General features: G+C 44.8%; 1 protein-coding gene across 1 annotated transcript; it reads left to right on the forward strand.

Moving 5' to 3' along the window:
• The first annotated feature begins 11,311 nt into the window (after positions 1 to 11,311).
• LOC147726403 (uncharacterized) lies at positions 11,312 to 60,376 on the forward strand. Its single transcript, XM_086962934.1, has 2 exons — positions 11,312 to 11,957; positions 59,241 to 60,376. Exons 1-2 carry the CDS (start codon positions 11,501 to 11,503, stop codon positions 59,453 to 59,455), a joined length of 672 nt encoding a protein of 223 aa, XP_086819060.1. The 5' UTR covers positions 11,312 to 11,500; the 3' UTR covers positions 59,456 to 60,376.
• The last annotated feature ends 83,803 nt before the right edge of the window (positions 60,377 to 144,179 follow it).

Below are 144,179 nucleotides of genomic sequence, written 5' to 3' on the forward strand. Positions count from 1 at the left end.
TCCTGGACTCCTCCCTCACGATGACCAAGCAAGTGAACGCCGTCTCGTCATCCTGCTTCAACACCCTGCGCATACTCCGAAAGATCTTCTGATGGATCCCCACCGAAACCAGGAAGACGGTCACCCAGGCCCTCGTCACCAGCCGTCTGGACTACGGGAACACCCTCTATGCTGGAACCACAGCCAAACTCCAGAATAGACTCCAGCGCATTCAAAACGCCTCAGCACGACTCATCCTGGACATCCCTTGCCGCACGCAACCACATGTCTGCCCACCTGAAAGACCTGCACTCGCTCCCCGTCAACAAAAGGATACGTTCAGACTCCTCACACACGCACACAAGGCTCTCCACAACACGGGCCCGAAGTACCTCAACAGCCGCCTCACATTCTACACACCCACCCGCCAGCTTTGATCCGCCAGCCTTGCCCTCACCTCCGTCCCACGCTTTCGGAAGTCCACCGTCTGAGGAAGATCCTTCTCCTACCTGGCAGCCAAGACATGGAACTCCCTCCCCACTCACCTACGGCTGACCTTGGACCATCTCTCCTTCAGGAAACAACTCAAGACCTGGCTGTTCGAGCAGTAGCGACCCCCCCCACCCCCTCAGCGCCTTCAGACCCTTGCGGGTGAGTAGCGCGCTATACAAATTTTGTTGATTTGATTTGATTTGATTTGATGCATGGGTTGGTAATTGGGGCTGACATGGGCCATTGCTAAGGTAAGAGAAGATCCTGCAGTGAATTGGAGTCGCTTTCACCACATCCGCCCCACCAAGTGTGGGATGCGTTAATGTTGTTAACTCATATATATAACTCATATATATTATATCACACAGCCTGCAAGAAGAGGGTTAGGGGTTTGATGAATGGCTGGGAATAGGTAGTTGGATAAAGGTGTGACAAAGGCAAACTGCACAACATTATTCATCAGATTGAAGAGCAGCACATCATCATCAACACGTCTGTTGTGGAAGAAACTGAAGGAATGAAAATTCAATTAAATGCACTGCAAACAGTCCTTCAGCCCCAGAAACCCAAATTGTTCTATATTTAAATGTTCTGTCATTCATGTTTGAAAAATACAAATTATGGAGGAGTGAACCCATGCAATTCTAAAAATTATGATTATTAAAACAAAAATGATACTGCAAATAAATGCCAATTTGGTTGGTGCAACTGCATTCTTCTCGAAATATCCGACTTGGGTGCCTGGATAAACCTTTCTGGTAGGTAGGCAGGAGTGCTATAGAGATTTTGCCTTTTGAGCAGGAGAATAGCAGGCCTTTGGATTGTAAAATAGTAACACAGTAACAGAATTGTAGAGTAAAGGACAGGGACAGAAGATAAGCTTCATGAGGAGTGGAACAAGAGTCAGAGCAAGAACATAGGCTGCTGCAGTCATTCATGATGACTTGTGTGATTAACTGAGAAGTGAGAGCAAGTTTACAACCAATCTCAGATAAGTAGCTGCATGTACCTGGTTGATAATTCTCCCAGCTGTCATAACATTTAGTCGAGTGTGTCCCTCATGTGATGATGTGACTTCACATCTCTGTCTCCAGTTACAGCATCCTTGAACACAACCACATAATAGAGTAGTTTGACGTTTGAGTCAGCACACTACTTAGCATTTTCCAAATGAGGGGAACTCTCTCCAGTTCATAGGGCTCAGTAGACCTCTTACAGTCATCATCATGTCATTTTCCCTCTGAAGTTGATAATCTCCTTCTTCTGGCTGCTGAGGTAGTCCCACACTGAGTCCTGACTTCAAGTAACAAATCAGTCCAACTCCCGACCCAAATGATGTTAGTGCACTGCCGTTAATAAACAAAAAGAGGAAAAGAATTTAAGCATTTGGTGTAGATTTGTATTTGTTAACTAAACTGACCGGTCTGGTCCCCAAAGAAACAGAAACAAAAGTACAGCAAGGAGTGGACCATGCAAGTAAATCTAGCGAAGTATGAAAGGGCCAATCACATTCAGGCAAAATCACCTATCAGCTATCAAACATTGCACATCATTCAAATTGAATTAGCAAATTAGTTGAACACCCTCACTGGCTGCCACCACATAAATCATCATCACTCACACTCACTTAATAATACATCATTCATTGTTCCAATCCAAGCATGGTGTTACATAATTGTTGCATTGTATCTCCTCTTTCCTCATGGAAGCAACACATTGGCAATATTGTAAATTAATGATCTTTAATTTCCCAGAAGTTGGTCAGCTAACGAATTTGAGTCTGACCATTATCCCTCATCCTCCTCCTAATATGTTTCAGGAATAGTGTTATCATGTGGTTTGAAGTGTTGGTTCGTTTTAATCATGGTCAATCTCGCCGCATTTTCAGGAGAGAGACTGGTCCTTCTGACTGTGACAACTGCATCAGCTGCTCTGAATGTGCACTCAACAGACTCACTGGTAACTGGAAAAGCCAGATACTTTATTGCCAGCCTGATGAGCTCTAGCCATTTGCGCATCTTCCCATGCCAATAGACCAATGGGTTTTAGTCCACATAGACCTCTTTTGGGCCATCCAGATGGTCTTAGACCATCCTCTGAATGGTCATTGGTACTGCCACTTGCTCAACCTCTGTTGCCTTCACCTTTGCAATTAACTTAAGCCCTACCACTTGAAACCAAGCCATTGCAGAGATTGGGTCTGATTCTTCAATCAATCAATTGTAGAGCGCAGCTAATGACCTATGACAGTATCCATGCTATGAGCACATTGCTGCCTGGGGTTTATTCTGTTGCTGGTGTTGTTGTTGGTGTTGGCTGTCATGAGACAACAGCACTGTCCTCTCTGGAGGTCAAAGGCTGCACACCAGAACTTCTGCCCAGGACTCTAACTTCCAGCCATTCTTCTTCCAGGTCTATAGCTTGCTCAACAATTCATGCCTTGTTTAGTGAAACCTCCCTATCTGAAAAAGGAACGAAAGTGGACAATATTTATTTGTACCATGGATCGAGTATTGTGGCACAGACATAGGGGCATATTATCAAGGGGGTTTATCTCCGCTTTTTTGGCTTTAAAAGCCAAGAAAGCGGAGATAAAATTATCTCCCTATTACCAAGCTGTCGCTAACACCAGTTAGTGACAGCTAATAGGAGATAGCGACCATCTTGGGCCCCGCTTTGCATGTCAGTGATATTTATCACTAATGACATGCAAAGTGGGCGTGCCAAGATGTTAGTGACTGGAAACAGTCCCTAACATCGCTATCTCCTATTACCAACTTTTGGAGATATTCGCGCTAAGCGTGAATATCTCCAAAAGCTAACACCTGCCCTGAGCAGTTCTTAGCCATGTTATCCAATGGGAGGTGGATAACATGGCTAAGAGCATTTGCTCGATAATGCATGAATATCACTGACTTTTCAGCGATATTCATGCATTGCGGCCGTTTTTTATCGCATTTGCGATAAACCTTGCTAATAGCAAGGTTTATCTGCGATAAAAATCGCCGATTTGCGGCGATAAATTTTGTCTCTAAACAAGTTAGAGACAAAACTTATCGCTAGTTGTTGGTATAGTTTTTGGAGGACACAATCTCTCTTTGCAGCCTTGGATTAACAGTCATGCGATGGTTAAGCTCTCAGCCAGCTTATGAGCTTCTCCATTCACACGGGCAAACCTTTGCAACATCTTTGCGATACCTTTGCGACACCTTTTTAACTGGTCCTGTAGCAGTTGCAACAACAGGATAGCTTGGCTTATCATACTGTCCTCTTTGCTGACTTCTTGTGTACGAACCTCAAAAGGTAGTAGCATTTGTATCAGGCATTTGACTAGGCCCATTTTGTCCTTCTCCATGGTCATGATTTCCCAGTTGCATCCCCTCCTCTTTAAAGGACATAGTTGGCGGCTAGTCTGTACTACTCAAACAGAGGTTGCAACATGTAGTAGGTAGAATTCCAATGTGTTGGCAGCTCCTCTATGAGGGCTTTAACTGGTACACTATTAGCACACTGAATGATCCTTATCTGCTTCCAGGCTTTAATAGAATTGTTGAAATGCGTGCAGATTCTTCTGCAGGTGGCCAGTATGTTACTGACTAAGACTTCTTTTTTTTTTTAGAAAGAGCTGCACAATCAGATTGATGCAATGCACCAAACATAGGACACTGAAAAATCCACCATCTACCATGGCCATGACTATATTACTGCCATTGTCTGTAGCAAAGAAAATCCAATTGTGAGACGTCTTGGTCAAACACCTTGATGTTAAAGTCTTCCAAGATATTTGAAGCTGTATGGGATGTGTCCAAGTTGAAAATTGCTACTGTTGCATGCCACCAAACACCATTAAAAGATTGTTCAGTGCTGAGACCTGCAGAAAGCTGTTGCCTAACCCCCACAAAATAAATCCAATGTGCAGTGTTAGACATGTAATTGGTTTCTTGACAACTGGTCCACATGCCTGCTGTGAAGTGGATAGTGCAAATAGTACTCTACTGCAAAGCCAATTGCAGCACATCGTGATGGAGTGCTGGAACAGCAACCGTAGGAAGATAAGTCTATCTGGGAAAATTCCATTTCGGGCAGATGACCGGCACAAATTCTAAAAATCACACTCCTTCCACAAAAGAAAAAAGGGAGGTGCTCCAGCGCTAAACGTTTAGCCAGCTTCCAGTTGTACAAAAGTTACATTGGGTGGTTGCGTTCGTAGAAGCCCTCCTGCCTAAACTTGCCCATAGTATTAGCTTGGATTTTTTTCTTTTGTGGTGCAACTGACGTAGTCGACTTCCGGAGATAACCAGAAGGTGGTAGATTCAATGCATCTCTTGGGGCAGTCACCATATGTGGTGGTGTCTTCATGGGAGTCTTGTGCCATTTCAAGGGTGCTGATATAGGTAATGCTGATGAAGTGCTGGGAAGGGCTGCTTTGTGTAAAGCTACCACCCTCTTCTTCCTCATAACCTCCAACCATGGTTGGAGCTGATTCAACTCTCTCATCATAACCATCTCCGGCAGCAATTTTTTTAAGGTGTTCCTCACACTGGAAGGAACTTTTTTAGTGTGCCACTGTTGCTCTGCCAATTCCCGAAGAACTGGAGGTATATGGGTGTTTCAATGATTGCCTCTCTGCAGTGCATACTTCGACTAAGCTAGTGCTGTATGCATGTCTCAGTGGGGACCTTACAAATATGGAAGCTGGTGGTGGTGCTGGCAGAACCAGAGCCATATCCCTTGAAGTAGGTTAAATAGGATGGTAATGTTGGTGTCCTGTGAGCCATCTTCCATTGCAATGACTGGCTCATCTTCCTCATCCCATTCCATAATTCTAAGTTTTTTCAGGGATTTTCCTTTTCCCTTTTCTCTTGTAGTGGGTCTTGGACTCAAATGGAGTCCAATCCACGTCCAGATCATCGGAAGGGGTGCTTGAAGAAGAAGGTTGAGTACCCTTTCATTTTCTTGCTGGAGACTGTGAAGCCAATGGTTCAAGAAGAGGTGCATTTTGTTTAGCAGAAAGCTCAACCTCCTATGTTGCTCCTCTTCAGGAAGGTCTACTGCTGACTGCACCTCCTGTTGTCCACTTTGCTTAGTTTCCTGTGACGATTGAGTACTAGTTTTGACTGAGACAAATCCAATTCAGACTCACTGCTTGTTGCCATGATTGCAGTGGCTGCCTTACCGAGAGACAAGGGCTCGGGCTTAAGGTGCGGTGTTGGCATTGCGGGAATGCTGCTCTCAGCTTGCTGCCTGGAGGATGGTACGGCAGGCACATGAAGTTTCCTGAAAAAGGAGGAGGGCAGCAGGCCAGTGGTGGAAATCTGCTTCTTCTTCTCCTTCTCACTGGCTACTTTCTTAGCAGCACCTTTCTTTGGTGCCATCTTCTAGCTCTGTCAGTTGGCACTTGGCGGCTCTAGCGGAAGCAGAGGAAGACTGACATGTTGTGGTCATGTCACTTTGTTCCTGCTTTCTGTCTGGCAGTACTGTGGGTGATGTCTCTTGTGCACCTAAAAGCAAACAAGCAAGTAAAACATTTCGTGAAATGTGGCATTTTTGCAGTTTGAATTATTCATAGGGCAGACAATATAATTTGTGAGGTTATACAAAATAATAAATACAATACTGTATCCATTCAAAACCACACCTTAACATAATATTTCAAACAGGATAACAACATATAGATGTAATTGTTCGCTTTAGGCGCATCTAAGGGAAGACACCTGTGGTAGGCACGGTGGTGCAGGGAAACATTGAATAATCCTTAATATAAATGTTGGTGAGCGCCTATGGCACACAGGGGGTAGAGGGGACTTGAAATAATACTTAAAAAATGAATGCCAGTGTACGTCTATGGCAGGCAGTGGGTGCAGGCCAAAATGGAGTAATCATTAAAAATGAATGCTGATATGCATCCATGTCAGGCAGGAGTGGCTGGGGAAAATAGATAATGACAATGCTTAAAACATGAATGATGGTGTGTGCCAGGTGTCTATGGCACACACCAGCAAGGTGAAAAATATGGGAGTGATTTTTGATAGCCATCTGTCGTTTGATAAACAGGTGAATGCCATTACTTGTAGCACCTTTTTTATGTTAAAAATTCTAGGAAAGGTTTCACCTTTTATTCCTTTGGAGTTGAAGAAACTTGTGGAAACAGCCAAGTCCTTACTTCCTTTTTAAAGGCCAAGAGATTGGAGATGTTCCTGATAGGAGACAGTGGCAATGAGTTCCAAAGAGTTGGTGCTAGTACCTTAAATGAGCGGCCTTCAGCTCTGGATCTGCGGAATTGCGTGCCCTAATCAAATGGAGATCAGCAGAGTGCAGAGCACGAGTTGGAATGTAATGATGACATAGGTCGCTGAGAATCACGGAGCAAGAGCCCTCCAGTATTTTGTGTGTAATACAAAGTGATTTTAACCGGATTTTCTGCTCAATGGGCAGCCAGTGAAGGTGGCACAGCACACCTGAAACAGAACTTTACTTCGGTAACATGAGTAGAGTTTATGCTGCCGCATTCATGTTGTCCTGGCGCCTATTGATCACAGATTTTTTAGAGCCAAGCAGAAGACTATTGCAGTAGTCCAGTCTGGTTAAAATCGGGGCTTGGACTACCAACTGGCGAGTGTGGGGGTCAATCAAGCCTAAAATAGGTTTGAGGCTACGTAGTATACCGAAACAGGTCCCTGCCACAGACTTGACATGCTCCTCAAAAGATAGGGCACTGTCCACCCAAATGCCAATATTTTTTACAACAGTTTTTGGCGCAGGAGGGGTACCCAGCTCCGGCGGCCACCATTTTGTGCCCTAAATATGAGAGTCTCTGCCTAGTAAGAGGATCTCAGTTTTAGATAAGCTTAGCTGGAGACAATTCGCCTCCATCCAACCCGCTTTACCGGACAAATCCTCCTGGAATTTGGCTGCATCCTGGCTAAGATCATTGGTGCAGGAAAGGACCAGCTGCGTGTCATCCACATATGATACCAAACAAATGTTGCAGGTTTTAGTCAACAGGGCCAATGGCCGAACATAAATGTTAAACAGCGTCGGACTCAATGCTGACCCCTGAGGGACACCACAGCACAGTGAGTGTGTCTGGGAGTGAAAGGGTAGAGAGATGACCTGAAAAGACCTATTATGCAAAAAGGATGCAAACCAGTCAAGAACTCTGCCCTTGAAACCCATCTCCTGCAGCAGACAGTTCACAATGTTATGTGAGACCGTATCAAAGGCGGCGCTGAGATCTAGCAGGATGAGTGCCGACATATTGCCTTCATCCATGGAGACTCTTAGTTGCTCTGTTAGTACTAATAGGGCTGACTCTGCGCTGTGTCTTGGTCGGAAGCCATTTTGTGACGAATCCAGTATGGAATGCGACTCCGAATACTGCGTTAGAATGCCATTTACATAGGATTCTGTTATTTTAGATAGAAACGGAAGCAGAGAAATCAGGCAATAAGTCTCCGGCCTGGATACATCTAACAATAGCTTCTTTAGAAAGGGATGACCATAGCATATTTCCAAGCTTGCGGGAACTCAGCATTGGAAAGGCAGATGTTAATAAATTCCAGAGAACTGGGAAGAAGGCAAGCCTGGATTTTGACAAAGAGTTCTGGTTTAAGGGGGTGCTCAGGAGACCCTTATTTTATCCGGGTGATCAAGGCCTTGAGGCAGTCTATTGCGAAAGATGGAAAAGCGGAGATAATCTAAATAGATTATTGTAATGGTCTGTATATCAATATACAGAAACGACTCTTAGCAAACTACAAATCTTCCAGAACTCTGCAGCTTGTTTATTGCTGGGAATACCTAGACAAAGCTCAGTTGCCAAGGCTCTAGTGGAGCTTTACTGGCTGCCAGTTGATAAGAGGATAGATTGTAAGGTGCTGTGCATCGCCTATAAGGTCCTACATGGAAAAGGCTCTCATTATTTTAAAGATAAACTGACGAGATATACTACTACTAGGATACTTTAATCATCCTCAGCAGCCAACCTTACAGTGCCCAAGTTTAGAAGAATGCGGTGGGGGTAGAAGTTCCATTTATGGCACAACCAAACGTTGGAATGCCCTACCTCTCAACTTAAAGACCAGCTCATCCCTGTTAATCTTTAGGAGGAATCTTGTAGAGTAGTTCCTATTTCCCTAATAGGCTATGGGCATTGGAATAATATAAACTATAGTTTTGGCATAGGACTGAGGTCAGTATGCCCATATCGAGTATATTAAACGTAATTACTTTGTGTGACAGCTAACTCAGAGGCCACTAGAAACTTCTTGTCAAACAAGAAGGTAGTAGTTTCTGGTAACCACATAAACATGACAAGTTTGTTTCCCTTTAGAATCGGAACACTCTCAGAATCGGTGAAACAATAGATAACAGTTTCACTCAGATAATCGTGCATGCTTAGTTTCTGCAGAGTTACACAGAAAGAGTAGACAGGTGTTTCAATAAAAGGGATTTATTGAACAGTCTTCTTACTCGTGTAAGAGATATGTGCTGTTACAATCATAAGACAGAATGCAAGAAATATAATGTACAGCGTAAGCAGTAGAAAGAAATAATACTGCAATTGCATTGTCTTTTAGCTATGATACATATTCATATATATATACATATATAACACAGGCTAAAATGCTAGTACTCATACGATGCGTTCTCTAACTAGTTCTACCCCAGTCTACCTAACCTAAGTGTAGTACAAGGTAAGAAGTAGGTGCTGTATTTTATAGTATGGTATGGTATTGCTTGTTATGCCAAGAGTCCCTCTAGGTTCTAGTCAGCTCCACACCTTGAGAATAAGAGATGTTGGAATCTCTTTCCGGGTCTCAAATTCTAACACTCCGCAAAGGGAGTCAGAACATTGGAAGCGGGATTCTCTGCGAGGAGGGATGACTTTGTCTTGTCATTGTGTCAGGCCGGGACAAGGGCTCCTCTAAGTCGAGGTCTCCTCCTTACTTGCTGTGACGAGTTGTATCGAGCTGTGCAGCCGAGCCGCGGTTTGCCATGGTAAGAGAAGGTATATTTATACCTGGAAGGTGCTTAGGAATGTTTGCATTGATGTAAAGTCGGGCAGAGGAAGACGTCATGAATGAACCCTTAGGGTATAGTGGTCATGCATAATAAATGAGCTCTTGGAGAAATCAATAATCCTGGGCTAGGGAAACTCCCAACAGCTTACGGGTCTGGTTTCTAAGAGCTCGTTGTGACATTGGGGTGGACAGATGTAGGTGACCATGCCTGTATTTGGTTAGCATGGCTAATGCCTAAATAAGGACTGGGATCTTATGCCTATATAAGGGCAATGCGAATTGTGCCTATAAAAGGACATGTATAAGAAAAATCTATATACAGACATCTAAATCGATACACAACATTCTTAAAACCTGGCGTTTTAATCTATAACCTCTGCTTTAGTTGCCATAGCCATCCCTCTGCTGTGCTACCAGCGCCAAGACGCCCTGGGACATTCGAGAGCTTTATATTTCAATATCCTGATAGTGGATGTTGCCCACACAGTAGAACACGAACAGCCATGTCCCTCCGATTGTTCTTCATTACTTATTCTTTATTTCCAGGTTCTCTTAGTGTAGGGTGACCAGAATTTTTGAGCCAAAAACCGGGACATTTCACAAAAATAGAAGAAGGACTACAATTTTACTTCAAGCGATGAGAGCACCTCAACAGAGAATTACAGAACAGGCAGTAAGAACATACATAAAATGCTATTTTTAAACCCAGTAGCTTGCCTGTTAATTAAATTGCTTTCTTGAAACAACTGCTAACCATCCCTGCTTTGTAAAACATAAAAAAACACCTTCCACCGTTTTCAGTCGACCCTCTTTAAAAACAGGGACATGAGCTATATTTCTTGAAATTTGGTGGGACAGCTGGTTAAAAACTGGACCGTCCTGGCAAAACGGGGACGCCTGGTCACCCTGTCCTAGTAATGACTACCTGGCATAGATAGTCCTCCAATGGTGTCACTGGCCATGTACGTGTAGATGGTGGCTATTACGGAGCATTCTTTGAAGAAGGTGAGGGGTGCTATTTCTAGAAATCAATCAAAAACTGTTGATTGGCTGAATTTTGAACATTTCTACGATGCTCAAATTCTGGTTGGCAGTGGGTTTGGAAACATAATATTGCACCACCCACCATATGGAACACCATTTTGTGCACAGACTTGCACAGACCCTGAGGCTCTGGACATGAGGCGGATTGCTGTCTTTTCCCTCCTGCCTAGAAGCAAGCCCTGCTGGCCTGCTTCTGATGGCCTTGCCTGTGTGGAAGCTTCCAGCCAACTCAGGTAAACCGAGATGCAGATACAGCGCCTTGAAAGTGTAAACTCCTCACCAAAGGCGTTTGGAGGGCTGTCTAAAAAACATACTGCTCTAAGCCGTCAATTAGGGATAAAAAATGGACACAATGTACTGAAAATGTTAAGAATAATCAACAATTTCTGCTGTTTAAGTATTTAGCCATCTAAAAGATGTAATACTTGAATGCCTCTCTTCATTTATGTTCTTCTCTTTTCCCCCATACAACTCACACAGTATTGTATTATATAGTCTGTGTTACTTGGGTTTGCTTCAATAATCATTTTTTTTTTAAATACAACAATTGCGATATTTTCATTCTAAAGGCATTCATTAGTGCTCAAAAGTAGGTAGGGCCCACAGTAAATCCGCACAATGGGTGTAAAGATCCGGGAGTTGCCAAGAAAGATTTGTAAATAAACAAGCTTTTTGAAAATGGTTACTAAGGAGCTATTGGAGTCAGCAATTATATAACAAACAACCTCAGGGCGACTGAGCAACAGAAGCTGCAGCCAAACCTGCAACAGAACACGGGCAACAAAGGCCACTAGCTAGCTCCAGGCAAACCAACACAGCGCATTATCATCAGCAACAAGGACACGGGGCATTGCATTCACCTAGGGAAGATCACACACCGCAGCAGTCGTCCTGAAATTGCGGCCAATAGATAGTCTGCCCCACACAACTACTTCATCAAAGAAGAAACGTCGACCGCAGTCATGAGATCCCATTCTAATTGGCGCACAAAACCATCTCTGTGTGGAGAACCATATTTCCCAAAATCGGTTTTCATGACGGAACCCAATTTGCCAGCCATGAACAGCGCCCTGTGCGTGCGTCACAGCCGTGTCCCTGCGAACTCCGCGGTCCACAGCAGATCTGAGCGTTTCCAGGACGTGCTCCCGAATGTCTGCTCCGCAGTTTGGTTATCAGCAATATACCCTCAGTTCACCCAGGCGGAACTGGAGCAAAAACTCCAACGTGGGGACATTTTCCGAGGCTTGGTGTCCCGGCGGAGTCAAAAACCGAAGGGCGATGACCACGACATTCCCGAAACACCAGACGAACAAACACATCAACTGGGACTTAAAAAACACCGAAAAATCATCACGCCTTGCAGACCCTCAGAGAATTTTTTCTCACACATAAGTCACATCCAAGATCAGTTGGTTTCAGGTGATTTTAGATATTTATATATTTTAAATATCCAATGTTAATCTCTCTATATACATAGTTAAAATAATGGAAGTAACCAGGGCTTTAAGTGGGATAAAAAAAAACGGGGGGGGGGGAGGGGGGTCTCTCAAAGGGGCGTGGCCAATGTATTTAGGGGCGTGGCTTAAAACACGTAAGCCAAAAATCTGTGGTTAGCATAGTGTGCCGCCAGACTTGTATTTTGCTGGTTCTGTCATTGCATCCAAATATATGACACAACAAGTAACATCATACCTACAAGTCAGGACTATTGGCTTTGTCAATGGTTGTTAGTTGCAAAAGATAAATAAGCAGCAACTTTGGCTTGTAGATATTATTGAGAAAGCTTCCACTTAAAGCCCTGGTGACACCACGACAATTTTGCTGCTCCTGAGTCTAAGAAAGATGAGTGACATCTACAGAGAAAATTACTCTCTTTATAGGATTTCCCTTCCCCTTCAATGCTCACTTGGCATGACGTCATGCCCTAACTTCTCCACTAGTGAGAAATGAGCAGTGTCAGCAGTGCATATGATGTGTCTGCTGTCTCGAAACGGGTCTCTATCAGGCTCTGTTTTGTGCCCTGGCACTTTTTTCCGGACTGTAGTCCGGGAAAAAAGACAGACCGTCTGTGCCAGGGCACAAAACAGAGCCCGATAGAGTCCCGTTTCGAGCCCCCCCTTAAAAAAACTGCCTGTGCTCAGACCCGGTGAGACCCGGCCCGCTTAAAGCCCTGGAAGTAAAATACAAATAACTATCAGTAATAATGTTTGTTTAGTAAAATGAACCGTAAGGATGACCGTTTTCATATGTTACTTTTTACAGACTATACCTGCTTTCCAAAGGTGTAACATGAAGTTTCCATTTACGCTGCAGTACTATATAGATTTTTCTATTACATGTATGTATGTTATCAAAGAGAGGAAGTGGCGTAAGGGTCAGAGCTGTGACTTTGGAGCTAGGCACCAGGGGCCTCATTTATGAAGGCCTTGCGCCGCCAGTGCGTCACTTTTAACATGGGAAAAAGTGACGCATCGGCGGCGTAAGGCCTTCATAAATAAGGCCCCAGGTTCTAATCTCGGCCTCGGCTCAACATCCTTTGATTCTGGGAAAATCACTTAGCTCCTTATTCCGACGTTGGCAGTCCATTGGACCGCCATAGTCGTGGTGGCGGTCCGTGGGCCTGCAGACTGGAAGTCCACCCGCCATATTCTTAACTATGGCGGATGGGCCGCCACAGAACCACTGCTACCGCCAGGGATCCACGATCCCTAACAGTCTTGCAGTGGAGTGAGGCTGGTAACATGCTGGTGGTGCCGCGGAGGCACCACCAAGCATATTACTAGTTTCCTCACTGCACTGCATATCTGTCTTTTCTCGAGTTATCTGTCTCACACAGATGAGCACACTGACTGACACATTTACATCTTGTGGGAGTAATCCCTTCTAGATGTCAATTAGACACTATTTAATTTCTGCAGGTTGTTGCATGTGGTGAGCATCATACTCATTTTCAAAGACAAATATGATTTTTTTTGTCATATTTTGACCAAGCGAACTCTATTGTATTTTTCAAAGTACAGGGGTGTGGGTAAAACAACAGGGAACAGGAGAAGGAGGTGGTGAGTTAAAAGCAGAGGTAGGGTTTGTAAAAAACAACAAGGGAGGAGGTTAGCACAATTAATGCATGTCAAAGTCAGAGCTGCCGACCTTGGAACTGGGGAACAGGGTTCGCTTCTCAGCATTGGCTCAACATCCTGTGATTCTGGCCAAATCGCGTAATCCCCGCGTGTAGCAGAAAACAAAATGAAAGTGTCCATGTGCAATGTAATTTATTTTTAAAAAAAGCTGTCCAATACCTTTGATTCAAGTTCTCACTATGTAAAACTGCATAAAAAATACAATGTTTGAAAGAGTTGTGCTCAGCAGCACCGCATTTTATTTAAAGGTACTGTTCATACAATATTTACTCTCCTGGAAAAAGGTCCAAATTATTGCTGAGTTGAAAACATGTCAGTGGAGGTGTGCCTTCAAGTTATCTGATCATCTCTTTGTTATCATTGCATGTTTTTTCTTTTTAAAATTGAAGCTGCTGCAATTTGTGGTGGCTAGAGCTCTGTGCTCTGCATAATGTTTTGTGGACCTTCTTTCAGGGCAGCACAATTCGCTTCTTCATTCCAAGTACCATATAAAATTAACTGAGACGAGATAAAAAGGACACAATAGAGGTGGGTGGAGGACAAGAGGGAGGAGGGTGGGGGACATGATGGATTGCACAAGATGTAAAACAACAAAGAGAAGGAGGGGGAGGTGATTGGTTAAACACAGTGGGGTGTGTAGGAAGGATGGACCCTTCTGCATGGTTACCCCACTTTTTGCCTGATGCTAAGCTGTTTTTGACTAGTCTGACTGGGATCCTGCTAATCAGGACCCACGTCTCACTGCTTTCTCCATTAAGTTGTTCTGTTCAGGACTTAGGTATATCCCAGATTGGATACTCTGGTACCCTTACCAGGGAAGCCGGGTACATAGGTGTGAAGTTGTGTCAGAAACTGCAGTAGAACCCAGTGGAGGACTTTAGGAAAGTGCCGCTGGTGACAAAGGAGAAAGTGTCCAGTGGAATCCAAAGGTGGAATCTAGTTGAGAGGTACCTGCAAGCAGAGGGGACAGAGTCTATGTCACTCAAGAGTAACCAGGGGATCTGGAAGACAAATGCTCATCAATGTCGGGAGTTGCAGGAGAGTTGACCAACCAAAAGCTGCAGGCAGCCAGAGGTTGACTCCTAGGGATAGGTACAAGTCAGTCATGGAAAGAAGGGCCTAAATGGTGGCCAGTGCTCTGAGGAAGTTGTGACCAACTCTGTTAGGGCCTCACTTCCCTAACCAGACACCACACGAGCCTCTTTCTTGGCTCCATCATATGACAGGTAGACACCTCAAACTTTTGAGAGGATCTAAGACCCTACAACAGGAGGAACTTCTCAGTGAACCATAAGATAGGGGGTATCCATGTAAGTGCAGGCACTTTCTTATAAGGCCACTTAGGAAATACAGACTCAACTGGGCAAGGTTAGCCTTATCTTCTTTGGTTTGGGGGTGTTATGTAGGAAGGTAGGATCATCTGCAAGGTTAGTTCCACTTTTTGCCAGGTGCTAAGCTGTTGTTAATTATTCTGACTGAGATCCTGCTAATCAGTACTCTAGTCTCTCTGCTTTCTCCCTTAAATTGTTAAGCTCAAGACTTAGGTACATCCCAGAATGGATACTGGGGTACCCTTGTCATTCCCTAGTATATGGTACTTAGGTACCCAGGGCATAGGTACCCCCAAGTTCCACCATGAAGCATGTATTATGCCACCCATGGGAGACCATTCAAACAGAAACTATGGGCCTGCCATTGCAGCCTGTGTAAGCTGGTGCTAGCACCACTTACTAAAGATGTAGGTTTCCTATATCTAGGATCACTGCACTTAAAACCTATAACAGGCCTTTGAAATCCTGAATGCAGGGTGCTTTGTTTTAAATGTGAGGGTGCCCCTGCATGAGCAGGACACCCGTTCAACCTACGGAGTCCATTCTCCCGGGTAGGAAGTGAATCAGCTCTATACCATATTGAGTGGCACCACATAATTACGCGATGACCATCTCGAAACTGGCTGCAACAAAATCTTTCATGTTTGGTATCTGAAGAGCCCTCCATTAGGCTCTCCATGTCCCTGGTACCAGTCTTCTAGACCCGGACAGCGCAAATGGTTGCTGCTGACCAGATACACGATTCTGCCCTCCTGCTGCCGAGCCAAGCTTGAGCAGGGGAAGGCAGAACAATAGGCATTGGTGTGACCACCTCCCAGACAGGATTTAGTATATTGTGGCAGGGTAGGTGTGCTTGCCAGTGCCACTCAGCATGAGTGACACATTTGGTGTCCCCATGCATAGTCCAGTTCAAATCAGTCCTGGGATCTGTCGGCTCTCGCTCTGGCGCGAAACTGGACAAAGGACATGGCAGTAACCTCCCCCCTGTCCGTACCCTCCATTGGGAGGGTCCTATGAATCGTCCCTACCTTTTCCTAAGGGTACTTAGGGGCTAACCTGTGGTTGGGTCCTGAGATTCTTCGTGGGACAAGATTCGATTCAGACACCACTTGTTCTTCTACTGTCTGGGCACTCTACACTTTGTTTGGGCCTGACTTCATCTCCCTTCCAGTCTGCTGCATTGTCTGTGCCTGTGCACCATACAGGACCTTTCCAAGGTCTGTGGGCATCAAAGACACCTGAAGGAGACCCCCTTCAAGTGAAGGAGTAACTTCCCTGCATTCTCAGGCACCGCAACCAAGCTGCCCGGTCTGCTGATCCTGAGCTCATACAGATTCCAAAAGGTTCTGCAACACAGGTGGTGGTTCACCACAGCTTGGAGACCTGCCCTACCCTCTCACCAAGTTTGAGGCCAGTATCCCTTGTGGGAGCCGCAGAAACCGAACCCCTGTGCACTGTGCCAATTTGCCAAGGCTTGTTGGCTTCCATCCAAGAAGATCTTTGGGCTCCAGGTAGCCACAAACTCAAGCATCTCCAGTGACCAGAATCTTTGGCCACACAGCATTGTTTGCATCGTGGCCTGCATCCTCTGGTGAGCTGCTTGAGGTCCTCTTGCGACTCCAGTGCTTGCAGCCTGTTGGTCCATTTTAACTTCTTTTGGGCTCCCCTGATTGCTTGGGCTGCCCTAACTCCCCTGCTTGCGGTTAGTCGCCTGGACCTTGCTAGTCCCAAATTGCACCTTCTTCGACTTCTGCAGGGGTTGCATTTGCCAAGGCTTGTTGGTGCCCCCGCCGGACACCGACCCTTCAGATATTGAGATCCAATGTGGGACAGCTCATGCATGGCTCCTGTTCTTCCTCACAAGTGCCTGGTCCTCACAGCTGCAGAGTCAAGGTCCTCATCAACTCTCCTGCAACTCTGTCTCCTCTGCTTTCAGGAACCTCTCATCTAGAATCCACCTTCGGATTACACCAGACACTTTATCCTTTAACAGCATTGACACTGTCCTGATGTCCTCCATTGGGGTCGATGGCGGTTTTCGACACCACTTCACACCTATGCACCCAGATTCCCTGGTGTAGGTAACATGGGTACTGGGGTTTCCATGGGTGGGGTGGCTCACCAACCTTCTGTCTTCCATGGAGTTTCTTCAGGGTCCACTGGGAAGGGTCCTTAATCTTTAACAATCAAACCGCGACTTACACATGGACTTGTGTGGAGAACGCGGTTGTGTTTCCATACTGCACACAATCTCTGTGGGGTTCCTAGTTACTCACCTTAAGTAGTTCCTTGGGGCCCAGCACTTATACGGCCTCTAGACCATGTCTTGACTAGAGTTGTGGTTCTTATACCACTTTCTTAGTATATAGTTTGGCCCCCCCTGGGGTCCACTGTGTATTTCATGCTATTTACAGTGATTTTCATGTAAAGTATTGTGCGCATTGCGCATATCTCTGGGTAAGAGATATCTGTATGTGCTAGAGAGTATTATATAATAAATTCATATTTATATAAAATACCTTGTGTGGTTCTTTTTCACTTAATCTATACATATAAGATTGTGTTCTGGTAAAACAAGCTGCTTTACACTCCTTCTGGACTAAGCCTGTAGGCTGCTCTCTACAGCTACCACTTAGAGAGCTTTCTATGGTTGTTTAAGACCTCTTAAATCACCATAAGGGACTGGTGCAGGGAGCCACTTACATAAGTGTACATCATATACCAGAAAACAATGTTATCCTAAGCACTCAGATTAAATGAAATTTCTCCAAGTTTTAAAGTTTTAAGGTAGGTACCACAGTCGCCGCACGTAGTCAAGGGACGTGCCTTAATGAATCAGTAGTGAATATTGAGGTTAGTAGCACTAGCCTCCAGACTGGGCGCCAAATTTACAACGAAAACAACGTTTTCTTTTCAAGTTCATTTGTGTTTATTCAATTCATCGAATATGATTCGGAAAGACTCTCTTGTATGTAGTTACATGATCATTCTTGCTAACATAATCTCCTTCTTATGTAGCAGTATTAATTAGTATTATCATACACTTCATAGTAACACCCAATGCATTTCCGGTCAACCAAAAACATGACCCTTCGTCAGGGGTCTGTAAATGAAAATCAAACAGGACCAAATTAGTCACCCTCTACAATATACAACAATACAATGCTCTCAAGTTCAATGCTGCTTAACGTGCTTAAAAAACGGAAACATGTGTAATCATTAAGAAAAGGTCTCACTGTCACCAAAGTAAAATCCGTTACATTATGACTTCGCTCCTCGAAAGATGTACAACCCCACAAACTGCGTTGAACCCATTGGCCTCCAAAACTATCTCCCCCTCTATCGCGTTTAACCCACGGTACATTTACTTACGAGAATTAGGACGCGTTCGCGCCTCCGTGGACTCTCAAGTTTTGCCGACATAGTTACACCAACAGTTCTCATAGGGTAGAGACTCGGTCACGTGATCGTGGCCACAACCAATAACATTGCGGCACCACGGTCACATGAGCCGAGTGCTCTGGCTTCACAACAATACACCCACTACGAGTGAATGTAAAAAACGAATGCTAAACCGAAAATCATCACATTTCAACGGCATGATACAATAAGCAAAAATCATAAATATGTAAAGAGCATTGCTTCGGACATAATGTGAGTGATAAATGACAAACCTCAAAACATACATTACCAACATGAATGGGGTACAGAATTTAGCAAAAACCAATGCTGTAGGTCAGTCCATTATAATACCCATGAATGTTCAATCCGGTCGTTCAACCCCAATGGATGGGTAGAGTTCAGTTTTTTTATCCAATAGAACTCCGCTCTCAGTCTCTGTTTTATTGGATCCATGTCGGGGCGCTGTTGGATTGCCTCGATCACCATGAATTTGAGTTGTGAGATTTGGTGATTCTTCTCTTTCCAATGAATTGCCACAGATGATTTTAGATTATTAAGTCTGATGTTAGTCTTATGCTCCGTGATACAGATTTTGAGCTTGCGTTCAGGCAATAGCAGCTGTCCCCCTTGACAAAGAGTTCCTAGAAGTCCAGAAAGCTAAGAAGTCCCATGGTGGTAGCAACAGTGTCCTTAGAGCTTGAGAAACTTCTTTTGACCATAGGAACCCAAGCAAGATAGACCCTCCCTATCATGTTGGTAATGACATCCACTAATGAATAAATGCCTTGGAAATGGCCTAGAAAGTTCAGAGGGTCCCCCAGGAAGAGTAGGCAGCTATCCTGTATCTCTCCTTTGCTGACAAATGTAGAGATAAGCTCCTCACTGTTAGATGGGAAGATGCTGATTACTCAGTGTTGAAGAGTTATTTCTTTAATGGTAATGGCTTAACCACTGAAAAATACAGGATTAAGTTCAGAGACACCCAGAAAGCACCAACCCAGGACGGGGTAGATTTCATTGACAATGCTATTAAGGCTTTGGAAGGCTGGCTACGTGGAAGCAAAGTGCATGACTACTGAGGATTTTACTATTTGATTATGTGGGAGCAGATCCTTAATAATTGTAAGAACCAGCTTTTGCACCAGTACCTGGTGGACTCAGATCTGACTTCTCCCCAAGAATTGGGAAAGAAGGCAGACAAATGGGTCAGAACCTGGGTAAAGCAGAAGAACCAGGGTGGTGGTGACCAAAAGAAGGATTCTTTCAAAGAGAAATCATCTGAAGGTCCCCAAAATGTTTCCTCTCAGGTTGGGTCAAAAACGTCTTCTTCTGCTGGCACAAAACCCTATTGTCATGTTTGAAAAGCACCTGCCCACATGAAGTATGACTCTAATTGTCCTAAGACCAACTATAAGGATAAAAAAAAACACTGCTACAACTATTACAATATACCCTAGTGCCCCTAGTAGTAGTACCCCAGGTAGTAGTAATGCACCCAAAAGTTTAGTTGGGTTCTCATGGGGTACTGAGGTGGATACTGGCGTAGCCCGATCCCCCAAAAAGGCTACCTTAGTGTGTGATGGTGGCATGGGTTTTGCCACTTTTACTGAAACTCGAAATACCTTAAGCAAGTACAGACAGGAGCCTCTGATTAATGATCAGAAAGCTATAGCCTTTAGAGACACAGGGGGTAGTATCACCATGGTGACCGGAAAATTAGTGTCCCCCTGTCAGCTTTTACCTCTGTACCAGTACCAGGTGACCTACAATGATGGTGTTAGAACAGATCATCCCATGGCCATAGTCAATCTCAACAGGGGAGGAGTCACTGGTCCTAAAAGAGTTGCAGTGTCCCCAAACTTGCCTGTAGATTGCCTCTTGGGCAATGATTTCGAATCTTCAGCGTGGGCTGTAGTAGAACTAAAGGCACATCTAGAAATGATAAACCTCCCTTAGCAAGTTGCTGAGACCCTTAGGGTCCCAGTCCAACCACAGGAAAAATTAGGAACAGCGGAGTCTGAAAAAATTACCCACAATGCTCCCACAGAGAGCAAAAGGGAGGAAGAAAAGTCTTTCACCCTGCAGATTTTAGGTTAAGGTCAGCCTCCTCAGGGAACTGACCATACCCCTTGTGAAGAAACTTCCGCTAGAGGTAGCCAGGCCTGGCCTGACAGAGCCACTGAGGGCAGCAGAATTGTCCAAAGAGGTACCCAGTCTGGAGCAGGTATCCTGCACCTCTCTATAGGTCTCAGCCAGCCTAGGGCTGCAGAGGCCAGGGATGTCAGTGGACCCCACAAGCCCACTGCCAAGAGGAGTCCCCTCATCCACAGATTAGGAAAACCCAGCCTATTAAAACTAAACAAATGGGCCACCCTCAGTAATCTGAGGAATCTCTCTTCTCCTTAGAATATGACATACCCAAATGGAATCTGTTAGGCAAGGTAAAACCTGGGACACCATTAACCCAAACCTTCACTGGCCCTTCATTGTTCCAACCAAACAAAATCAACCAAAAGCTGTAGGCAGCCAGAGGTTGACTCCTAGGGATAGGTAAAAGTCAGTCACGTAAATAAAGAAGGGCCTAAATGGTGACCAATGCCCTGAGGAAGTTAAGACCAACCCTGTCAGGGCCTCACTTCCCTTATCAGACACCATGCCATCCTCTTTCTTGGTTCAAACAGATGACAGGTAGATACCCCAAACTTTTGAGGTGATCCAAGACCCTACAGGGGAGGAACTCTCAGTGGACTATAAGATAGGGGTATCCTTGGAAGTGCAGGCACTTCCTTATATGGCCACTTTGGAAATACAGACTCAAGTGGGCAAGGTTAGCCTTATCTCCTTTCGTTGGGGGTGTTTTGTAGGAAGGTAGGATCATTCTGATTGGTTAGCACCACTTTTTGCCTGGTGCTAAGCTGTTTTTGACTAGTCTGACTGGGATCCTGCTAATCAGGATCCCAGTCTCTCTGCTTTCTACCTTAAATTGTTGTGATCAGGACTTAGGTATATCCCACATTGGATGCTGGGGTACCCTTATCAGTCCCTAGTATATGGGACTAAGGTACCCAGGGCATAGTTACCCCTGATGTCCCCCATGGGCTGAAGCTTGTATTATTCAACCCACAGCGGACCATTCAAACTGAAACTACAGACTTGCCATTGTAGCCTGTGCAAGCTGGTGCTGGCACCACTTACTAAAGATATAGGTTTCCTATATCTAGTGTCACTGCAATTAAAACCTACAAGTCAACCCTATTGCAGGCCTTTGCAATCCTGAAAGTAGGGTGCTTGGTTCAAAGTGTGAGGGTGCTCCTGCATGAGCAGGACACCCCTACATTCTACTGAGTCCATTCTCCGAGTTTGCAAGTGAAGCAGCCATATATAATATAGAGGGGCATCGCATAATTAGGCAATGTCCATCTCAAAACTGGCTGCAACCAAACCTATCATATTTGGTATCAAACATGTTGGAATCATACCCCCACACCGTAAATGGTGTGGGAGGTATGAGGGTATGATTCCAAGCACCGGAAAAGCCCTCCTTTAGGCTCTCCATGTCTCCGGTACCAGTCTTCCAGACCCGGACTGCACAAAATGGTTACTGCCAACCAGAGACACGATTTTGCCCTCCTACTGCTGAGCCAAGCTCGAGCAAGGGACGACAGAACAGTAGGCATCCTGTCACAGGGAGGTGTGACCACCTCCCAGACAAGATTTATTGTACTTGAGCAGGCTGGGTGCGCTTGCCAGTGCCACTAAGTCTGCATGAGTTGCACATTTGGTGTCCCCATGCATAGTCCAGTTCAAACCAGTCCTGGGAGCTGTTGGCTCCCACTCTGGTATGAAACTGGACAAAGGACATCAGAGTAACCTCCCCCCTGTTGAGACCCTCCCCTGGGAGGGTTCCCTGAACCGTCCCAACCTTTTCCGAAGGAATACTTAAGGGCTTACCTGTGGGCAGGTCCCGAGATTCATCATGGGACAAGATTCAATTCGGACACCACTTCTTTTTCTACTGTCTGAGCACTCTAAACTTAGCTGGACTTCATTTGGGCCAGACTTTGTCTCCTTTCCAGTCTGCTGCATTGTCTAAGCCTGTGTACCATACAGGAACCTTCCAGGACCTGTGGGCATCAAAGACACCTGAAGGAATCTCCCTTGAAGTGACTGAGTCACCTCCCTGCATTCGCAGGCACAGCAACTAAGCTGACGGGTCTCCTGAACCTGAGATCCTACAGACTCCGAAATGTTCTGCAATACAGCTAGTGGTTCTCCACAGCTCCAAAGGCCTGCCCTGCCCTCTCACCAAGTTTGAGGCCAGCATCCCTCATGGGAGCACAGGAACTGAACCTCTGCTCACTGCATTAACTTGCAGTTGCAAACTCTTGTTGGCTTCCTTCCAAGAAGATATTCAGGCTCCAAGTAGCCTCATCCTCGAGCATCTCCAGTGAACAGAATCTTCGGCCACACCACATTGTTTGCATCCTGGCCTACATGTTTTGGTGAGCTGCTTAAGGTCCTCTTGCGACTCCAGTCTCTCTGGCCTGTGGGTCCATTTGAGAGTCACCTTTACTTCTTTTGGGCTTCCCTGACTGTTTGGGGTCTGCCCTGACTTCCCCTGCTTGCGGTGAGTCCCCTAGATCTTGCTGATCCCGACGCTGTGCCTTCTTTGACCTCTGCATGGGTTGTATTTGCCAAGGCTTGTTTCTGCTCCCGCAGACACTTACACCTCAGCAATCGGCATCCGACATGGGACAACTTGTGCATGGCTCCTGGTCTTCCTCAGCATTGCCTGGTCCTCACAGCTGCAGAGTCAAGGTCCTCGTCAACTCTCCTGCAACTCCTGACATTGGTGGACATTTGTCTTCCAGAGCCCATGGTCACTCCTGAGTGACATAGACTCTGTCCCCTCTGCTTGCAGGTACCTCTCAACTAGAATCCACCTTCATATTCCACTGGACGCTTTCTCCTTCGTCACCAGCGGCACTTTCCTAAAGTCCTCTATTGGGTTTGACTGTGGCTTCTGACACCACTTCTCACCTAAACACACCAGATGATGGACGGACTGTTGCACAATGGCAAACAATTCACCCCCAGTCACAGATCTGGGTTTAATCCATCGTTATTTTGCTCACCAAGCCACCCCAGTTCAGACATGGCCATATGCAAATCAGTCTTGGCCCTGTGCCTCATGGGAACAGTCCAGCCCAAACTGGCAAGTCACGTCTTCCCTGGACCAGAATCAAGCATCCTAGGACCAGTTTATGGCTATCAGCCGTCTTCAGCCAGGATAGTTTGACTCCAGTGGCTTAGTGAGCACGTGACCCACGTCTGGGCATACCCTTCCCACATAGGGTGAACAGCAAAACACACAAGATGATGGACGGAATGTTGCACAATGGCAAAACATTCACCCCAGTCACAGATCTGGGTTTAATCCATCGTTATTTTGCTCACCAAGCCACCCCAGTTCAGACATGGCCATATGCAAATCAGTCTTGGCCCTGTGAGAAAAACGACAGCAACACCACCACCCTTCTTGACAACCTGGCCAATCTCGGCCTCAAACAACTTGTTCACACCCCCACCCATGTAGCCGGACATACGCTCGACCCAATCTTCACCTCCAGCAAATACATTTCCTTAGATCGCACCATAGATCTCCATTGGACGGACCACAGTTGTGTTCACTTCAGCTACAAAACCACCTCGACCCACAACCCCCCACAACCTATTGCCCGAAGAAAATGGAACAAAATCACCACCGACCAACTCCTCACATCGCTCAACCAAAACCCTCCCGCCCTCTCATCGGACCCAAACCAAGCTGCCATCAAATTCAAACAATGGATCACTCACAGCGCCGATGAATTAGCACCCTTGAAAAACCATCACACCAAACAAGACAGCAAAAAGGCCCCCGGTTCAACGATGACCTTAAGAAATCCAGGAAGCTATGCCGTACTCTCGAGAAAACATGGAAAAAAACCCAACCACCGACAACATGACCACCTTCAAGGCAGCCAACCGCAAACACCACCAGCTGATTTGATCCATCAAGAAATCAGCATTCAAGAATCGACTCGACAACAACGCCCATAACAGCAAGGAACTATTTAACATCGTCATAGAATTCACCAACCCCACCGCAGCCTCAAACGACATCACTCCCTCCCAAGACCTCTGCGATTCGCTATCCTCCTTCTTCTACAACAAAATTGCCGACATACATAACAGCTTCGACAACAGCTCCAACGAACAATCCTCTCCACCCCCTCAGAACCTAAACCGCCCTCTAACAACCTCAGCGCCTGGAACCCAATCACCACTGAAGACACCATCCGCCTAATGAATTCCATCCACTCTGGCTCACCAACCCACCCATGTTCCCACCACATTTTCAACAAAGCAGACGCCATCATCGCACCCCACCTCCGTGATGTCATCAACTGCTCCTTCAACTCTGCTACCTTCCCTGAAAGCTGGAAACATGCCGAAGTCAGCGCCCTCCTGAAGAAACCCACAGCAGACCCCTCTGAACTTAAAAACTACCGACCCATATCCCTCCTCCCTTTCCCGGCCAAAGTCATTGAGAAAGCCGTCAATAGCCAACTCGCCGCCTTCCTCGAATCCAACAACTCCCTTGATCCCTCACAGTCCGGCTTTGGAGCCAAACACAGCACCGAAACCGCCCTCATCGCAGCAACAGACGACATCCGAACACTACTGGACAACGGAGAAACAGTAGCCCTCATTCTACTCGACCTCTCCGCCGCCTTCGACACTGTCTGTCACAGCACCCTCATACAACGCCTCAGCATCATCGGCATAAAAGGAAAAGCCTTGGACTGGATCATCTCGTTCCTAGCTGGGAGAACTCAGAGAGTCCGACTTGCCCCATTCAAATCAGAAGTCACCGAAGTCATCTGCGGTGTACCACAAGGATCATCACTCAGTCCTACCCTATTCAACGTTTACATGAGTCCACTCGCCTCCATAGCGCGTCAACACAACCTTAACATCAACTTCTACGCTGACGACACCCAGCTGATCCTTTCCCTCACCAAAGACCCCAACACCGCCAAAACCAATCTTCACGAAGGCGTGAAAGAAGTAGCCGTATGGATGAAAAACAGCCGCCTAAAGCTTAACTCAGACAAAACGGAAGTGCTCATCCTAGGATCATCCCCCTCTGCCTGGGACAACTCATGGTGGCCTTCGGACCTGGGCTCTGCACCCATACCCACAGACCACGCACGTAATCTTGGCTTCATCCTAGACTCCTCACTCTCGATGACCAAACAAGTCAACGCCGTCTCATCCTCCTGCTTCAACGTACTTCGTATGCTCAAAAATATCTTCCATTGGATCCCCACCGAGACAAGAAAGACTGTCACCCACGCACTGGTTACGAGTCGACTAGACTACGGAAACACCCTCTACGCCGGAATTACAGCCAAATTACAGAAAAAACTCCAACGCATCCAAAACGCATCAGCGAGACTCATTTTGGACATCCCTTGCCAAGATCACATTACCGGTCACCTGAAAGACCTCCACTGGCTTCCCGTCAACAAGAGAATAACATTCTGTCTCCTCACCCACGCACACAAGGCCTTCTACAAGCTAGGGCCCGAATGCCTCAACTCTCGAATATCCTTCTATACACGCACCCGCCAACTAAGATCCTCCAATAGGAGGTAGATCCTTCTCCTACTTGGCGGCCAAGATCTGGAACTCACTCCCCACTCACCTCCGCCTTACACAGAACCACATCTCCTTCAGAAAAGAACTTAAAACCTGGTTATTCGATAAATAATGAACCCCCTCCCCAAGCGCCTTGAGACCCTCTGGGTGAGTAGTGCGCTATATAAATTTGTGAACTTGATCTTGTGCCTCATGGGAACAGTCCAGCCTGAACTGCCAAGCCATGTGTTCCCTGTACCGGAATCAAGCATCCTAGGACCAGTTTCTGGCTATCAGCCGTCTTCAGCCAGGATAGCTTGACTCCAGTGGCTTAGTGAGCACAGGACCCACGTCGGGCATACCCTTCCCACATAGGGTGAACAGCAAAACACACAAGATGATGGACGGAATGTTGCACAATGGCAAAACATTCAGCCCCAGTCACCGATCTGGGTTTAATCCATCGTTATTTTGCGAACCAAGCCACCCCAGTTCCGACATGGCCATATGCAAATCAGTCTTGACCCTGTGCCTCATGGGAACAGTCCAGCCCGAACTGCCAAGCCATGTGTTCCCCGGCCCGGAATTAAGCATCCTAGGACCGGTTTCTGGATTATACCCAGATCTGTGACTGGGAGTGAATGGTTTGCCATTGTGCAACATTCTGTCCATCATCTTGTGTGTTTTGCTGTTCACCACTTCTCACCTAAGGACCCAGCTTCCATGGTGTAGGTAACGTGGGTATTAGGGTATTCATGGGTGGGGTGGCTCTCTAACTTTCTGTCTTCCACAAGGTTTCATCAGGGTCTACTGGGAAGGGCCCTTAATCTTTAAAAATCCGACTGGGACTTACACGTTGACTTGTATGAAGAACGCAGTTGTGTTCTCACACTGCACACGATCTCCGTGGGGCTCCTAGTTGCTCACCTTGGGTAGTCTCTTGGCGGCCCAGCACTTCTACATCCTCTATACCCTCTCTTGACCCAAGTTGTGGTTCTTATACCACTTTCTTAGTATATGGTTTTGCACCTCCTGGGGACTGTGTATTTCATGCTATTTACAGTGATTTCTATGCAAAGTATTGTGTGCATTGAGCATATCTCTGGGTAAGAGATATCTGTATGTGTTAGAGAGTATTATATATTAAATACATATTTTTATAAATACCTTGTGCATTTTTTTTTCACTTAATCTATACATATAAGATTGTGTTCTGGTAAAACAAGAGAGCTTTCGATGGTTGTGTAAGACCTCCTAAATCATTATAAGGGTTGTCTTGATGGTGCAGGGTGTCCACTTACATAAATGTACATCATATACCAGGCCAGCTTCTAATGGTGATTCATTAAAAAGAAAGACGACGCACAGGGGTGGTAGGTTAACACAAATAATGCAAAATAGTACCTGCAGGAGCATGTGGCTAGTGGAAGGACACTGGCTACAGGAAAGAGTACTTGGTCCAAGCTCCACGGAATGGATGAAGACTCCAAGGCCGGAGGAAGCTAGAGGTGAGGAGGAGGAGCTGACACTAGGTAGCAAAGAAAAAGTGATGTGGGTGCCAACCAATGTTAACTAAAGGTAAACAATGGGCAGGCTCTGATCCCCTTTTAAGATTCATTGAAATGTTTATTTATAAGAAATTTTGCAACAACAGCACGAGCACTGTGCATAACCTAAGAAGGAGTCAGACACCAAAAGGGACAAAAGGAGAAAACAGAGATAAATAGATCTGCAATAGTGAGTTGAAAAGACAAGTGTAGGGTGGTGGAAGAGGCAGGAGATGGAATGAAAAATAGGGATTGTAATCAAAAGAGAGGGGCTCGTAGTTACCCAAAGGGAAATTGAGCACCAGTGTACTATCAAGTAAACAAAGTATTTTCCCTATGGGAGATCCAATTTTCTCAGATCCAAACAGGATTCAGAGTTCTATCATGCTCAATCTGCAACATTCACTCCACTCTGTCTGTTGGCTTGGGAGACACTTACCAGAAGAAAAAAACAATATGTATGTAAAAATATACAATTTATTTCAATAAAAAAATATGAATTCTTATGCATTTCTAATTAAAAACATATAGTTAGACAATTAAAACTACTTAGTGTGGAAATGGAGAAAAGGTAGGGAAAGACACTAGTATCTGTCTTAATCTTGTCACTTCGGGCCCTCGTTTGACAACAATGGGAGGAATAATCTTTCCTTATAACCAAAATGTTTGTTGGCTACTCCGAATGAGACTCTTTTTTTGAATGCGTTGACGAGTTTTGGAAGCCTTAGATGATTATGGCCCCCTTCCTCAGGACAGTCTCTATGTGTTTTCTCCAAACACTGTGTATCACCTAATACATAAATAAAACATAGCTTTTAGTTCCAAGTTTATACCTACTAACAGTGAAATAAAACATTGATTATTAGCTCCTCGTTTGCACGTACTGCCATTACATATTTGAGCTTGCCATTGCGTTAGAATTTCGCCTTTGAATGTTGTAACTACATCTTGTGATTGCAACGGAGTTTCATCTCTACCTTTGGGCCGAACAACCAATAAACACAGTTCTATAGTTCACCATTATAACTTTCAATTGTTTAAAAAAACCATTAAAATCTTTCATATATAATCGTCTCCCAAAAATAGTTAAACCCTTTTGTCAAAAGAGCAGTACTTTACAGTTCGATTCACATAGTTTATAGCAGTCTATATATCATTTTTTTCACAAACCTATTGCAAACTATAGAGCATTTCTAGAAATACATATATTATTCCACATGATTACCTCCTGTAGTTCATACATTGTATAATCAATATTTTTATGCATCACTTTATTTTTTACACCTATTGTTAAATATATTTTCTGTCTAGTTAGTGATAACCAAGCCTTTCTAACATTCTATCATACCATTCATGCAACATGTATACGCATCCCTTCATTACTCACCGATGCAGTAGCGTATCGGTGAGTGCTGTTTGTTATTTGTTCTATATTGTATCTGGGGTCGTTTTCACCTTTACGATTTCCCACATTCCTGTTTATTATGAAGGAGAACACTGCATTAATGACATACAATTGTATTATGGAGGGGTACAATTTGTATAAAATAATTACATTATTACCTCAGTGTGAAAGGGAGAGAAACCGATTTAAGTTTTCACTTTCTGTCTCATTCTATTTTATTGTTTCATATTCGGTTGTCCCATCAGGTTCCTATTGCCATAAAGCAACCTGTTAACATAAAGTACCCTTATTAGTCTCTTTTATTGCGTTTAGCATTCTTGCTAATACTGAAGATAACAAATGTTTACCTCCGAGGTTTCTCGTGTTCAATTGTCCAAGTCCAGACGGATATCCGTTCTGTCTTTGGTTCTGTAACGTATACATATATCTTTTAGTAAATCATTATATTTCCCAGTAAGTAAGTTGGGTTTCTATATTATTCAGGGTGCTTACCTATTATAGATCTATGATCTCTATTAGTTGGCTCCTTTGGCGCACCCGGGTAGTAAAAGCTCGTGGCTGTGTAGAAAAACATGTGTTTGTTTTTAAATCAACCCGGATGAAAGGTTCCTAAAGGTTAATAATTACAGACGTTATTGCACTTGAAACACGTATTTAAGCTATACGTAAGTCCGCTATGCCCCCTCTGATATTAAAGCTTGGGGTTAGACTATTTAGCCGTGGTTATTAAACTGCGAGTCTAATCTACACTTGGGCGTCGATTCCGATCCGGTAAAATGCGCTCCGAATCGTCGTACGGAGCAATTTTCCCCGTACGAATCGTACCCGTACACGTCCCCGTACGTACGACGAAGTACGATCCGTACCAGGAGCCAAAGACCGTACGAGTCGTACAGGACTCCGTACGACTAAAATATCCATACGAGTCTCACTCGGAAGCCGCTGTACGTGACATCGCTACGGTTCACGGCTGGTTTTTACGACCCAGCAAGTACGATTCGTGTCGGGTACGCAACGTACGACCCTTTTTTTTACGGGAGCTGGAAACAGCCGTAAACGCATAGTTCGCGCCGAAACAAGTATAGAACGCCCCCCCCGGGGATGCCGCGTACCCCCCATGATCGCCGGGGTACGCGCCGTACCCCTGCGATCATGTGGGGTACACGTCGTACACCCAGCGTACATGGGGTACGCACCGTACCCCATGTACGGTAGGTGTACGGTGCATACCCCATGTACGCTGGGTGTACGGCGCATACCCCACATGATCGCAGGGGTACGGTGCATACCCCGGCGATCATTGGGGGTACGCGGCGTACGGTGTGTATGTGATTGAGCGCTTTTCCGTACGAATCGCCCTTACCTGACGCGGACCGTACGAATAACGTCCTGATCACCTGGTCCGGATCGTACTCGTCGGGTCGTACGGTGTGTTTACGATTCGTACGGAAAGGGCTACGAATACTAATCGTACGGTGGATTTTTTTACCGGATCGGAATCGAGCCCTTAATGTCTCATACTGTCATCTTACCTGCTTGTATTCACCGGCACATATTCCCGGGTTGCTGCTACGGCGTCTGTACGATTACCACTTCGGATTAGGTAGAGAACTTGTGTAGCGCATCTCGTCACTTTTTAATCACGTAGTTCCGACACGTGATCCTAAACCCACTCGGAGGTTCGCGTGTTCACGTGGTCTGTATACATAGTCCCGGGTGAAAGCAAAACGCTTTTTTTTAAAAAAAGGGGAATGTTTTTGTACTCGCCCGTGGGTAACTTTATTGTTCACTATTTTCTTATTGTTCTAACACCCGAAAGGGGGCCTCTGTATATCGTGGTTCTTGGAACAAAAAAAGGGAACTACTGCTACATCATTTAAAAATGTGATCTTATTTTTTAAGGATAGATTCACGGGTGATGTTATACATATTAGGGTATTCGATCTTATTATTTTGACTCTTATGATAGCAGCCTTCTTAATGTTCGGTCTATTAAAAATGATGATATCTAACAGGTATCTCTAGGTTTCATGTTGTTTAGAGGGAAACATAAGTTGTGCACATTATTGTCTATAGCCATATACATAATAAAAATAAATGCTGGGAATTAAAGCTAAACCTTCTCTATTATAGAAGAGGAGGGGTTTGTGGTGCATTTTCTGTTCCATTGTTCCATATTATGTTTATCCTCCTATTTATTGCAGCTCTATACTACGATTTTAATCCAATCTTCCTTGGTATTTAAACCTCGGTTCACGGTGTCTAAAGTAGAAATATACCATTGTTCCCTGTTCTTCCTTTTGATGTCTATGTTACCACCTCTTTTGGATGCAGTAATTTTCTCTATTACAAACCACGAAAACTCGGTGTGTTTGTGTTTGAGTTTGGCGAAATGTTCGACCATAGGGGCATTTTCTTTACCTGTTTTCAACGCTGATCTATGTTCTAATAGGCGTACTCTGATTTCTCTTCCCGTCTCTCCGACATACGCCAATTTGCAAGGGCACAGTAGTATATAAACTAGATTACTGCTTCTACAGTTATTCAGAGTTTTGGAGGTCAAAGTGTAGTCATTATAGGTTAATGTATTTGTAACAATACAGTTCTCACATATTGAGCAATTGCTACATCTATGGTTACCTACTGCTTTGGTACCATTCATCGTCAGCTGATTGGCCTGATTTCCCTCTCTGTATGTGTGCACTAAATTCTGGCTGATATTTTCATTGCGCCTGAATGCAAAAATAGGTTTGGGGATTTTCTCCTTTTTTCCATCATTTAAAATGTCCCAACTTGAATGGATGACATTTTTCAGTTTGTTACTGATATTGGAGAATTGACTAACAAACACCAGTCTAGAGGGGAAACAACCGTTACATCGCAACTTTTACAACGCATGACATTACATAGCAGATGCTATTACAACGCATGCCATTACAATGTAAGTATAGGTAAGTATATAATTTTTATTTTATTTTATTTAATATTATTTTATTAATTTAATTAATATTAATAATAAATAAATATATTAATTTATGATTTTTTATATTATAAATTAAATATATTAATTTAAGTAATTTTATAAAATAAGTATGAGCATGGGAGTATATGTTTTGGGGTACTGAGGTATATGTTTTGGGGTGTTTGGGTATTTTTAGATTTTAGGGCTGGGTTTGGGTTTTGGGCTACAGGGGTATTTTTAGGTTTCAGGGCTGGGTTTGGGTTTTGGGGTACAGGGGTATTTTTAGGTTTTAGGGCTGGGTTTGGGTTTTGGGGTACAGGGGTATTTTTAGGGTTTAGGGCTGGGTTTGGGTTTTGGGGTACAGGGGTATTTTTAGGTTTTAGGGCTGGGTTTGGGTTTTGGGGTACAGGGGTATTTTTAGGTTTCAGGGCTGGGTTTGGGTTTTGGGATACAGGGGTATTTTTAGGTTTCAGGGCTGGGTTTGGGTTTTTGGGTACAGGGGTATTTTTAGGTTTTAGGGCTGGGTTTGGGTTTTGGGGTACAGGGGTATTTTTAGGTTTTAGGGCTGGGTTTGGGTTTTGGGGTACAGGGGTATTTTTAGGTTTTAGGGCTGGGTTTTGGTTTTGGGGAACAGGGGTATTTTTAGGTTTCAGGGCTGGGTTTGGGTTTTGGGGTACATGGGTATTTTTAGGGTTCAGGGCTAGGTTTGGATTAAGGGGTACAGGGGTATTTTTAGAGTTCAGTTTTTTTTAAAAAACAACTTTAAATAAATTAAATAAATTTAAAAAAATTAAATAAATTAAATTAATTAAATTATATTAATTACAATTTTAATATTAATTAAATAAAATTAATTAAATTAAATTAATAAAATACATTAATTACAATTTTAAAATTAATTAAATTAAATTAATTAAATTAAATTCATTAAATTAACTTAATTACATTTTTTTTTAAAAATATACTTACCTATACTTATGTTGTAATGGCATGTGTTGTAATAGCATCTGCTATGTAATGACATGCGTTGTAAAGGCATGCATTGTAATGGATCCTGCATTGTAAAAATCGCGTTGTAATGGTATGCGATGTAAAATTATGCGTTGTTATACCATACATCCGTCTAGAGTCAACCACCGGTTGTTTCTTAGGGTTGGACTCGGGATGTATCATGCTTTCCCGATTGTAAAATCGTGCCCTTTTGCATGAATTCTTTATAAGTTTTTTTGGATACCCTCTATCTTTTAGTTTATCACTCAGTTTTTCTGCATGTTTTAGATAGTCTTCCATATTGGAACAGTTCCTCCTGAGTCGGAGGAACTGTCCGAATGGTACATTGTCCCGTTGGGATCGGGGGTGGTAGCTGCTGTAGTGTAGTAGTGTGTTTTTATCGGTGGGTTTTGTGTACAACTCCACTTCTAGGTTACCGTCTCTGTTTTTTATGGTAATGTCAAGGAAATTTACGGAGTTTCTATCATATACAGTTGAAAACTTGAGGTTCCTGTCTCCCAGGTTCAACCACTCTAGAAATTCTTCCAGAGTGTCTGTTTGTCCTTCCCAAATGAAAAAAATGTCGTCAATGAAACGGCGCCAAAATAAGATGTTATCAGAAAAAGGGGCCGCTTCATTGAACACATGTTTCTCCTCGAACTTGGCCACGTATAAACATGCCAGGCTCGGCGCACAGGTGGCGCCCATGCTGGTACCTTTACACTGAAGGAACAACTCCTCCTTGAATAGGAACATATTGTTCTTAAGTACCAAGGTTATACACTGCATGATAAAGTCCTTGTTAGCACCTCTAAGGTCTGCGTTTTCCAGGATCTCATCAACAACCACTATGGTGTTATCTTGTGGTATGTTGGTGTATAACGCCTCTATATCGAGGGTCACCACGATTTGATTATTAGGGTTGTATGCCAGTCCTTCTACCATTGAGATCATATGTGCTAAATCTCGCACATATGATTTTTGTTTTAATACCAGGGGCTTCAGGAAGGTATCCGCATACTGACTTAGCGGTTCAAGGCGTGAGCCAATACAACTGACAATGGGTCTCATCGGTGGGTTTTCAATATACTTGTGTATTTTTGGGAGACCGTATATGGCTGGTATCCTGGCATCTTTATTGTAAAAAAAGTCGTGTTCAGCTTTACAGATCCAACCTTTCTCTAATGCATTCTTTACTTTTTCCCGGACATCTTTGTTCAAGGCCTCTAATTTGGTGAAGGAAACTTTCTGATCATTTTCTTTAACTTCTAGAAGACCCAACATCTTGGTGTTGTAGTCTTCCGTATTAAAAACCACCGCTCCCCCGCCTTTGTCGGCGGGCTTGATGGTAAGCTGTAAGTTGTTTTTTAGTCCTATCATTGCGTTTCTCTGTTCTTTGGACATGTTATTTGTGTCAGGGTAAGAGTGCTCTAAGATTTTCCTAACTTTAGATTCGACTGTTTTTTCAAACGTCTCTACATTCTTTTCCACCTGAGAAATGGTTGGTGTGAAAGCAGATTTTTGTTTAAGGCCTGAAATGTTAGTGGTCGGACTATAGTCCCTCTCTTCAAAAAACCCTATTAATCAGATTTTTCGAAAAAATGCTTTTAGATCTTTTTCTAAATTGAACTTATTAACGTTGGCAGTAGGGGCAAAGGTGAATCCTCTTTCCAAGACATCCAGTTCGATTTTATTTAGGGGATAACATGAGAGATTGATAATAGAGAATTTTTGTGTTTCATTGGGATCTAGTGACGATATCGTTGGCTCCTTGTGTTGGGATATTCCTGAGGGGCCTGGTTGTGTTGATAATTCGTCCTGTTCCCTCCCCTTTGGGTCTGATATTGTTTCCTCTGGTACTGACCTCTGTATTGATATAGTCTCCCCCCCCCTCCTTTGGCGATTCTCTAAAAAAGGGTTTCCACCATTCTGTTCACTATTGTAACCACCATTACCCAAGGTGGAGCCTTCATCTTCACTACTTGATCCTGATGTTTCAGAAAATGTGACACTTTTTTTTCGACCTCTGTTTTAAATCGGTCTATTGTCAACATTTCTTTCCTCCCTCGGTGTTGAAAATAATCTTTGTTAGTGTAAGGATAAACCATCTCTACACTATATTTATTGACATCCTTTTTCAATTTTATAGTTTTTTTTATTTATCAGATAATCTCTATAGCCATCAATCTCCAGATTTAACTCATCTAAACGTTTTTTGGCATCATCAACTGCTGACATCTCTTGAAGTGCAAGTTCTAATTTCTCTACTTCTTTATGTTCTATAACTACCCTCTCTTGTGCAGTTTCAATAATCAAAAGGATCCAGTCCCTGCTGCATCTATTGGCAATATGTGTCCAGGTTTCTAGAAACTTTTGATTATCGACAAATAGCCCTGGTTCATTGCGCACTTGGAGGCCCATGGGTATTACCCCATATCTCGCATATTGTACCAAGAACTCTGCATGGAGTTCCGTCCTCACTGCTTTTTTCTTTAGGTTCAACACATTGCTCCATTTGTCATTGGTACCTGTGACAACTACAATCTTGTTAGTATTGTTAGTTGTGGACCCAACTATTTTGTTGAATTGGTCCTTTGTGAATCCAAAGATTTTAAAGGGGTCCATGATATATCAAAGACTATAGTGGTCTGTCACTAAAAAGTGATCTTTTGTGTTATGGAGGTTACTCTCTAGCCAGTGGCCATACTGAGTAGTTGTAATCAAAAGAGAGGGGCTCGTAGTTACCCAAAGGGAAATTGAGCACCAGTGTACTATCAAGTAAACAAAGTATTTTCCCTATGGGAGATCCAATTTTCTCAGATCCAAACAGGATTCAGAGTTCTATCATGCTCAATCTGCAACATTCACTCCACTCTCAGTCTGTTGGCTTGGGAGACACTTACCAGAAGGAAAAAACAATATGTATGTAAAAATATACAATTTATTTCAATAAAAAAACATATGAATTCTTATGCATTTCTAATTAAAAACATATAGTTAGACAATTAAAACCACCTAGTGTTGAAATGGAGAAAAGGTAGGAAAAAAAAACTAGTATCTGTCTTAATCTTGTCACTTCGGGCCCTCGTTTGACAACAATGGGAGGAATAATCTTTCCTTATAACCAAAATGTTTGTTGGCTACTCCGAATGTGACTCTTTTTGAATGTGTCGACGCATTTCGGAAGCCTTAGATGATTATGGCCCCCTTCCTCACGACAGTCTCTATGTGTTTTCTCCAAACACTGTGTATCACCTAATACATAAATAAAACATAGCTTTTAGTTCCTAGTTTATACCTACTAACAGTGAAATAAAACATTGATTATTAGCTCCTCGTTTGCACGTACTGCCATTACATATTTGAGCTTGCCATTGCGTTAGAATTTCGCCTTTGAATGTTGTAACTACATCTTGTGATTGCAACGGAGTTTCATCTCTACCTTTGGGCCTGAACAACCAATAAACACAGTTCTATAGTTCACCATTATAACTTTCAATTGTTTAAAAAAACCATTCAAATCTTTCATATATAATCGTCTCCCAAAAATAGTTGAACCCTTTTGTCAAAAGAGCTGTACTTTACAGTTCGATTCACATAGTTTATAGCAGTCTATATATCATTTTTTTCACAAACCTATTGCAAACTATAGAGCATTTCTAGAAATACATATATTATTCCACATGATTACCTCCTGTAGTTCATACATTGTATAATCATTATTTTTATGCATCACTTTATTTTTTACACCTATTGTTAAATATATTTTCTGTCTAGTTAGTGATAACCCAGCCTTTCTAACATTCTATCATACCATTCATGCAACATGTATACGCATCCCTTCATTACTCACCGATGCAGTAGCGTATCGGTGAGTGCTGTTTGTTATTTGTTCTATATTGTATCTGGGGTCGTTTTCACCTTTACGATTTCCCACATTCCTGTTTATTATTAAGGAGAACACTGCATTAATGACATACAAGTGTATTATGGAGGGGTACAATTTGTATAAAATAATTACATTGTGAAAAGGAGAGAAACCGATTTAAGTTTTCACTTTCTGTCTCATTCTATTTTATTGTTTCATATTCGGTTGTCCCATCAGGTTCCTATTGCCATAAAGCAACCTGTTCACATAAAGTACCCTTATTAGTCTCTTTTATTGCGTTTAGCATTCTTGCTAATACTGAAGATAACAAATGTTTACCTCCGAGGTTTCTCGTGTTCAATTGTCCAAGTCCAGACGGATATCCGTTCTGTCTTTGGTTCTGTAACGTATACATATATCTTTTAGTAAATCATTATATTTCCCAGTAAGTGAGTTGGGTTTCTATATTATTCAGGGTGCTTACCTATTATAGATCAATGATCCCTATTATGCGTAGTAGGTGCGTGCGAAGTAATGGAACATGCGTAGTCAATGCATGCAAAGTAAATGCATGCCTATTAATGGCATTTACGAACTAAAATATGCGTAGTAATGGGAATACAAAGTAATGACCGCGAAGTAAAAGTAGAATACCAAATACATATACAGTGGCCCCTTTCAATCACTGGCTATTGTGGTTCAGCAGGCTCAGACATTGGCTAAGAAGGCTGGCCATCAGTGTTGCTGTACGTCCACTGCATTTTGCAGATGGTAAAAATAGTGCCTCTCAACACTGGCTGCCCCCTGCTGTCCACTGCTCTTAGGAGACATTTCCCCACTCATTACCCTTGGCTCCCCAGGTGAGGGTTCACAAGGGCATCTGCTACTACAGTGTACATCCACACCTTCTTGTTAAGCCTATTGTCTCGCTTTTAACTGATGCTGATGCTTTGTTTCTATGAAGATCGAGGCATGGGGAGTCACCAGAATTAAATAAACAAGTTCAGTGTGTGCACCTTTCATTGCATTGAAAATTAAATCCCCTCATAGAAGATGGCTGTAGCTTCAAATCTAATGACGGGGTGATCAACATTAAGGGAGTCAACTTGCATTACCAAGGCAGTGGAGCGGTTTTAGATCATCCCAGGTCAATGCACTAGTAAAAGGCAGGCAGGGTTTTGTTGCAGAGGGATTCCTTTGGTGAGCAAAAAAATAGAATGGATAACACTCAAGTGTAATTATTAGTGGTAGAGATTAATTCAAGCAATCAACCCATCACCTTTCTATGTTCCTTTTAAAAGGGGCGCTCGATGGCCATGTTACACAAAGTGCCATGAGCACTTGGCATATTCACCCACTTTCTCTTCCCTTGAGGCACGTTGGTATTACAGACAAGGCTTTAGATGCTTGTGCAGCCCTGTCTGTAAAGCAGATCACACCAGCACAGGTAAAGCACTGGTGTGATCTTAAGGGGGCTTCCTCTTGTTTGCATTGGTGCATGGCCCCATGCAAACGAAGAAAAATATGTAGGATAGACATGGGCACAAAGGCAAAGAAGCTTTCATAGGGCACACTCACTGTGCGCCACACAGAAGTGGCACACAAGTAGTGTGCCTCTCTTGGGCACCCCTGAAGAGGGGATAAAACATAGTAAATCTGGAGTAATGTATGATATGATATGATATAGCACTTTTCTAAAGCGCGCAAATACTCGAGAGTGTCCTGGCGCGGGTGAATTGGAGCAGATGACAGGAAAGTTAGGTAGACTGGCTAAACAGGTGCGTTTTAAGCAGTTTTTTGAAGAGATGAAACTCCTGAGTCGACTGAAGCGCCGATGGGAGCAGGTTCCAAGCTTCAGCAGCCTTTACCGACAGTGATTGACCTCCCAAGCGGACTCTATGAAAGCACGGGACAATCACCCGACGCAGAGAGGCAGATCGCAGGGGACGGTTAGGGACATAAAATGCAAAGCGTTTCCTAAGATACATAGGACCTGGTCCATACAGAGCTCGATGAACCAGGGTGATGGGCTTAAACTGGACACGCTGCTTCACTGGCTGCCAATGCAGCTCCCGTAAATGACGCCTAGCACTGGTACGGCTTGGAGTATTAAACACAAGTCTTGCCGTGGCATTCTGTATCGCCTGAAGCTTTTGCACCAGGTAGCCAGGTGAGCTGATGAAAAGAGCATTAGAATAGTCCAGCCTGGGGAGGATAAGAGCGTGAGGCAGCAACGTAAGGCAGCACAAGTCTCTGCCTTTCGTTACTCTGCATTGGGGAGATTTTCCATGGGTGGACCATGTGCATGCCCATGCATTCACCCATGGTCTTTGGAGCATTCTAAGAATTACTAAGACCAGAAAACTGAGAATGTGTCAAAATATAAAGCCTTCACAGGTGAGCTGTAACAATGAGAAATATGTTTATTTCTCCTCGTTATTTCCTCTTTCTACGTGTGGAGGAAAACGCAGCTGCGGATTGCTTTTATGCCAGAAGGTGTTCCTTCCTATGCAAAAACAATCCTGCCTGTAACACAAGCACCTTTTCACCAGGGCACAATGGTGCATACATTGGCAATGGGAGCCACAAGTGCAGCAGCACTGAGAGAGAGCAGAATGCACCATATGTTACTATTTATGGAGCATTACTAGTCTCTCCATCTGACGCAGTGCAGCAAGTTGTTTTTCTGCAATGCGAAAAATGTTGGTAAATCTGGCCCTAGGTTTTTGGTTGAGGCGGATGAAGACCATTCTCAAGCAACAGCCGCAATCCCTGTCAGGGTGAATCACAAAAGTAATTAAATTCATCAGTGCTTAACCCTCTGGTAGCTTGGCACAAAAGCAGTCAGGCTTAACTTAGAGAAAATGTGTAAAATATTTATGTGGCACACAAACAGCAATAAAGTGCAAATACAACACAATAAAAATCCCACACCAAATTAGAAAGACAAAGTACATTTTATTAAATAAAATGATACCATAACGGCAAAAATCCAATCAGTAGAACCGGAGATATGCAATTTCCAGGTTTTAAGCAAGCATAGCACCTAAAAGCACAAAGCTCCACTCACAGTCATCTGGTCATTCTAGACCGAGTATGTTACAATTTTAGGTAGACCACGATGGAGTGTGGGCCAGATACAGAGGCCAGGTTAGTTCCATTGAAAAAAGTAATTTTTTTCGTCTGGCACAAAGAGTCCAGTTCGTGATGGAGGAGGCCACGAGGAGAGGGGAGAGCAACGTGGATGGTCGTTGCTGTAGGATGAAGAGCAGGCCAGGCATTGTGGGTCGGCATCATAGACAGTCATTGCTGGAGCTTTGCATTGGTGGTCACCGCCGGCTATCGTTGCTGTAGCGTGAAGTGCAGATCTTGTATTGCAGATAGTCACTGGCAGTCGCTGTAGGACAGAGTCGGGTTCATCAGAGCTCCGGATTGGCATTGTCGTAGGTGGCAGAGTCTTGTGCAAGCGGGTCCAAAATATCAGGATTTCTCCCTTTCTAGGCAAAGGAGTGCACTCGGAAACCAGCCAAGGGTCCTGGACCCTTGGATGTACCTCTTGGGGATCAGGGACTCACTCAAGCAGAGGCCATCAAGACTCAGGAAGGTCCAGTTGCAGGTCCAGGCAGCTCCAGTTGCAGCATTTAAGGTGGGCAGTTGCAGGTAGGCCTCTGGAGCTTGTTGTGTCCCTGTAGCCCAGGACAGGAGACCAGTGAGCTAGCCCTTGGAGTAACTCTGGGCGTCCGGGGTACAAGAAGCAGGTCCAGTCCTCCTTTTTCAGACAGCAGGATAGCAAGGTAGTCCTTTCAGCAGCAAGGCAGTCCTTCTTCTGAATCTTCCATGTCTAGGAGTGTACTGAAGAGATGTTCTAGTGGTCCAGTTTTTGAATCTGGTGCCAACCTTTGTGAGTGGGGGGACATCTTGGAAAGTGTTTCCCTTCCCCTACCAAGCCTGCAAACTGTCATGGGGTGACAATAGATGGGTGTCAGGTTATTTTGTGTGTGCTAGAGGCAAGCCCTTTGAGGTGTAAGTGTGGCAGGGTATAGCTCCACCTCAGCCATCTTGCCAGTTTGGCCCATTCTGCCCACACCAAGTCCACCATGTGTTTCTTTCATGTGGCACCGGATACTGGCAGAAGGCACAAAATGGCCTTCAACAAGAAAATACCAACTTTCTAAAAGTAGCGGTTTCATAATTGTGATATGAAAAAACGACTTTACCATTAAAGACGATTTTAAATTACAACTTATTTGAGTCTACACAGTTTATCGCTATCTGTTCCCAATCTAAAGATAACACTTACTAAACGTAATAAGGTAACCAAGTGATAGTCAATAGGAAAGATAGGCATTACCACAATGAAAAACAACTTTAAGAGTTTTACACTGCCTGGACACGTAAAACTTAAGTACACACGACCTACTTTTTAAATGCTATACATTCTGTTCCAGGGGTTGTTAGGGCCTACATTAGTGGTGACATATATATTAAAAATGAACGTTTAGGCCGGTTAAAAGGTTTTTTTTGCCAGTTTGAAATGGCAGTTTAAAACTGCACTACAGGGTGTCTTGGTAGGCCTGAGACATTTTTTAAAGGGCCACTGATGTGGGCCACACAGTGAGTGCTGCAGGCCAATCAGGAGTAGGCCGATTTCACCATGTTTTAGGGCGAGGGCACGCACTCATTAGCACTGGTTAGCTGTGGTAATGTGCACAGAGTCCTAAAACCAACAAAAACGAATTCAGCATAAATAGGAGGGATGAAGGCAAATGTTAGAGGGGCTATCACCTCAGGGGGTCTGGTCTAACACATACTCAACATTCTGGTAATCTGACATGGAGAAGCTGAAACAGCCCAGGGATTTGTCAACTGTATGAACATCCAAAACAATACAGATTCTTACACACCATGCCCAAAACATCACTGCTGTTACTAGACCTAACAATTGCCCCACAAGAATGGACACTAAGCACCGCTGTGTATCACAAATCCACAGACAACAATTGTCTTCTAAATTTCAACAGCTTTTACCCCACACTCTTCGAGAAACCCACTCTTCTCCATGTCTGCCATAACGGTGCTTCCATCAGATATTTTGAAGGTGAAGCCAATATACTATTGGAAAACTTTGTGATCAGAGGGTACCCAAGACCAAAGCCACCACGAGAGCAAGGAACAACCATGGTCAATCCTCATAGGAAACACACCTAAAAACTGAGGAAGAGCAAATTATTTGTGTCACAACATCCTGTACATGGTCCAATACCATAAAAAAGACCTACTCACACACACTGGAGGATATTATGCTCCCATAAAAGAAACCTATCCAAACCCATGTTTATCTTTAAGAAAAGTGCTAATCTAGCAATCTCCTGGTTCACATGAGATCAAGAATGACAAGACGCATTGAAAACTCCAAGATGTGGGGCCCTCGTCAAATCAAAAGCTGCAGTGTTTGCCAATTCACCTCTGTAACAAAGAGCATAGAGCCAGGCCTTAAACTCTCAGAATAAGTAATCAGTAGAAAGAGACCTGATGCCTCTTCACTTATTTTCATTCTGCGAAATTGTGTCTTTCTAACAATATAATACCCAGTTTCAAAGAAAGGCTATTTCACTTCTGTTAAATATGGAGCTCTCCGATTTAGATTGTGCTTTGCTTTGGAAAGTTCTTAAAGTTCCTCCTTGTGTAGGGGGTGCTATTTTATATGTTCTACAATGTTTAGTCATTGTGTATGACTTATTAGTTTTTCAGACTAAGGTCTAAATAAACTGAGTTTTTTACCTATCTACTACGTTGCACAAGGATACATCATAATAAAGTGCAATGTTGTTCATAAAAGGATATACAAAAGTACCATTACATGATCTAACATTACTTCATATCAGTAGTAATAAAACCACATCCATTTCAATCCATTACTGGATTGTAACCCGGCATAAGCCGTGAAATCCATTTTTTTATAGGATCCCAGATTTTCAATAACCTAACCCATCAAGAGTCATTTTGTTTAATAAACATTTCTAACTCGTACAAGGTAACACCTTCCGGCCACCAGTTGCTGGGTGCAGGTCTTCCTTTAGAATCTAAGGTTCAGGTAAACGACGCTGGGCTAATGCAACAGCATAAACATAATACCCACAACTTCAGGTGGAATGCAACATAGCCACCAAATTAGGTCTACTGTCTCTATTTCAATGCAAGCAGGTTCAGATGTCACACTTCATGTTTCGTGATGCTTTGAGGTGACACATTCAGGAAATAAATGCAGATCAGGAGAATAAATAGTTATTAATGATAGAGAGAGTGAATTGCACTGGTGCATGGAGTGTTGGTGCCCTGAGCAATGACCCGAAACCCTCAACCGGTAATTGCCATGGTGGTGTAACTAATCACCACTATGAATGTATTATTGGGTGGCGTCATTATTGGGTTCTGCATCTGGGTACTCGCTTCCCCAGGTGAGTTTCGCCGCCACCTATGGGAGGGTACTGGAGGGATCTGTGTAGGAAGTGTGTGAAAAGTACCTCCTCTACTAAAAAATGTAGAGTTTATTGTAGATAAAAATATCTAGTGGTAAGATTAAAAAGTAAGAGTAAGGTGGTGTTAGCTGAGTGGACCATCCCCCAGCTTCTGCCTCCCCTCTTTGATTCTTCGGGAGAATAAATACACACCGACCAGCTCGAGCGCTACCAGCAGAGGGATTACAGGGAAGATGTCCCTTGGTGAAGTAAGCCACTTTTGGAAACTTACCCCCACCCCAAGAATATTTATACCCTTAACCTTTTTCATCTAGCTTTTGCCACGCCTCTCATGCACTGGCCTGCGGTGCATTCAATTGAAGTCCAGGAGCACTATTAGGACATCTTTTTTAAAAATGATTGACGCGCTCCGATCCTGAAAAAGTTAGTGTACTACTATCCCATCAGCATTCAGTTGAGATAATCAATAATCTATTCGTGCGGAGGTGCCTCGTCTTTCAAGGGGTGGATGGTGGGAAATTCGGCCCCAATCCCTGTGTTGAGAAAAATATGCTCAACAATTGGATAAGCATGTAAATAATTTGTTGAATGTTTGAATGGCACAAGTTCCTAACGTTGTGTGTTGTGCCTCACTGTTTGCTGTGTTACCACACAGGCAATCCAGCATACAAATGCTGTTCCCTCTGGGAAGCATATGTGCAGTGCATGCTAAAAATGTGCTTTTCTACCCACATGAACCCTCAGAGGAAAAGAACACATTACAATTGTTAGTAATACTCTAATTACCCCCCTCATTTTAATTATATGTTATATGGTTTGTCCTTACATACACATATTAAGTGTTGCAGTGCCTTACTCTAAGCTGAGACTTTCTCGTCCTGGCAAAGGCCGTTCACCCACAAGTGCAAGTAAACATGGCTAAATCATGTTGACGCATTAAAAGATGGAAGGGTGATAATAAACCTGTGTCCGTAAATCTCCATATCCTATTTAAATCCAGCCAGGGTATCCCCGAATTAAGGGGCATATTATCAACAACTAGCGATATTTATCGCTAAATAAGCTTAGCAAATTTTTTTTTATCGCCCTGCATCGCCAGATTTTATTGCAGAGACAATGTGCTATTAGCAACGTTTATCTCCAAAGCGATAAAATTTCCGGCAATAGCGGCGAAATGCGTGAATATCACTGGAAATCCAGCGATATACAGGCATTATCGCTAATAGGGTCTTAACCTGAATATCCACCTCCCATTGGATATACAGGCTAAGAAGTGGTCTGAGCAGGCGTTAGGTTTTTGCGATATTCGCACTTAGCCGAATTTTTTCATCGCTACGCCTGCATTGATAATAGGCGATAGCGATGTTAGCGACTGCTTTTAGTAGCTAACAGGTTGGGTATACCCACTTTGCATGTCATTAGCGATAAATATCGCTAACATGCAAAGCGGGCCCCAAACTGCTCGCTATCGCCTACAAGCTGTCGCTAACTGCTGTTAGCGACAGCTTGCTAGTAGGGCGATAAAGATATTGCTGCTTTGCAGCCCAAAATGGCCGATAAAGCGGCGATAATCTCATTTCGCCTGCCTTGATACTATGCCCCACAGTGACATAGGCTGTTTTAATTCGCATTGTTCTAAATGCAAAATACTACCACCTATCAGAAAAAAAACCTTGCTCCTACAATAGGTGGTCCAGACGCTCTGGGCACGATATGTTTTCCGGGTGTGGAAAAGCCTGTCGATGAAGCATGCCACATATTGTGGGTGAGGGCCATTCATTTCCTAGAGAAAAGTCAGTACCACATTTAGTGGTTGAGGGCCATTCATTTCCTAGATAAGAGTGTCTGAGAACCCTGCTGTGAAACTAGAACAATTGTGATGAATGGGCCTATGTAAACTAATACATAGCCACAGTGCACCTTGCAGAGTGTCTTGCCTGTCATTGCACTAACCTGCTTATTCAGAAACAATGATGTGTAAAGTAGTGAGTGCAATAGAACTGCACTTCTCTGAGCAATAATCATTTATGTATACCATTTCAATGTAATTAGTGACAGCCTATCACTGGAGAATCTGACATACATTTACCAGTATTCATACATTAGGCGCCACTACAGAATCTTGGTCTAAAAATCAAATCACTTTAATGGAACGAGAAAGCCCCCTGTATGGGTTTGTAATCTTGAGTTACCCTACTGCAAATCTGTATGGTATAATGGCATTTTGTAGGCCCGCATTTATGGCAATCATGCATGTGCAATATAACACAGGCTTAGTGACTGAAGAAAAGTGGGGCTGTTTGGGTGACACAAAATTGGTGGTGGTAGCAGGGTTTTTTGAAACATAAATGCAAGACAGGGGTTTTCCTATTTTTCCTGCTCTGGTGAGTGCCCTTCCGGCTTTGCTAATAAAATGATGTTCAATTTCCGTATCGGGTTCTCTTGCAACATTATTATTATTATTATTATTATGTTTCTTATATAGCGCCAGAATCGACCCCCGAAGGGGTATCTCCGCGCTTGCCTTGGGAACCCGTCCTGGCTTTTCCTTGTGAGATAGCCCGTACAGGGCATCCCCAAAGTGAAAGCCAGGCATCCCGCCACAGGGGGGGCCATTGTGGAGATTAAGCAAGCTTAATGCCCAGAGTTGCAGAGTGTGAACCCATGATTAGGTCAGGCACCGAAGCGATAATTATCGAGTCCATGGACATTTGCGCTCAAGACCCTGCCGCGTCGGGAATTGAACCCTGGTCCCGGGTCTGACCTCTGCTTCAGGGTCTGCCTGCTCTAACCAGTGAGCCGCACTTCTCCATTCAGTATGCAAAGTAAGCATGGGCTGAAAATTCATTCTGCTCGCGAAATTGGCGTATTTTTGGCAATTTCGCATTCCGCGAATCGCGCGAAATTGCCAAACATTCCGCAATTCGCAAGTTCGCAATTTTTTTGTGCTGGTTCGAGCTTCAAAAATACAATCTCGCGCGTGCTGCATTGACTTACCTTGATTCTGAGTTTGCCGAGTTCTTTTCCTCCCGCTAACAAGATGGCCGCGCCCAAAACCGACCGCATGGATAAGTTCACGGTAGCCGCGCTGAAAAAAAAACCTGCGAACAAGCCAAAATAAAAAAATTCGCAAGTTCGCACAAATTCGCGGATTTTGCAGGCCGCGAATTCGCTTTCGCGTGAATTCGCAGACCACAAATTTGCACATTTCGCCCATACTTAGTGCAAATAGTGTGTGTATGGTCGTGTGAGCATGTGCACTGTATGAATATATGTTAGTGCAATCTATTTTGAATTGTCACTAACTGAATGCACCACAAGATGGAGGTTGGAGATAGCCTGCCAGCTAATCATTGTGCTTAGCTAGCTTTCGTGAGGCTTTTGTGAAGCAACATCGGCATAAAAGGAAAAGCCTTGGACTGGATCAACTCGTTCCTAGCTGGGAGAACTCAGAGAGTCCGACTTCCCCCATTCAAATCAGAGAACACCGAAGTCATCTGCGGTGTACCACAAGGATCATCACTCAGTCCCACCCTCTTCAACGTTTACATGAGTCCACTCGCTTCCATCGCGCGACAACACAACCTTAACATCATCTCCTACGCTGATGACACCCAGCTGATCCTTTCCCTCACCAAAGACCCCAACACCGCCAAAACCAATCTTCACGAAGGCATGAAAGAAGTAGCCGTATGGATGAAGAACAGCCGCCTAAAACTCAACTCTGACAAAACGGAAGTGCTCATCCTTGGATCATCCCCCTCTGCCTGGGACAATTCATGGTGGCCTTCGGATCTGGGTTCTGCACCCATACCCACAGACCACGCACGTAACCTAGGCTTTATCCTAGACTCCTCCCTCTCGATGACAAGACAAGTCAACGCCGTCTCATCCTCCTGCTTCAACGTACTTCGTATGCTCAAAAAAATCTTCCACTGGATCCCCGCTGAGACAAGAAAGACTGTCACCCACGCACTTGTTACGAGTCGACTAGACTACGGAAACACCCTCTACGCCGGAATCACAGCCAAATTACAAAAAAAACTCCAACGCATCCAAAACGCATCAACGAGACTCATTTTGGACATCCCTCGCCAAGATCACATTACCGGCCACCTGAAAGACCTCCACTGGCTTCCCGTCAACAAAAGAATAACATTCCGTCTCCTCACCCACGCACACAAGGCCCTCTACAAACTAGGGCCCGAATGCCTCAATACTCGACTATCCTTCTACACACCCACCCGCCAACTAAGATCCTCCAATCAAGGCCTCGCCGCAGTTCCACGTATCCAAAGATCCGCCATGGAAGGTAGATCCTTCTCCTACTTGGCGGCCAAGACCTGGAACTCTCTCCCCACTCATCTCCGCCTTACACAGAACCACATCTCCTTCAGAAAAGAACTCAAAACCTGGCTATTCGACAAATAATGATCCCCTTCCCCAAGCGCCTTGAGACCCTCTGGGTGAGTAGCGCGCTATATAAATTCTTGAACTTGAACTTGAACTAAAGGATGGAGACAAGGCTCCTTATAGAAGTACAGAAGTGATCATTTTGGTGAGGTCCTGTATTTTGTCTCTTCCTGGAGAGCACCCATTAGCCTGGATAGAGGGTGTGGGGAGGTGGACACAGTGGTCTCTTTTGTAGGAGAGGATGCATCTTTCAGGTGCAGCCCTGCCTTTTGCCTCCCAGAGGTGCTGCTCCCAAAAGGCTGAAAGTTTTCGGGTGCAAGGGCAACACTTCTCTTTGTTCTTGAGTTATGACACTCCCCTCATCAGCCGCCTGCTGCTGAACCATCTCCTGAAGACAAAGACTATGTGTGCTCTGGAGAGGAGGCATATACAAAGTAAGGGAGCCACCTCAAACACATTCCTTAAAGGAGCCTAGGAAATCAGCAATCCATGTGTGTAAAATTAGTTTATGAGAAGAAATGAATCCACAGACTTGAATGGAATCTTCTGAGATCCAGGGCTTATGGTCCTGAGGAAGTATGCTACTACTTGCTAGGGGAGAGCTGTGGCTCTGCTTTGGAAATGTTTGGCCTGCTGAGAGAGGAATGGGGAGGACATCCCAGAGGAGACTTTCAGCTAAAGCGGCCACGTGGAAGCACTGGCTCAGAAAAGGCAGCCTCTACCCAAGGCAACTTAACCTGCACCAATGACATTGATGCTGCCGGGAGCTTAGGAAATGGTCCTCCAGCTAAGTGCATGCCCCAGTTAGCCTCAAGCATTTGGTGGGCTCTTTGTCCTCTTCCTTGCCTGGAAGTTGTGAGAGTGGTGGCTGGTGTGTGATCATCAGTGGAACATCACAGAACAGGATCCTAAAGTTCAAATGTGTCAGCTGGCATCCTGGAGGTCAAGCTTATTGTGCACCTAAGGTAAGAGGTACCAGAAGAATCAGCAACTGCAGTTTTCAGTGAACTTTGCAACCTGTGGTGGTGCTGGAAGATGCCCAAAGGGACCATTGGCCGAGCACTGAGTGAGGGTACCCTGAAGTGCAGGCTCATGAGACCAGCTCTTCTCTCCCATGGACTCCCACGAACGTGTCAACAGACCTGTGGGATGATTACTCACCTTCGTTTAGGTAGTACATTTGTTTGCGCATGAACTGCAGCAGAAACTGCAACCATTTGCCCAGAGCGACTACAGCATCTGCAACCTCAGTGCCATGTCTAAGAAGAGGTGGGACTGGACAATCTGTACAACACCAGAGACTACATGACAGAAGTCCCATAAGTAAATATTCTGGCATCAACATTGCTAGACATCCCAGTGCTACTCCAGGGACATTGTACAGATTCTAAAACTACTTGTTTACACAGCAAGCATAAACACAGTAATCTGCTTGCATCCTCTACCGCGAGCCTACATCTGTGAATTTACCTGTGTATATCATTTGTATTGCATTTTCTATACAATCGTGTTACTTGCACCTGTTCTTTTTGTTATATTGCATAATTGGTATTAAAGTCCTTTTTCTTTTCATAAATAAAAGCACTAGGCTGGTGATTCATTACTGAGAACTGCAGAATGCGGAGGACTAAGCGCCTTATAGAGTTTGGGGGACTCCATCACATATGTGACGATGTACTCTTCGCCTATCACTGGTGCATGATAACGCCCTAGGATATAATGCACTTGTAATAAGATGGACGGGATATTCAGCATGTTTTGACGGAGTACCCCATCTGCCAAACTCTAATAGGGACCTGAAGGCCAGATTTAGAGTTTGACGGAAGCATTACTCCTTAACAAATGTGACAGTTATTTCATCCATCTTATTACAATTGCATTACATCTTTCGACACTTGTAATCAGGTGTACGAAATATCCGTCATGTTTGTGATGGAGTACGCATCCGCCAGCTCTAACCCCACACCACATTTCCGAGTAAACCTTAGACTACTGGCTTCACTACTCTGAGAGTCAAATGTAAATGGGGTGCACTTGGTGCTCAGTTTTCATTGGAGAGAGTAGGTGAGGCGCTAGGACATCATGGGCCTTAGGACATCATGGTCCCTAGGACATCATGGGCCCTAGGACATCATGGGCCCTAGGACATCATTGGTAAAAGACCCAACTCCCACGATGGAGGTCCAGGACATGTGCGCCCCAGGTGCCACTAATAGGGTATGTCAGAGTGTTATTTTAACAATGCTTGACAGGTATGCTACATTTCAACTAAAGACCCATGGCCTCTACTATAATTAGGCCATTTGTTAGTGCAACGTCTGTTTGCACTTTAAATCAACATTTGACATTCAGTTCTGTTCTGCAGCCTGTGGTGAAGCTTGGCCTAAAAAGCGAACATGCTGCACGCTTGTGGTGGTCAGTTTACCTGTAGCACTTCCTCTTGCCACTGATTGACATCAGTTTCCTGTGCAAACATTTGAAGATAAAAAAACTTTCATCGGTCGCAGGCGATGTGACTTGTAATGCTGCATCTTGAAACCACAGAGTGGAATATGCTTTGTTTCCTTTTGTTTTGTTCGCTTGTTATCGCAGAACCTGAGCCTGGCCCCTTCCTTCCTGTCACCATTGAATCCAGCAGACAGGTTTTTAAGGTGTCTTCACCTGTATTGCTGTATTGATGTCAGCCAGCTCTCCGTCCTGTCCTTTCCTGCTCAGCCACAGAATAATGTCAAAGTCACGAGCATGTCTGAATGACAGATGCCTCTACTTTTGATGCAAGTGCCCTGGACGCATATCAACCACTAGACTTGCTCTCGATCTGGCTCAGTTCCTCTCTCTCTGCTGTTGCATCCTCACTCAAGAATCGCTTTCTCAGTCTTGACAATAAACACAACTAAATGTTCCATCTTAACTCTACCTATCTCCACGCATCTAAATATGCATCTGCTTTGCATATTTTATGGTTTTATTCACCTAATGTCTCATAATCATCAATTTCCATGATTCAAATCTACCTTGATCGCCATATTTCCTGGCCCAACTTTAATTTGATTTTCCTCCTTGAAACTTCATTGTTTGCCCAATAAATAAATTAGGAATTGCTTTACATTTGCACTTCAGTAACGCGGACTAAAGTGATTTACTCAGCATCGCAGTACTAGGGACTAGGCAAGGCTTGCATTACCTTGAAAGAACTTGAAGACATTGTGCCTCTTTTCAAGTAGTTCAGTAGTCTTGGTCTTGCTTGTGGCAATGCTCAGAAGGATGAAGGCAATCAGCAGGGCCAGTCTGGCCGTACCAGGCATCGGGCATTTCAAGGAGGCTGGAAGGGTGGGTGCCGGTTTTGTTACTGGGGGTCGGCTTTGTAGCAGTGCTGCTCTATCAGACACCAGGAACTAAAGCAGCCAGCAAGCGTTTCCAGCCTCCCGGGGCCAGGCAGCGCTTCCTCAGAGGCTGGGCTGAGAAAATTGCCAGGGCTGCTTAGTGTTTCCAGTCTGGGCCTGACAGTCAGTTTTTTAAAATAAGAATGTGCTGAGTTAGTAGTACCATGTCATCCAGTCTTAACATCTACTCCATGTAATGAAACCGTTATTTTTACCTATTCCCCCAATGTACCTGCCCTGGGCGTCTGTGCATAGAGTCAATGTCAGCAGTGTTGGTAGATGTGAACATTTGTATGAGATGTGTTGGGACAGAAATGTCTCATGCATTGTACACAGATTGCTCCACTGCCCTGAGCGCCTACTGTGCGTGTATATAGTGTTCTGACTTATAGTTTGGCCCTAGTGTCATGATAACCTAAGTGTAGAGCCCAATGTCTGTCCATGGGAAGTCCTGTGACCTGGAGGGGAACACTAATTATGCTCTCAATATTGACAGGTGACTGCTGCCCCTGTCATGCATATAGTTCATAGAGCAGCAGTTGAAGCACAGAGTGTTAAAAGAAAATCAATAGTGTGACCAGATCTTTTATCTGGGTCACTTGAGTTAAAGACTAATGTCCCACCAATGTAAAGTTCCACTTATGCTCAGGCCCTTTTGCTGACGTCCAGAATGCCTGTTGTCACTTGTGCATGTGTAGCGAGCATAGCACATACATGGTGAATGAGTGAGCCAGAATAATGGAGGCTAGTGAAATCTATTTTTGATATCCTTGGCCAGGCCTTTCACAAGACTGAGGGTGAGGACCATATTTACAAATACTGAAGTAAGGGGATTGACACAGGACCAAACAAGTGAGACCCAAACACCCCACTTTGTTCCAGTTCCAAGTCTTTTAATGACCAAGGAAGATAGTGCTCTGCAGAGTCTCAAATGACTGCTGTGGAACCAGACTGATGTCTACCTGATACTTCAAGAGTTAAGATGACATCACCTGAAGTCTGGATTTCCTACTGGAGGAGGTATGTGCATGCCTTGACGTGCCTAGAGGCCTCCCTGCCTGCGGAAAAAGGAAAGATGCCTGACGACTGTTCCTGCATGAGGAGACACTGCCCAGGAAGAGTAGGGCCCAGTGGATCTCCTAGTGGGTTTGTGACTCCCAGGAAGATGCAGACTGCCCTGCAGCAATCTGGGAAGGACCCTGGTGCCTTTGGGCTTCCCTAGTATGTCACCTCATGTCCTGGCAGGAACTGCAATACTCCAGGTTGTAAGAATTGAGGAAGACCCAGTTGGGGGATCCAATTGGTAAGTATCAAAAGACCAATTGCTGTAACCACAGTTGGGGCTACATTTTCCTGAGTGCTGCTGGCATGAAGGGAGTCCGCAGTTACTGATTGCTGCAGGCCAGATCGGGCCTATATCTGCCTCACATATGGCCAGGTGTAAACTGGGGTGTCATGGTGAGCAAAAGAATGGTGGATTTAACCCAGATCTCTTAACTTGGGGTGAATGTTTTGATTTGTTCTGCATTCCGTCCATCAATTGTGTGTCTTGTGCTTTCTCACAAAAAGAGGGCTGCACCAGTGGGTTCACTGTCATTCCACTGCACCTACTTATGATCCAATCAGAACCTCAATCTTTCCAGGGTGCATATTTCCCCACCAGTGGGCTAAGTGGAGCCGCACCACTAAAGACCATGCAGCTGGATCCACAACCTCATCCATGTAGGACTCTATGCTGTGACCTCGGCAGCAGAAGCTGGGCAGGCCCGCTGCGGAACGCAACCGGAGCCTGGCTCCCACAAGCTCAAACATGAACTTACCAGCTCTCCTTGGCTCTTCATGCGTTTGTGTGAGAAGCGTGCTGGTGTGTGAAAATGATGGTAAGGACTCACGAGATATTGCCTGTTCCGAAGAGGGGTAAGAGAAAGAATACCCCATTTGACCTGTAGGCAGCCAAAACTTCACCTGAGCCTGATTCACACTACTCCTGATTGCCCATAGAATGGGAGAATTCAGAACCTGGGGAGATTGCCAGAGAAGGCAGCAGGGTCGGTAAAGAGCCTACAGATTATAGCGCTCAGGCAGTTGAGTTACTCATTGGAATGTGTAGCATTTTGTAAAACTGTGTAACAACCACTGGACTGGGCATCAACTTGATTGTGTCTGTTGATTGATTGTTCAGTGTTGAGCTTGTGCAACCCCACACTCCTCCCTGACTAGTCTGTGATTGTTCGCATTTGCTACCCTGAGTAAAGAGTGGAAGGGGATGTGCTTGGCGTAGTTTACAGAGCCATAGCAGGATTGACCATGGCACATAATTGGCACAGTAAGCCCTCTCTTCCCTGTGGCACAAAACACAGAAACTGATAGGTTGACACTCTATTTCTACTGATCTGGCTTTATAGTACTTGCTTAATGCAGAGAACAAGCTGGTGTACTTAATAGGAATTACACATATCTTGTTGCACTCAGGTATAAGAATTGAAATTCCAAGGAAGCACCTTGGAAGTCAGAAGAGGATTATTAAAATCCACATTGTCTTCCTTGAGATCAGCCGAGCAGAAAAAAAGATGTGCTTTTTCGAGTTGTTCAAACGAACAGTGCAAACAAGAAAAGATAAACACGGAGAGTCTTTACCCACACCAAGTGGAAAGAGTAAATACATATGATCAATGTAAACATGGGAACACCAACCTACTAAGGAATCGTCAGGTCTAAGGATTTTAATGTAATTCTGAAACAAAAAACACAGCTCAGGTTCTTGACCCTAAATTAAAACACGGTTTCTGATGGGGGTGTCTTGAAACAATTAGATTGTTAGGTACTGGAAAACATTCAGCTCTAAGGTGTTGAGAGACAGGCTTCCACTACATGTTGTATGTCGGGGCTACCAGTGATTCACATATATATTTGCTGAAGGCACAATCTTGATCCCGCCGCGTTTATTGCTTCTGATACTGCTGGTTGGTTTGTAGTGATAAAGGGGCATATTATCAAGATAGGCGATAAAATTATCGCCGCTTCACATTTAACATGGGCTTCAATTGGAATTCCATAGAGCATATTATCAAGCCCATTATTGGCGTTTTAGCGGCAATTTTCTGCCCCTAAAGCGGCGATAATTTTATTGCCTGTCTTTATAACATGCCCCAAAGTGGCTTAAGCTCAGATGTAGTTCCCAAACCCAGTGGGGGTTGTGGGTTATGTACCTCACAGGGGGCTCTTTCTTCTACTGGTAGCCAGTGTGAGGACTGCAGAGCTGAAGCACCAAGGGCACAATTACAAGCGACCTTGTTAAACTGCGACCCCTGCACTAACACCAGTTTCTGCAGGTTAAACCTGCCAGAATGTAACAATGGGAAAGGGACCGGTATTTACTGGGACGAGCAGACTGAGGTGCTGAATGCACCCACATATGCTTACTCTACTCCAAACCTCGGAATATGTGATAACTATGACATCCAATAAGTTCCACACATCTTGCTGTCAGATGAGCCAAAGACCGGAATCAGGTCCACGTGGTGCAAGCATGAATAAGTGCATTTCTGCTGAGCATGTCCTCCTGAAGGCGTTTACTGCTCGTTAACTCGTTCATCTTGAGGGTGAAGGTGAGTCCTTGCTGTTCACCTGCAGGGGAAGGTGAGGTTTTCGATATTCATGGATTACTGGCTTTGGATGCAGAACTGTAGGGAATGGAACAGAGGCGCTGGCCAATGGAACGGCCGTTCACATGAACTCCCATCAAAATAGAGGAAAATCATTCAGGCAATAGTTTCAGAAACACTGGGCAAAGTATCAGGAACTCGGATGATACAAAATAATGCGAATGTTGCAGACTGTCATGGACAGACGACAAATTAGGAGACCCCGTTTAAAGACCAGTCCTTTTATTTTTCTGCTTCTTATTATCTTCATTATTCAGTCACTAATCCCCACAAATAATCCCTCACCGCAGCATCGTTGTATGTCATTCTAGATATTGCAATAGCACAGTGTGACTATCCATGTAAAAGACCCTGCAAGCCCAGTATTAATTTCTGTACACAAAAATATTGACACGTCAGTGCATGATCCACAAAACAAGTAATTAAAAAGTAAGAAATGTACCCATTTAAAGCCTCCTTTTATGATTTGTATAGATTTACGACTCTAACTGGATTTCTACGAGGTTGTTTGCAAGTTTAGGTTTCCCTACATGCTCCTAATCCCTCATACTTACTACCGCGGCCTGTCCTAAAAGCAGACCCGTACATTAGGGTATGTAACTAATTTTCTTTTTTCTTTTTACCATATTACATTTTTGCAGGTGGAAAAACATCATCGTGTATAGCCCCATGAGATTATATAAATAACATAAACAGGTACTAATGCAAATAATTTACCATAATAGAGGTTTTTCTACTGTTGTCACTGAAATATACAGTCTGAAAAGGCCCACATTTTGATCCTTCGTATTCAGGATTTTATAACAGAGACTGCAGATACATTTTTTGCAAATGTGTTGTACATAGGTTTGTCACATATTTTTATACTCGCGCTCACCACAACAAAATATTAACTCACTTATTTGAAACCCAAAAGAGTGTCTAATTGAAAACCACACAAATACCCACCTTCCGTGAGAAGTCACTATCATATTGTAAGACATGTTACAATTTCTGAAAACCCTTCTAGTTCTACAGTTATTTTGAGGTTTCTAACTTCACCGTGGTTTACAAATGTTTTTTATGTGATCTTTAAGCTAATTACCTGGCAAACTGCCTGTCAGATAAACCCACGTTGACAATTTACTTTTATATTACACAGTGTTTTTCGCGCTTTGCTTTTGATGAACAACTGCTCGGATGGAATGCCTTCGTTTTATTTCAGCCGCGTTCCATCTCTCTTTTTTTCCGAGTCCTATTCTAGCAAGAAAATCTCCCATAACTCTTTTTTTCTACTCCGTGTCTCCTGACTCTCGCATCCACCCACTCATCCTCCTTTCCCAAACATTCTTCTCTACTCTTTTAATGAGGCCAGATTGTTTGTCAATTAAGTGATTCATTGGGTTACGATTTCATTAGATTGCATTCTCCGGCTTGGTAGAATTGGCAGAACCACACATTCTAGAAAAAAACTAGGCAGTTTTTCAGATGATAACTGTTAGAAATTGAAGTCTCTAGTTGGCAGAGGTAGGTACCTTGGTCCAAGTGGGGACCCTTCTTCCTAGTCAGGGTAAGAGAGTTACACTCCTAAAATAACCTCTTGGTAGCTTCGCACAAGCATTCAGGCTTATCTTAGAGACAGTGTGTAAAGAATTTGCACATAACCAATAGTAATATAGTGAAAACACTTTAAAAGGACACCATATACGTTTTAGAAAAATATCCAGCATTTTATTTGACAAGATCAAAACGATTAAAATGACAAAAAGGGTACAAAGTTCCCCGGGAAGAGTGACAGAAAGGAAGTGCGTGTACTAGACAGAAGGGGGAATCCCCTTGTTGGAACTAAAACCCTCACACACCCAGATAACTAGGTGTCATGCTTCATCATATGGGTTCTGCTCCCTTGATTAAAAGGTGGGAGGGGAGATAAATGCCCTGAAACTGTCCGAGCATGTTAACTACTACCCTCTGCTTAGGTCCTAAGCAGAGGGTAGGAGTCTACCACGTGAATAAATCAGATTGGGGACTGACCCACCTTTTTTATTTTCACCTTTTCACGTCACAACCACACCTCCCCGCCCTCTCACACGCATGCACCATATGGCCGGAACAAAAGATCTCCGATAAAGAGCCCCTGTTTCGGGAGCCCGTCAGATATTGCAGCGCCAGTCTGACGAGGAGCAGAACCCATATGATGAAGCATGACACCTAGTTATCTGGGTGTGTGAGGGTTTTAGTTCCAACAAGGGGATTCCCCCTTCTGTCTAGTACACGCACTTCCTTTCTGTCACTCTTCCCGGGGAACTTTGTACCCTTTTTGTGTTACTAGTTGGTGGACTTGTACACTGGACCCCGCTAAACATTGTCCCTCTCTAGTCCCTTCTTTGTTAAAAAAAAAAGATCAAAACGATAACAAAATCCACTTTATAGTTCTTAAAAATGTATACTTTGCAAGAATACTTGAAAAATACAATTCCTTAAAGTCGGTGGCTCCATCCAGGGCCAAGGCTGCAGTGCAGGATGAGGACGGTGTGTCGTGTAACTTACGAGTGGTTCCCTTGAACCACGGTGCAAGCAGCGGCATCAATGTAGGAGTGGAGCGGTGGCATCAGGAATACCAAAGTGGCTTCGTGAAGTGGGGCAGTTTGAAGTGCGGTGCCCACAGTTCATGGTGCGAGCAGTGGCTCGGTGGCGGGTGACGTCGTCGGTGAGACCAGGGTTGCGGTGCAAAGTGCTGCGCTGCCCTCTGCAGTGCCTTCAAGACACGCAGTCGGCAGCAGCGTGGTAGATGACATTGGGTTGCTTTTTCTTCTGTTGCAGCAGAAAACACACAGTCCCCAGTTCTGATGACAGAAGAACTTGTAGTCTTTGCTGTTCCTGAGACTTCTTGAACAGCGGGTAAGCTCTACCTCAAGCCCTTGGAGAAACTCAATAAAGAAGTTGCAGAAAGTTCAGTCCAGTCCTTTCACTGCCCAGGACAGAAGCAGCCACTGTAGGCCAACACAGCAAAGTGGTAGTTCCTCCTCACAGCTTCTCCATCTCTTCTCCTTGGCAGTCTTCTTGGTCCAAAAGAGTTCTAAAGTTCTGGGGTCTGGGCCCCAGTATTTATACTACAAAATCCTTTGATCTCTCAGGCAGAGTGTGTCTGTGCTTAGTCCAAACCAGTTCGGTCCTCTCTGGACCAGCTACCTGGCAGGAGGTGGAGACAGCATTGTTGAAGGAACGCCAGGCTTATTCAGGTCAAAGGAAATCTCCTCCCCCTACTTTAAGTGCAGCCCAGGTCTATTCAACCCAGCCCTGACTCATCCAGACTCTCCGGAGCCACTGCACATCCCCAGCCCCTCCCTCAAAGCCAGAAAGTCAATACACATCCTAGCAGAAGCAAACTGGATGGCTAAGCACGAAAATACCTACTTTCTAAAAGTGGCATTTTCAAATCCAGAATGTGAAAATCACCCTCACGAAAAGATGCATTTTAACATTCTGAGTTCAGGCATACTAAACTTTATTTTCCAACCTTGTTCCCAGGGGTAGTTATGTTTACACGATATTATAAGCAAACTCACCATTCTACCCTATGGGAACAGGTTGCCTTGTAATAGTGAAAAATGAGATTGGGAGTATTTCACTATCAGGGCATGCCATGCACACCAGGGCGTGTCCTACCTTTTACATACACTGCACCTTGCCCACAGGGGTATCTTGGGCTTACCTTAGGGGTGACTGCCATGGAATAGGAGGGAATGTTGTGGCCTGGCAAGTGGGTCACCTGCCAAGTCGACATGGCAGTTACAACTTGCCACAGACTCTGCAGTGGCAGATCTGAGTTACTTCTACAAGGCTACTTCTGCGGGTGGCACAATCAGTGCTGCAGGCCTACTAATAGCATTTGATTTACAGGCCCTGGCACTCTCAGTGCACTTTACTAGGGGCTTACCAGTAAATCAAAGATGCCAATCATGGAAACACCAATGCATAATACAATTTATACAGAGAGCATATGAACTTTAGCACTGATCAGCAGTGGTAAAGTGCCCAGAGTCCTAAAACGAACAAATACAGGGCAGGAAAAAATAGGAGGAGGAAGCAAAAAGTTTGAGGATAACCCTACAAGAAGGGCCATTTTCAATAACAACACACAGATGTATTTTGACAGCCCACATGTCTATTCAATTCATCTATTAATGATTTAGAACTTCCTCTAGATTGCATACGAATAGATCTTCTCTTAGTCATAAATGTGCCCACTCCTGGCAGGGACATTGAATAAAACACTATTGCACAAAAATAAATCATGATATGGTTAGTCTGTGCCACAAGGAAACATTTCTGTGGAGACATTCATTATCTGTGATCCTCATCCCACACAATTTACAGACTTGCTTATGGATAGTGCACTGCATTAACTCAATTCAGTAATATGAATAAACATATTTTCTTTGTTTGTCTAAGGTCAAAGCCCTCGCAGGCGGTTTGCAAGGAGGTGTGATGTCCTTCCAAATCGAACCAATGGGATGCTACCCTCAGGTGAAGCAATGGCTCATCAAGAAAACATGAATGTTGTTGCCAAGATGTCCTCCCAGAGCCGCGAGCCGCTGCTTCCACCGATTCTGAGTGTGTGGATTCAAAAGGATGCAATGCAGAGAGCAATCACACTACAGCTATAATTGTATGTTTTTTCTAGCATGCACCATCCGGTACCGGCTTAGAAGTCATGGTTTAGCAGGGAAGCAAAGTCATGTGATGTCATGTATTTCTACAGGGCGGTTCTGTCATTGACATGGCTTTATGGGTTGTACAGGGACGGACTGGAACAGAAAGTAGGCCCCGACACCAAAATGAAAGTGCCCCCATTGGTGAATCAAACAGCTAAAACAGTGGTTCACATTTGCCTGCTGTATATGTGTTTTGCAAAGGTTTGAGACACTGCATGTATTTGTTCTTGGTGAACACGTTTGGGGCAATATCAGGGAAAGAAACAGAAGCATCTTCCCATCAGACCATAAAAGAAGCCCACAAACACCTAAACAACAACCCATTCTGACGTGTCAGACCAGCCATTCTGGTGCTGCCAGATTGCCATATAGGCCAGTGTGAACCTGGGGTTGGTTATATGACAGAAAATCGATACCAAAAATATTGTCTGCTAAATATCGTGATGAATATCATTTACAAAAATATCACTCCATTGTGATTAGATTATCTACTAATAATGACAGTCGGGGGATATTTAGATAAACAATATTTAGGATATTATAGTCTGCTACCATATTGGCTTGGTAACACCATGGGCTCTCTTGAGGGTGTGTTTCAATATTGATGTGGTTGGCGTTTCTGGCAGAGCAGATTCTGATTGGGGAATGCTGTTTCCATCCTACATTCCCATATCTGATACCCTCTCAGTCTGTGAGTCTAAATTCCAATGTCAGAGTATCCTTGACTGTAAACCCAGGCCTGTGATTCCCAAGGTTCATGCTTCCTGTATCTATTAGTTTTCTTAAATCCTACTGTCTCAATATACTTGCCTCTCACATTGTTTATGTCTACCGTGGCAATGTCTGTTTCACTGGTTGGGGTTGACAGGTCGATTTTGCAGTTTTTTTTAAATTTTTAATTCACATTCCACGAACAAGGGCGAACTGCCCTTGTTTATGGAATGTAAATGAAAAATTAAAAAAAACTGCAAAATCGACCTGTGGAGTGCGACCCGATTTGTTCTTCCTCGGAGGAAAAGTGATATATATATATATATGTGTGTGTGTGTATATATATATTTACATATATATATATATATATATATATATATATATATATATATATATATATATATATATATATATATATATATATATATATATATATATATATATATATATATATATATATATATATATATATATATATATATAACACAATAAACACAATCCAAGCTCCCCACAGATTGCTACTGCTGCCAACCAGGTACGGACCACTCCACATTTCTTGAGTTCCAATAATGCTTTATTCATGCAAAGCTTCCCCAATAAAACAAATAGTCAAGGCAATTGCTGTCCATGATGCGTTTCGACTGCTACATCGCAGGCTTGATCACATGATGCTCTGCGTTATTTACACTTGTTTTATACCATTTGCTAATCGCCTGTGCACTATTGGATAAATAAACATAGAAAACAGACTGCCACAATCAAAATTCATTGACAATCTAATCATAGCAACATAAAGATAACACCACAAATAACAAATTGCTCTAGACATGCCAAATTCATCAATTCATCCTCATCTCTACAAAATCTTTTATATTGTGTTATACACAGAATATATTTTGGGTGAACAACAGGAACATCTATGTCAATCCTAATGGTACTAGCATTGATGCAGTATTATCACCTTGTTGCCACCAGTTTAAAAAGAAGTCAGATGACGATATATTTTTTGTTTTGGAAAGACATGTCATAAGCATTTGTGATTGTTGCGGTCATAAAATGAATAATGGTTAAGCCTGTTTACTTTTTATTTATCCTAGTGTACCTATATACGCCTTTAAAACTGCTTTGTGCACAACATTGCATTTACCCAGTAAAGTGGTAATTGCTTGAAAAAATACTATTGTGCAAAAAAGTGCTTATGCGAGAGCCTGAGCAACAGAATGCCACCATGAAGCCTCATATATATTAGTCATGTGGCAGTGCACATTGTAAACATAACTTGCATAAAAATGTAAAGTGTCAAAGGGCTAATGCAAGGTAAGATATCAAAATACAATTTACATAGTGATATCGCAAAGAAAGTGCAACCTAAACGACCTGGATGGTCTTCATAACTACCCTGTCTGATTACTATGGGGATTAAACAGTCAAATAGGTATAACAGGTTCTCGGATGGTACTAATTCAAGATTTGTTCCAGGGCCGGACTGGGAACCAGAACCGGTCCTGGCAAAGTGCTCGGCCGACCCGCCCCACCCCCTGGGCGGGCGGGCCGGCGGGCATTTTGCCAGGGCCGGTTTTCGGCCGAATTTGTTACAGGGCTGTTTTGGCAGCAACGCTGCCAAAACGGCCCTGTAACAAAAACGGCCCCCAGGCCCAAAATCGGCCCCCACCCGTGCGGCGCACTGGGGGAATTGCCCAGTTTCCCGCAACGGCCAGTCCGGGCCTAGTTTGTTCTAAACATATTATAGTGAAACCAATCATACACTATTATAGGAAGTTATGTAAATTCTCACTAGTGTTCAACCCGTTCAGCATTTTAGTGTCAAGTTCTAGAGGGAACTCCGATTCCAACTGTCGCCCAAAAAATATATAAAGATATATACACACACAAATACATACATATTTTTTCTACGCTTCAATTTTTTAGTTGAAACGGGACCACGAACATGGATATTATATATATATATATATATGTATATCCAACAAAACAGGTAAGCCCCAAGACGAAGGAAGCCACATGAAGTTTTATTTAGCAATCATAATTTTGCATCCATTTCACAGCTTGCTTCAGCAGATAGACACACATTTGCACTCTTCAAAGTAAATGTCAGCCTGGCGCGTTTCAGGATTTCTCTATCCTTTCTTCAGAGACAAAGTTCAGAGGGGATTAAAGAAGCAGTTTTTCATTGCGCACAGTTATATACATTCCCAACACCTGCCCCAGTGGACGTGGCATCTTGCAAAGCTTTCTGGACCTTGCAGTGCGTTAATGCTCTTCCCCTTGTGGGGCAGATTCTAATACCTTCAAATTTGAACTGTAGTTGAATTCCAAGTGGAGAGAAGTGCCACAAATGGTGTTAGCTGCCTGCTTCCCAGCAGTGAAATGCGTGCCCCATAACAGCACCAAATAAAACTTCATGTGGCTTCTTTTGCTAATCCCAAACCTTCCTGTTTACTATATATAAGCCATCTCCAGGGTAGGCCCTAAACAGCCCAGAAGGCAGGGTGCAGTGTATTTCAAAAGTTGGACATGTACTTGTAACTACCTCTCCCATAAGATAACAATATAACTTTTAATTGGGAGATGGTGGGAATGCTGATTTTTTTATATCTAAAGAATTGTAATGTAAAACTTTCTTTAACCCCTTGCGCGCTGCATGAATTTTCACTCTCTTTGGGCGAAATAAAGAGTGGGCGGGCTTCGGATGGCACACGCCCGCCGTGACGTCGGACGGCCAGGGGCTGCCACAGCATGCAAGGGGTTAATGGTAAAAGTCATATATTAAGTCACAATTCTGAAAAAGCTACTTTTAGCAAGTTGCCATTTTCTTGTTCCAACACTTGGGTGCCTGGAGCCTGTATCTTGGGTCACATGACTAGGTGTAGCTGGCAGTTTGTCTTTGTATATTACTCCCTGACAGTGAGACCAAGGGGGAATAGGTGTTGGCAGACTGGGCCATCTCTGACTTGATGAGGTGGTAGAGCTGTCACCTACAACATTTGCAAATCACAAAGACTTGATTCAATGGAGCAGAGTAAACAAAGCAAACAGAATATAGAACAGCTGGCCGGCCCTAAATTGAGCCAGCAACAAAAACAGAGCATGCATTAGGGGTAAAAAGCAGAGTCATATGCTAGAATTAGCATCTTTCTTCATCTTTAAGAACTAAAAAACAAATTTACTAAAGCTCCAACCTTCACATTAAAGTTAGAATTTCAATTATTCTATATTTGATTGTGAATTAAATAAAATATTTCAATATTTGTTTATTTGTTTGATTTAAATTTGTTTCTGTATTTTTTTATTGCTTTGAGGTTCGAATCATGGGAATTGCATAGGCTGAGGGAACCAAATTCCAAGAATGATTCAGTAGGGGTCCCTGGATTCCAGTAATAAATTGGTTGGGGTGCACAGAAGTCAAAAGGTTAAGAACCGCTGCTTTAGATTGCTCCTTCTATTGTAGTGTCCTTATTATGAGCGGAGCTCATTAACAGTGTCATACACTTTAGCAATCCAACTACTCCTGAAGCCTATTGTAGAAGCTACCCATGGGATTGGGTCAGCAGTGCTGGTTGGTCATCCTGCTACTGTAAAGTTGACTTGCAAGTCCAGAACCCATCTTATGTCTCATATAGCAATGCACTCCAGATAGAACACTTTGCTCTGCAGGGCTTCAATTGTTTAAGAATATTCTGTGCTTTAGGGTGGCTGGAGGTGGTTAGTCTTTCTTTACAGTGAGCGTCTACAATTGCATCCCCTTTGCTTGCAGTGACATGTTCGCCCACATTTTAGAAGGCAGTAGAAAGTAGTACTCATACTTCTAGGCATTTACATGTGTCTAAACCTGCATGATAGCATAGCTGCCAAGGTTTCAAATTGCCATGTGTGACATTTTCATAATTTCAGTGATATTATGAGTGACATTTCTACGAATATGAGTGACACTTTCTCGCGATTAAAAATCATGCAATGAAGAGGAGGGAAACTTCTAAATAGCAGAATTTACAGCCATTTGAGCAACAAGAAACGCCATGAAGTTATTAAAACTGCTGCAGAGCACCCGAAAGGGAAGGGCACTAACCCTAGTGCTAGTCTGGATCGGTAACCTAACCTACATACATACTGCATCTCCGAGTCAGTCAATGCTACCTGATTAAACACAGGTGTTTCGTTTCCCTTTAGTTGCCACTATTTTATGCTACTAGTACCTGTTTTACCAAATAAGTTTTGCAAGCAATGATGCACGAGACGACGTGCTGAACATTACATAAATAAGTGACACTGGCGTCGCGTGTGCAGCGCTGCGTGAGCTGACACTTACTTATAGTTGAGTGACCTGCTGTTGCCCCAGCCAAAATGTGCAGCACTGCCTATCTTCATCCAGGCAGCTGCTGCTGTCCACTTGAGTCAGACACTCCTCGGACGGGCCGGGTCCCCCCGCCCGGCCTCCCTCCAGCCCCCCACACACCCCCAGCCGCGACCGCTCTTGCAGTCCTCCTGGTGGTGGCGGCTGTCCAGAACTGACTTTCGCAGGTTCAGCTGGCTGCAGGAGGTCAAGGTGCTGCAGCCCTGCAGTGTTTAGCAGGGCGCAGGCGGCCGCCCGCTGCAGTCGATTCATGCAGCCCCCTGCGGCCGCGGCGGGCGGCCATGGCATGAGAGAGAGAGAGACTGACTGTGAGCAGCCTGCACTGCTTTAGATTTCCCCACCGCGGCCGCTTCTACTTACTTCCTGTTACTCCGGACCTGATGGCACTCTACCGCCGCACATCCGGATTTAATCCCGGCCCCCTGGTGCCACAGTCAGTGATTGACAGCTGCAGTAATCGAGTGAAAGGGCAGCCCGGCCCCCCTGCCGTGATGCTGAGTGAGTCTGAGAGCCGTGCGCCGCTCTGGTGCCGGGCACCATTTGCCGCATCTTGTTTCCAGGGCAACACTCATGGCAGAGTGCAGGAGAGATACATTGTAGCTGCTCTCCCAGCCACAGAGCTGAGAGCAGTCTGGTTAACTGTTTAGGAACTCGAAGCAGGCGCACCTCTCTCGGAGGAGTAGAGAGAGCCCGGGCACAGCCTGGCGCCGCTGGTGGCACGCCTGGCAGCAGGTGTCAATTATGCGTGACAATGCATTTCAGTGCGGTGATGCGAATCACCGCACTGAAATGCGTGAGCGTCACACCTGTTGCGTGACGCTTGGCAGTACTGTGATAGGGGCTGCCCTCCACTGGTGCAGCAGGTGCAGTGGCAGCTTGATAGGCCCTCTGGACCCTGATTATTGCAGCATTTAACAGTTCAAACAGTGGCTGGGGGCAAATTTCCTCATTTCACCAGGGCCCATTACACTACCTATGTCAATGTATACATGGTGTGTGTTGGACCCGGGGTCTCCGGTCCACCTAGGGTAGCTTGGCTCAAGGGGTATAGGCTTCACTCCAAGACTACTGTTTTGTACTTGCGACACACTCAATGCAGTAACCCAACGTAAACATAAACCATGACATAAGATTTTGTTGCCCTGGTGAATCTTACCTAGTCAGAGCATTAGAGAGCAGGCTAGCTGTAAAAGATTAACTCAATTAGTGACTCCCTTCAATATAACAGTAAAAGAGAAAGAATCTAGGCAGTTTTGCTGGATTCTGTCACCACATCTAGGCCTCAAGCATTAGAATCCATTAAATTAAACACAGGTATGTATCAGGTCGATTTACCAGTCAAGTAAGCAATTAATTGTTCTAGAAGGATAACATTCAGAAGCATTAAGTTCAAGCAGACAGTGGTATTATAATAAATGGCTGGGCTCTTGGAGACTCAGCAAATTCAATCAACTTTCACCTCCTGCCGTTTAACTTTATTCTTCTTTAAAGTCCCTCTTTTGTGGAACTGTGTGGGAGAATTAGTCCCGTCTCAAGTGCTCCCCTTCCCCTTCCTTCCACTACTTCCAGCAGTCCCCAGTTAAGTTTTGGAGGAAGTAGTGGGGCCCTCTCACCACCTGAGGCCCCACACAACACTCCGGCGATCTTACCGGGTTTCTGTCAGGTCCTTGACCCAGCCAGTCTATTCAGCCGCTACATGCCACCCATGCGATCAGGCCTCTACGATGTCAGTTTCCGCCTTATAATGGGGGGCAGGCTCCCAGCGGCTGGCCTGAACGGGGACTTCACAGCGTCTCTTCTGGGTGTTCCATCTGGCTCTGTGTCCCGCCCTCTCACTCTTCAGAGAGGGAGGGAACCTAACCCGGGCTCGGCCTCCTTCAATCCCGCCCCCTTCTTCCTGACGCTCAATTCTAACAACTTTATTTCGATTCCAAGCAGGAGTCATAAAAGTATACATGCATAGTAAAGAAATGTTTAAAACAACATTCACAGTTAATATCTACAGTTAAAACAAGATATGAAAAAACATTAGTCCAATAGGAAGAGATTCATCACTGGGCTCATTTCATTGACAAGAAAATTTCCCCTTAACTAATATCCTATTCCATTTTTATATTTAATATCGGTTTCTTATCACAAGGGCCGATCTAATAAGATTCAGCACTGCATTATAAATGGGAGGGGTTGACAAAGATAACAAGTGCTCATAACACTCTCTATAACAACGGGATCCAAAGGAGACCAACACTGGTCTAATAAATCTGCTTCTGGGAACTTTATACAAATCACAGAAAAGGATTAGATGCACAATGGTCTGGGTAACTATATTATTACAGGGACATGGCGGTAGGTTCTTACACCACCCACCTTGTTTTGGAAAGGCAAAAAGAAAATGTAAAATATTAAGACGAAAACGTGTTAAATAAAAACGCCATTGTGTGTGAATAATATAAGTTTGATAAAGGGGCCTTTGTAGTTTACCCCTTACATACATTGCATGCTTGCTGCAAGTTAAAGTGCCCAAGGTATTGCGAAAAGCAATTTTGGTCTTTGTTTTTGAATCCTTGCCTATTAACCCCGGGTAATCGAAAATATCACTTAAACCAATCTTATAAAAGTTATCCTTTACATATTGAATCCAAGGTATCTCCCTAGTGTGGTCCAACTTGAGGCAATCCTGTAAGATTTCATGGGTCAATTTTAATTCTTCAGATTGCCAAACTTTAATCCATAGCAATAAGGGGGCCAGATGTATAATATCACTAAGAAACTCCATGCCCACCTCCGCATGGCAAAAGGCGTTTGAAGTGCCTGTCGAAACTGCTAGGAGACGTTTAATAAATTTATTTTCCTGCAGCTGCAGTGTTTCACAATTATGTGTGCCCCAAATGACAGCACCATAAGTTGCTAGCGAGACACATTTGGCGTTACATAAAGCTAAAAATGTGGGTATTAATTTTTGACCTAATTTACTCGCAAAGCGGAAAAGGCCCTCCACTATATTTGATACTTTTTGGGCCCGCAATGCAATTAATGGTTCCCAATTCATTTTTATGTTAAAAAGGTTTCCCAAATAATTAAAATTGTCCACTTTCAGTATGATGCAGTCCTTGGTACGTGTTTTTGCATTTTTTGGGACCGCAGGTCATGGCGAACGATTTAGTGAAATTAACTTTTAAATCCAAGTCCCCCATAAATAAATCAAAAGCATCCAGACAAAGCTGCATGCCATTTGCAGTAAGAGTCATTAAAACCGTATCATCCGCATATGACAGCATAGGGATCCTTCTATCATTTGCCTTTGGAAAATCAGCCCCACAGTGCAACAAAATATTTTCTAGGCCATTCATGTAAACTAAAAACAAAAAGGGAGCTAAAATACATCCTTGCCGGACACCCTCAGTGGAGGAGATAGGATTGGTTTTTTCTCCCCCAGAGCCATAACGCACACTTACTGTAGTTGCAGCATGAGGTCTGCGGAGCAGGGATACCAGTTGCTTCTCAAACCCCATTGACCCATCATATGCAACAGCTTGTCCCTACATACGGTGTCAAAGGCACTGGATAAGTCCATGAATGCCAAATGGATGGAACTGTGTTTGGCACCCATGTACTTACCCATAATTAGTGCTAAATTCAGGCACTGCTCGGTGGTTCCCCTACCCCGTCTAAAACCATATTGGGAGTCAACAATGATACCAACTGAGTCTGCCCAAGTTTCAAGACGCGCCAAAATAATTCTGCCCATTAATTTACAGGTTGCATCAATTAGAGATATCGGCCTATAACAGCACGGATCTGATTTTTTACCCTTCTTAAAGATTGGTACCACTACTGCATCTTTCCAGGATCTAGGAATAACCCCCCCAACAATAGCTCTAAAGACATTTAATAAGAGAGGAACCCAAACATCCATATTGCATTTAAAGAAATCTAGCGGTACCGCATCAGGGCCAGGCGCTTTTAAGGCAGAACCCCTTGTCAGAGCCATCTTTACCTCAGAGAGAGTAAGAGACGCTCCTAACGCTTTAGCTGATTCACTGTCAAAATCCTCTATTCCCTGTAAGGCTCCTAACGGCACATCTTTAGGATTAAAAATTTTACTGTAATGGGCAAGCCATTCATCTTCTGATATTTGCACCTGCATTAACTCCCTATCCTCAGTTTTTAAAAATGGTTGATTTATTACTTTCCAAAACAGGGTATTATCCCTCATGTCTACTGCTTTCTCCAAGTCTTCCCAAGCCTTTGATTTTAACTCCTTTTTTCGTCTATTTAGTGCTACATTGTACCTTTTCCTGGCCGCTCTAACCAAGTCTCTGTCAAGTGGCACTTTTCGTAAGGCTTTTGCTAGGCTGGTTTGGGAAGCCGAACATTCTACATAAAACCATTTAAAACCCTTCCGTTTGCTTTTACCTGCCTTCTTCACCAGGTGAGTAGCTACATTACCCAGGAGAGTTTCAAAATTTTTAATAATACAATCAGGGTCAGTCTTGGGGTTGAGGTTCCGTGACGATTGTAAGTGGTGTTTTTGACTTGCACGAATATGGTCGAGTCTGGTATCTATGAACCGCAAATGACGAGTTTAGTAAGTGTGCGCAGTTTCGCTGTGCTAACCTAAACCGTTCGTTTGTTTCGTGGGTTTCTTCATCCGAGCCCACAGGTTCCATCTTAGATACGGCATCCATTTTGTCTCTTGCCCTCAAGTAGTCAGCGAACGGACGCTGTCCGCTTCGCGATCCTGGGATTCCCAAGACTCTTGCGGAAGACACATGTTCCTTTGAAAGTGTCTTTATGATGAGGGGGATGATACTGTAAGGCAGATGGCCCCGCTCGTGGCTCATCTTGCCGTGCCGGTCTATTGTCTCAGCCGTGCATCTCATTAGGCGCGTCTCTTTGATGCCTGTAGCTCGTGTTTCCCGAGGCCACCCCCTTTTTACACCCTTTCCGATCTCCCCACTGTCCTGTCTTCCTCTGCACCTGTCCTTGTTCCCTCTTCGATCTGTTTATTGCTGATTGGAATGTACTAATGGTGGGAAGATGGGTTTTTACAGTTGGGAACTACCAAATATCTCCGTACTTATGTTCCGGACCCTGAATACATCAAAGCGACCCCTCTCGGGGATAATGTTGGGAACCAAGTTGTAAACCTTTGTGTACCATGTTAACGTATGAGAGAAATGTGTATAAAAGGAGCGACCTACAGTAGCAATTTGAAGCAGTCTCCTCGAACCTACACACGCTGTACTTCCTGTGACTTCTGTGTTCCCTGCAGTAAATAAACCTCGAATCTTTGACGCCGAAGGAAGTGTCCCGTGTCTCTGTCATTTGTACGCCGGAACAGGTTACCCACGAAGGTTTCAGGTGTTGTCCCCTGGCACCGCTGGGTCTTAGAAAAACCCAGTCCTTCAGTTGGCGCCCAATGTCGGGCTGCATCAGTGGTACCGGTCCAAGCCCGACGATCGTGAGGAACTTCGTGTGAAATCTCCGAGGGAAGGTGCACCCCGCTTCATCGATCCTGTTGTCGAAATAAGTGGCCCGACGACTTTTCCCGCGAAGATTCCCGCCTCCTGACGGCTGCGACGGACTGCTGCCCTGACTGTAGACCTGTTTTGGCGCCTGGCGTAGACCTTGGTACAGCGAGACGATTGATGGGCCTTCCTGGTGACGCCATCGATCTTTGAGTTAAGTATTTGTGGGTCGCTCCCAGAGTCCTTAGTTGTGGTTGCCTAGTTGTTGTATGGTTCCATTGCATTTGTGGTTCTTAGCACTCGGTTCTTTGTTGTAATATTTGACGCCTGCAGACGCCAAAAACCGAGGGTTTTGTTCATTGCTGGGGCTTGGTAAATCCCGTAACCCTTGAAGTTTGTGAAACTCAGCTAGTGTGCGAGATGCCTAGCCGTAGTACTTTGTTCAGTTGTTTTCGTCGTTGTGGTACGGATTCCCGATTGGAGGACTCATGTCCGATACCTCCGGTTGGAACTCCAACATATGAGCTCTACAGCAAGCACGGACTAGGTCTGATTACTTTCAATGAATATTGGATACGCTATACCAAAAAAGATGGTGTCCTTAGTTGGCCACCTCATGGTAGTTTCGAGACCCCGATCTTAGATAATCTCGAGGCTAAATTGTTTAAGAAAAAATCAAGGCCGGCCATGTTTGATGCCTTTCGGTTGTGGCGTAAAGAAGCCAAACAGAGAGAAATCAGACTGTTAAAACGTAGTCAGAGAGATGGTGTTGCTACCATTGTAAAGAAAGCAGAGCAGTTTCAGCGAGATAAGGAGGAAAAGGAAAAGGAAGTCTTTGATAGATTACAATGTATGTCTGTTGATAAGTGCTATCCTGCTTTACCGGCGGATACGGACAAAAAGGAGGATGGTGCCGAGGACCCCTTAATGTCTTATCTCATGAAGTCACCACCTCCGTATGTACAGGGTACCGCAGTTCCTGTGGTTCCTCCTGTACCTGTTCCTCAACCAGCTCCTGTCCCTGCACTTCCCGCTGTTTCTGCTCCTCTACCTGCTTCTGTCCCTACTGCTCCTCCACTTGTACTTCCTCATACTCCTGCTCCCGCTGCCTCTACTGTTCTGGTTTCCCCTGCTGTTCCTTCTGTTCCTGGTACTTCTCTTGTTACCCCTTTGGGCTATTCTTTGTCTCCGTCTGTTCAACGTCATACTCCTTCTGTAGCTGCTAACTTCTTTACTTCTCTTGGACCTATTCTTGAGTCCGCTGGTTCGGACGGCCCTCAAAGGCGTAGTCAGCTTCCTGGTGGTAGGGAGCGTGACTCATTGTGTAATATGGCTATGGGTTGGGTGAGATGTCCTGCTAGGAATGCTCCACGTGCGGTATTGAAAACGTTTGAGCAATTCAATATACCAACACAAAGATTTGTTTTTGAAGAAATGTGCAAGGCTTTGCGTGACCTAATATCGGCTGACGCATCCGATGATGTGATGACTGCCTTGACTAATCTACAGCTTCAGTTCTCAAGCGGAATGATCATAGGTACCAATGTTCGACGTGCAGTCGAGCAATTACTGTCCCTTCGTCCTTCCATGATGCCTCGAGCGTTGTTTGTAGAAGACATTGAAGGGCCGTTAGGAGCATCCGGTCAGTACCCCATGCGCGAAGTTCCACCAGTGTATATGCCTGGCGATCCTAATGCTAACCCCATTATTCTACCGTATTTCCAGAGAGTATGGATACATCTCCCATGGAAACGATCGGAAGTGTTACAGGTTAAGCAATCGTTGCCTGACCCTCGCAAAAATCCTGCAGGGTATTATAAGGAGTTGTCGTAGCTCGTAGATGCTACGATAATGAATCTTGCCGATATCGATATGCTGTTTGGCAATATTGTGCCGCAACCGGTATGGGCTAAGATTCGTCAGGAAGATCATGCAAACGAATTAGGTGGTGATTGGGCTGCTCTCACCGCGGCAGATGCACGACAAATTGGTGGGGCTAAACCTGAACAGATTATTGCTGCTCTTCCTCAGAGAATCATTACCTTAATGAAAACGCTCATGCCAGCTATGAGGGTAAATTGGGACAAACTGTCCGCTTGCAAGCAAACGAAGGATGAGAGTGTCTCGGATTTCTTCACGAGATTCGAGGAGGCTTTCATCGACCACAGTGGTCAAGATATGGGTACCGAAGGTGGTCAGAGGTTGTTTGTGGACAAATTTGTTTCCAATTTATTGCCTGATTTGAGCAACAAATTAAAAAATTCCGAAAGTGCGTGGGCCGTTTCTACTTCTGCTCAGATTTTGGCCACGGCTCAATATTATGAGAATAGGGAGAAAGAGGAGAACGATCGTGCTGACAAAAAGACGAAAGAACTCAAAACTAAAGTGTTGTTGCAACAGGCGTATCCTCCGCGTTTGAATCAGAATGATTCACAGCAACGTAATAGGTCGCAGTCTCAATCAAATAGGTCACAACCACGAAATGATTCCTCCTCACAAAGATCGTCGTTAGGGTACAATCAGTGTGCCTACTGTAGACAGGAGGGTCATATAAAATTCAACTGTCCCGTTTTGAATGAGCGTTATGGTGGTAACACATCTAGAGGAGGTCGTGGTGGTTCTCAACAGACATCACGTGGTAGGGGTCGCGGTGCTCAGAACGACCGTTCCACTAACACTTCTGACTCCAATAATTGTTTTGATCAGCGTGGATCGTCGCAAGGGCGATCTGCTCAGTACAATGTGGATGATTATTACGTCGATCAGGGAACTGACGACGGTAATTACTAGGACAGCCTTAGACAAGGAGAGGGAGTGGTATCAGTTCCGGTTGATCAGAGAGGGCCTTACGTCGCAGTTGCCACCTCGGGCGTCGTTGAGCCTTTTCTGTTGGACACTGGTGCAGCGAAAAGTTCCATAATGCATTCGAAACTCCCTGGCGCACCTTTGTCTGGCTTAACAAATGTTTCCGTTGGATTCTCTGGTGCCCCTATTAGCAATCCAGTTTCACGCCCTTTGCCTCTTACAATTGGGCCACGTGAGCTCGAAGCTCCGTTGATTCTAACCACTGGTTGTGGTGAAAATCTTTTGGGCCTGGATTTGCTAAAACGTCTATATGCGACTTTGTATTGTTCTCCTGCGGGAGTGAAGCTTACTTTGGGTGAGAGAGTTATCTCTCCAATGTACTTGTCTCTCGATAAGCTTCCACCGGAATTGAGTTCTCTTCCTGCATCTTTGTGGGCAACAGGTCCCAATGACGTGGGCCTGCTTGACATCTCCCCTTATGTTGTCCATTTGAAATCTAATGTGCGGTTGCCACGTATTCCTCAGTATCGTATCTCTCTTGATGGTGAACGGGATTTGTTGGCGATCATCTATGATTTGATCGAGAATGATGTTATCGAGGAGACTCGGGGAAACGTGTGCAACAGTCCTGTGTTGCCTATTCTGAAACGTACTGATCCTTCGAAACCACCTGTCTATCGTTTTGTTATCGATTTACGGGAGGTAAATAAAATTGTGATTCCTCAGTTCCCCGTCGTGCCCGATATCACGGCGCTACTGACTCTAATTCCAGCATCGGCATCTTGGTTTTCGGTGATCGATCTGAAGAATGCGTTCTTCAGCATTCCGATTGCTGAGGAAAGCAGAGACCTTTTCGGTTTCTCTCTCGGTGGACGCAGCTTCCGGTTCAAGCGTTCTCCTCAGGGCTACTGTGAAAGTCCATCGATATACAGTCAAGCTTTGAAGGGCCAGCTAGATGCGTTCATGTTGCCGGCTGGTGCAGCCTTGATCCAATATGTTGACGACTTATTGGTTGCTGCAGACACTCAGGACATTTGCAAAATTGCTACGGTGTCGTTGTTGCAACATCTCTGTGACTTACATCACAAGGTGTCACCTTCTAAACTACAATATTGTTGTCAAGAAGTAACCTATCTAGGTCACTTATTGTCAAAGGAGGGAAGAAGGTTGACCCCAGAGAGAATTGCTGCGATTGCCCGGATGACTGTGCCAACAACTCAGAGAGATGTGCGTGCCTTTTTGGGCATCACGTCATACTGCAGACAGTGGATCCCGAATTTTTCACTGTTAGCGAAACCATTGGTGGCTCTTACGTGTAAGGACGTTCCAACTCCTTTACCATGGACGGAAGAATGTCAGAAAAGTTTTTCTGAATTACGTGACGCGCTGTGTTCGGCCCCTGTGTTAGGTACCCCTGACTACAGTAAACCATTCACATTATACGTGCACGAGAGAGAAGGTTGTGCGTTGAGTGTTTTGACGCAACCTTTTGGTGGCAAGCAACGTCCATGTGCATATTTTTCCTCGACCTTGGACCCAGTAGCTAGAGCATTGCCGAGTTGTTTGAGAGCAACAGCGGCAGCTGCGGTGTCCATCCGACAATCAGCAGGATTGGTCATGGATAATATGCTTACGGTGATGGTTCCGCATGCAGTTGACACTCTCTTAAATCGTACGAAAACTCAGCACTTGACGAGTGCAAGGTTGTCTGGGTACGAGTTGACGCTCTTGGCAAGTCACATTCAGATAAAACGTTGTAATGTCCTAAACCCGGCGACTTTATTGCCAATTAGCACAGAGTCAGACGAAGTAACAGCTCATGACTGTTATTTAAGGACTGAGGAAGAAACAAAAGGTCGCGTGGACCTTAAAAACACTCCTTTGGATGATCCCGATGGGACTTTGTATGTGGATGGTTCATGTTTTAAATTGCCGAATGGTGATGTTACGACTGCGTATGCTGTGGTAACTCTGAACACTGTTGTGGAAGCTGCGAGATTGAGTCAGAATTCTGCTCAGGCTGCGGAGCTGATAGCTCTGACTAGAGCGTGTGTGTTGTCGAAAGGGAAACGGGTGAATGTGTTTACTGATAGTCAATACGCATTTGGTGTTGCGCATAGCTTTGGACGATTGTGGCGAGAGAGAGGTTTTATGACGTCGCATGGTACGAAGATCCAGCATGGACAACTTGTGAATGATCTTTTGGATGCACTTACATTGCCTAAGCAGGTAGCGATTGTTAAATGTAGTGTGCATCGTAAGGTGACGGATGACGTAGGTCGTGGTAATGCGTTTGCGGATGAGACTGCTAAGGCGACTGCTCGGAACCTTAGCACTAGAATGTATGTGACGAGTTCGGTTAAGTGGCCTACAGAAACGAGCATGTGTGAGGATACCATCGAGAGTGTGAAAGCGATACAGAATGAGGCCACCGAGACTGAAAAGGCGAAGTGGAAAGAAAGTACGGGAAAGTTGGATGCGAATGGATGTTGGATTGATTTGTCGGAGCACAAGAAGTGGATGTTGCCAGACGCATATGTGCTAGCTGTTGTGACAATGGCACATGGGTTAGCACATATTAGTGTGAAAGGTATTTGTAAGTTGTTGTCCCCTGTGTGGAAGAATGATGGTATCACGAAGTGTGCTGAAAGATTGCTGAAGAATTGCATGATATGTATGATGTACAATCCTGGTAAGGGAACCCCTACACCTGCTGGTCATTTTGCACCCCCTTCATGTCCTTTTGAAGGGATCCAGCTAGACTTCATCCATATGGAGCGATGCAATAACCTGAAGTACGTGTTAGTTGTGGTTTGCGCATTCTCCCGATGGATTGAAGCCTACCCTCTTAAAGACAACACTGCTATGTCCACTGCGAAAATCCTACTGAAGGAATACTTTCCTCGGTATGGAATGCCGCGAATTGTATGGTCGGATAACGGAAGTGAGTTTGAAGGAAGTGTAATGAAGAGTGTGTGTAAGGGCCTTGGAATTACTCAGAAGTTCCATAGTGCCAATCATCCCCAGTCAGCAGGTTTGGTTGAAGGGTATAATGGCACCCTTAAACTTAAACTAGCGAAGATTCAGGCCACGACTGGTCTTTCTTGGCCTGACGCTTTGCCTCTAGCTTTGTTGTCAACAAGGGCGATTGTACACTCCCGAGTAGGGCTTAGTCCCTATGAAATAGTGTTCGGTCGTCCTGCGAATGTTTGGGGGGTCCCTAGACCAAGTGTGTTTTCTAATCTTGAGTACCCAATGTTGATTGATTATCTTCATGATCTGACTGCTAAACTGAGGTTAATTCATCAACAGGTCTTTGAAGCATTGCCGACGCAGACGGAGGGTCCAGGCCACCAGCTCCAACTGGGAGACTGGGTGGTTACCAGAAACTTCGCTCGCAAGAAGAATCTGGAACCTCGGTTCATTGGACCTTTCCAGGTCCTCCTTGCCACGAGAACTGCCGTCCGCTTGGAGGGACGCAAAAACTGGGTGCATGCCACCCACACCAAAAAGGTACCTATACCTTTACCGGCAGACTCGTGGGTGAGGAAGGGCATTGCTTCATCTGAAACCGGAGGACTGCAGACCTTTGTACCTTTTAGCGACGCACAGCCTGTTGGAGAATCCTCAGTGCAGCAGAAAGACATTGTTGAACATTCATCATCACATGACTCAAGATCGGAACAATCGACTGATCGACAGAACTCTGTTCCCTCATCGGATCCCTTGTTTGACGAACAGACACGTCCTGGAAAGAGGCGATACTTTTTGCGATCCAATCCTAAAGACTAATAAAAGTTTCGTTTCTATCCTTTTGATATCTACGTTACCCCTGTGCCACGATCAGTCTAAACACACGTACTATTGTGATTTTTGTAAATATTGAGTTTTTTTCCACAAGCTCAGGCGCAAAGATTCAAACTGCAACAAATTTCCCGTACCAAATGCTTTATGTTTCAGGTGTTCCTCCTGTTTCTGATTGTTTCTTTGCTATTGGCGGGTGGGGTGTATTACATGATGTCGTACTTCTTACCTTCTGCCATACCTACTCCTACTTCTGAACCTAAACCTATCTCCACTATATCCCCTCATTCCTTCCATATCTTACCCGAACACGAACAGGCTAGACGTGCAGAATTCCGAAATAATTCCTTTATTCAGCTCCTTCATCAGCACCAGTTAGTGGTTAACACTACTAATTGTTGGGTGTGTGGGTTGATGCCACATACAACGGATAAGGGAATTCCGTATCTGGTCCTTCCTTATAGTTCCCAGGGTTCAGCTCGAGCATTTCAAACAATGTTACGAAGTGCACTAGATTCCTACCCCAATCGAGAGCCACGTTCTTCCTACTCCGGTCCTGGCTCGTACCACAAGCCTTTGGCTATAGCGATAGAGGATTTAGATAGGGATATCTATGACCCGTCGCTCATCCCAGAGGAAGAGGTACAAGCCTATAGGGTCCTGAGTAAGGTTGAGTATAGTGCGCTCGTGAGTGAAAAACAGCTTAGAAGCTCGCCCCCGATATGGGTCGTACCCCACCTTGGTAATTTTTGCTTAATTGGTCGTGGCCGAAGAACGAGAGCTCGTCTTGGAGAGAGTGCTTGCTCCGAGTTTTACATTCTGCCGATGCTCTCTTCCCCTGTGTTTCTGGCTGCCAAGGGTACATACTTTGTCTGCCATGATCGTGCATATACATGGTTGCCTTCTGACTTTGTGGGCTCATGTTATATCGCAAATCTATTGCCTCCGACGTTCACTGTTGACGCAGATTATCACAAGACTAGAGTTGTGAGAGGCGTGATTAGCGAAGAGGACACTGCCGGTCAAGAGGCGGGAGACTTTTTCAAGGGTTTCTTTCCGTTTTGGGGACCTATGGTTAATAGTAGGAACCTGAGACAATTGACTCGAGTGGTGGAATCGACAGCTAATATCACTGCCAGTGCCCTTAGTAATATCACCACAGAACTTCAGGCGGATAGACTTATGACGTTACAAAACCGTATGGTTTTAGACGTTGTTTTAGCAGATCGAGGTGGAGTATGTAAGGTGATCCATTCGAGCTGCTGTATTTTCATTCCAGATAACGCTCCGACTGTCTATCAAGCCATCTCAAAGCTGCATAAAATCTCTGAGTCCATACACGTGGACGTAGGGGATTGGACGCTACTTGGATGGTTTTGGGGCCTGATGTCGACTTGGGGTTGGAAGATTCTGATGATCATCGGAGTTGTTGCAGCGTTTCTGTTCACGTGTTGCCTTTGTGTGCAGTGTGGTCCTGCCTTATGTGGCCTCTGTGCTACGACGTGTATAAAACAGCCGCCTGTTACCAAAGCTGCTCAGTTGGATAGAATTATGTTACAGCAGCATCTAGATGGTCTGATGAATATCGAATATGATTCTGACTAGTGCTTGCCTACATGAGGGCAAAAGGAGCGTCTGAGGTTCCGGAACGATTGTAAGTGGTGTTTTTGACTCGCACGAATATGGTCGAGTCTGGTATCTATGAACCGCAAATGACGAGTTTAGTAAGTGTGCGCAGTTTCGCTGTGCTAACCTAAACCGTTCGTTTGTTTCGTGGGTTTCTTCATCCGAGCCCACGGGTTCCATCTTAGATACGGCATCCATTTTGTCTCTTGCCCTCAAGTAGTCAGCGAACGGACGCTGTCCGCTTCGCGATCCTGGGATTCCCAAGACTCTTGCGGAAGACACATGTTCCTTTGAAAGTGTCTTTATGATGAGGGGGATGATACTGTAAGGCAGATGGCCCCGCTCGAGGCTCATCTTGCCGTGCCGGTCTATTGCATCTCATTAGGCGCGTCTCTTTGATGCCTGTAGCTCGTGTTTCCCGAGGCCACCCCCTTTTTACACCCTTTCCGATCTCCCCACTGTCCTGTCTTCCTCTGCACCTGTCCTTGTTCCCTCTTCGATCTGTTTATTGCTGATTGGAATGTACTAATGGTGGGAAGATGGGTTTTTACAGTTGGGAACTACCAAATGTCTCCGTACTTATGTTCCTGACCCTGAATACATCAAAGCGAACCCTCTCGGGGATAATGTTGGGAACCAAGTTGTAAACCTTTGTGTACCATGTTAACGTATGAGAGAAATATGTATAAAAGGAGCGACCTACAGTAGCAATTTGAAGCAGTCTCCTCGAACCTACACACGCTGTACTTCCTGTGACTTCTGTGTTCCCTGCAGTAAATAAACCTCGAATCTTTGACGCCGAAGGAAGTGTCCCGTGTCTCTGTCATTTGTACGCCGGAACAGGTTACCCACGAAGGTTTCAGGTGTTGTCCCCTGGCACCGCTGGGTCTTAGAAAAACCCAGTCCTTCAGTGTTCAAGCACCGTTCTATCACTCCGATGTTTTCCTTAAAAATATCCGACTCTAGTTTATCCACATTTACTTTATCCCATCTTAGCGTGACCCCCTGATTTTTGGTATATTGTATTTGATGATCAATATGATCGCAATGCCGATTTTTTCTGGGGGCAGGGACAAAGCTCACAATTAAGGGATTATGGTCACTAGCCGGGTTTGCCTCAACCTTAAAATCAGTCACCAGATCTACATAGCCCATAGATACAATATTAAAATCAATTGTACTAACTCGATCCCCTAGCCCCTGAAATGTTGGAATATATGTTTTAGTTGAAAAACTGGGCATGTCCAGAATACATAGGTAATTATTAACAATAATACTATTTAAAGCATTCCCTTGACTTGAGTGAGTAAAGTGGGCCAAAGGCTGGCCACTGTGATCAAACAACCCACATACATTTGATCCACTGAACTTGCAGAGGGTACAATTAAAGTCACCCAACCAAATAATAAAAAGTGGGAAAACTGTATTTGTTAATTCAACAATCTCCTCCTGTAACATTTCCATAACAGACGTTTCATGGTGATTAAACACATTATAATACCAATTTATCAGATGGACAGGGGGAGCGAATAGACCACTAACCATAAGCAATTGATACCAGGTGGATTCGACTAACTGTTTCACCTGTATTTGGTTCATTTTTACAGAGATGGCAGAAAGGAGTCCCACTTTAGCCCTCCCTGACTGCAAGGGTTCTGCCTGAACATTCCATGATTGGAAACCGTCAAAACGTACTCACTTCGTCAGCACCGGAGCAGGCTTCCGCTATGCCGCAGCCACACCGTCTCTGCCGCCCTGGAGCACCACCACTCCGCTTGCCAATACCGGGCCCCCCTACCCAGGATCTCCTCAGTGGGGGCTCGCAGACGCTATCAGCCCCGGGAAAAAGGCGGCAGCCCAGCAGCAGGGACTTCGACGGGGTCAGCAGCGATGAGGTTTGGTTCGCGTGGAAAGCGCCAATAAACCGAGGGCCAGCGGCAGTGATTTATCCTGCGCTACTTTCTGAGGTAGAGGCTCAGGTGGGTTTCTTTTGGCGGGACAGCTAAAAAGTCTTTGCGCACCCAGACTCCAGGCAGCAGCAAGGTTGAGAAGAGCTACGGCAGAGGTCAGAAGCCCTTACCAACGACAACAACGCGCACCCCTCAACTCCCTGGTCAGATGTCCTCCGCTCACCAGAATGAAACCAGGGTACCTCTATGAGGGGGCATAAGGGGCGGGGTAGGTAGCCCCAATGAAAATGATGTTGTCAGGGCTTGGTCAACCAGCAGGGGGTAGCGTCAGCAAAGAGGGATAGCAAGTCCAGAGACAGTCAGACCCCCTCAGTGCCCCAACCTCCCCACAGGTGGCCTTAACTCCTGACTGGTCTCACTCCTCACAAAATGATAAAAAGACTGCCCAACATTCCACCTTTTATAGCCTGGGCCAAGAGAGTCCAGAGTGGACCAGAAGGTTCTGGAACCCCTCAATGCAACCCTATGGCCCCAGATTATGAGGTGATTTGGACAGGCCACCATTTTGTGTTTCACCTACTCTCCCTTCATTTTAGAGGAGCCCTCGCGCCACATTGTTAATGAGCAACAATGGGTGTCCAGAGAATTAGGGTCAACACCAAAAATAGATAGTGGACACACAAAAAAATACAAATACAGAAGGCCAAAAAGAGGCTAAAAAAAATATTAGGAGGGACCACCCAAAGGGCTGACAGGTCTAACACGCGTCCCCCCCAGCTGAAAGTGGGGAGAGCTACCCAACCCCTTGGGAGTTCTCATCACTAAGGCGGAAGTACCTTGAGAGACCGTCTGCGTTTGCGTGGTCCACTCCAGGCCGATGTTCCACCCTGAAGTCCATTCCCTGTAGGGAGATGGACCATCTCAACAACTTGGGATTCTCGCCCCTCATTTGCATCAGCCAACGAAGGGGCCGGTGGTCAGTTTGAACAAGGAAGTGCGAACCAAACAGATATGGTCACAACTTCTTCAAAGCTCATAGCACCGCAAAAGCTTCCCGTTCAATCGCACTCCACTTCTGTTCCCGGGGAAGCAGTCTCCTTGATAGGAAAACAACAGGGTGGTCCAGATCCTCTTCATTGAGTTGCGACAACACTGCTCCAATGCCGTGCTCTGATGCATCCGTTTGGACAAACTCCTTGGAAAAATCAGGGGCCTTTAAGACAGGAGCTGCACATATTGCTTGCTTCAGGGTGTCAAAAGCTTGTTGACACGCCTCAGTCCAAACTACCTGTCGAGGTTGTTTCTTAGATGAGAGCTCAGTTAGGGGTGCCACAATTGTGCCATACCCCTTGACAAAGCGACGGTTGTATCCTGTGAGGCCCAGGAAAGCTCGGACCTCAGTTTGAGTCTTGGGGGTTCCCAGGCCATGATAGTCTCAATCTTAGACTGGAGGGGCTGCACCTTCCCCCTGCCCACCAAATGGCCTAGGTACACCACCGACCCCTGCCCAATCTGGCATTTGCTAGGCTTGATCGTCAAGACAGCCTGTTTCAGGGCTTGGAGGACAGCCTGAAGGTGACACAAGCTGTCCGCCCAGCTGCTGCTAAAAACTGCAATGTCGTCTAGATAAGCAGCAGAGAAGGCCTCCATCCCGGAGAGAACCTGGTTCACCAGCCGCTGAAAAAGTGGCAGGAGCGTTCTTGAGCCCAAAGGGCATCACACAGAACTGGTAGTGGCCCTCAGGCATGGAGAAGGCTGACCTTTCCCTTGCTCCATCTGTAAGGGAGATCTGCCAGTACCCTGATGTGAGGTAAAAAGTACTCAGATATTGGGCAGCTCCCAGCCGGTCAATGAGCTCATCCGCCCTAGGGATTGGATGAGCATCAGTCTTTGTCACAGAATTCAGTCCCCTGTACTCCACACAGAACCTGAGTTCTGGAGTGGTGCCCGGCTGGGTAGCTTTTGGTACCAAAACCACTGGACTGGACCAGGGGCTGCTTGAAGGTTCAATCACTCCCAGCTCCAGCATCTTAGTGACTTCACTGTGAATGCTGGCCTTCACCTTATCTGACAGCCAGTAGGTCTTGGACTTCACAGGTGGGCTGTCCCCTGTGTCCACATCATGAGTACACAGGTGGGTCCTTCCCGGGATAAGGGAGAACAGTGAGGAATACTGCTCAAGGACTTGACGGCAGTCCCTCCGCTGTTCGGGAGTTAGGGATGCTGAAAGGATCACCCCTTCCACCGACCCATCCTTCTCTTGGGACGAAAAGAGATCAGGTAGAGGCACACTTTCCTCTTCCTCGGCTCCATCAGTCACCATCATCAAGATGACCTCGGGCCTCTCATGGTGTGAGTTTGAGGCGGTTGACATGGAGCACCCGATGGGGTTGCCTGGGGTTCTTAAGATCCACTATTAAGTGACCTTGCCCTTCTTCTCAACCACTTCAAAGGGACCTGTCCAGCGATCCTGGAGGGCACTTTGTTCTCCAGGCTCCATGACCCACACGTTCTGGTCAGGATCCAACTCCACAGGGTGAGCATTGTGGTCATACCACTCTTTCATGACTGCCTGGCTGGCTTCAAGGTTGCCAGAAGCTTGCTTCCACAACTTAGCCATTTGGCTACGGAAAGCCAGCATTTAACTCACAACATCCTGGGAAAAGTTTCCTGGGAGTCTACTCCCATTCATCTTTCACCAGGCTGAGAGGTCCTCTGACAGGGTGCCCATACAGAAGCTCAAAGGGGCTAAAGCCCACTCCTGTCTGTGGCACCTCCCTGTATGAGAACAACAGACAGGGTAGGAGGATGTCCCATTTCCTCCGCAGGCTCTCAGGCAGACTTCCGATAATGCCCTTCAAGATTTTGTTAAACATTTCCACCAGACCATTGTTCTGGGGGTGGAGAACCTGTAAGTAACCCCACATTCCTTCCACATGGCCCACATATATGCTGACATGAAGTTGGCCCCCCTGTCGGACACAACTTCGGGTAAAAATCCCCATCAGGGCCCGAGCCACCGCAGGTGCAGTAACGGTCCTCAAAGGAATAGCCACTGGGTACCGGGTGACATGATCCACCAGAACCAGGATAAACCTGGGACTGGTTTAAGTGGGTGGATCCAATGGCCCAACAATGTTGATGCCCACCCTTTCAAAGGGGGTGCTAACTACAGGTAGTGGTTCCAGGGGAGTCTTCAGCTTAACCCATGTTTTCCCACTAGCTTGACAAGACAGACACGTCCTACAAAAGGTGTCGGACGCCACCCTCATCTGAGGCCAATAAAAATGGGGGACAAGCCGGGCAAAGGTCTTGTCCTGTCCCAGGTGTCCTGCCAAGGGAATCTTGTGAGCCAACTCCAAGAGAAAGGCTCGGTAACATTGGGGAACCACCAAGGCCCTGATGAACCGTGCACCGGAGCCTTGGGTTCACTGTAGAGAAGACCACCCTCCCAGTAGATGTGAAAGTTCCCGGTAATGTTACCTGCTGCCTGGGCTTTGGCCTGACGCCTCAGTCCCTCAAGGGTAGGGCACTCCTGCTGCCCCTGACAAAACTCTTCCCTGGTAGGTCCTCCCTCCACATGCCATTCTGCAGGGATAGGTAAGTCCTCGAGGGAGACAACATCCCCCTCCGTGGACTCGGGACCACCACCTCAGGTGTCCCACCCATCTCACGGGGTGTGGACGCCGAGGCAGGTTTTCCCTGTCCCCGGATCTTTCCCTTTTTGGCAGCTGGCTGTGCCTTTGTTTCAGGCTCCAGCCCTTGCGCACTCCCCCTCCGGGTAGTCGCAGACCGTGTGCTTGCACAGGTCCAATCAGGTGCACCCAGCATCTCTGAATGAGTCCGAATTCCACCTCTTTCCAAGCATTGTGCTCCAAGTCATTCCCCAACAGGCAATCGACTGGCACGGCAGGGCTCACCGCAACTCGTAAGAGACCTGAGACCCGTCCCCACTCAAAGGGAACCTCAGCTACAGGATAGTGACCTATTCTGACATCAGCCATCGCGGCGGGGTGGAGTACTTTTGGGATCACCTGCTCTGGGGACACCAGCTGACTCCTTACCATAGTCATGCTGGCACCTGTGTCCCTCAGAGCTTCCCCTCTCTGGCCATTGATGGTGACCCACTGCCCATACTTGGTGGTATTTGGGGTACCTGGATCTTATGAACCATCTTGCTGTCTCCCAGGGACACTAAGGTTATTCCCGGCCAGAGTTTGAGTTTGAGTTTGAGTTTAAAATTATTTTTAAAGTGCACATACACCAGCGGTTTCTTGGCGCTACAACTAACAAAGGTCCGGGGCCAGAAAACAGGGACAAACTGCAGAAGGTTTAGTTGAAGGACTTTGTGAACAGATAAGCCTTGAGGTGTTTCCGAAATTGTGGGTACAAAGTGAGGGTTCGAAGTTCAAGGGGGAGAGAGTTCCAGAGGAGCGGGGCAAGGGTCGCAAATTTCGAGCCTCCCCATTTCTTTCTCCGGTAGCGTGGGATGGTGAGAAGGGACTGGGTGGATGAGCGTAGTTCCCTGGTGGGAACGTAAGGGGTGATCTCAGAAGAGATGAACGCCGGTGCCGAGCCCAGTCGAGCTAGAAAGATGATGGAGGCGAGCTTGAACTGGACCCGGGCCCGAACAGGGAGCCAGTGTAAAGACTTCAAGAGGGGGGTGGAGTGGTGGAATTTCGGGAGTTTAAAGACCAGGCGGGCCGCCTGGTTTTGGATCTGTTGCAGACGCCGTAAGCTATATGCAGGAATGCCTGCATATAGGGCGTTGCCGTAATCCAGGCGGGAAACCACCATGGCCAAGATGATAAGTTTGAGGGCAGTAAAGGAAAAAAAGCGGGACACCCTGCGTATGGTGCGCAGTGATAAGAAGGAAGAAGAAACCACAGAGCTAACCTGGCAGTGAAGTGTGAGTTGAGAATTGAGTTTTATGCCTAGTGTTTTGACTGAGGTAGAGGGGGCAGGTGAAGGGCCAAGAGAGGGGGGCCAGAATAAAGAGGACCAGGGGCTGGATGAGCCACCCGTCAACACCAGCTCGGTCTTGTCTGGGTTGAGCTTCAGGTGGTTGTGGTTCATCCAGTCCCGGATATGGAGCATGATAGATTGGAAATTTAGAACAGAAGAAGGGAAAGAAGACAGATTGAAAACAAGCTGGAGGTCATCCGCATAATTGAATACGGCGACCTCCATTTGTTGCAGAGAGAAGATAAGAGGGGCGATATAAAGATTAAACAGAAGAGGGTAAAGGGAAGAGCCTTGTTGGACCCCGCACTGAACTTTCCGAACGTCCGCAGTGAAGTCACCCAGGCGGACAGCCTGGGTGCGGTCGCTCAGGAAGGAGGATAGCCAGACCAGAGCGGTGCCCCCGATCCCCGCCTCCTTGACATGGGAAAGCAAGATGGTATAATCCACCGTGTCAAAAGCGGCTGAGAGATCGAGGAGCACCAAGGCCTGGGGCTGGTTGGTATCCATACCCTCTCTGAGGTTGTCCAAGACCGAAATGACTACGGACTCCGTAGAGTATGCGGGGCGGAACCCGGCCTGGCGGGGGGCAAGAGCTCCATGCTTCTCCACAAAAGAGCTCAGAGCGCAGGTGACATGGCGCTCGAGCACCTTTGCCAGGCATGGCAAGAGGGAGATGGGGCGGAAGTTGGCAGGGATTGAGGGGTCCGCGCCCGGTTTTTTCAGGATGGGCACAATTACCGCAGATTTTAGGGGGCTCGGTACTACGCCTTGAGAAAGGGAGCTATTGAGGAGGTGAAGGGGGGGGTCTGGACAGGTGATGAAGATGTGGCGGAGAATATGGGCAGGACAGGGGTCTAGTGGAGAGCCAGATTTGGCGAGGGGTACTAAGGAAGTCAGAGATTCCTTAGTTAGAGGGGGGAGGGTGGTGAGTTCTCCCTTAGGAGGGGGACATTGGGGGTCAACAAAAGTGGGGGAAGAGGGGGGATGTTGGCTTTGATGGTAGCTATTTTCTGGATGAAATAGTTATTGAGGTAGTGACAGAGTTCTTTGGACGGGGCGGGCTTTAGGGTTGTTCTATCCGAGAACGCCAGGTTGTGAACGATCGCAAAGATTTCCTTCAACTGGTTTTCTGCTGCGAGGATTTTGGAGGAGAAGTAGGTGGTTTTAGCCTCCAAGATGTCTTTTTTATATTGGGTCAAGGTGTTGATAAACTCCAATCGTAGAGAGGGGCAATAATTTCTCCTCCAAGCCCACTCCGCCCGACGCACCGCTAGTTTGGTGGCCTTGAGCTCTTCGTTGAACCACCGGTTGGCGTCCTTCTCACGCTTAGAGGTAATTCGTTTTAGAGGGGCAACAGAATCGCAGCCTGAGGAGAGCCACTGTTCAATGGCCTTGACCTGGGAGAGGGTGGATAGGCCTTGCAGGGAAGGGAGGGAGGTGGTGAGTAGGGAAGATAGGTCTTCCGGATCAACTTGGCCCCAAGCACGAACCCAGATGTTTTTGGGGCGAGGGGGCTTGGTTGGAGGGTGAATGGGGAGGGCAAATGCGATCAGGTGGTGGTCAGACCATGTGCAAGGCGAAATTGAAAGGGACTCCACAGGACAGCTCAGGGACCAGATCTGGTCTAACGTGTGACCTTTGATGTGGGTAGGAGAATGAACATGAGATGTGAAGTTAAGGGATTGGAGGGTTTCAGAAAATTCTTTTGAAGACGAACATTCCGCTGGGTCAGAGGGCCAGAAGTTAAAGTCGCCAAGAAGTAGAATAGAGGAGTTGTTTACGGTGATTGTAGCCAGAACTTCCAGAAAGTCAGAGAGAAACGGTAGAGGGGATTGAGGAGGGCGGTAGGTAAGAAAACAGGTAAGAGGGGGTTTAATGGAAGTAGTGCAGATAGCCAGATACTCGGTGGTCGCGATGTCTGGCAGGGACAGGGTTTGGAAAGTGAGGAAATATAAATTTTATGGTCAAGAAATGTTCCCTAACGTGTACCCCACCGTCTCCATGTACGAGTTTAAAGTGCATGTAACTTCCCTCCTGTGCCAGCTATAAAGACGCAAATACATTTGCGTTCAACGTTAAAATGTCCTCTTTCAGACCCGCCATGAACGGGTTCAATATTCAGTTCCTAAGTATGCTATGCCAACGTCTTTTTGTGGTGTACTTTACACGTTTTTCAGCTCTGGCGAAGCAGGCCCCGAATTCTGCCATCGAGCTTTTTTCTGTCTTCTGACTCTGAATGCCTCAGCCTGGGCTGCCTCTGTACCCGTGACCTCTGCCTTACTCCCTGCGCGGCCCACGGCGCTTAGTTCAGCCTGCTGCCTGCCAAGACTGTATTCAACCTTCGAATTATCTGTTCCGCTCCTCGAAAATGCATTCCTGCCTACTAGTTTAAGTAAACATCCCCCCAGCTGCAGAGCAAAGGGCTCGGCCTCACTGTCTCCGTGCAAGTAATTCATAGCCTCTGTTACCATGGAAGGCCCATGCCCCCCTCGCATCTCATGCAGACACTTAGACGCTTATACACGCACTCACAGTCAGTATAGAATAGCTTCTGCCCCAGAGACCTTTTCCGTCCAGATAATATGGTTCCTAAACATCAGATAGCAGATATGATAGTGGTACAAGTTGATCTGACATGCCAGACTTCTGTCTCTTTCCGCTAAGTGTAAATGTCAAGTCCCCTGCACCCTCCAGTCATACGTCATGCACACGTCATGCAGCTGCGCGCACATCCAGGCCTCAGATTTCTGCTGACATTGCAATATTCTGCTTTTGTTGCCACCCACTTATGACACTTACATGTGACGTTTCTAGCACACACCTCTATGTTCACGCCTAGTTCACGCCTTCTAATTACGTATCACTACCACGTGTGTGTCTTATCTTGTCTCTCTCAGCTGTTACGCCTACTGTATTGGTTCCTATAATACGATTTAAGTATAAAAGCTATGTATTGTCAATAAAATATGGCTCTATCCCTTCCTGCACCCCTGTGGTGGCAGGAATATGATATCCGGTCTGGTACCATTCCTTTTTAAGGAATAAAACCCCTAAGAACTCTAACACCACGGACTCTGTTTCCTTCTTTCCGATTGAGTTATTTTTGTTTAAGTACTTACCTGCATAGAAATTAGGACGGTAAATCAAATATTTACCACATTATTTTGGCGCCCGAATAGGGACCCCTCCCCCACCTCACGCGCCGGTTGGTGCGTTGCAAGCTCTGTCCCCTGCCATCAGTTAGACAGAACTACGCGTACTGGCAGGATTTCCTGTATCTCCCTCTGGCCCACGGAGGTGACGAAGACTGCGATCAGCACCCAGACGAGGCGGTGAGGAGTGCGGAGGATCCCGACCAGAGCCTAGCCGAAAGAAGCAAGGTCCGAGGTGTGAAGAGGCCCACCAGTTTTCCGAAGTATCCACGTGTCGAGTCGAGTCGAGTCCGGTCCAGTCCAGTCGAGTTTTCCGAGGCCTTCTGTTTCCGTGCTTCCCGGTGAGTACCATTGCTGGGACGTATCTAGACGGGTGCATTATTATGTATCCGGTAAAGACGGGTTTGGGTACACAAACGCGGTCTGCACTGTTTTAGACAGTGTATCTGTACTGTTTAGCAGTATATCCGTTACTCAAGTTTCTTGCACTGTCTTCGACAGTGTATCTGTGCTGTTTAGCAGTACATCTGGTTCCGAAGGTAGAGATATATGTTCAAAATGTTCTCTCATGTGATTAATGTCGTGGTATGAGTGATTGTTTAATGTGCATTATTGTGTTTTTGTGTAACTAATTGTGTTCAGAGTTCAGGTAGAAAGTATCGAGTATCCAGTATTAAGTAGACAAAATGCCGTTTTTCAATAAGTTAAAGCAGATAGGAACTAGGAAAGGGATGCTAGAGGAAGAAATTCCTATCCCCCCTAGGGACACGCCTGGAAATTACATGTACCACAAGCATGGCATAGACGCCATACTGTATCTAGATTTATGGGCCGATTATACTAAGCACCTAGAAGAAAAATACAGATGGCCCGCTACAGGAACGTGGGATGCCGAGTGCATCCTGAAAATAGAAGAAGCACTATGGAGAAAGAAAGCCAGACAATCACAGAAAGATGCTATAGAATTATGGCGTAAAGAATCGCATAAACGAACCGAAAAAGAACTCCGAAGAGAAGATAGACTTAGAGAAGCGCCGGATAGAGTCTGAGAAAACGAATTAGTTAGTGAAGGGATCCGAGTAAAAGCCGAACAAGTAGACCGTGCACGAAACAATCTTGTAAATGGTATGTACTTAGTGGCCGAGGGTTCGCCTGAAGCCAATTCAGAAATACCGAAAAATCTGCCGCCACCATTGGTTCCAACTAAAGTAAATCACAGGACTACTAAAGACATATTTCTGGCTTCATATCTAGATGACGTAGCACCTGCTTACACCAATCCACCTGCCTGTGTACCGCCTACTGACGGTGATGGAGGTGGCAACCCGCCTCCAGACCATATTCCACCATTACCACAACAGAGTTCCCCCGTTCGACAGCCTGTTCCTCCACCCCACCACTTCCCCCACCTCAGGTTAAGATACCAAATCCATTGTTACTTGATCCTACTAAGAGACCAGTTCAAGTACATACACAGACTCCACAGACGGATAATGCCCAAGCCTCCGCCCCAGGAGGCGCAACAGGGGGTTACCAGACCCCGCCAGCAACCCACAGATTACTCCTTAGGGATATGCAGAAACACCCTATGCTCCAATCACCTCGTCTTGACATACTCAAAGAACCGCTCTCAGTTTGCAGATATGATCCAGTACCCGGTAAAGACGACAGAATGATGATAGCATCACTACGTTTACGGCAAGCTACAGATTATCTAGTATTATTCCCAGATATGCCTGATCACCTAGATAGAATATATCATTTTGTCCAGACTGGGGAAAACCCTGAAAGCATTAAGGAGGCCCTGGCACATCAGAAAGTTGACACTCAAGCATATATACTACGTTTTTTCATAAATTGCTTAATAAGAGACCGAGACAGGCCAGAGACAGACCAGCGTGAAATGGAAGTCCTAAGCAAGTGGGGTCAAAATATAGCCGAAGGAAAGCATGATAAACAGAATTGCATAGCTAGCATGTACAAGAAAATAAGAAAAACAGTAATAGAAATACACGAAAAGGAAAAAGAAAATGGCTCCTCCCAGGAGGAGGAAGGACCTGAAGAACCAGAAAAGACTACAGACACAATAGCGTATGTAGGTAAGGGAACTTACCTTAGGAAAGGCATTCGCCCAGAAAGCAAGAGAGTTTTTCTCTCTGGCATATCAAAACCGAATTCTCCTGAACATCAGTTTCAAGACACTGACAAAATGCTTCGAGAACGAATGGGGTACCATGTACTTAATTCTATGGATGAACAAGAACTAGCCCGGTCAGCAGTACTATGGGCTGACAATCCTAATATATACAATGATGACACAGTAGCACATACATTTCTGAACCTTTCCCCAGACGAGCAGAAATTAGCAGGTATATACATGATTCAGCACCTCCTCACGTTATACAGAAATCAACATTCTGATCCAGGTCCCTTACCTGATACATTAGAAGCACTACTTATGGATAGATGGAGAGGCCTAAGTACTAAGTTAATTCAAATAATTCTAGAACAACGGCACAGATATAACACTTTCTTAGGCCCACAATATGTTCCCGCTCCGCCCCCAGTAAGAAAAATGTATCATATGGAGCGTCTTCATGGCATTGAAAGGCAGAACCCATTACGAGAGGTACACCCAGTCATGGGTGCCGACCATACCCTGAAACGTGTGTATGTATACACACCTCTGACCAAGTTAGAATTATTGGAGATGAAGAAACTAGTACCCTGTCATGATAAAGACCCTGCAGGTTTTCACAGAGAACTTAAGGATATGTTACTAATGGGAGATTACACCTACACTGATATTATGAAATTGTTAAAGGTTCTTTTGCCTACCGGCATCTACGAGAAGCTCAAGGAAAGAGAATGGGAGGTGGGAGAGAAAAAGATTATATGGACAGAAATAGAAGACGAGGAAAGGATTCGTACTCCAGGGCTAGGCCTTGGGGAAAAAGCTAAAGCATTACCAGGTTTGATAGTACAGGTCTTGCCAAGATTATTGACAACTAAAAAGGAAGACTGGGATGCAATCTCAGCCTGTAAACAGAAACACGATGAAGATACTAGCGACTTCTATTCAAGATTCGAGAAATGTTTCATTATAAATAGTGGCCTGAAACCAAGTAGCGAGTCATACCCACACCTTTTTGTAAGTAAATTAGTAGAGAATTCCCTAACGCAAGTTAAGAATCGAGTATATAAAGTCGAAAGCACATGGCAAGCAAATACGCCATCCCAGATGTTACAAATGTTACGGTATCACCAGAACAGAATCAGAGAAGAACAAGAACATGAACAAAGACGCATGAAAGACACGAAAATGAAAATACTAGTTGCGCAGACAGCTCCGGCTGACGGTCAGAAAAAGGGTGGGACACAGACAAATAATTCAGCAGCTCCCGTTAAAGGGACATGCAACTATTGCAAGCAGCCAGGTCACTACGTACATGAATGTCCAGTCCTGAAACACAATATAGCAACAGGTAAAACTAAAGAAAGGCCGCACCCGCCTAGACAAGACCAGGGCCAACAACAAACTTCGCAGAATTCACAACTGATGCATGCTTCATCACATGCAGGACAGGCCGCAGCGGCATCACAGCCACAGCCCATTGCCGCGACACAGCAAGTTTCACGACAGATGTGCCAGTATGCCCAATCAGATTACCCCGATTATCAGCGATACACATGAAACAGCCTAGAGAGGGAGGTTGGCTTGCCTCTTATTGGGATTCCTGTAGATCAAGAGGGTCCTTATGTACACAGTCAAGTATTGGGAAAAGACAGAAAGTTTTTAATTGACACAGGGGCAAGCCGCACAACGATCAGCCATGATGAAGTTCCAGGGGCACCCCTCTCAGGCTCACAGAATGTTTCCCTTGGTTTTTCAGGACAGCCTATTATAAATGAAGTATCGAAACCTGTCCCCTTAGCAGTAGGTCCATTATCACGTGTTACAGACTTGTTACTCACGAAATCATGTCCAGAAAACTTGTTAGGTATCAAAACACTGAAGGCTCTAGGAGCCGTGATATGCTGCTCTCCGTAAGGAGTTAGACTTTTCCTGCGAGACTTCAAGGGTCACTATGTATTACGAGAGTTTGATGTCAGATTGAAAAATGTTCCAGAATACCTGTGGGCACAAGGCCAAACCGATGTAGGCTGCATGCATATTACCCCATATCGTGTTACACTCAAGCCAGGTGTTGTTTTACCTCGAATCAGACAATACAAGTTACCACCCGATGCTGTAGTGGCTTTACTGGAAATCATTGAAGAGCTCATTGCCCAAGGAGTGGTCGTAGAGACCGACTCCAATATCTGTAATTCCCCTATCATTCCGATTCTTAAACGTACTGATCCCAATGCACCGCCAGTATATCGGCTGGTGATTGATTTACGAGAACTGAATAAATGCATTGTTCCACAGTACCCTGTGGTTCCCGATATCTCATCCTTATTGACTGCCATTGATTCGGAAGCAACGTTCTTTACTGTAATTGACCTCAAGAACGCCTTCTTCAGTGTGCCCATTGATCCAGAGAGCCAATATCTCTTCGGATTCAGTTTAAATGGACGAAGTTTCAAATTTTCACGCGCACCTCAAGGATTCACAGAAAGCCCCAGCATCTATAGCCAAGCACTGAAAAGACAACTTGATTGTCTCCAAATGCCAGTTAACACTGCTTTACTGCAATACGTCGATGATCTGCTGATCACCGCACGAAGTGAGCCCGAATGTGAGCAAGCATCACTGACGGTTCTACATTTTCTGGCCGACAAGGGACACAAGGTGTCTCCTTCGAAGCTACAATTCTGTGTTCAGCAAGTTGTGTACTTGGGTCACTTGCTGTCCAAAGTGGGGAGACAGCTCACTCCTGATCGCATCCAGTTAATTGTAAATATGCCACAACCCCAGACACAAAAGGAAGTGCGGGCCTTTATAGGCCTCACCTCGTACTGCAGACAATGGATTCCCCAGTATGCATTTCTAGCTAAACCACTCATTCAGTTGACAACACAGGAGGCAGCGACTTCGACTGTCCTCCCTTGGACTCAGGAACATACACAGGCTTTTGAGGAATTAAAGAAAGCTTTATGTCAAGCACCAGTTCTAGCGACACCATGTTACAGCAAACCGTTTACACTTTTTGTTACAGAACGTGATGGTACAGCATTGTCTGTCCTCACTCAAGACCAGGCAGGTTCACATAAGCCTTGCGCTTATTTTTCAAGTACATTGGATTCAGTAGCCCAGGCACTCCCTGCGTGCTTAAAGTCAGTTGCCGCAACAGCCCTAGCTATCAGACAGAGCGATTCAATTGTATTAGGACACCCATTAACAGTACAAGTTCCACATTCTGTAGAGGTTCTTTTAAACAGAACCCAGACTCAACACTTAACTATAGCACGACTGACAGGTTATGAATTGACGCTATTCCAGCCACACATAGAAATCCGACGCTGTAGCATTCTAAACCCCGCAACATTGTTACCCTCCATTATGACAGATCCAGCCCCGCATGATTGTATAGAGATCATTAATGCAGTAACAAAGCCCCGAAGAGACTTAACAGATGTTCCATTGACAAATCCAGACCTGACACTCTATGTGGACGGTTCATGCATGAGAACAAGCACAGGAGAATTAGTGGCCGCATATGCAGTGACCACTGAAACTGAAGTCAAAGAAACACATCGTATTGACACACTGTCTGCTCAAGCGGCGGAGCTCATCGCTCTGACCCGAGCCTGCATACTAGCCAAGAACAGAAATGTTAACATATACACAGATTCCCGTTATGCTTTCGGAGTCGTACACGACTTCGGAGTGTTATGGCAAGAACGAGGTTTTTTGACCTCTCATGGTGCCAAGATCCAACACGGTTCCCTCATTCAAGCCCTGTTAGATGCAATACATCTGCCTTCAGGCATATCCATCATGAAGTGTAAAGCACATACTAAAGTTACAGATTCTGTTTCCCAGGGTAATGACCTGGCAGACCAAACAGCAAAACATACAGCATTGACTCACACCCAGACAACTGATGTGACAAAGACAATAGTACCGACACAGTGTATGTCAGTTAGGGATCCCACACTAGATGTAATCGATATTCAGACACATGCCACTCCAGATGAAATCAAGAAATGGACTGAACTAGGAGGGATTCAGACAGATCAAGGATGGATGACGAAGGGAAAATCTACATGGTTTCTCCCTGACTCTATGGTTCAAGTCATAATAAATACAGCACATAGTCCGGCACATCTAGGAGAAAAAGCTATGTTAGACAGCTTACAGAATCTCTGGTACAACAAACACTTACGAGCAGCAGCAAAACAGAAAGTGCGTACTTGCATGATCTGTTGCCAGTTCAATCCAGGTAAAAGCGTCCCTGTAGAGCAAGGTGGATTTCATCCTCCCGATCACCCTTTTGAAGTTCTCCAGATGGATTATATCCAGATGGACCGTTGTCGAGGATTTAAGTATGTCCTCGTAGTTGTTTGTGCACTTTCCCGTTGGACCGAAGCATATCCAGTCCCAGATTACACTGCCCCGACCACTGCCAGGCAGCTGGTTCGAGAATTCTTCCCACGGTACGGCTTGCCTCGTATCGTGTACTCAGATAACGGACAGCCATTCTCATCCGAGCTCATGAAACAGGTTTCCCTTCTGCTGGGATATCAGTGGAAATTCCATTGTGTCCGACATCCCGAGGCCGCTGGCCTTGTAGAAAGGCATAACCAGACATTGAAAACACGCCTTGCAAAGATCTGTAAAGAGAAAGGGGTCGACTGGATAGTCGCCCTGCCCGTTGCACTGTTTTACATGAGAATGGTCCCCCATTCGAGATCAGGGCTAGCCCCGTATGAAGTGGTTTTTGGCAGACCACCGAATATGTGGGGGACGCCCATGCCTAAGAAAATTACCGATGTTGACTGTAATATGCTGACAGATTACCTTGCCTCCTTGATGTCTGCACTCCAATCATGTCGTTCACAGGTTGCCGCAGCTTTTCCCGACAACACTTATGTAAAGCCACATGATGTCCGTCCCGGAGATGCAGTGTTGATTCGCAACTTCGACAGGAAAAGTCCGTTGGAGCCCCGCTGGAAAGAGCCGAAGATCGTCCTTCTTAACACGAGGACCGCGATCAAGGTGGAAGGCCGAAAGGGGTGGATCCACACGAGTCATATTAAAAAATGCAACGAATTGCTGCCAGAAACTGACTCGTCCACCCCCTCAAAGGACTGCCTCGAATCTAGTGACTGTAAAATTCCTAAGCGAGAAAAAACTCCCCAAGAGGAGTACCGAAAGAAACTCCGATCTAGCAAGTCAGACAGTTTAGTTGTTTAAGTCCTCCCCTAGGTGAATCGGTTAAATAGTTTCTGACATGTATCCCCTAGATCGAGATAGAGAGAGAGAGAGACAACTCAAGAAACGTACATACTGTAAATCACTCCGCAGTCACTGTATAGTGACATTATTGATTATGTTTTTCCTAAGTCTTTTGATTATTGTTGCTAGTATACTATTGCCGATATACTACCCTATCTTCAAGCGTGAACAATCTGCTTACAATGTAACTGCCGAACACTCTTTTAGCGAATTACCGCCTCACGAGCTGTCATACAGGCTTGCGCTGCGCAACAACACATTCATTAGTATGTTACATCACTCCCATCAGACTAACAATGCTACAAACTGTTGGATATGTGGCCGACTCCCTCCCTACCAGAAATACAAGGGAGTTCTGCCTCTCTTCCCGTACCCGTTCACTCACAATGGCTCCTGTGGCGCATGGTTTAGATTAATTAATTCTTTAGATTCTGATATTGCTGTTTTCGAGGGGAATTGGATTTGGGGAAACCTGAACCTAGTTCTGCTCAACGTCTGCTACCCTGACAAGAAGGGACTTCCCATTAGGACAGGAACTGATCTAGAAAATGAAGTATATGGATTAGGTAATTATACAATTAACCTCATGATTCTTACTGTTGAATCCGAAGCTGTACCAGTTCTCCCTGCTATGTCAGTATTACCAGTCACAGGTGACTTATGTGTCAGAAAGAAGGGTTCAGTACACTTAGGTCATAGTAAATGTACTACCGTGGTCGAATTCAGTGATCATGGCAAGTCTTCCTTTAGAGCTACTCGTCATTCCTATTTTGTTTGTGGCCATACCGCATACATACGCTTACCTCCAGATTGGGATGGTACCTGTTACATTGCCTTCCTTCTGCCACCTGTTTTCCTAGCCCCTCCTGATTATCACAGAAATACAAATCTAGTAAAGAGTAGACTCAGAAGAGATCTCCCGATTGTCGACTATACTGAAACGGCATGGGAACAATACACAGATTTCAATAAGGGATTCTTTTTCTTCACAGGCCCCGTCCAAAACAGTAAACTAATACGAAGATTAACTAGAACACTCGAAGCAGTAGTGAATGAAACTGCCTCCGCTCTAGGCAACCTAACAGAGGAGCAGTCCGCCATGCGGGTTGTTGTTCTTCAAAACCGTCTCGTTATTGACGTCATCTTGGCAGACAGAGGCGGAGCTTGTAAGGTCATCGGGTCAAGTTGCTGTGTTTTCATTCCAGAAAACGCGCCAACGGTATACCAAGCTATTACACGTCTTCATAAAATTGCAAGTTTGATACATCAGAATCCAGGCACCTGGACTTGGTCCGGTTGGTTCTGGACAACATTGACTGCTTGGGGATGGAAGATCCTATCCTTCCTAGGCGTTGCCCTTGTCATAGTATTCAGTTGCTGCCTGTGCCTACAATGTGGACCAGCGATTTGTGGACTGTGTGCCACATCGTGCATTGCACATTCCAGTTTTCACTCAAAACGCAAAAAGAAGAAAGAAGAACAAATGATGTTACAAGAACAGACTGATCGATTCATGAGGATCGATATATCATGAAGGGTCCGTAGGGAACAAGGAGGGAATGAGGAAATATAAATTTTATGGTCAAGAAATGTTCCCTAACGTGTACCCCACCGTCTCCATGTACGAGTTTAAAGTGCATGTAACTTCCCTCCTGTGCCAGCTATAAAGACGCAAATACATTTGCGTTCAACGTTAACATGTCCTCTTTCAGACCCGCCATGAACGGGTTCAATATTCAGTTCCTAAGTATGCTATGCCAACGTCTTTTTGTGGTGTACTTTACACGTTTTTCAGCTCTGGCGAAGCAGGCCCCGAATTCTGCCATCGAGCTTTTTTCTGTCTTCTGACTCTGAATGCCTCAGCCTGGGCTGCCTCTGTACCCGTGACCTCTGCCTTACTCCCTGCGCGGCCCACGGCGCTTAGTTCAGCCTGCTGCCTGCCAAGACTGTATTCAACCTTCGAATTATTTGTTCCGCTCCTCGAAAATGCATTCCTGCCGACTAGTTTAAGTAAACATCCCCCCAGCTGCAGAGCAAAGGGCTCGGCCTCACTGTCTCCGTGCAAGTAATTCATAGCCTCTGTTACCATGGAAGGCCCATGCCCCCCTCGCATCTCATGCAGACACTTAGACGCTTATACACGCACTCACAGTCAGTATAGAATAGCTTCTGCCCCAGAGACCTTTTCCGTCCAGATAATATGGTTCCTAAACATCAGATAGCAGATATGATAGTGGTACAAGTTGATCTGACATGCCAGACTTCTGTCTCTTTCCGCTAAGTGTAAATGTCAAGTCCCCTGCACCCTCCAGTCATACGTCATGCACACGTCATGCAGCTGCGCGCACATCCAGGCCTCAGATTTCTGCTGACATTGCAATATTCTGCTTTTGTTGCCACCCACTTATGACACTTACATGTGACGTTTCTAGCACACACCTCTATGTTCACGCCTAGTTCACGCCTTCTAATTACGTATCACTACCACGTGTGTGTCTTATCTTGTCTCTCTCAGCTGTTACGCCTACTGTATTGGTTCCTATAATACGATTTAAGTATAAAAGCTATGTATTGTCAATAAAATATGGCTCTATCCCTTCCTGCACCCCTGTGGTGGCAGGAATATGATATCCGGTCTGGTACCATTCCTTTTTAAGGAATAAAACCCCTAAGAACTCTAACACCACGGACTCTGTTTCCTTCTTTCCGATTGAGTTATTTTTGTTTAAGTACTTACCTGCATAGAAATTAGGACGGTAAATCAAATATTTACCACATTATTTTGGCGCCCGAATAGGGACCCCTCCCCCACCTCACGCGCCGGTTGGTGCGTTGCAAGCTCTGTCCCCTGCCATCAGTTAGACAGAACTACGCGTACTGGCAGGATTTCCTGTATCTCCCTCTGGCCCACGGAGGTGACGAAGACTGCGATCAGCACCCAGACGAGGCGGTGAGGAGTGCGGAGGATCCCGACCAGAGCCTAGCCGAAAGAAGCAAGGTCCGAGGTGTGAAGAGGCCCACCAGTTTTCCGAAGTATCCACGTGTCGAGTCGAGTCGAGTCCGGTCCAGTCCAGTCGAGTTTTCCGAGGCCTTCTGTTTCCGTGCTTCCCGGTGAGTACCATTGCTGGGACGTATCTAGACGGGTGCATTATTATGTATCCGGTAAAGACGGGTTTGGGTACACAAACGCGGTCTGCACTGTTTTAGACAGTGTATCTGTACTGTTTAGCAGTATATCCGTTACTCAAGTTTCTTGCACTGTCTTCGACAGTGTATCTGTGCTGTTTAGCAGTACATCTGGTTCCGAAGGTAGAGATATATGTTCAAAATGTTCTCTCATGTGATTAATGTCGTGGTATGAGTGATTGTTTAATGTGCATTATTGTGTTTTTGTGTAACTAATTGTGTTCAGAGTTCAGGTAGAAAGTATCGAGTATCCAGTATTAAGTAGACAAAATGCCGTTTTTCAATAAGTTAAAGCAGATAGGAACTAGGAAAGGGATGCTAGAGGAAGAAATTCCTATCCCCCCTAGGGACACGCCTGGAAATTACATGTACCACAAGCATGGCATAGACGCCATACTGTATCTAGATTTATGGGCCGATTATACTAAGCACCTAGAAGAAAAATACAGATGGCCCGCTACAGGAACGTGGGATGCCGAGTGCATCCTGAAAATAGAAGAAGCACTATGGAGAAAGAAAGCCAGACAATCACAGAAAGATGCTATAGAATTATGGCGTAAAGAATCGCATAAACGAACCGAAAAAGAACTCCGAAGAGAAGATAGACTTAGAGAAGCGCCGGATAGAGTCTGAGAAAACGAATTAGTTAGTGAAGGGATCCGAGTAAAAGCCGAACAAGTAGACCGTGCACGAAACAATCTTGTAAATGGTATGTACTTAGTGGCCGAGGGTTCGCCTGAAGCCAATTCAGAAATACCGAAAAATCTGCCGCCACCATTGGTTCCAACTAAAGTAAATCACAGGACTACTAAAGACATATTTCTGGCTTCGTATCTAGATAACGTAGCACCTGCTTACACCAATCCACCTGCCTGTGTACCGCCTACTGACGGTGATGGAGGTGGCAACCCGCCTCCAGACCATATTCCACCATTACCACAACAGAGTTCCCCCGTTCGACAGCCTGTTCCTCCACCCCACCACTTCCCCCACCTCAGGTTAAGATACCAAATCCATTGTTACTTGATCCTACTAAGAGACCAGTTCAAGTACATACACAGACTCCACAGACGGATAATGCCCAAGCCTCCGCCCCAGGAGGCGCAACAGGGGGTTACCAGACCCCGCCAGCAACCCACAGATTACACCTTAGGGATATGCAGAAACACCCTATGCTCCAATCACCTCGTCTTGACATACTCAAAGAACCGCTCTCAGTTTGCAGATATGATCCAGTACCCGGTAAAGACGACAGAATGATGATAGCATCACTACGTTTACGGCAAGCTACAGATTATCTAGTATTATTCCCAGATATGCCTGATCACCTAGATAGAATATATCATTTTGTCCAGACTGGGGAAAACCCTGAAAGCATTAAGGAGGCCCTGGCACATCAGAAAGTTGACACTCAAGCATATATACTACGTTTTTTCATAAATTGCTTAATAAGAGACCGAGACAGGCCAGAGACAGACCAGCGTGAAATGGAAGTCCTAAGCAAGTGGGGTCAAAATATAGCCGAAGGAAAGCATGATAAACAGAATTGCATAGCTAGCATGTACAAGAAAATAAGAAAAACAGTAATAGAAATACACGAAAAGGAAAAAGAAAATGGCTCCTCCCAGGAGGAGGAAGGACCTGAAGAACCAGAAAAGACTACAGACACAATAGCGTATGTAGGTAAGGGAACTTACCTTAGGAAAGGCATTCGCCCAGAAAGCAAGAGAGTTTTTCTCTCTGGCATATCAAAACCGAATTCTCCTGAACATCAGTTTCAAGACACTGACAAAATGCTTCGAGAACGAATGGGGTACCATGTACTTAATTCTATGGATGAACAAGAACTAGCCCGGTCAGCAGTACTATGGGCTGACAATCCTAATATATACAATGATGACACAGTAGCACATACATTTCTGAACCTTTCCCCAGACGAGCAGAAATTAGCAGGTATATACATGATTCAGCACCTCCTCACGTTATACAGAAATCAACATTCTGATCCAGGTCCCTTACCTGATACATTAGAAGCACTACTTATGGATAGATGGAGAGGCCTAAGTACTAAGTTAATTCAAATAATTCTAGAACAACGGCACAGATATAACACTTTCTTAGGCCCACAATATGTTCCCGCTCCGCCCCCAGTAAGAAAAATGTATCATATGGAGCGTCTTCATGGCATTGAAAGGCAGAACCCATTACGAGAGGTACACCCAGTCATGGGTGCCGACCATACCCTGAAACGTGTGTATGTATACACACCTCTGACCAAGTTAGAATTATTGGAGATGAAGAAACTAGTACCCTGTCATGATAAAGACCCTGCAGGTTTTCACAGAGAACTTAAGGATATGTTACTAATGGGAGATTACACCTACACTGATATTATGAAATTGTTAAAGGTTCTTTTGCCTACCGGCATCTACGAGAAGCTCAAGGAAAGAGAATGGGAGGTGGGAGAGAAAAAGATTATATGGACAGAAATAGAAGACGAGGAAAGGATTCGTACTCCAGGGCTAGGCCTTGGGGAAAAAGCTAAAGCATTACCAGGTTTGATAGTACAGGTCTTGCCAAGATTATTGACAACTAAAAAGGAAGACTGGGATGCAATCTCAGCCTGTAAACAGAAACACGATGAAGATACTAGCGACTTCTATTCAAGATTCGAGAAATGTTTCATTATAAATAGTGGCCTGAAACCAAGTAGCGAGTCATACCCACACCTTTTTGTAAGTAAATTAGTAGAGAATTCCCTAACGCAAGTTAAGAATCGAGTATATAAAGTCGAAAGCACATGGCAAGCAAATACGCCATCCCAGATGTTACAAATGTTACGGTATCACCAGAACAGAATCAGAGAAGAACAAGAACATGAACAAAGACGCATGAAAGACACGAAAATGAAAATACTAGTTGCGCAGACAGCTCCGGCTGACGGTCAGAAAAAGGGTGGGACACAGACAAATAATTCAGCAGCTCCCGTTAAAGGGACATGCAACTATTGCAAGCAGCCAGGTCACTACGTACATGAATGTCCAGTCCTGAAACACAATATAGCAACAGGTAAAACTAAAGAAAGGCCGCACCCGCCTAGACAAGACCAGGGCCAACAACAAACTTCGCAGAATTCACAACTGATGCATGCTTCATCACATGCAGGACAGGCCGCAGCGGCATCACAGCCACAGCCCATTGCCGCGACACAGCAAGTTTCACGACAGATGTGCCAGTATGCCCAATCAGATTACCCCGATTATCAGCGATACACATGAAACAGCCTAGAGAGGGAGGTTGGCTTGCCTCTTATTGGGATTCCTGTAGATCAAGAGGGTCCTTATGTACACAGTCAAGTATTGGGAAAAGACAGAAAGTTTTTAATTGACACAGGGGCAAGCCGCACAACGATCAGCCATGATGAAGTTCCAGGGGCACCCCTCTCAGGCTCACAGAATGTTTCCCTTGGTTTTTCAGGACAGCCTATTATAAATGAAGTATCGAAACCTGTCCCCTTAGCAGTAGGTCCATTATCACGTGTTACAGACTTGTTACTCACGAAATCATGTCCAGAAAACTTGTTAGGTATCAAAACACTGAAGGCTCTAGGAGCCGTGATATGCTGCTCTCCGTAAGGAGTTAGACTTTTCCTGCGAGACTTCAAGGGTCACTATGTATTACGAGAGTTTGATGTCAGATTGAAAAATGTTCCAGAATACCTGTGGGCACAAGGCCCAACCGATGTAGGCTGCATGCATATTACCCCATATCGTGTTACACTCAAGCCAGGTGTTGTTTTACCTCGAATCAGACAATACAAGTTACCACCCGATGCTGTAGTGGCTTTACTGGAAATCATTGAAGAGCTCATTGCCCAAGGAGTGGTCGTAGAGACCGACTCCAATATCTGTAATTCCCCTATCATTCCGATTCTTAAACGTACTGATCCCAATGCACCGCCAGTATATCGGCTGGTGATTGATTTACGAGAACTGAATAAATGCATTGTTCCACAGTACCCTGTGGTTCCCGATATCTCATCCTTATTGACTGCCATTGATTCGGAAGCAACGTTCTTTACTGTAATTGACCTCAAGAACGCCTTCTTCAGTGTGCCCATTGATCCAGAGAGCCAATATCTCTTCGGATTCAGTTTAAATGGACGAAGTTTCAAATTTTCACGCGCACCTCAAGGATTCACAGAAAGCCCCAGCATCTATAGCCAAGCACTGAAAAGACAACTTGATTGTCTCCAAATGCCAGTTAACACTGCTTTACTGCAATACGTCGATGATCTGCTGATCACCGCACGAAGTGAGCCCGAATGTGAGCAAGCATCACTGACGGTTCTACATTTTCTGGCCGACAAGGGACACAAGGTGTCTCCTTCGAAGCTACAATTCTGTGTTCAGCAAGTTGTGTACTTGGGTCACTTGCTGTCCAAAGTGGGGAGACAGCTCACTCCTGATCGCATCCAGTTAATTGTAAATATGCCACAACCCCAGACACAAAAGGAAGTGCGGGCCTTTATAGGCCTCACCTCGTACTGCAGACAATGGATTCCCCAGTATGCATTTCTAGCTAAACCACTCATTCAGTTGACAACACAGGAGGCAGCGACTTCGACTGTCCTCCCTTGGACTCAGGAACATACACAGGCTTTTGAGGAATTAAAGAAAGCTTTATGTCAAGCACCAGTTCTAGCGACACCATGTTACAGCAAACCGTTTACACTTTTTGTTACAGAACGTGATGGTACAGCATTGTCTGTCCTCACTCAAGACCAGGCAGGTTCACATAAGCCTTGCGCTTATTTTTCAAGTACATTGGATTCAGTAGCCCAGGCACTCCCTGCGTGCTTAAAGTCAGTTGCCGCAACAGCCCTAGCTATCAGACAGAGCGATTCAATTGTATTAGGACACCCATTAACAGTACAAGTTCCACATTCTGTAGAGGTTCTTTTAAACAGAACCCAGACTCAACACTTAACTATAGCACGACTGACAGGTTATGAATTGACGCTATTCCAGCCACACATAGAAATCCGACGCTGTAGCATTCTAAACCCCGCAACATTGTTACCCTCCATTATGACAGATCCAGCCCCGCATGATTGTATAGAGATCATTAATGCAGTAACAAAGCCCCGAAGAGACTTAACAGATGTTCCATTGACAAATCCAGACCTGACACTCTATGTGGACGGTTCATGCATGAGAACAAGCACAGGAGAATTAGTGGCCGCATATGCAGTGACCACTGAAACTGAAGTCAAAGAAACACATCGTATTGACACACTGTCTGCTCAAGCGGCGGAGCTCATCGCTCTGACCCGAGCCTGCATACTAGCCAAGAACAGAAATGTTAACATATACACAGATTCCCGTTATGCTTTCGGAGTCGTACACGACTTCGGAGTGTTATGGCAAGAACGAGGTTTTTTGACCTCTCATGGTGCCAAGATCCAACACGGTTCCCTCATTCAAGCCCTGTTAGATGCAATACATCTGCCTTCAGGCATATCCATCATGAAGTGTAAAGCACATACTAAAGTTACAGATTCTGTTTCGCAGGGTAATGACCTGGCAGACCAAACAGCAAAACATACAGCATTGACTCACACCCAGACAACTGATGTGACAAAGACAATAGTACCGACACAGTGTATGTCAGTTAGGGATCCCACACTAGATGTAATCGATATTCAGACACATGCCACTCCAGATGAAATCAAGAAATGGACTGAACTAGGAGGGATTCAGACAGATCAAGGATGGATGACGAAGGGAAAATCTACATGGTTTCTCCCTGACTCTATGGTTCAAGTCATAATAAATACAGCACATAGTCCGGCACATCTAGGAGAAAAAGCTATGTTAGACAGCTTACAGAATCTCTGGTACAACAAACACTTACGAGCAGCAGCAAAACAGAAAGTGCGTACTTGCATGATCTGTTGCCAGTTCAATCCAGGTAAAAGCGTCCCTGTAGAGCAAGGTGGATTTCATCCTCCCGATCACCCTTTTGAAGTTCTCCAGATGGATTATATCCAGATGGACCGTTGTCGAGGATTTAAGTATGTCCTCGTAGTTGTTTGTGCACTTTCCCGTTGGACCGAAGCATATCCAGTCCCAGATTACACTGCCCCGACCACTGCCAGGCAGCTGGTTCGAGAATTCTTCCCACGGTACGGCTTGCCTCGTATCGTGTACTCAGATAACGGACAGCCATTCTCATCCGAGCTCATGAAACAGGTTTCCCTTCTGCTGGGATATCAGTGGAAATTCCATTGTGTCCGACATCCCGAGGCCGCTGGCCTTGTAGAAAGGCATAACCAGACATTGAAAACACGCCTTGCAAAGATCTGTAAAGAGAAAGGGGTCGACTGGATAGTCGCCCTGCCCGTTGCACTGTTTTACATGAGAATGGTCCCCCATTCGAGATCAGGGCTAGCCCCGTATGAAGTGGTTTTTGGCAGACCACCGAATATGTGGGGGACGCCCATGCCTAAGAAAATTACCGATGTTGACTGTAATATGCTGACAGATTACCTTGCCTCCTTGATGTCTGCACTCCAATCATGTCGTTCACAGGTTGCCGCAGCTTTTCCCGACAACACTTATGTAAAGCCACATGATGTCCGTCCCGGAGATGCAGTGTTGATTCGCAACTTCGACAGGAAAAGTCCGTTGGAGCCCCGCTGGAAAGAGCCGAAGATCGTCCTTCTTAACACGAGGACCGCGATCAAGGTGGAAGGCCGAAAGGGGTGGATCCACACGAGTCATATTAAAAAATGCAACGAATTGCTGCCAGAAACTGACTCGTCCACCCCCTCAAAGGACTGCCTCGAATCTAGTGACTGTAAAATTCCTAAGCGAGAAAAAACTCCCCAAGAGGAGTACCGAAAGAAACTCCGATCTAGCAAGTCAGACAGTTTAGTTGTTTAAGTCCTCCCCTAGGTGAATCGGTTAAATAGTTTCTGACATGTATCCCCTAGATCGAGATAGAGAGAGAGAGAGACAACTCAAGAAACGTACATACTGTAAATCACTCCGCAGTCACTGTATAGTGACATTATTGATTATGTTTTTCCTAAGTCTTTTGATTATTGTTGCTAGTATACTATTGCCGATATACTACCCTATCTTCAAGCGTGAACAATCTGCTTACAATGTAACTGCCGAACACTCTTTTAGCGAATTACCGCCTCACGAGCTGTCATACAGGCTTGCGCTGCGCAACAACACATTCATTAGTATGTTACATCACTCCCATCAGACTAACAATGCTACAAACTGTTGGATATGTGGCCGACTCCCTCCCTACCAGAAATACAAGGGAGTTCTGCCTCTCTTCCCGTACCCGTTCACTCACAATGGCTCCTGTGGCGCATGGTTTAGATTAATTAATTCTTTAGATTCTGATATTGCTGTTTTCGAGGGGAATTGGATTTGGGGAAACCTGAACCTAGTTCTGCTCAACGTCTGCTACCCTGACAAGAAGGGACTTCCCATTAGGACAGGAACTGATCTAGAAAATGAAGTATATGGATTAGGTAATTATACAATTAACCTCATGATTCTTACTGTTGAATCCGAAGCTGTACCAGTTCTCCCTGCTATGTCAGTATTACCAGTCACAGGTGACTTATGTGTCAGAAAGAAGGGTTCAGTACACTTAGGTCATAGTAAATGTACTACCGTGGTCGAATTCAGTGATCATGGCAAGTCTTCCTTTAGAGCTACTCGTCATTCCTATTTTGTTTGTGGCCATACCGCATACATACGCTTACCTCCAGATTGGGATGGTACCTGTTACATTGCCTTCCTTCTGCCACCTGTTTTCCTAGCCCCTCCTGATTATCACAGAAATACAAATCTAGTAAAGAGTAGACTCAGAAGAGATCTCCCGATTGTCGACTATACTGAAACGGCATGGGAACAATACACAGATTTCAATAAGGGATTCTTTTTCTTCACAGGCCCCGTCCAAAACAGTAAACTAATACGAAGATTAACTAGAACACTCGAAGCAGTAGTGAATGAAACTGCCTCCGCTCTAGGCAACCTAACAGAGGAGCAGTCCGCCATGCGGGTTGTTGTTCTTCAAAACCGTCTCGTTATTGACGTCATCTTGGCAGACAGAGGCGGAGCTTGTAAGGTCATCGGGTCAAGTTGCTGTGTTTTCATTCCAGAAAACGCGCCAACGGTATACCAAGCTATTACACGTCTTCATAAAATTGCAAGTTTGATACATCAGAATCCAGGCACCTGGACTTGGTCCGGTTGGTTCTGGACAACATTGACTGCTTGGGGATGGAAGATCCTATCCTTCCTAGGCGTTGCCCTTGTCATAGTATTCAGTTGCTGCCTGTGCCTACAATGTGGACCAGCGATTTGTGGACTGTGTGCCACATCGTGCATTGCACATTCCAGTTTTCACTCAAAACGCAAAAAGAAGAAAGAAGAACAAATGATGTTACAAGAACAGACTGATCGATTCATGAGGATCGATATATCATGAAGGGTCCGTAGGGAACAAGGAGGGAATGAGGAAATATAAATTTTATGGTCAAGAAATGTTCCCTAACGTGTACCCCACCGTCTCCATGTACGAGTTTAAAGTGCATGTAACTTCCCTCCTGTGCCAGCTATAAAGACGCAAATACATTTGCGTTCAACGTTAACATGTCCTCTTTCAGACCCGCCATGAACGGGTTCAATATTCAGTTCCTAAGTATGCTATGCCAACGTCTTTTTGTGGTGTACTTTACACGTTTTTCAGCTCTGGCGAAGCAGGCCCCGAATTCTGCCATCGAGCTTTTTTCTGTCTTCTGACTCTGAATGCCTCAGCCTGGGCTGCCTCTGTACCCGTGACCTCTGCCTTACTCCCTGCGCGGCCCACGGCGCTTAGTTCAGCCTGCTGCCTGCCAAGACTGTATTCAACCTTCGAATTATTTGTTCCGCTCCTCGAAAATGCATTCCTGCCGACTAGTTTAAGTAAACATCCCCCCAGCTGCAGAGCAAAGGGCTCGGCCTCACTGTCTCCGTGCAAGTAATTCATAGCCTCTGTTACCATGGAAGGCCCATGCCCCCCTCGCATCTCATGCAGACACTTAGACGCTTATACACGCACTCACAGTCAGTATAGAATAGCTTCTGCCCCAGAGACCTTTTCCGTCCAGATAATATGGTTCCTAAACATCAGATATCAGATATGATAGTGGTACAAGTTGATCTGACATGCCAGACTTCTGTCTCTTTCCGCTAAGTGTAAATGTCAAGTCCCCTGCACCCTCCAGTCATACGTCATGCACACGTCATGCAGCTGCGCGCACATCCAGGCCTCAGATTTCTGCTGACATTGCAAGATTCTGCTTTTGTTGCCACCCACTTATGACACTTACATGTGACGTTTCTAGCACACACCTCTATGTTCACGCCTAGTTCACGCCTTCTAATTACGTATCACTACCACGTGTGTGTCTTATCTTGTCTCTCTCAGCTGTTACGCCTACTGTATTGGTTCCTATAATACGATTTAAGTATAAAAGCTATGTATTGTCAATAAAATATGGCTCTATCCCTTCCTGCACCCCTGTGGTGGCAGGAATATGATATCCGTTCTGGTACCATTCCTTTTTAAGGAATAAAACCCCTAAGAACTCTAACACCACGGACTCTGTTTCCTTCTTTCCGATTGAGTTATTTTTGTTTAAGTACTTACCTGCATAGAAATTAGGACGGTAAATCAAATATTTACCACAAAAGGAAGGTCGGTACGTACGATGACCGCCACGCCGCCCCCGGCTCTGCCAGTAGGGCGATCTGCCCGGAGGGCATAGTATGGAGCTGGTAAAGTGGCTAGTAGGGCAGGGAGGGAGTCATCGCAGAACCAGGTTTCCGTTAGAAAAAGAAGATCTGGGGCATGAAGGTCTAGCAGTACCGGGAGTTCGTGCGCATGGGCTACTGCAGACCGGGTGTTGAGATAGAATGCCGCAAGGGTTTTGGAGGTTTCAGGGAGAGCATTGTCTCTGGGAGAGTGGGGGGGGCCGACTAGAGGAGGGGGAATGTGAAGGGGAACAGCAGGAGATAGGCCGAGGGAAGAGATGCGAGAGCAGGTGGAGGCTGGTAGGGACCATGGTCCCTGGAGGCTGCGTAGATGGTCGGGGGTATAGATGGTAAGTGGGGCAGAGTAACGTGCCCCTTGCCCCAGACAGTCGCAGACGGGCGCAGACGGGCTTGCCTTAAGCGCGCCTTTGGTGCGCAATCGTCGCGCCCGCTGCGCCCGCCCGCTGCGCCCGTCCGCTGCGCCTCCGGCCCAAGCACATCCTTTTATGAGGGAATCAAAGGAAGAGAGGGAAAGGAAGGGGGCGTGGCCTGCAAAGTGGGCGGAGCTTACTCGCTCGCGGTCGATGGCGGCAGCGAGGGAGGATTCCCCAAGGCAGCGCCCAAATCGGCTGTCTGGGACCTCTGAAGCAGGCAAAGATCGTGACAAGATGCCGGTGAGTTAGCAAAACACAGCAGTGCAATACAATTTTAAAATCAAGTAAAATGAACAGCGCTCCCGGCTTTCCGCCTCAGGAGTTTGTTAGGCCACTCACCTCCCTTATCTAGAGGCATTTCCTCCCCGAGCACTACACTAGCAACTCCCAGGGTTTTTCCTCCAGTGGGAGGGGGTGGTCTCTTTGGGCACTTGGCATCTCCTTTATAGTGCCCAATACCACCACACTCATAGCAGTGGACAACCCTTGGCTGCTGACTATGGTCAGGATAGGGTTTTTTTGTGGAATAACCCTAGGAGTGTAACCTGATCCCTTTCCTTGTAAACTGTTTTGGGGGCCTTTTGAGAACTCCTTCTTTTTGTCTCCCCCCTCTTTCTTCTGGGGAGCACCCTGACTAGTCCTTTGGGAATCCCCTCCAGTCCCCTTTGAGGACACCCGGGTACTAGCCCAGAAGTTTGCCTCCTCCGCAAGCTTCTTAGGGTTAGGCAGCTTGCTGTCCACCAGCTGTTCACTCAGCTCCGGAAAAACATTTCTCGACGAGGCGCTCATTTAAGAACAGGTCATATAACCCCTCGGAATCAGTCACCTCACTGCCTTGCACCCAACCCTCTAGGGCCTTTTTAGCGTAGTCCAGAAAATCTACCCAGTTTTGTGTAGCTAGTTTGTGGCTGTTCCGAAATTTCTGCCTGTATTTTTCAGGGGTCAGCCCAAACTTTCTGATCAGAGCAACCTTCATGGTGGGGTAATTGGTCTGTTCCTCCTGCTCTAAGGCTAAAAGAGCATCCCTCCCTACCGGAGGCATATACTTGTACAGGCCACCCCCCAAATGACTTTCTGAAATCCCATGGGCTCTTAATGAGACCTCACAGGCAGCCAACCATTTGGGAATGCCGTCTCCTACACTAAAACTGGCGACTACGTCTTTGGGCAAATAGGGTCTGGGTTCCCTGGTCATTTCCTTAGGTACGCTGCCCAACAGGATTACTGGAGGTCCCTATCTGTAGGGCTTTGAGATCTAACTCCCTTAAGCTAAGCTCATGGGCACGACTCTTCTTCTCCCTCTCGTTTTCCAACCTAGCTAACTACCATTTTAATTGTCTTTCCTCCCTCCTGTCAGCTAACTCTGCTGCAGTCAGGCTCCTTTCAGATACACTACTGCCCGCCCTCGAAGGTGTCCTAGGACCTGGTAACTGATTCCCCACTTTGGTTTGGTACAGCATGTCTACTTCAATGATGGTGTCACGATCCCCCTCTTCCTCCTTTTTTTTCCCATCTGGGTGAGCTGCCACCCATGCTCTCAAGCTGGTTTGGAGTTCCACTTTCTTCGCACCCCGCTTGAAGAACACCCCCTTCTCCTGGCAAAATTCACTAAGTCGGGCCATTGTGTAAGTCTCCAACTCAGCCAACTCAAACTCCATTTTACCAGGCGGGACCTCAGACATTTATTTGGAGAATTCAAGAAAGAGGCGTCAAATAAGGCTACTTCAACCCATCACCAGAAAGGAATTTTGAAAAAACAAAAACATCCAATTAGGGAGACCACTACGAGAAAATTCCAGGTGTAGGGTATGTGGTGCACACTAAGCCACTGTCAAGTGGACGCAAGTACAAGCCCTAATCCCACCACTGAACACCAAATATGTTGGACCCGGGGTCGCCGGTTCACCTGGGGTAGCTTGGCTCAAGGGGTATAGGCTTCACTCCAAGACTACTGTTTTATACTTGCGACACACTCAATGCAGTAACCCAACGTACCTCCACCAAGAATGACACCACACCGTATTTAGAAAAGGTAGAAAAGCTTTATATTTCTTTTACGTTTTTTTTTTCCAGTTGCAACACCAATAATAAATTCACATTATAGACATTTAATTTGGATTACCTGCTTTTGTAAACATAAACCATGGCATAAGATTTTGTTGCCCTGGTGAATCTTACTTAGTCAGAGCATTAGAGAGCAGGCTAGCTGTAAAAGATTAACTTAATTAATGACTCCCTTCAATATAACAGTAAAAGAGAAAGGCTCTAGGCAGTTTGCTGTATTCTGTCACCATATCTAGGCCTCAAGCATTAGAATCCATTAAATTAAACACAGGTATGTATCAGGTCGATTTACCAGTCAAGTAAGCAATTAATTGTTCTAGAAGGGTAACATTCAGAAGCATTACGTTCAAGCAGACAGTGGAATTATAATAAATGACAGGGCTCTTGGAGACTCAGCAAATTCAATCAACTTTCACCTCCTGCAGTTTAACTTTCCTCTTCTTTTAAGTCCCTCTTTTGTGGAACTGTGTGGGGGAATTAGTCCTGTCTCAAGTGCTCCCCCTCCCCTTCTTTCAGCTACTTCCAGCAGTCCCCAGTTAAGTTTTGGAGGCAGTAGTGGGGCCCTCTCACCACCTGAGGCCCCACACAACACTCCGGCTATCTTACCGGGTTTCTGTCAGGTCCTTAGCCCAGCCAGTCTATTAAGCTGCTACCTGCCACCCGTGAGATTAGGTCTCTATGATGTCAGTTTCTGCCTTATAACGCGGGGCAGGCTCCCAGCGGCTGGCCTGAACCGGGACTTCACAGCGTCTCTTCCAGGCGTTCCAGCTGGCTCTATGTCCCGCCCTCTCACTCTTCAGAGAGGGAGGGAACTTAACCCGGGCTCCTCCTCCTTCAATCCCGCCCCTTCTTCCTGACGCTCACTTCGTCAGCGCCGGAGCAGGTTTCCGCTATCCCGCAGCCACACCGTCTCCGCATCCCTGGAGCACCACCACTCCGCTTGTCAATACCGGGCCCCCCTACCCAGGATCTCCTCAGTGGGGGCCCGCAGACGCTATCAGTCCCGGGCAAAAGGCGGCAGCCCAGCAGCAGGGACTTCCACGGGGTCAGCTGCGATGAGGTGAGGTTTGCGTGGAAAGCGCCAATGAACCTAGGGACAGTTGCGGTAATTTATCCTGCGCTACTTTCTGAGGTAGAGGCTCAGGTGGGTTTCTTTTGGCAGGACAGCTTAAGAGTCTTTGCGCACCCAGACTCCAGGTGGCAGCAAGGTTGAGGAGAGCTACGGCAGAGGTCCGAAGCCCTTACCAACTACAACAACACGCACCCCTCAACTCCCTGGTCAGATGTCCTCCGCTCACCAGAATGAAACCAGGGTTCCTCTATTAGGGGGCATAAGGGGGGATTAGGTAGCCCCAAGGAAAATGTTGTTGTCAGGGCTTGGTCAACCAGCAGGGGGTAGCGTCAGCAAAGAGGGATAGCAAGTCCAAAGACAGTCAGACCCCTCCTCAGTACACCAACCTCCCCACAGGCAGCCTTAACTCCTGACTGGTCTCACTCTTCACACAATGACAAAATGGCCGGCCAACATTCCACCTTTTATAGCCTGGGCCAAGAGAGTCCAGAGTGGACCAGAAGGTTCTGGAACCCCTCAATGCAACCCTATGGCCCCAGGCTATGAGGTGATTTGGACAGGCCACCATTTTGTGTTTCACCTACTCTCCCTTCATTTTAGAGGAGCCCTCGCGCCACATTGTTAATGAGTAACCATGGGCGTCCAGAGACCTAGGGTCAACACCAAAAATATGTAGTGGACACACAAAAAAATACAGAAGGCCAAAAAGAGGATAATAAAATATTAGGAGGGACCACCCAAAGGGCTGAGAGGTCTAACAGTGTGCATTTAAACGTGTTTAATAGTTACCAAAATTGCATTCACAATTGTTTTTCTTTTTTTCCCTTTGGCAAACCGATGTTCACTCCTCATTAATACCACACATACAAACTTGCATCTGTCTTTGACAGCCTTATGATGTATGTAGGGGTTGCATGGCACCCCCGCAGTGGAATTACGTGTTACCACCCATGGTACCAGATTTACTACAATGTTAATTTACACAATGTTTGTATAATTTTATGTTTAGCAAAACCAAAGGGGATGATGGATGGAGTGTTGAACATTTCAAGCACTCACCCCCAGTCAACTGATCTGGGTTTAATCCATCATCATTCTTTAGCTCACTCTGCCACCCCAGTTCAGACATGGCCATATGCAAATCAGTCTGACCCTGTGCTTCATGGGAACAGTCCAGCCCAAACAGCCAAGCCATGTCTTCCCTGGACTGAAAACAAGCATCCTGGGACCGGTTTCTGGCTAATCAGCCATCATCAGCCAGGCTAGCTTGAATCCAGTGGCAAAGTGAGCAAGGGACCCACGTTGGAGCATACCCTGCCAACTTATCAATTACATTTTTGTATGCTTTTAATTTAAATTGATTATTTTAATATGATGTCATTATTGTTAACTACTGTACTTTAATGTAGGAATTATAATACAATTTTTAAATTCAAATGAATAATTAGCAGTTTTTAGATTTTATTTTTTGGTTAATGTATACTTATAAGTTTTTAAAATATAAATATGTTAATTTACTTTATTTTTACTTGATTTGTAATGCTTAACTTTTATTTTTTATTAAAGATAAATTAATGTAGGCCATTTACGTTTGTTTATGTATGTTTTTCTTTTTTTTAAATGTCTGTAGGGGAGGAAGTTAAATTTTGATCATGTTTGTTCATATCAACACACAATATACCATGCGTAGGACCCCTCTCCTCCAAAAAAGACGACACTATTCAAGGATTCAAGGAGGAGCAAGCATGCCCAACCGGGATAACAATGAGCACTCAGGTAAACATTTGGAGAACTCTGGCAGAACCCAGAGGATTAGACTCCCTCCCTTCCTCTCCGAACCCATGAACATCAACTGCGGAGTGCCCCAGGGATCCTCACTCAGCCCCACGCTCCTCAACATCTACATGGCCCCCCTCACCGCCATCGTCAGACAGCATGGACTCAGCATCGTATTGTATCCTATGCCGTCGACACTCAGCTCATCCTCTCACAAAGAATTCTGAAGACATCAGACTCTGCTTCAAGTAAGGAATGAAGAATGTGGCAGCCTGGATGAAAGACAGCTGCTTGAAGTTCAACTCAGGGAAGACCGAGGTCCTCATCCTTGGACCCTGCACCACCGCCTGGTACAACACCTGGTGGCCCTTTGCCCTCAGGATCCCACCCACCCCTACTGACCACGCCCGGAGCCTCAGCATCATCCTCAACTCCTCCCTCTCCATGAACCACCAGGCCGTCGCCTTCACCAGTTTTAACAGCCTTCCATGAGATGGATCCCCTCTGACTGCAGAAGGACCGTCACCCAGGCACTCATAACCAGCAGACTCAACTACGGAAACGCCCTCTACGCCGGAATCAACAGAACTCTTCTACACAATCTCCAAACCATCCAGAACGGAACAGTCAGACTCGTCCTCGGGACTCCACATCATGAGCACATGGCTCAACACCTTTGGGACCTTCACAGACTTCCCATCGAGAAGAGGGTCACCTTCAAACTCTTCACCCATGCCTACAAAGTCCTCCACAACATCGCACCCGAATACCTCAACGAGAGAGTATCCTTCTACGTACCCATGAGGAACCTCCGCTCCGCCAACCTCACCCTGGCAGAGGTGCTCTGCATCCGCAGAAACAAAACGGTAGGGAGAGCTTTCTCCCACATCGCAGCAAAGACCTGGAACAAGCTCCTTGTCAACATCAGATGCTCCCTGACCCTGCACAAGCTCAGGAAGGACCTTAAGACCTGGCTTTTTGACTGACCCGGAGCAGCTCCCCCCAGGGCCTTCAGACCCTCAAGAGTGAGTAGCGCGCTATATAAACCCCTGATTGATTGATTGATTGATTGATTGATTGATAAATAGCATTACAGGAGAGACAGCAACTGCAAACAACACATTTAGTTTTCAATATGAAAAATAAAAATAGGAAAAAAAAATCAGCAACCTGAATCAAAAAATCATCAACCTGAATCAAATGTGTGTATAATTAGTCTTTCTCCATCCCCCCACCCTGCATCCCCTTACTCTACTTTGTGCCAGGATTTCCTTTTGTTCAGCGATAGTGGTGGTGTCCTTTGGGTATTGTGCGGTACCCAGGCCCACTGTTCTCTGCATCTCCTCTGTGGTGCAAGCACCTGGGCGAGCTAGTGCCGCCCATGCGTCTCCCAAAATTCTGAATAGGGTGGCAGTGCACTCATAGAGGGCGGTCATCTGATTGTGGCTCTAATTTCTCTAAGTAAGACTCGTAGCTGTTTAGTATGACTCCCCCCCCCTCCTCCCAATTGGAACATTCTATGCACCGCTACTGCAGCTAAAGCCCTTTTGTGCGTTTCGGCCCACCATCTTTGTAGAGGTGGTGCTGTGGCTGATTTCGATGGCATAGCTATGCTGCACATTCCTAAAATCAAAGTCACATTTTGAATTCTCGTCAGGCCCTTTGTCTTCCTAGTGATGTGCCCTACTTCTAGTATGCACTGGACAGGATCCTTTGGGAATAGGCATCCCGTTATCCCTGACACCATCTGCGTAACTTACAAGCAGAAGCAGGATATTACCACATGACCACACCATGTGTATGGTCTGATTTATCCGTTCCGCACCTGGGGCACATACTATTTGTCCCTGGGAACATTTTTCTAAACCTCTGTGGGGTTACATATGCGTGGTGTAGATATTTGAATTGAATAATTTGGAACTTAGCCTTGCGTGTCACCTGCCTAACCGATTGAAGTCACGGGTCTGGACCTTGTCTGAGATGTTAGTGCTTTGTTGCATACCTCTGTATCAGGCACTTTTGTTGTTAAGCCCTTCTGCAAACCATCCACAACCTTTAGACACAATGCTCCCAGTACCACCTCAAATACATCTCATTCAACCATGGCATCGGAAGCAGTATCCTCATGTTCCTGGATGTATCGATCTGTGGCTTCACCTATCACTGAGCTGAATCTTGCCTCGTCTAATGCAGATGTGGTTAGGCACCTGGTAGGAATCTTCTGCCTAGGTCTCCCCCACCTGAGCAATATCAGTAGGGTATACGATATGGTTCATTCTAAATATTCTGCTTGTGCGTATTGCAGAACCAAGCAGGCGAGCCAAATATCATGTCCAGTCTGGAGTGTAGTGGATGTACCGCTGAGTAGTGGGAGTATTCCCTATCTACAGGGTGTAGGAATCTCCAAAGCTCCCCCTCTTGCATTCTGTGTGCCTGCCTATACGCTGCACAAAGGTACAGGATTGTGCCCAAATAGTAAGGGCATTGACCTGTCTGCCATTAAATCCATTACCCTATTTTAGTCCCCACACCAGAGCATGGGTTCTTCCAGATTTACCAGTAAGGCGAGTGTCAGGGGCACAAAGTAGGCCACCCGTCCCGTGTTTCAGGCATGAACCACTTCCAGTGTCGATGGCAACCCATCTGGTGCTCCCCCCACTACTACAAAACTGACTGCCTTCGGGGTCTATCTTGGTATGGGATACCATGACGGGGACCCCCACATTAACACTCCCTTTGCATAACCTGAGTAAGTCATGCCAAATACCCCAACTTGCCAGCGCCTGTCCAATCAGTTGAGTTCCAGCACTGCGAGAAGTGTCTCCTGGAGACACAGAAGGTTTACCTGAAGTCTCCGTAGAGAAGCATAAACCCTGTCGCTTGAGATATGACCCCATGCCTCTCATGTTCGATGTGAGCAGCCTATATGCCTATAGCACCATATGGAGTCAACAAACCTGAGTTCCGGGTGGGACCCTAGGTGGTAGAGCGGAGGGGTGGACCATTTCACACAACACACATGCGAATTCAAATATAACCATTTTCACAGAGCTGCCTTCCCCAGGCCATAACACAATGGTGCTGTATCCTGCTACAAACCTTACAAAGTATAGTTAACAAAAATAAAATTCCTGTGGATGATTGCATGGCAACTGCTGAGTGCAATAAAGAGAGCGATATTCCCCCTCACACCACTTCTAGTGCATGACCTTCCCCACATAGCTGTCTCACCATGACAAGTCTTCAGCATCTTGGTCCAGAGCATCAGTGCAGCCAGTGCCACTCCCCCTAGTTATTTTAACCTAAAGGATACTGTGACACTAGAGTCATCACAGGACATCTGCTGCTATCAGGGTGAATTGGGAACCCCTCAGTAATCCCTCTGGGATTGCCTCAGCAATATGCAGGTTGCCAGAGCCGAGCGTTCCCACGGCAGTGCCTCTGAAAACCGGCACCACAATGGGAACGCCAAAATCAGTTGCCACACGGCATGGACTGCTGTGCAGGAACTGGTAAGCATGCACACAGAGGGGCACATGTTGTGCCCCCTTTGTTTTCTCTATGCCAGGGTTTTCATGGAGGAGGAACCATCATAAAAACCCTGGCAGAGAGGAAGCGCCTAATATGCAGGACCGCGGGACCGCTATGGCCCACTAAGCATATTGATGATCCACACTGGTTGCAGCTGGGCTGTGGCGGTCCCACCGTCCAACTCATAATACCAACACCATCACGCCCCTGCGAGTCAGGCAGTCTGTGGACCTACAGACTAGTAATCTGGACCTAACTGTTACGAGAAGCTAAACCAGCTATCCCCATAATCTATACTACTATTATAAAGAGAGAGCTGAAACCTTTGAGGCGGGTAAACTCAAGAAGTACAGCACCAATCACAACACCCAATACAGCATTGTAAAGGGGAGATGCAGCAGATGGACATAGGCTATACAGCTGGTCACCATATACATTACAAAGGTCAAACAACCTTAGGGGTACATTAGTCCCTTGTGGGCGTTGGTGTGGGCATGTCAAACGACACTACATTATTCCTTTGTGGGCGTGCAGCATTGTCAGAGGGGCGTGCCACAAATAAAACAAAAAATGGCCGCATACTTCAGTAGCGCGCCTTTTAGAACCAATGTGCGCACCCATTCAAGCTCCACCTTCGCGTCTCACACGTCTGTCTACAAACACCAAGCTGCGCCGAATTCACGCCCATTGCCATTCAGGCGCCATTAATCATATATAGTGCGGCGCAACCTTTGTGGGTGTCAGCGTTGTCGGAGGGGGCTGCACCAAAAGTAAAATAAAAAGGGGCGCACCTTTCACCTGCAATGTGCAAGCACATTCACGCTCCACCTTGGCGTTCTGGTGACGCGACATTAATGATATATAGTGCGGCGCAAACTTTGTGGGCATCAGCGTTGTCAGAGGGGGCTGCACTAAAATTAACAACAAAAGGGGCGCGGATTTCGCCACTTCTCACACGGCCGTCTCAAAACACCAACGGGCGCCGCATTGACAGACCTTGCCATACTGCCTACAAAATTTCACCGTCAAAACACAACTATACACCTTTATGCACATAAGATTTGTTCGAAGTGGCTGCAGGAAAAAAAAAAAAGGGGCACACAAGTGCGCCATTCACCCACCGTGACATTCACGCTCCAACGGCTGCAGCGGACACTGAAGGCAGGCAGCGTACCACACGATCAAAGCCACTTCACAATCAAAATTTAGTTTGGGGCTCAAACATACAAAGTAATAGGCATAGACTTACGAGAAGACTGCTTCACTCATGGACAGTTATATGTCGCACTCTCCAGGTCCGGCAATGTAAAAAATCAATTTAATCTATGCCCACATTCAAATGAGACCAAAAATGTTGCATACCGTGAAATCTTTCAATAACTTAAGATTTACTAATACAAACATTACACACATAACATTTCATACCCGGACAACGTCGGGACGGGCTGCTAGTCTAAGATAAAAGTCTGGATAGCAGCCTATTTGCTTCTTAAGATGGACACTGACAGTCTGTTGGCCTTTTACAGAGCCCATACAGGCCCCTTCTTGTGGATGAATCAACACCGAGGCACAGTAGTACATGCAGTGAATGGAAACAGTAACTATCTGACCTGGAAGTACCTGGAGAAAGTTGTGCGTTATTAAAAAAGTTAGTAGAGTAAGCCCTATCCATGTCTTGTTATTTCCTATAAAGAGGCGCCCTGGCACCACCACAGGACAGGTGAGTTGTAAGGTCATCTGTGTTGCATTAAAATAAGGCAAAAACATTTTATACTTTGTATTCCTGCACCTAACCTCTAAAGTACAAAGGTGAAAGGAAAGCATTCTCATTTGTTCGGAGCTGGTGGGAAAGGGAAGTACTTCAGGTTACGGGTGCAGAAGGTATTGGCAAGAAATGGCACAAGGAAAAGTCTGTTTAGTTAGATAAATTAACGAGCTGTTATAATTGATTAATTGTATTTTTATGCATGCCAACACAAATGTGCTCCAGATTCAAGTGTTTTTCCAGAGACAAACGCAGGCTTCTGTTTCACTCTCAGAAGATGAGGGAATATCACAGCTCAAGAGTGAAGTGCCCCCAGAAAACTCTTTTGTGTATCAGTATGGATCAGTGACGGCAGAACATGGTTTACACCGTTTGACTCCAAATCACAAAGACATAACTTTTCTTGTGCTGGATTTTCCTTTTGCAAATCATAATTTCCAGCAGTGATTGTATAACAGGATAAATTAATCTGAACCAATACAACACGTCACAGAATGCATTATATTGGTAAACGAGTACTTAGGACTGGGAACAGAAGTCATGACTTTGAACCACATTTTATCCCTAGAGGAAGAGTTTGTAGTTGTATGTGCTTCCAGTGGTGTTACAGGTCAGGGCTGAAGTGGGCTGTGGGTGCTGCATAGGTCTCGTGCTGAATTTGTCGGCCAGTCTTTGAGAACATTGTCACAGCTGTGTGGACCCATGTACTGCTTATTCAGTACTTGGGCAGTCAGTGATAATTGGGGAGTTTATACGGTGACTAACTATTGATTATTAATTGTGTCCACGTGGCTCGGGTATTGTTGTGCAGCTCATTGACTACCAAGTATTCTTATATGGCGCAGTTGAGCATTGAAGGTGTCGTTTTAGAAGAGATACGAATCTGGAAGTCTGATTCAGTAAACCACAAAGGCATAGCACTCACTAAACGTTATTGCCCATAGGGCTATCTACAAGAGATTTGTATGGAGCAACATGTAGAACAGCAAAAATAAATACAAATGCTGAAACAGAAGGTCGTTCTTCCTTCTGGGGGTGGGAATACCACCCTAAACAGTTTCATAGCCCTTAGACAATAAGGGAGTACAGTTCCAAACAACATGGACATCAGTGCACATTGTGATTTGATGTTTGAAATATTGTGGACTTCATTCTTGAATCTATTTGCATATGTCAGTCAAACCCAAGTCAATACCACGAGTGTCATTTACTTGGCCAGTAAAGTAAGTGACCTTGTTTTATTTACTAAGCAATTTATTTGGATGCTTTTGTGAACAGTTTTTTTCTGAACATGGCACAGCTATATGTCCAGTTCATGTATGTATGCCCTTGAGTTAAAATGTCCTCTGGGTGCCACCACACAAAGGCTACACCACGTCACACCATGGCTGCCCCCTAGTTAAGACATGGGGGTGACTAAACTAGGTTTTATCTGCATTAGTATTTTTCTTGCAATGTTTTTATCTTGCACCTATTGTATTTTAGTGATGTCACATCATGTGATGTCATCAGCTCGAATGTCATGAGGCATCACTTCCTGTGAGGTCATAGCGGGTTGTGAAGGGTGTATAATGCCACTTTCTTTACCCCTGATTCAGAAAAGGGGGTGGTGATGGACAGAGTTTCTGAATTAAGCAGAATACTCCTACCCAGTCAACAGATCAGGGCTTGATCCATCACCGTTTTTTAGCTCACTGCACCATCCAAGCTCAGAACCTGGCTACATGCAAATTAGTCTGTCCCTGTCCCAGTGCATCATGGGAACAGGGCAAACCAAACTACCAAGCCAATTCTTTCACTGGGAAGGAAACAAGCTTCCGGGGACCGGTTTCTGGCATTACAGCCGTTTCTGAATATGGCACAGCTATATGTCCAGTTCATGTATGTATGCCCTTGAGTTAAAATGTCCTCTGGGTGCCACCACACAAAGGCTACACCACGTCACACCATGGCTGCCCCCTAGTTAAGACATGGGGGTGACTAAACTAGGTTTTATCTGCATTAGTATTTTTCTTGCAATGTTTTAATTTTGCACTTATTGTATTTTAGTGATGTCACATTATGTGATGTCATCAGGCTCGAATGTCATGAGGCATCACTTCCTGTGAGGTCATAGCGGGGTGTGAAGGGTGTATAATGCCACTTTCTTTACCCCAGCCATTTTGGTGAATTGACGTCTATGCTGAATACTTTGGGAGCGTGAGCAAGTGATGCTCAGAGACAGAGGTTTTCGTGTTTGAGCATTAAGCGATAGTAAAAAAAATGATTATTTGTAATGTTAGTAATAGCTTGTGTTGGCAGAATTGTCACTTTTTTCTGGGGTATACTCATACTCATAGAGATGTGTTGTTCATTATATTCAATGATCAAACATTTTTTTTGTAAAAGGATAAATTGCTTTGTTCAACTGCACGATGCGAAATAAAATGTGGTCTCATTGTCAGTTATCATATTGATCATTCATTTTGGGGTTTATGACCTATAAGGGTTCTGTAAGCAAGTATAGTGCCCTTTCATTCCCAGTGTGGCTGGACTACTATCACCTCTCACGGTCAAACTATGTTACCGATATCTCTTACTTATGTCAATGCTCGGAAAAGTACAGAGGAGTTCCTCTTTTGGAACATGTAAAAAACACAATTCGCAGTACACATCAACCCTCTTGTGTGGTTTATGATTTAAGAAGAGTAGTATTATATTAACAAAGTAAACTCTCACATACACATTTCACAACTTAGTTGGTGACACAAAAATCCCAAAGATGACTGCATGTGATGAGAAGTAACACCACAGCCACACACTTTGTTCAGTCTCACCATTGCAATCCAGATTATGCTCATCCAGTCAGAGGAAGTCACGCTTTCACACTGTGGGGGCGGTAGACCATGATGTTCTGCTGGGGTCTGGAAAATGTTTTCAGAGGCACAGAGACATGCAGGGCCTATTTACAAACTACATTTTTAAATATATTTTGTAGTACTACAAAATGCTATTCACAGAACTAGGTGTAGAGTTTATGACTCCACCTCCCCTATTCACATATGTGCTGCAACTGAGATGTCTCCACATACATAGGTATACATTTTAGTAAAAAACGTGCGAAGGACACAGGAAAGTCGATGGAAAAGGGGGAATACTTCCAAATAAAGGGGTAGGGGTGAAGGGAGGAATACGGAAGGGATTTGGGGAAGGTCATTTAGTGAAGGACTTCCACTTAAACGCAATACAGTAAGCTCATATCTATTCTCAAACTGCACTTCTATAGTTACTACAGCCAAAAAAAGACGCAAAACAGCAGCAAAGTACTTAAAGCTCTAGCACCACACATGGCCAATCACTGATATTGCAAACTCCTCCCATTTAAAACAGTGGAGTTAGTGAATTAAAATAAAAAGTCATGGGAAATATTGTTAAATTAAAATATTTGAAATGGTTAAAATTATAAATATATATAACATAATGTTAATAATAATTTATGAAAAAAGTTCATATTTTTAATTTAAATGTAACATATTTTATAACCTTTTTGCATTTAAAAGTTACAATGGATTTTATTAAAATACAAGTAAATTAGTGTTGGAAATTGCCACCTTTAGCGTGGTATTTCTTCAGATTTTTGACAGAACTGTTTTTGCTGGTTTTAGGTCTTTGCGCACTTTATTTCTGCTAAACAGTAGTAAAATGCTGTGCTCTCCCTTCAAAAACAGAGACATTGGCACATATTTGCTTTACTTATAAGTCCCTAGTATATGGTATATATATGTAACCAGGGCCTGTAAATGTAATTCTACTTGCGGGCTGCAGTACTCTTTGTGCCACCCACTACAGTAGCACTGTAAAGCATGTGTCCAGACATTCCACTGCAGCCTGGCTGTGCAGGTTTTAAACTGCTAAATTGCCCTATGAAAATCACACTTATGACAGGCCAAAACCTTACTTTTAAAATAATTATAAGTCACTCATAAAGAAGGCCTAATTGCCCAATATGGCATGAATTATGGCATGTAAAAAGTAGGACATGTACACTTAAGTGCTATGAATTTCCTAACAGTAAAAAGGCCCAAAAAGCCCTGTAACAGTGTGGAACATGGTGTTATCTTGCATCCATCCAGGGAATTTGACGCAATCCTAGATGTACGAGTTGAACCTGGGATTGCGTCAAAATGGTGTGCCTACCACAGAGAGACGTAACAAGGAAACATAACTTTATTTCTCCTTGTTACTTCTTCTTTCTATGTGTGATGCATTCTTCATCACCTTTAGAAAAAGGAAATTACCTCTTTTGTTTTTGTGCAGCAAGGTAAAATTTCTTCCTGCACATTAACAATCCTGCATGTAAAGCAGGCACCCCTGCAGCATGGCACAAGGACACCTGCATTGGTGCTAGTTTGGTTTGTATTCATGCAATTTGCAATTTTTGTTTTAAAGTAATATTTCTTAGACTTACATATATGATTGGACTGCTACGTATGTATATCATGTAGGCAGATAATTCATAGGAATAGAGACTGAACAGGGGAAATATTGGCATACCTCCTGAAAAAGGAAAACGAAAGGGAAAATATATCACTCATAAAAGATGAAAGGGAGAACCCCAGACTACTCAGGATGCTCCCAATGGAATCTTCTATATAACTCTACTTACAGTCGGTCTCCTTGGACCTTAATTAGGTTAAAGAATATTTATGTATCGCTCATGTCCCAAAGTTGCCTGATCAAATGAAAGAACAGCTGGCAGTACCTCTGACCAGGGAGGACCTAGAAGAAGCTCTTTAAGGTACGTGATCAGGACGCCTGACAGATTCACTGAAGGAGGCATTGATAGGGAAGTTACCAAAGCCTGAAAAGAAGGACCTTACATCAAAGAGACCTGTACAACCTCTCTGCTAGACCATAGCTACATGACCACAAAAAGTGGTTCCTCTGTTAATACACCATGAGCAGTCAGTCTTCATTTCTTACAGGAATACCATACCTACCTTCCACCATTGGAGTATGTCCAGACTTCTTCAGCCGGTGACAAGTGGTGCTATGTGATGGTGTCCCTTGATACAAAAAAAGCCTTCAACACAGTCTGCAGGGGCTATATAGTTCATGTACTGTTCAGCTTGAATGTTGGTCTTTATATTCTGAAGCAGTTTTAGTTCTTATATTTCTATCCAAAATGTGAGAATTAGGATGGTGGTACAACCTCTGAGGTCTGGGTTCTGGGCTGTGGGACAAGGTAGTCCTGCCAATTGTCGTGACTCTTGTTTGCCTTAGTAATTAAACCACTCACACACTTTTTGGGAATTGAACTACCTGACTAGCATCTTGAAATAAGTGTCAGTAAGCATGTTGTCAAGTTATGACACTATTGTGTTCTTAAATAACACAGTTGGCATTCTCCTATACATTCTTACATTTAGGGATGAATTTATTGGTGTCTTTGGATTGCAATTTTATTGGCCAAAGTCATGTTTGTTCCTAGTCGAAACACTGTTCCAAGAGAAAAAATAATTGCTGGTGCTGGAATGCAGTGGCAACCTCAAATCTCGAAAAATGCTTGGGAATCAGGTTTGCTCATAATAGAGTTCAGCATTACCATGAATATTGGCAGAGTAGAAAACAAAAGAGCATTTGCTCCCTCTTTTCAAAAAATGTGCTCCCTCGTTGATGAGTCTAATTGTTTTCTTAAAAATGTCGATACTCCCTAGGTGTCTCTTTGTCTTTCCGGGCGTGATGCGGGTGCTACCTAAGTGAATTTTCAAAGGTTTCATAGAATGATGGCTGACCTACTATGGCCTGGAACGCTCCCCAACATTAAATTGAACATAATTGATCTTTCCACAATAAAAAAGGAGGAATCACACTCCCAGATTTTGAATACATTTATCTAGCCTCACCACTCCAACATTTACCTGAATGAATGGAATGTTCTGTTAACTCGAAACACCAGCTAACCATATGCAATACCATTAGTTTAGGCCACTGACAAAAAAGGAGCCACAATTCCTACACCATGTCATTTTCCCAATTATGTCATGAGGTCAAAGTGGCAGGATGGATTTAGGCGGGCTATTGGACATTAGAAGGCCAATATGAATGACTCCTTGTTAAACTTTGACGAAGCCAGAATTAATGTTGCCAGTTCAACAGGTCAGTTCCTATTCAACATCAAAAACTGCACATGATGTGTTCATGATCAGTAATTGAAATATACTGAAGATTTTTGGCTAAGCTACTGACGGGGACGTAGAATCCATATTTCCAAACACTTTGAAACATTGGTTGTAAGTCTCCATCTTCCCTCCAGGAAGAGAAATTACTCATTTAAATACTTAGGGGCAGACTTAGAAGAAACTGACCCATCTGTAGGGATGCGTCAGTTTTCCTGCACCAGCCTGCGATACCCTTGCGCCACCATGGATGCACCGTATTTACAGCACAAGGATTGAAAGATGCATCATAAGTTCTGATGCATCTGTTGGCCCAAAAGACAAGCATTGCTGGAGTTGTGTTGCAAGCACGACACAACTCCAGTAATGCATAGGGAGGCCTATATTCATTGTATTGCATCACTCCTTACACCTGCCTCAAACTGACATAAGGTTTTGATGCAGTGGCATCCTAGAAGTGGCGCAGTGAAATCTTGTAGATTTCACTGCATCACTTCTATGAGGCTTTCCTGCGTAGCAACGCCCACCCTGCATACGTCATACCTGATACAGGTATAATGTGATGCAGGGCTTTACAAAGTAACGCATCTCCCTAGATGCGTCACGTTGTAAATTGGCCACATTGTTTACACCCCTGCTGTGTCTCAAAAGTGAGGCAATGGCGGCGCAAAAATGTCCCAAGGGGCTTGTAAATTTGCCCCTTAGCCCTTTCCGAACTATGAGCAAAAGGAAGCATAATAAGTCACTGGCTGCACTGGTTAGGTCCCTCACCTCACTGATAGAAGAAGTTGGCGAATGGATGTCGGTGGAAGAAATACTCCTGAAATGAGATCGCCTGGATTTTAAATTAGAGGAGGACTTGAGAGATTGGCATGATATGTTGTCTAGATTAATTGGAGCTGGAGCAGATTGTGACTAGACTCATGTCCGGAACGAGGAAATATTTTTTCAATAATAAAAAAGTAATGTGCTTAGAAGAAAAATGTTCCTCCAAATACATGCCTCATTACAGTGTGAGGCAGGTAATGTCAGTAGAATACTGTATATCAAAATGCAGAACACATCTTTAATTCATACACATCTAGGTACATACATGTATACATACGCACATTCCCGTGCTTGAACAAGGAGGCATGAGTCAATAAATAAAATCTGCATTTGTCCTATGCCACTCACAAACACACAATGCAGTAATACGTTATATATGTGTGTGTAAACATAATTTGCACATCTCACTTGTCAACCTCGGAGGCGCAGTTCTTTTGTAGCCTCGTGTTACAAAATTATGATTGTTGGGCTTCTCATTTCCAGATGTCACCAAACGTCTATGGTGAGGTTACAGAAGTTCTATTTCAGTTTAATAATGACACATTTTCAAAATGAAAACTTCTCAATGAAAACATTTTATAAGGACTTGACCATTTTTGTTTGAATGAAAAACGTATATATGCTAATATTATTGAAGTTGGGCTAGCAAAACGACTTCAGTTTCCTAATGGCAGGTCAATACATGAGTGTTTTTTAGCCTTTTGGTTACACAAGATATCTCAGCCACTAACCCAGCCATCATACTATAGATATGGGTGTGCAAAGTTTATTTTTTATTTGCAAAGTACTGTAAAGTTCCCTTTGAAAAGGTAGTGAAGTTTTCCTTTGCCTAAATTTCGTTGTTTCCCACTATACTTTCCACTGCAAAGTTAGATGATTTCATAGTAACCAAATTCACTCACATTGAAAAATGTATGCCTTTTCCTTGCAAATTTACTTTTTGCGTAGCTGTACTAAGCACAAGGCGTTGAGTGGGGAAAGAGCACTACTGGCTTATGCAAACTCTATCTTAAGCAGAACCATGTAGCTGTGTTAATTAGGGATATACTAGACACAAATATTCACATGAAAGTGGCGAGGTATCTTTAGAACTCAGCCAAATTGTGCTAAGGTTTGCAATAACTTCATAGGCAACTCCTTCAATGTTCCATAAAGCATGCAAACAAATAACTTGCTTCACTTAAAGTAACCAAATGTGCAATAGTAACAGTTACATACAAAGACAAAAAGCAAGTCCTTTGACTTAATTGCAAATAAAAATGTGTGTGTGTATGTATGTATATGGTATTTCTACAGAGTGAACCTAGTCAAAAGGCACCGGTGAGGCACACAAGTTACGGATTGTTAATGCATTCTAATCAATTGTTGTTTTAAGGTCTGTCTTTAACTCATTCCGAAATTGGAGCTGCACTGGGGCACACGTGATGGATATGATGATGTTGTTCCAGATCCTGTTTGCATAGACTGGAATGGCCTGCTGTATTCTTTTATTTCACACTTTTTAGAATGGAGTCTGATGGTGTCCTGGCTGCACCTGTCGAAAACCATCAGATATGCTGAGCTTGTCTACAAGATACAGTGTGCTGGTCTTGATGACATAAGAAAAAAAGTTATGTCATGCCCTAAAATGTTTAGCAGGTATGCAGTAGTTGCAGTCAAGGATAAAACTGAAATGGGAAATTGCTGTGTGATTTGAAACAGCAATCCAAAAAGTATTACTAATGCAAGAAACAAGATGAAATGGGTTAGTAATAATCTTTTTAGCCAGCTAAAAATTAAACAATTCTTAAATACAAAAAAATAAAAGTCAACAACAGTCAAGTCAAGTCAACAATAAGCTTTATTCGGTTAAAAAAGTTTTTAAAACCATCAAAGCACAGTGTCACACAAAGGTCATAATAATATTCACTACGTTCATAAAGTACAATTAATTCCAACATACATGTTTCATAATTAATAAGAGAAGACCGTTTAAGTAACTTGACCCTTACAAACACAATACTTGGCATTCAATAAATAATTAAAAAGATTGCCACCCACTGAATTTACATGTTTTTAAAAACTACATGACAATAAGAATTCATGTCAATAAGTACTCCTCAATCACAAAGTCGCCACATGTGCAAAAATAAAAGGCTCATATCATAATAACTGCATCTTATTTCTTCGTCTAATTGCGAGATGTAACTAGCCACTCCAAAACATACCATCGGGGACCTTAGACATTGCAAATATATCAGGGCTGGCCTGACCTGTTCAAAATGACAGCCCTTTAACAGTGGCAATATGAATTTCTTGCGTATAGTAACATAAAAATCGCAAAAAAAGATCATATGTAAGGTGTTCTGGTCTGAAAAATTATCACAGGGGCATGGACCAAGAGCCCCCTCCTTCGAAAAGCCCTTTGGGAAAGAAAGTAGCCAGGGAAGCATATCTTACTTAAATCTTATCAGTACAAACAAATGAAATTGTTTGTTTATATATGTTAAGTACGGCTGAAATTCTCTCCCAGAATTTAGGATTACAACACTTGTAACTGAGGGTTTGACAAGCTCACCTTGTTCCTTCGTTAACATAGACCTATTTAGGAACTGGAGTTTGATGGCTTTAATAGCCACCTTACTCAACGCCCTTGGGTTTGTAAACAGGCCTGGGCTACCTAAAATGTCCGCTTGGGTTTTTTACATATCTGAGCTAAGGAATATCCAAGGCTCTGTCTAGAGACATACAATCTTGGATTAGAACTTGGTTCAAGTTGGGCGGTTTCTGGGCCCAAATTCTTAGCCAGCCTAATAATGGTGCCACAGCAATCTGATCTTGAATATAGCCAGCTCCTAAGTCCTCATGTACATTAAAGTTAGCAGCGGAAGCTGGGAGCGACAATAATTTCTGTAGCACAAATGTTCTCTGCTACTTGTATTTCTCTAGCGTCAGTGTAGCCCCATACCTCACTCCCATATAGAGCCATGGGGACACACTTCGCTTTGTAGATTTTCATAAGGACTGGGAGAGGCTTGGAACCTATTCGCTTAGCGAACCCCAGAACAGCCCACGTGGACCTTGCTAGACCATTCTTTTTTATGGTTCGCTGCGTCGCCCTTGACCTTTTATGATCAAATACTATCCCTAAATAAGGAAATGGTAGGACTTTGGTCAGTTCCAGACCTTTACAAAAAAATCTTGCCTTTTTTGCCTTCTTTCCGCCTATCGTCATTGAGTGTGACTTCTTAAAATTAGTTATAAGATCAAGAGAGTCCATAAAACTAATAAAACGATCTAAAAGCAATTGCAGCCATCTTGCTGTTCTAGCCACCAAGACAGCGTCATCAGCATATAACAGTGCTGGAATTCTCTTGAAGCTCACCCTTGGAATATCTTCAAAGACCGTTGTTAATGCATCGCCCAAATTGTTTATATAAAGTGAAAACAGTAGAGGGGCAAGGATACATCCTTGCCTTACTCCACATTTAACAGGCCATGCTTCGGTTAGGCTCCCATTTTCATTGTAACGTACTGCAGCAGTGTTATTCTCATGTATTTCAGCCAGGAAGGATATCAAGGTGGGATCAAGCCCAATGTCGGAAAGAGAGGCCCATAACGTTTGCCTATTTACAAGGTCAAAAGCAGTTGAAAGGTCCATAAAAGCTAAGTCTATATCTCCCTGCCTTGCGACCGTGTATTTTCCTATAACCAAATGTAAATTCAGACATTGTCCCACCGTTCTTTTCCCCTGCCTGAAACCATACTGCAAATCAGAGACAATGTCATTTTTGTCCAGCCATTCTGTCAACCGTGCTAAAACGACTTTCCCCATTATTTTTGCAGCAGAGTCCAAGAGAGAGATTGGCCTGTAACAGGACGGGTCTTCTCTTGAACCCTTTTTGAATATTGGGACTATGACTGATTTGCCCCATGTTCTTGGGAACCCTGCCTTGGTAGAGGCATTAAAAACTCTAGTTAAAATCTTTGCCCACAAACTAGGATCGGCCCTGTACACATCCGCTGGGACCCCATCCGGTCCCGGCGGTTTCCCTTTAGAGGTTGATAGGATTGCAACAATTACTTCCTCCTCCTGAAAAATAATTTTTGATACGTGATTAAGGTCCCTGTCACTGGTAAACGATGATTGCATACTCACAGAGTATAGGTTACTAAAGTCTTCCACCCATCTTTCTGGGGCGATGAGGCAGTCCTTGTTGGTATTATCTGCCTCATCAAAGACTGGGCTATTTATGGCCTTCCAGAAGTAGGTACTACTTTTCAGAGTACTTGCTTGACTGAAGTCATCCCAAGCCATCTCTTTAAGCTCAGTTTTCCGGGCCTTGATTATATTTTTATAGGCCCTCCTAGCCTCAGCGATACTAGTTACATCCCTTACAGGGGCTTTCAAGACCACCATTAAAGCATTGTGTGCAGTAATGGACGATTGGTCAAACCAGTTTTTAAACTTCTTAGGCCGTGGTTTGCCTTGCCGAGTTAGATTAGCCGTTATTTGGTTTGTAATACTGTCAAAGGAACCTAGGATTTCTATAGAATCCACACCCGGATCTGAGCAGAGACTAAAATCTTCACGGTTACTATCGTATAGAGTACCAAGGAAGTCAGCTGGACTAATAACCTCCCATCTTAACCTTCGTCCTTGAGAGTTAGTAACCAAAGTGGTATTAGCTAGGGGGGCCAGGGGTGTCTCTAAAATGAGGGCCTCAATTTCAATAGCCTTCTTGAGGGGGTTATGGTAGCTCATCCCAACCTGCCCAACTTCCAGATAACCAACACGGTCCATTAAGGGACATGACACTAGAATATAGTCAATAATGCTGTCATGTCCTTGACCTGTTTAAGTTGGGAACGGATTTAAAGGATCCGATTGTTCAGTGCAGAACAAGTAATGGGCAGCTAAAAGACTCTCTAGATACACACCGCTTCTCGTGTGCTCAAAGTAGATGAGCCCCTGCAAAGCGGATTCTTGCTCAGTGCTTTGCAAACAGTTTAAGGGACAACCATGGATATTAAAATCGCCTAGGATTATGACGTAGTAAGGTGCTTTGTTACTTATTTCAGAATCACCTAAAAAAGCACTCAATTATTTCAGGTGCTCTAATTAGTCTTCCCTGGTAAAGGAATTATAAAAATGTATGACCAATAATGTTGGGAGGCTATTTTTGCTCTCCAACTTAACAGCTAAGATGTGAGGGGAGTTGGACACCACCAACGCCGGACTGTATAATAATTTTAAGCTAAACAGTAACAAAAGACCACCCTTAGCTCTTCCCATTTGGGACGGCTAAGGCAAGCTTATTAAAGGACAGATAACCATCTAAATAGTAGCGATCTCTCGCCTCCCATGTTTCCTGCAACACTATAGTATGACTTGCGGATAGGAGATCCTCCCAAGCTTTATTCCCTCTTTTAGACCGCAATCCTGCAATATTCCAAGAGAGTATCCTTATCTTATTCTTATTCATGGTAGCAACCTTGCCTATTATGTTCTCTCCCATGGTCAGCATACTCACTGGATTAGACGGGACCAGCTCGCTGGTGGAATGCTCCTCTAGCTCAGCTATGGTGGACCTTACGCTACCCTCCACTGATTTAATAGTATCATGCTGTGGCGTTTCGGACCCTTGTCTGTTCAACAGTCAGCCTTGTTCATCCAGACCTGATAAGACCTCATATCAGTTTGAAGTAAAGGTGTCCAAATTAATCCTTCCCTCCAGTCTTGCTTGCAGTTTATAAAAATAGCCCAGTGGTAATGCAGCAATAAATGTAGTTGTGAAAGAATAGTCCTGTGCTTCCAAAATAGTTAAAACAAAATCGCATCTATCAAAATTAACGATGACACAATCACCCCTGATGTTTTTAAACGAATTCCCTAACCAAGCCGCTCTCCGAACCATCAGGATGTGGTTTGCATGAAAGGGCTTGAAGCCTTTATGCTTAATCAACCAATCCACTGTTTTATTTTTCAACTCTGCCCAAATCTCAAGTTGGTCTTCCCTTAATGAGGGGACGCCTGTCAGGACTACCAACTAGGGACTCGATGCAGGTGGTAAATTTATAACATCTACTGCTGGCTTCAACCCACGACCTTGCTTTTTGATATCTGCTCCACAAGGAAGCACTTTTTTTGTACCTGTTGGGTTATTCGTAGAATGTATTTGCGTCACACCTACATGCTGAGTATTACTATGCTGTAGGCAACTTACTGGGCATGACTGACTACTCGGGGTGATGGTCCCTTCTAAGACTGGAGCATTTGAAATCACTTTACTTACAGCCTTAGAAGGAATAGGGTGTGTGGTCGTGATGTTAGACTGCATGGTCGTAATCCTGCTCGGGAACATATTCCCTGTATCCATCGCAAGTGTGCGTGGACCCCTCTCCTGATCTTGGGATAATGTGAGACCTTCCTTGAGCTCTTTGGTTAAGCTATTAATCTTGTTTTCCAAAACTTCTAACCTAGACCAAAAGGGAGCTAAAGAAGAGGATATCAGAGACTCCATATGCACCCAGAATGCTTGAGTGCCCCCCGGTACAGCTGTCTCACTGTTAATAGAAGTACCCATTTCCATACGCTCATCCCTTGGGTCAAATATGCTTGTCCTTTTAACTTTGTTAACTTTGCTTTTACCTTTAATCTTGTTCTGCGACCGTGTTGCTGGCCCACCCCTTGTACGCTTTGCCAAGGGCTCAGCTCTCCTTTCATTTGGTCCAATGCTTTCACTGGCTGGCCTTTTTGGCCTGGTTGAACGAGTATCTAGAGTTTCCCTTACATTAGAAATAACATGAGTATTAATCTCGAAGGGGATCTCAATAGGGCCGCTACACGCTGTTATACAACTTGGGGATGTAATACTCTTATCATGACCAGACATTGGGGCAATATTTGTTAAATCAGTGGTACATTCCACTGATGCTTTATGAGGCCCAGCCCTTACTTCAATTATTGGGCTTAGAGCAATGCTACCCGTCACCCCCTGTGAATTATCTAAGATATCAACATCAATTAGTGGTAGTGCTGTAATTTCGGGGGACTTAATAAGTTGGATATTACCTATAGAAGATCTTTTTTGAGCAGCGTTGATTTCTAATGAAAGCCTTTTCTCGGTTAGCACTAATTCCTGCTGTAGCATATTACCTGCTCTAACCAAGAAAGCATCCATGGTACCAACAAAGCTGCCCCCAACCCCTGATTTTATTCTTACCCCGCTGTACTTGGAGGACATAGTACCTCAATAACACTACACACCTGCAAAATAGTTGTAGGACCTAGGTAATTATATCACAACAACGATACAATAGGACAAGATGTAACCCCAACTCCTAACGTCACAATGTATTTACACTATCATTGTGGACCAGATCAGGTCAAATAAATTCAGCATGCCCGATATGCCCTAGTTGTTAAGAAAGGGAAATAAACCACAAGTCCAATCTCAACAGTTCTCCGCTAACAATATCATATGTAATAAAAGCAGTCACTGACCATGGAAACCAAAATGTTAGGGACGGGGCCCAGCCCGGCCTCGTCTGGCCCTGGACGGCCACAGATGGTCCCGCCCTTGTCCCGGGCTTCTCCCGGCGCGTCCGTTTGCGTTCCTCGAAGCGGTTCAGTCAATTAGATTTATGACGCGATTACAAGAAGGCGGGGCTAATGCGGGACAGGTGCTGTGTGCCCCGTGTGTAGCTGGGACCTGTAGTCCTTGGGTCCTTGATGCTGCCACTAAGCCCACGCAGAGATCCTTTCACAAAGCGTCTCCCACGGAGCGGGAGGCGCAAGCAGTGTTTGTATGGCGTCAGGGAGGCGGGGCTGATGCGGGACAGGTGCTGTGTGCCCCGTGTGTAGCTGTGACCTATAGTCCTTGGGTCCTTGATGCAAAGTCAATACCTTCATTTCACTAATAATTTCTTATGTTAACATGGTTACAAGATCATTATTTCTGGACAAAAGCTATACCAACGGTAGGTCACATTTCCTTTGGGGGATCATCTGTCTGCTGCAAAAAAAAAGTGTGTTTGAATGTCTTTGTGTGTTTAATACTGAAGTGCAAGCACATATCATGAAACTCAGGTCCCCACAAAGTTAATTATTAAAAAGTTGGGAACATTTGCATGAACATTTCTAAAGTCCTAAAGACTTGTATGGACTTGGCTTAAGATCCCAGTGCAATTAATTGCCCACAGCATGAGTGTGTTATCATACCCAAGTCCTCACAAGGATGGCTTCACAAACACAAACACAATTTACTGACACAAAAACACACACATGCATAAGCACATATGTGCACATATAAAAGCTATGCAGTCCTTCTTTAATAATCCTTTCTGGACTTTCACAGGGAACTTTTAGTATAATAGAGAACTCTGGTTTTATGAGATAGGGTAAATGTTCAAGGAAATAGCCCAAAGTTTTTTTAGAACACACTTTCAGGGTACCTCTCTAATCAAACCAATCCTTTAGGAAGCAATTGGTCTTGGTGAGGGAAATCTGAGCTCAATATAGAAGATCTTGGTTGCAGCAACAATGTAGCACAATTGCCTGCCAAAAAATGCTGTGAACCACAATGAACATCATACCCTAGAATACAAGATGACTGCCATCTCTCTAGCAACATATAAAAGTTCATGACTACTGGGAATTTCAGTTCATTGCCTGTGTTCTGTCGTGCAGAGCATCCTCCATGTATGCTCAGCCTCAGTCTGGGCAGTGCCAGCACTCTATGATGACCAAAAACCTTTCCATTGGTTTCCCCATGACGCAAAGCACACTAGGGGCCTGATTACGAGTTGGCAGTGTGGGAGCAGACCACCATACCGGAGGCCAGCTCCCGCACCGCCAAACTTGTGTGCCCACCCCGCCAGATTATGAGTTTCCTCATATCTGGCAGGCTTTTTTCGCAGTCCCACGGTGGTGCCTCTAAAAATAGACACCACAATGTGAATGCCAAAAACAGTTCCTGCATGGCATGGACAGTAAAGTACATGTCGTGCAGGAAATGGGGTGCATGCACACAGGGGCACATGTTTTGCCCCCTGTATGCATCCCCATTCAAATGGGCAATTTGTTTCAGGACCGTCAGCCTTTTCATGGAGGAAAGAACACCATGACACCACTGGCAGTCCTGAAACTCTTAGTATGCATGGCGGTGCGGCAGTGTCATCACCAGCATATTACTGAGGCCCTGAACGGCAGTTCCCTGGCAGCTGCGGCGGTGCAATGGCGGACCGACCTTTAAAGTTGTAATTGGGTGGTCGAACTGCCGGTGCGGCTGTGACTGGACTGCCACCACCGTGCCCCCTCGAGTTTCTCCGTCCACGGACTGCCAGACCCATAATTAGGTCCTAAGTGGTAAGCAGTACCTCCAGCCCATGTCCTGATATGGTGTTATTAGAGAAGAAACAACCACCTACCATCGTCTCACTGAAAGGCTGTTGGGATAATGGAAACAAAGCTGCCACCTTCCATACTTAGGGGCAGATTTAGAAGCACTTGCGCCACTTTTGCGCCACTTTTACCAAGGGAAACATGACGCAAAAGTGGCGCAAGGGGCTTGTAAATCTGCCCCTTAGACCCTTGCTTCACAAGTTCACCCAGCTGTATTCCACATAGTTTGCACCCCAAAATAGCAGCTTGAGCAGTATAGCCCTTTTATTGCCTTAATCATTACAAGTCCTTATCCATAAATACACACAATGCTATGCTAGCAGGGGCCAAATCCATCACTCTCAAAGCATTTAAGTGTTTTCCTCTGATTTCAAGCAAATAGCCACATTGTTTATCCTAGACATATTACTAATGACAATCCGAAAAATTAGGAGAAAAGACTGGCTTATATTGGCAGAATAAGTGCCAGTGGAAGAGAAAAGGTTGACACAACATGTCATCTCTTTCAAGAAATCTCCACGCTTTCTACCACATTATCCTCTAGGGTGGCATTCTCATAGACCGCTGTGGCTCTTTCAATGCCATTTGAAGTTCAGTGTCACATACTTTCCAAACCTCTGTGACTAGAGTAGTTGTCAGGTTTCACAATCACTAATTGGCATACTGATGACATCACAGAAAATCAGACAACATGAAATAGGATCAACATCAGCAGAAATGATTGACGGCATACTGATCTTGACCATTTCATAAAATATAAATTGTGTGGCTTACATGAGAGAGAATTGATCACTGAGGCCAGTTTAAAATGTACTAACACAGTGAGTCCAACATCAGCATTAACAAGCCATTTCAAAACACTACACAGCCTTCAAATGATTGTTAGTAATTTGCTTTCTTCTTAAGGAGCTGGCATTAACCTGTTTACAGTTACAATCCATGGCTTTCCTAAAAGCAGTAGACCAGCTCAAAAGGGAGCTAAAGAAGAGGATATTAGAGACTCCATATGCACCCAGAATGCTTGAGTGCCCCCCGGTACAGCTGTCTCACTGTTAATAGAAGTACCCATTTCCATACGCTCATCCCTTGGGTCAAATATGCTTGCCCTTTTAACTTTGTTAACTTTGCTTTTACCTTTAATCTTGTTCTGCGACTGTGTTGCTGGCCCACCCCTTGTACGCTTAGCCAAGGGCTCAGCTCTCCTTTCATTTGGTCCAATGCTTTCACTGGCTGGCCTTTTTGGCCTGGTTGAACGAGTATCTAGAGTTTCCCTTACATTAGAAATAACATGAGTATTAATCTCGAAGGGGATCTCATTAGGGCCGCTACACGCTGTTATACAACTTGGGGATGTAATACTCTTATCATGACCAGACATTGGGGCAATATTTGTTAAATCAGTGGTACATTCCACTGATGCTTTATGAGTCCCAGCCCTTACTTCAATTATTGGGCTTAGAGTAATGCCACCCGTCGCCCCCTGTGAATTATCCAAGATATCAACATCAATTTGTGGTAGTGCCGTAATTTCGGGGGACTTAATAAGTTGGATATTACCTATAGAAGATCTTTTTTGAGCAGCGTCGATTTCTAATGAAAGCCTTTTCTCGGTTAGCACTATTTCCCGCTGTAGCATATTACCTGCTCTAACCAAGAAAGCATCCATGGTACCAACAAAGCTGCCCCCAACCCCTGATTTTATTCTTACCCCGCTGTACTTGGAGGACATAGTACCTCAATAACACTACACACCTGCAAAATAGTTGTAGGACCTAGGTAATTATATCACAACAACGATACAATAGGACAAGATGTAACCCCAACTCCTAACGTCACAATGTATTTACACTATCATTGTGGACCAGATCAGGTCAAATAAATTCAGCATGCCCGATATGCCCTAGTTGTTAAGAAAGGGAAATAAACCACAAGTCCAATCTCAACAGTTCTCCGCTAACAATATCATATGTAATAAAAGCAGTCACTGACCATGGAAACCAAAATGTTAGGGACGGGGCCCAGCCCGGCCTCGTCTGGCCCCGGACGGCCACAGATGGTCCCGCCCTTGTCCCGGGCTTCTCCCGGCGCGTCCGTTTGCGTTCCGCGAAGCGGTTCAGTCAATTAGATTTATGACGCGATTACAAGAAGGCGGGGCTAATGCGGGACAGGTGCTGTGTGCCCCGTGTGTAGCTGGGACCTGTAGTCCTTGGGTCCTTGATGCTGCCACTAAGCCCACGCAGAGATCCTTTCACAAAGCGTCTCCCACGGAGCGGGAGGCGCAAGCAGTGTTTGTATGGAGGCAGGGAGGCGGGGCTGATGCGGGACAGGTGCTGTGTGCCCCGTGTGTAGCTGTGACCTATAGTCCTTGGGTCCTTGATGCAAAGTCAATACCTGCATTTCACTAATAATTTCTTATGTTAACATGGTTACAAGATCATTATTTCTGGACAAAAACTATACCAACGGTAGGTCACATTTCCTTTGGGGGATCATCTGTCTGCTGCAAAAAAAAAGTGTGTTAGAATATCTTTGTGTGTTTAATACTGAAGTGCAAGCACATATCATGAAACTCAGGTCCCCACAAAGTTAATTATTAAAAAGTTGTGGGGGCATGGCTTGAGCGCCGCACAAGATGGCGGCTTGACGGCGAGGCTCCGCTGACGAAGCTCGAGCGCCGGCAAATATTTCAACGTACACCGAGGCTTCTCTGGACCACTGCATATAATCGGCAATCGGAATGTGAGGTGAGCAGGACGCTATATTCCCTGTCTCTCAATTCCACCGGAATGCGCTCTTTTTACGAGTGACGCGGTCCGCTATTCTGGCGGCAGCCATTTTCTTTTACCGCGATCCCTTTCCATAGCGGTTTTTCACTCATGTGAACCTCGTTTTCTCATTTTACAAACTGTTATGCGTATCCTCCGCCTCAATCAGCCATATACCCTTGCAACATGCCTATAAAGCTGCAATTTTTCGTCCTCTGTGTTTTCGAGGCACCACGCTGTTTTCACTAACTTACCTCCTCAACTCAATGACCCCTCAACGTGGTTAGCGCCTTCTCTTCACGACATCCATGCTTCTGGCGCATTCTACTCTATTTTACTTCTTTTGAGGAGGATTTTCATACAAAAAGAGGTCAAGTGCTATACCTAATTAACTTTTGCTTCTTGCTCCACGCAACCTTTGTTTATTCCTTCAAAGTTTCACTTCTAAGACAGCATTCTTCACATAATCTATTTTTCTTGGATTCTGTAGCAGCACTGCTGTACTCTTCACTTGCCTTATATGGGGAAATTGCGCAACCTCAAGCTTACTGCTCCCAAGGTCATTTCTCGTCAATCCTCAGACTCTGATTCCACGACGCTGACCATGGATGATCAAGCTCCTCATAAACCAGAGGCTACACATGGGGCAATTCCTAAAACTAATATTGCCAGTAAGCTTCTACAACCTGGCTCTATGAAACGTCTGAAAAAAGACCCTCCCTCTCCAGGTTCCTCGTCGCACTCAGCGTCCATGGATCTTATCCTTGAAGAACTTTGTGCGCTTAAACCCTTCATGGCCGAAACCACCAAAACTTTGCAATTTCTCCATGACAAATGGTCTACACTTGAATCAAGGGTTCTGCTGGTGGAACAATCTACGGAATCTCTTCAGACTTCTTGTGCAAAAATTTCGATGTTAGAGAAGGATGTTTCTCTCTTAAGAAGGCAGACGGAGGAGTTGGAAAATAGGAATCGTAGAAATAACCTACGCCTTTATAATCTTCCGGAACACACAGAAGGGTCAAATCCAACCGAATTCTTCCAAACCTTCTTACAGAAAATTCTAGATCTTCCTCCTTCTTCTTCACTCAACATTCAACGCGCACATAGACTTGGTCCGAAAGTTTCCACCAAACCCCGCGGAGTCATCATGTTGTTCTTGCAATATACTGACCTCCTTCAAGTACTTTCTGCAGCAAAAGCGAAAAAACAAGTTATGTGGGAAGGTCACCGTTTATATCTTTCTCAAGATGTAGCTAAAATAACAGCTGACCGTCGGAAGCAGTTCCTTGACTTACGTCCACGACTTCGGGATCTTGGTGCCAGGTTTGGCTTACTTCATCCGTGCCTCTTCAAGGTGACCTACAAAGAAAAGACCACGACTTTTGAAGAACCACACGCCCTTGAAGAGTTTCTCCGTTATCATGAAGCCGAAAACATGGACACTGCAAGACCTGTTTAATTTTTCATGTGTCTTCCCTGTTTGACGACAGTATTTATCTCTTTCGTATCCTAACGTATCTAGTTTTTGTTTCCTTCATCCCAGTGGTTCTACCTAGTCCTCATTTATTGTGTCTATTATTGTGCATTTACATATTTGGTTCTCATATGTCTCCTTAACTTCCCCTTTTCAATTTTTGTCTTCCTACTGATCCCCTCCTCATGTTCCTCACCCTGGTGTATTTTCGCTCTCTTCAATTGCTCCTATGCTGGTTCCTCGAGTGTTCAGTCGCGTGAGTTTCAGTTGTCGATGTCGTCCTCCTTTGGCGTCGTCACCCCTCTTCTTCTTCTGTATTTGTTCGTATGTTCTCTCTTTTCCTCCCACCTTTTTCTATTTTCTCTATGCTAACTATTTTTCTATTGCTCTTCATACTATTTTCTTTCTTTACTCTTTTCTCGACCTTTCACTTCTCTTACTCTCAACTTTTTCTCTCTCTCTATTTCTCTCACAGTTTCGTTTTTGCATTCTTACTACTTCTCTCAGCTCTTCTCAACTTATTTTATACTACATCTTCTCTTTTATATCATTCTCCTGATACTTTATATTCCGAGTAGTTACCTGGAATGTTAAGGGGTTAAATAACCCCATTAAACGTCAAAGAGTTTTAACACATTTGACCAGACTTAAAGCCGATGTAGCCCTCCTCCAAGAATCCCACCTTACAGAATTGGAGGCTACCAAACTTAAGCGATGTTGGGTGGGTCACGTTTTTTATTCTCCTGCTTTAGGTAAGAAAAATGGTACAATTATATTATGTCATAAAAAGTTAAATGTTTCAATTTTATCTCAAGAATGCGATGTTAATGGTCGTTGGGTTCTCGTTAATCTTCTGATAGATAAAATACCTATAGTTATTTTCAATATTTATGCTCCTACAGGTGTTGATAAATTGTTTTGGCCTGCTATTTCTGATAAACTTGTTACCCTCAATGACCAATACGTTATTCTTGGCGGTGACTGCAACCAAGTATTTGATCCCTTTATAGATAGAAATTCAAAAGTTAAATTTGTTCCTTCCAAAATGCATTCCCAATTCATCACATCTATACAGAACAATGCTCTAGTTGACATTTGGAGGCTTTGTAACCATGACCTCAGAGAATATACTTTCTATTCCCCCACTCATCACTCCCAATCCCGTATTGATTACCTCTTCCTCAGCAAACCATTAGCACAACTTGCCATTCACTCAGACATAGGCTCCATTTTAGTTTCAGACCACGCTCCCGTTTTTGTGGATATTGACCTTATTCCCTACTCCCCTCACTCAGGGCGCTGGAGATTTAATAACTCTTTACTCCTTGATTCCAATTTTTGCACCCAATTTACAAACTTTACTACTGAATTTTTTACACTTAACCATCTTCCAGAATCTTCCTTTGTCATGATATGGGACTCGTTTAAAGCGGCTGCACGGGGATTCATCATTAATTTCGTTTCTCAAAAGAAAAAGCAATCAATCTCTAAATCAACTCAACTTTTAGATAAAATTAAGAAGTTAGAATATGCTTACTATAATTCAAACTCTGAATCTTCTCTTCGTGAACTTATTTCTGCCAAATTTGATTTTAATAAATATACCACCAATGCTGCCTCAAATTCTCTTCTAAAATGCAATTCCCGCTATTACGGTGGACAGAACAAGATGGGCAAATTCCTAGCCAATTATCTCAAGATACGAAAAGAAAGAACAAAAATTGAATCTTTACAAGGCCCAGCTGGTGTATCTTTCTTTAAAGACAAGGACATATTAGCTCAATTTGTCTCCTTCTACCAAACTCTCTACACTCCCGAATCTAATCCCGACCCTATTGATCTTCTTACGTACTTTCAAGACATCCCCTCTCCAGAATCATCTCATCTTGACTTCCACTCATTAGATTTGGACATTACCCCTTCGGAAATCTCACATGCAATCTCTATCCTTCGTCGAGGTAAAGCACCGGGGCCTGACGGTTTTACCATTGAGTTCTACAATCACTTTTCCTCCCTTCTTCTGCCAAAATTACATTTGTTATTTCAATCCTTTGCGACTTCCGGCTCTTCTCAGGGTACTTTCCAAGAAGCATTAATATGTTTAATACCTAAACCAGATAAAGATCATACCCTTTGTAAAAATTATCGCCCTATTTCTCTAGTAAACACTGATTATAAAATTTTCGCCAAAATTATAGCTCTTAGATTAGATCCTTTACTACCAGAACTTATTGGCCCTGAGCAATCTGGATTCGTTAAAGGTTGCCTATCATCAGACAACTCTCGTGTCTTCTTTAATATTTTGAGTAAAGCTCCCTCCCTTTCTATTCCCCTCGCTGCTATTTCCCTAGATGCTGAAAAAGCTTTCGATAGGATAGGGTGGGATTTTATGTTTCAAGCACTTCGTTGGTTTGGGTTTCCCCCTAAATTCATTTCTCTTATATCCTTACTTTATTCTAGCCCCCACGCTTCAATCTTTGCAAATGGTATGACTTCAGATTATTTTCCCCTTCAAAGAGGAGTCCGTCAAGGATGCCCTCTATCCCCTCTTTTGTTTATCATAGCCTTAGAACCCTTTTTAACTAAAATCAGACTCGATGATACTATTACCGGTTTTTACTATGGTCCTCAAAAACAAGCTAAATTATCGGTTTACGCTGATGATATCTTATTTTATTGTTCAAACCCTCAAACAACTCTCCCTTCCTTCCTCCATCAAGTTTCTTCTTTTTCAAATGTTTCAGGTTATCGCCTCAACACCGACAAATGCGAAATCTTACCCTTAAACCCTTCATGTCAAAAACATCTCTTTGATTCCTCTGGCTTTTCCTGGCAACCCACTAAGATTAAGTACCTAGGTATTTGGTTTGCTCCCCGTATTCCAGACACTCTTAAATTTAATTTCGAATCTCTCTCTAATAAAATTACTACATCGATAACCCGTTGGAACCCTCTCTTCCTTTCCTGGTGGGGCCGATTGGACTCCATCAAAATGATGCTAGCACCCTTAGTTCTCTATTCTATTTCCATGATTCCCATCCGTATCCCAGATCATTATTTCAAGTCGATAGAGTCTCTTCTATTAAAATTTCTATGGAAAGGCAAAAAATCTCGGATAGCTCTCTCTTCTTTGAAAAAAGATAAATCCCTCGGCGGCGTCAAATTCCCTAACTTTAAATCATATCACAATGCATTTTCCTTAAAACAAGCCATGAGGTGGATCTCTTCTGATCTTCCGCACATTCCCCCCCTATGGCTCACATTAGAATCTTCCTTACTTCATCCTTATGAATTTGAAGAAGTTCTATCCTTTTCCTCTAAGGTATCTTCCCTCCGTTCCCCTATCATCTCTCACTCTTGCTCTCTTCTTCGTCCATATTTATTGTCCACATATCCCTCTGCTTCCTCCACTCACACCCAACCTATCTGGCATAATAAACTCCTCAAAATCCGTAACCGATCCTTATATTGGAAAACCTGGCACTCTCTTGGTCTAAAATGGATCTCACAACTTCTTTCAGACAATCAACCTCTTCCTTTTCATGATCTCCAAACGCAATTCTCGCTACCTCCCTCTTCTCATAAACAGTATTTATCACTGCTTCCATCCCTTACCCAATATCTTTCTTCGCTCCCGACCACCAACTCTATCCCTGTCATACATCTTTCGATTTCTAATGCCATCGACCAATCTCTTTCTGCTTCATTTATTTATAAATCTCTGCAGTCCTCTACTGACCGTACAAAATCTAAAGTTGAGTTGGCTTGGGAAAAAGACTTGTCTCAATCTTGGTCCCTCATTTTATGGGAAAAAATTTGGTCTAAGATTCACAGTACATCCAGAGCTGCAAACACTACACAAACCCTATTCTTTATTTATAATCGTACGCTATTCACTCCATTAACTCTGTCATCATTCTCCCCAGACACTCCCTCCACTTGCTGGTCCTGCCCATGCCCTTTGGCTGATCTGAAACACATGTTATTCGACTGTCCCCACATTTTACGTTTCTGGCAATTAGTTTGGTCTCAACTGCAAAAGATTTTCAACTTTACATTTTCTTTTTCCATCATACACATTTTCTTAGGTTCCCTCTCTCCTGCTTTTGACGAGTCACACCACAAACATAAATTATTCGACCTCTTTATAGCCATTGCTTTTCACCATATCACATCACACTGGAAAC

The sequence above is a fragment of the Lissotriton vulgaris genome, chromosome 3_1, assembly GCF_964263255.1.
Source record: "Lissotriton vulgaris chromosome 3_1, aLisVul1.2, whole genome shotgun sequence".
Classification (NCBI taxonomy): Eukaryota; Metazoa; Chordata; class Amphibia; order Caudata; family Salamandridae; genus Lissotriton; species Lissotriton vulgaris.

Bases quoted from the DNA above. Each gene is read 5' to 3' on its own strand.
- LOC147726403 (XM_086962934.1), top strand. From the start codon at position 11,501: ATGAGATCCCATTCTAATTGGCGCACAAAACCATCTCTGTGTGGAGAA. The intron at 11,958-59,240 runs GTGATTTTAGAT...TGTTTGTCTAAG, and splicing joins CCAAGATCAGTTGGTTTCAG to GTCAAAGCCCTCGCAGGCGG.